General features: G+C 34.2%; 10 protein-coding genes and 2 pseudogenes across 11 annotated transcripts; 7 read left to right on the forward strand and 5 right to left on the reverse strand.

The window, feature by feature from the left end:
* Positions 1-154: 154 nt before the first annotated feature.
* On the forward strand, positions 155-2025 carry LOC142614697 (transcription factor SRM1). The gene is made up of 2 exons (XM_075787255.1): positions 155-656; positions 1441-2025. The coding sequence occupies exons 1-2, from the start codon at positions 310-312 to the stop codon at positions 1772-1774; spliced, it is 681 nt and encodes a 226-aa protein (XP_075643370.1). The 5' UTR covers positions 155-309; the 3' UTR covers positions 1775-2025.
* Positions 2026-5388: 3363 nt separating this feature from the next.
* On the reverse strand, positions 5389-6551 carry LOC142616472 (germin-like protein 9-3; annotated as a pseudogene).
* A 2504-nt stretch (positions 6552-9055) lies between these two features.
* LOC142614607 (germin-like protein 9-3) lies at positions 9056-9638 on the reverse strand (annotated as a pseudogene).
* A 250-nt stretch (positions 9639-9888) lies between these two features.
* LOC142616473 (germin-like protein 9-3) lies at positions 9889-10788 on the forward strand. The gene is made up of 2 exons (XM_075789325.1): positions 9889-9924; positions 10192-10788. Exons 1-2 carry the CDS (start codon positions 9889-9891, stop codon positions 10786-10788), a joined length of 633 nt encoding a protein of 210 aa, XP_075645440.1.
* A 5158-nt stretch (positions 10789-15946) lies between these two features.
* LOC142615856 (uncharacterized) lies at positions 15947-20126 on the reverse strand. Its single transcript, XM_075788766.1, has 3 exons — positions 19698-20126; positions 18685-18768; positions 15947-16288 (listed from the first exon to the last, which is right to left on the reverse strand). Exons 1-3 carry the CDS (start codon positions 19830-19832, stop codon positions 16262-16264), a joined length of 246 nt encoding a protein of 81 aa, XP_075644881.1. The 5' UTR covers positions 19833-20126; the 3' UTR covers positions 15947-16261.
* A 20871-nt stretch (positions 20127-40997) lies between these two features.
* On the forward strand, positions 40998-51220 carry LOC142617108 (uncharacterized). Its single transcript, XM_075789804.1, has 4 exons — positions 40998-41262; positions 42046-42135; positions 45052-45319; positions 50747-51220. The coding sequence occupies exons 1-4, from the start codon at positions 41220-41222 to the stop codon at positions 51012-51014; spliced, it is 669 nt and encodes a 222-aa protein (XP_075645919.1). The 5' UTR covers positions 40998-41219; the 3' UTR covers positions 51015-51220.
* Positions 51221-86411: 35191 nt separating this feature from the next.
* LOC142615182 (protein CHROMOSOME TRANSMISSION FIDELITY 7-like) lies at positions 86412-90602 on the reverse strand. Its single transcript, XM_075787878.1, has 6 exons — positions 90083-90602; positions 89226-89490; positions 88852-88947; positions 88510-88578; positions 87212-87564; positions 86412-86838 (listed from the first exon to the last, which is right to left on the reverse strand). The coding sequence occupies exons 1-6, from the start codon at positions 90241-90243 to the stop codon at positions 86685-86687; spliced, it is 1098 nt and encodes a 365-aa protein (XP_075643993.1). The 5' UTR covers positions 90244-90602; the 3' UTR covers positions 86412-86684.
* A 650-nt stretch (positions 90603-91252) lies between these two features.
* On the forward strand, positions 91253-98072 carry LOC142615674 (uncharacterized protein At2g38710). The gene is made up of 5 exons (XM_075788425.1): positions 91253-91817; positions 94108-94227; positions 96027-96141; positions 96707-96800; positions 97547-98072. The coding sequence occupies exons 1-5, from the start codon at positions 91714-91716 to the stop codon at positions 97750-97752; spliced, it is 639 nt and encodes a 212-aa protein (XP_075644540.1). The 5' UTR covers positions 91253-91713; the 3' UTR covers positions 97753-98072.
* Positions 98073-100870: 2798 nt separating this feature from the next.
* LOC142615802 (vesicle-associated membrane protein 727) lies at positions 100871-109503 on the forward strand. Of its 2 annotated transcripts, none has more exons than XM_075788638.1 (6): positions 100871-101042; positions 101639-101899; positions 101985-102183; positions 102272-102392; positions 108957-109019; positions 109109-109503. In XM_075788638.1, exons 2-6 carry the CDS (start codon positions 101710-101712, stop codon positions 109250-109252), a joined length of 717 nt encoding a protein of 238 aa, XP_075644753.1. In that variant the 5' UTR covers positions 100871-101042; positions 101639-101709; the 3' UTR covers positions 109253-109503. The 2 variants fall into 2 exon arrangements, with proteins under 2 accessions (XP_075644753.1, XP_075644754.1); XM_075788639.1 differs by having other exon boundaries at positions 101032-101077.
* An 8058-nt stretch (positions 109504-117561) lies between these two features.
* Positions 117562-120663, forward strand: LOC142614993 (uncharacterized). Its single transcript, XM_075787636.1, has 3 exons — positions 117562-118479; positions 119498-119652; positions 119883-120663. The coding sequence occupies exons 1-3, from the start codon at positions 117822-117824 to the stop codon at positions 120135-120137; spliced, it is 1068 nt and encodes a 355-aa protein (XP_075643751.1). The 5' UTR covers positions 117562-117821; the 3' UTR covers positions 120138-120663.
* A 3144-nt stretch (positions 120664-123807) lies between these two features.
* On the forward strand, positions 123808-129354 carry LOC142615208 (ribonuclease H2 subunit A). The gene is made up of 8 exons (XM_075787919.1): positions 123808-124080; positions 124180-124251; positions 125610-125733; positions 125822-125909; positions 126507-126644; positions 126726-126813; positions 126908-127028; positions 128962-129354. The coding sequence occupies exons 1-8, from the start codon at positions 123990-123992 to the stop codon at positions 129137-129139; spliced, it is 900 nt and encodes a 299-aa protein (XP_075644034.1). The 5' UTR covers positions 123808-123989; the 3' UTR covers positions 129140-129354.
* A 1777-nt stretch (positions 129355-131131) lies between these two features.
* Positions 131132-135420, reverse strand: LOC142614884 (uncharacterized). The gene is made up of 2 exons (XM_075787529.1): positions 135132-135420; positions 131132-131664 (listed from the first exon to the last, which is right to left on the reverse strand). The coding sequence occupies exons 1-2, from the start codon at positions 135226-135228 to the stop codon at positions 131324-131326; spliced, it is 438 nt and encodes a 145-aa protein (XP_075643644.1). The 5' UTR covers positions 135229-135420; the 3' UTR covers positions 131132-131323.
* Positions 135421-144179: the final 8759 nt, after the last annotated feature.

Below are 144179 nucleotides of genomic sequence, written 5' to 3' on the forward strand. Positions count from 1 at the left end.
GTAGAATAATAAAAAGTAAAAGATCCAATAAAAGCAAAAACGTGTTGATTTGGAACTCTATTTTTTTTTCTCTCTCTCTCTCTTCTGAATGAGCTGTTCATCCCAACCAAAAAATAGCTAAAACCCAAAATCCAATTCACACCCACCTTCTTAAAAATAGTATTATAAATACCACACCCTTCCAAATCTCCCACCAAACCCCTCATCTGCGAAATCGCCAAGAAAGTGAGTTGAAAAACACAACGCAACACAAGCACACCCACAGACAAAAAACAAAAAGAAAAAGAAAAAACTCTCTCTCAGAGAGATATGATGTGGAATCGATCAGAGGACAAGGTTTTCGAGCAAGCACTGGTGATGGTCCCTGAGGATGTTCCAGACAGGTGGCAGAGGATTGCAGAGCAAATTCCAGGAAAGTCACCGAGAGATGTGAAGGAACACTATGATGATCTTGTACATGATGTGCTTGAGATCGATTCTGGTCGAGTTGAACTACCGAGTTATGCTGATGATGATGACTCAGACTCTGGCGGACATGGTGGATGGGACTCACCGAGTAATCAGAATCAGATCTCTTTCTCGAATCATAACAACAAGCCTAAGCACTCTGACTCCGAAAGGAAAAAGGGTACTCCTTGGACTGAAGAAGAGCACAGGTATACAAAATTATGTCAAAATTCTCTCTTTTCTAATAGTTTGGTGGCTGAGAAAATGAAGGAAAGGAAAAAAACTTTTCTGCGTTTTCTTTATTTTCTTTGATTGAGGGGATTGGTATTGTTGTTTTCTTTATTTTCTTTTACTGTCAATTGGGTTTTTATATGTCTCTGTTTTTTGTTGTTATTTCTTTTCTGCTATGAAAGGTATAAACTTTATTGGGAAGTTGTGTAAAAAATTCGATTTTTCTGTTCTTTTTGTCTCTCTTAGACTCTTCTGAGTAGATTTTTTTGGTTTTAATTTGCCAAATAATGAATATAATGCGATTTTGAATCTCAAGATTTTTCCCAGCCCAAAAAGATTGATTTTTTTATACATATAATAGGAAATTTTCTAGGTAGACAAACTGTGATTGTGTTGAAATGTGTTTTTTAATCTTTAAAGATAGTTGCTGTATTTTGTTGGAAATTTTCTTGAATTTCTGTTTGACAAATCGGGGGAAGTAATAGTTGGAGACTATTGGTCAATGGATTTTGTGATTTCCATAGTGAATCAAGTAGCTTCCATCAACTTATAAAGATTTTACCATTGATCCCAAAACTTAATTTGTGCTCATGTGGCCTTTCATATGATATATGTCACGATAGGATTATAATTTATTAGTATATTTTTGTGTATGAAATGTTATGGCAATGTCAGGGGTGATCTATGAGTGCTAGATTGTATTGGTATATATATTTGAATGTTATTTTTTTGGTTGTTGATTTTCCATTTGTATCATTACAGGTTATTTCTAACTGGACTGAAGAAATTTGGAAAGGGTGATTGGAGGAGCATTTCAAGGAATGTGGTTGTGACGAGAACACCGACTCAGGTGGCTAGCCATGCCCAGAAGTACTTCCTTCGTCAGAATTCGGTGAAGAAAGAGAGGAAGAGGTCAAGCATCCATGACATTACTGCAGACAACAATCCGGTAGCTCTTCCGGTCAATCAGAGTTGGCTTCCACCTCCAGGTAGTGCTGTTCAACAGCAACAGGTTTATCAACCGATTACCATGCCGCCACATTTGCCTGGTCAAGTGAGCTCAATGGGGTACCAAAACTTTGGCTTTCCAATGTAAAGATGCACAGGAGCTATAGCCTCTGTATATAAAGCATTAATCTTTAATTAGGAAATCCAACTTGTAAAGTTCTGCCTTTGGCTTTGTTAGGTGTTTGATGGTTAGGAGTATTGTGAAGTGAATTTGTTCATGGTAGGTAGTGGTCTGAAGTCCTTTAGTAAAGTAAAAGAAAATTACTTGTTCGAGAAAATAGTGTGGTCTTATACGGAACTTTTAGGAATGGATCAATAACAAATACGAATTCTTTTCAATTCAGGGTTTGGAATTGAATGCCTTCTTCTGCATTATCAAAATTCTTAGTTTTGTAATTTTCTGTTAGATGATATTTGATACTTGTCTGATCTTTAGTTTGACTGAAAATGACATTTATGGCCATGCTGCCATTTTGCTTCCAACTTTCAACTAGTATCTATCTTGTTTTTTGAATTTTTTGGCCTACGTAACTGTAAAAAAGTTTTCAAATCTCAACATTGGCAGTATTTTAGTATGTGTGTCAAATGATATTATGTGCTATAGAGTATTTGTTTGTAAGGAAAAGCCTTGTACTTTTACATATTCAGTTACATATAAATAGAGAAGCCTAGTACTTTTGGTGAATTAGTATTGGAGTCTAAATCTTAACTCTAGTCTCGTATATATATGTAACAAGGTCTGGACTGTATGGTCAAGCGCAGTGGTATTAGTTGCATTTGAATTATCTCCAATATTTGGAGTTAGTTGTTCTTGCCAATGCCATTAGTTTTTTTTTTTTTTTTTTTTTTGAGTTTTGAATTTTGCGTTTTTGAGGAGGTTTCATGTTAAATTCATTGGTTTCAAGTGGTGGGCAGCATTTATTGTTAGGAATGATCCATTCACGTTTAAATCCTCTAATCAATATCAGTATATATATATATATATATTGAAGTAGTAACTTCATGTTGGTGAGAGGTTGTGCCATGTTACGCATTCCTTGTAGTTCTTTTTATATAGGCTTTTACTTCAAAGAGTTTGCATTTGTATAAAATTATTAGTTCATTGAATTAGCACATGGAGTAAATGTATATACTAATTATCTATAGTTGTGCACTAATTATTTATATTAAATGAATTCATAAGATTATTTTTATAAACTCTATTTAGGAAATAATTTTTAGTTGGAATAATAAAAATAGATTTACAATATGACATTCTTCCTCATGTTTAGTTGTTTTGTCAACAATTGACACAAAAACTAAAAAAAAAAAAAAATTACTTGTGAATTCACTAAATTTAATCTTAACCCTTTAAATTTCCTAACGTGTCTATTTAAGAAATAATTTTTAGTTGGAATAATAATATTAGATTTACAATATGACATTTTTCCTCATGTTTATTTGCTTTGACAAAAATTATAAAAAAAATTAAATATTTGGGAATTCAATAAAAATTAATCTTAACCCTTTAAATATCTAATTCTTTTCAGTGATATGTAATATATATGTGTGTGTGTGTGTGTGTGTGTGTGTGTATGTATGTGTGTGTGTGGAACTATTGTAGTATTTATTCTATGTAATTAGAAAGATAACTATTAATATGAATATGTTTATTTTGTTATATTAATTATTTTAAGCATAATGAAATTTTAATATCATTTTTCTAAAATTTATATGAGAAACAATTGATTTTTTTATACAAGGAACAACTGATTTGAAGTATAGTATTTTTACTAAAATTTTAGTTTTCTTTGCAACAATTGAAACAAAGTTCAACAAAAGGGGTGGGTTTCAATTAGCTCAACTGGTAAAGTTTCTGATAGTTGTATAAGAGATTTGGAGTTCAATCCCCGCCTACACCAAAAACTGATTGATGTCTTGGTTTAATAATAAAAAGCTATTATCAGGAGCAGATGCCATATGTTAAAACCCTCTTAAAAAAAAAAAAAAAGTCCAACAAAAAGGTAAAAAAAAAAGAATTTAACTAACAAAATCTAGAATGTAAAAAAAAAAAATTGAAGGATATTTGCATTTTTTGTAGGCATGAAACATGCCTATCTATATGAGCCACTATATCATGCAATTTTCAATTTAAACACACATATATAATATGATCAAATCACTACGCTATTCTTAGTATCTTATTATTTTGTTTATAAAATAACTAAAGATTACCTTTGTTTACTAGGAAAATTATTAAATTTTTTGTTTATACATGGATCGTTGAAGGTGAGAGTTTTGAATTTAAATATCTCTATTGGAAATTGAGTTGTTAACCAATTAAACTAAATTTTAATGAAATATTGGAGAAAACTAATAATGAGTTGCACCGCACATCATACTGAAACTCAGTTAGTTTTCTCTAATTTTTAACCCGATGCAAGATGTGTGTTTCATTACCTTAGTCTTAAAACACCTACATAAATCACATAAACAAAATAATTGTCATTTGTCTCACATTTTGATTAAAAATGGGAGAGTATCAAAGGCTTTGATGGAAAAGAAAATCTTATCCTTGTATCCCTATTAATAAATGGGAGAAAATGAGACTCAATCTATTTATTTAAAGTTATTTTCCTTAGCACATGATTCACATGTGACATGACAATTCTTCTTTTTTTTTTTTTTTTTTTTTTTTTTAATTTGTGGTACGTGACTATTTTTCAACCATTTGCCTATCGGCCATATGTCATCCATATAATCCGGCCACGCTGCTGAGTGGCAGTGCTGAGTACGTATATACACAAAACACGGTTACTCAGAGTTGACCTTAACACCAATTTCTATCACCAGTCACCGAATCAAACACACGTGTTTGGAAACTGGCAATGTAAAGACCACACATCCTGTCATGATTGCAGCACATGTTTCAACGATTTCTGTCAGCAATTCACCTAATTCTAAAAAAATCCAAAGAAAAATCTAACACCATCTTTTATTTATGATTAAAAATCAATTTTTTGTTATTGGTACGCATCTCATGCATTTTATTAGTAATACAACATGATCATCACTGCCGTATTTAGCTCTCTCGCCTTTTGTTTTTGTCTTGTTTGGTCGTTAATTGGTACTTCAGTAAAAATGAAAATCAGCAAACATAGGACAAACTAACCGTGCAAGAGATAATGCAAATATATAATGACACATCCTTCAAACAGCTTGCTGCAGATTTTCCTCCTAGATTTCAAGTCCAAAAAGTAAGCACCTAATTTTTTTCTTTTTGGGAAAACATTCTTTAACACTTGTTAATGTATACTTCATACACACACCATACATAATTTCACTTGCATTGTCCTTATTTTTTAAGTATGTCTACACTTAACACATGAAATGGGGTGATGTGTATGATAAATATACGCTAACCTGTGTGCACTAATCGGTGCATTTTTAATTTTTTGGATTAAAATTAAGCTCCAAGCTATGAATTCATTGAGTGACAAATTAAAGGAATGATGTGTAAGAGACAACTGGCAACTGATAACAAGAATTAAATATCTTGGAACCACTTTGCTCATTCATTTTTCTTAACAAACAAATGTTACCTATAGGAAATCGTCACAAGATCATTATAAAGGAAAACCTTCCATCCAAATATTTTAAACATCACCAAAAAAATTGCTGAGGATCTCCAAAAAAAAAAAAAAATTGTGGCGTTTTTTCAAATTAGCGATCTATATTAGGCTTTGGGTGTAAGCCTGGCCTTGATAGCTTGAAAAACTTGGCCTAGATCCCATCATCAATACCAGTATTGAACACAGTGGTAGGAACTGAGATGATTCCAGCATTTGCGCTCCCAAATGCAGAGATGGCTATTGCAGAATTCTTTGCATCACGATTGAACTGGTAGTGAACTAGTCCCTTGGGAAACAAAACATGTCACCTGCTGGGAGTGTCCGGGTGAAGAGCTTGTTAGTAGTATTTCCAAACCCAACTTCCAGAGCACCATCAAGAAGAAACAAGAGCTCCGCAGGGCAGGGATAGAGCCAAGATTTTGAGTTAGTGGGCGGCTTTAGTGTTGGCTATGTTCTGCTACTTCTTAACTGTAGAGTTTTTTTTTTTTTCGTGTGGGTAAGAAAAAAATTATTTTTATTTAGAATTTTTTAAAGGGCTGGGTTTTTTAATTTGGATAAAATTGGTTAATTGAGCTTAATTTTTTCTTATTAAGTTTTAGTACGGGTAATTTTTGTTGTTGAGTTATTTTTTTGGGTTTATATATTTTGTTTTAAATTTTAGATCTATAAATTTTTTTATGGTCACTAAAATGAGAAAAGTGCTAGAGTTACAAATTTTTTTATAAATTACTGATGTAATAAGTGGTTACTAATAAGTAAAAAAATTATGTTAGTAGTGGGCTCATATGTGAATCACTAAGAATTTGCTACTAAAACAGTTTGTAAAAATGTTGTAAAAATATTTGTGGGTATAACATTACTCTTAAAAAAATCAATGATATTGTTTAAAGGAAATAAAATGTAATTTTATAGAATAAAATTGCTAAAATTAGCTCCCTAATCCAATGGTGGCCCTGTCCCTACGGCAGAGTGAGGATGGGTGTGAGGTGGGTTGATAGAGCCAGCTGGGTATTGGAGAACCGCAAAGGAAACACTTCGGCCGTTAAGAGCTGGAAATTCACTAATTCAGCCAAGCCTGCTTTTGTAACAGTAAAAGTTGTTGGTGCCTGCTTTTGTAACAGTAAAAGTTGTTGGTGGATTTGCTCTTTAAAGAGCCCTCGTGCCAGTGAATGTGAATAAGTTGCCATCAACTTTGGTTACATTTGGTGGGACTAAAAAGTCTGAGGTGATATCTGCATTTTTGGCAATCACCATATGAAGGGTCCGTTTAGATACCGTTTATTTTGCTGAAAATTGAAAATAATAAAAAAAATAAAAAAGTTATTGTTCACGCATTTGGCACTGTTCATGGACAATGAACAATGCAAGAGGCGCTCTCTAGGAAAGAAAAAAAAAGAAAGAGGAAACGCAGACGCGCAAAACGCGCTGCTTTTCAGCTATCCAAACCACAACGAAGACGGAAGAGTAGTGAAGGCTACTACAAGAGCAAAGAAGAATCCATGGTAGAACTAAAAGTACAAAATAGAATTTGATTTAATTTGTTTTATATTTTTATTTTTATACAAGATAGAAATTCTACTCTAACCTAATCTATGTGTATATATGTATGAAATTCCATCCTACACCCCACAAGCACTTGTACTTGTAAAGTCAGGAGTGACCATCACACTAAGAGTGTGCGGTGGTTGATATGTTAACATAACTAAAATAATACAAATTATAGCCAGCTCATTAATTATTATGCTTAGTCGATCTATCTACATGAAAAAGAATTGTATGCCATCCCATTAATAAACGATAAATTATGTTCAACAAATGAAGCTTTTAAGTCCTTAGAATTTGCAGCCAATTTTTGGGAAGATCATCATATGAAAAATAATATAAAATAAGAAAGCCACCATTCATGGTTTTGGAAAATCATTTACATTTGTTAAGCTATCGTTTTTCATGTAACATTTATGTTAGCTTTATTCCATAACAAAAAGTGTTGTAATTGTATTAATTTATTTTCTTATATTTTATGGCATTTTATTGTAATGAGTGTAGTATTAAGTTAGTGAAGATTGCTCAAGATAGTAAAGTTTGCGACTTGCTCGCGAGTGACTTGCAAGTGAACAATCCGCTAAAGTCACATGAGAAGCACATGCTGGAAGCTGAATAGTCTAGTGCTAGATTGTATTTCGCGAGTCACTTCGTGACTCAAGCTAAGTCGCGAGTGACCCGCAAAACTCTCTGTCTGGATGATTTTAAGTGTGACTCTTATACCCTCACTACCCACAAAATTGTAAGGAGACTATTTCAAAAATAAAAAAAAAACCCTAGAGAGGTTTCTACAACACCCACCATTTTAGAGGGAGCTATTCATTCTTAAGTGAGAGTTCCTTTGGAGTCTCTTTTCCTCCCCTCTTCCATTATTATACCCAAACACAACCCACACTTATTTAGAGTGTAGAGAGTGTTTTGGAACTTGGGAAGTATTGGGTATTTGCCAAAAGAAGCCGGTGAGGTTGGGTGGTGCATTCAGAGGGTATTGTAGGATCTAGATAACTAGTGAAGACAAGACTCCAAAAAATCCTTTGGTAGCTGGAGGTTGGAAGGTTCAAGTACTTTGGGTAGATTAGGCTTGAATGGTCTTTTTGGTATCCTTGTATTCCAATTTATTCACTAGTGTATCGATTTCAACTTAGAGGGTTGCGGAGAAGTTTTTTGCCGAGTTCTTCTATTTCCTTACTGATAATACGTCTCGGTATTATCTTGTGTTTATATCTCTCTTTCTTTATTCTTTAAGCTTTATATTTATTGTTGCTTACTTGTAGTTATGGCTTAAAGAGTTGTTTTCAGTTATTGTGTATCATTTACTCTTGTTTCACACTTACATAAGTTAGAGTAAAAGTAATTAAACCATGTTGTATACCAGAGAGTATATTCTCTAGTATACTCTTCAGTATACTAAAGAGTATATCGGAGAGTATTGTCATTTCTATATGACTTTTGTGTACATTCTCAGGGGAAGAAATGCTATTTCTTGTGCACATTCTTAGGGGGAGAAAGTCTTAGGGGAAATGCATATACCAAAGGGAAGAAGACATTTCTTATGAGAAAACCTTGTTTTACTTTTTTTTTTTTTTTTTTTACTTTATACTTGTTTTCTTTATGGTGCTTTGAGCTTTCAACATTGTTTTTAAATTATTCAGTAAGTGTCTGTTTATCATTAGTTCCATTAATTTTTAGAGAGGATAGGATCATGAAGTTTGGCTAAGTTTTTTCAGTAAAATGTTCCAAATTCTCACATAACAAGCTACAGAATTAAAAGATGATTCTGATGAAGTAAAGTCTTAATTTTAATTTTTTCATATGCAACATCAAAAACACTCACACTGCCATCAATTTGCAATTAGTATATTTTTCTCCACTGAGAATAGTAAAGATGTTTCAAAAGTTATTGCAAGGACACTTCCCAAGAGTTTTTTCAAATTAAAAAATAAAGTGCCAAAGCATCAAGTGCAATAAAAATACAAATACAGATTAATGCCTATCCAGAAAGAAAAATATAAGAGTAAAGGAATATGTGCCAACTTTTCAGATTCTCTTTTTAAGGAAGATATGATAGCACCCTCCATTTTTGCAAGTCAACTACAAAGGATAGACTTCACCCCATCATCAAAGGCCTTATTAATGAATATTCATTCACTAGAGAAAGAATAGAGCACAAACTAATTAAATAGTGATTTTTTAATAGGTAGCAAGGGTCTGTGACCTCAGGCCTTAGGTGCAAACCCAGATTTAATCTTCTGAATGGTGGCAATATCAGTCTTGAAAGACTTCGCCAAGATCCCATTATCAATTCCGGTGGTGAACACAGTATTAGGGACTGACACAAGTCCAGCATTTGCACTTCAAAATGCAGAAACAGCTATTGCAGGATTCTTTGCATCACTATTGTATTGATAGTGTACAAGTCCTTTTGGAAACACAAACATGTCACCAGCTTGTAGGGTCTGAGTAAAGAGCTTGTTTGTGGTGTCAACAAATCCTACGTGAAGGGAACCATCAAGGAGAAACAAGAGCTCAGTGTAGAATTGCATATGAAACACACTGACCATTAAGAGCTGGGAATTCTGCCAAGCTTGCTTTTGAAACTTTAAAAGCTGTTGGTGGGGGTGCCTGAAGTAGAATCCTCATGCCAGTAAATGTGAAGAAGTTGCTATCAATGTTGGTAACATTTGGTGGGACTATAAAATCTGAGGTTATATCTGCATCCCCAGCGATCACTGTGTGGAAAATAGCAAAGGAAAGAACTAGTTTGAATATTATTTCATGCTTCAATGTTGCAAAGGCCATTGTAGTGAAATTGAAAGAAAAAAGTAAAAGCTTATAGAATGTGGTAAGGATGTATAACCTGTTACTTGGGCCTTCAACAGCAGATTGTAATTTATAATGTAACAAGAAGCATGTGGGCATTTACAAGTTCTGCAGGCCTATGAAACAAGAGATGGAATTGGAAACTACAATGTCCTTGTTTTAACTAAATTTGCTTGATATTCTCTAGTGGATGCCTCTGCAATAGAATCCAGAGAGCATATTGACAAACATGGCTTGGTTTATTGATAGCAGCCGGAAGAATCTTGTGGACAGTTAACCAAAAGGAGATTGGTGTGTTCAGCAGTCATCATTGCAGAGGTATCCACATGAGAATATCAGTTAGAACAAGAACATTGTAGTTCCCAGTTCATAGGCCTGCATAACTTGGGATGCCCTGTTGCTTCTTGTTACTCTATAAATGACCACCCGCTGTTGAAGGCCAAAGTAACAAGCAATACATCCTTAAGACATTCTATAAGCTTCTACTTTTTTGCTTTCAGTTTTTCTACCATGGCCCTCATGACATTTTAAGCATGAATTGATATTCAAGCTAGTCCTCTCCTTGGCTATTTTCCATACACTGATTGCTGGGGATCCAGATATCACCTCAGATTTTATAGTCCCACCAAATGTTACCAACTTATTCACATTTACTGGCATGAGGATTCTACTTCAGGCACCCCCACCAACAGCTTTTAAAGTAACCAAAGCAAGCATAGCAGAATTCCCTACTCTTAATGGCCATGGTGTTTCATATGCAATTCTACAATACCCAGCTGGTTCAGTCAACCCGCCTCACACCCATCCCCGCTCAGCTGAGCTCTTGTTTCTCCTTAACGGCTCCCTTCAAGTTGGATTTGTTGACACGACAAACAAGCTCTTTACTCAGACACTCCAAGCTGGTGACTTGTTTGTATTTCCAAAAGGACTCGTGCACTATCAGTACAACAGTGATGCAAATAATTCTGCAATAGCTATTTCTGCATTTGGAAGTGCAAATGCTGGAACTGTGTCAGTCCCTAATTCTGTTTTCACCACTGGAATTGATGATGGGAACTTGGTGAAGTCTTTCAATACTGATATTGGCACCATTCAGAAAATTAAAGCTGAGCTTGCACCCAAGGCCTGAGGTAGCAGACCCTTGCTACTTACTGAAGGATCATTGTTTTGTTTTTGCAATATTATTCCTATAGTGAATAATTTTGCTTTAATAAGGTACTTAACGATGAGTTGAAGGCTATTCTTTTGTTGTTGGATTCCCAAAAGTGGAGGATGTTATAGTATATTCTAATATAGATAAATCTGATTATTGGCACCAAATACTCTACTCTGGTATTTTTCTATATGGGTAGGCTTATATTGATCTGTACTTGTATTTTTTAAATGCACTTGATGCTTTGGCACTCACTGTTTCAATTTTAAAAATTTTCCATTCAGGTGAGGCATATATCATATTCTCCAAGTGATGTTTCCATTGCATGTATTGAAGAAATTGCACATATGAGATACAAGTACATTTCTTAGAAATAGCCCTGGAAGTCATTTTCGGTAACTTTTGAGGTGTCTTTACTTGTCGTTGAACAAATTCCTACTTGTTAAGAACAGATGATGTGTGAGTGATCTTGATGTTTCATACGAGACAAAATATTATTAAGATTTTTCTTCATTGGAATCATCTTACCATTCTATAGCAAGTTTGGTCTCCAAGTGAGAATTCAGAACATATTACTGAAAGAGCTCAGCCAAAGCTTCAAACTTCATGATCCTATTCTCTTTCAATTTTTTTTTAATTAAAAAAAAAAAAAAAAAAGAGACAGTAGCTCTCCTACGGCACCTTCACAGACAAAGTGTGTGTTTAGTAAAAATTATTTTTGTCAACTTATTTTACTATTCAACTTATTTATAGGTTTCACTGCGCTTATTTTACTATTTATAGTCCCACAGTATTATTTCAAGTAACTTTTTCTTTTATCTACAGTATTTTCAGTAAATTTTTTTTTTTTAAATTTTAACAAAATAAGTTAATCCCAAACAGATAATGCCAACTCTGGGTATCCCATTGTGAGATTGAAAAACAAAATTTTGATTTTTTGATTTTTTTTTGTGCGTGTTTCATTTCAATTTGTTTTTGTTTTTATCGGTTCATCACGTATATATAAGGTTGGACCTTCAATCTCTTTGTTAATTATAATTATCTGGAGCACACATAAAAGCCAGTATAAGTTGTTTGGATAAGTATACAAAGCAAGTATATCTATTTCTATGGATTTTATCAAAATTTTGTTTTTTGGGTGACATAAAAGGGCATAAATTTGCATTCACCTCAGTCCTCACCAAGTGCTGCAATTGGCATTTTGTTGTATTTTAAATCCCTCCATTTATCCTTTATATATAAAAGCTAAAACGTAGTATTTATTGTTGTTATGCTTAGTTAAATTACATTGGTGTCTACGTCATTATCTTTTTTCTTTTCAATTTTCCTATAATTGTTTTTAACATTTTTAAAAAAAAAATATTTACACTTCTCCAAACTTTCCCCCTCCCTTACCTTTTTATCTCCCACTATCCTCTATATTAATATTATTCTTCCTCTGTCCCTTTATCTTTCTTTATTTTTGTCTCTTCTTATTCACACCCTCTTACTATAAAATTGACACTATCTCTTTCATTCTATGCATAATTTTCCCTCACAAAAAAATGTTGTTTCTCTCAGGTGAGGCTTCTGTCCAGTGTCCTGTGACACTGGACCAGCTGCGATCATGACACATGTCCGAAAATGGACATGTGTCATAATTGTAACGGGTCTAGTGCACTGGAGGCACTGGACAGAATTTGCACCCGTCTCTCTCTCTCTCTCTCTCTCTCAATTTTCTGGTGGATTTTTTTTTTCTTGCATCTCTGCTTTAGGTTGATAATTTTTTATATTCTTTAAAACTCAACTTTGAATTAATGCAATTTAGTTTTGTTTTTTAAATTGTTTATTTTTTGTTCTTTTTGATATTAAATGTTATCCTATTGCGTTATAAAGAATTAAATATAGCATATAAAAATATAATATTATTCTATTACATAGCATATTTGGATAATTTAGTATTTATTGTAATTTGGTATTCATTTTATTACATAGCACGATTTTTTATAGTGCTCAATTTAGATGTTAAACTATGAGACTTTACTAATTATTGTTCATTTTTTAATCCTTTGTGGTAGACAAAGTACTCTTAGTAGTTATATTAGAAGTATTGTATAATGCCAATTATTTAAAGAAAATTAAAGTCTAGCCAAACGAAAATAATCAGATTTGTGATAAATTTTGGCTTTTGCAATTTTATTTTGATAATTATTATTATTTTATAACAATACATATATAGAAATTTAATTCTTAGATTTCGCTAATAATTGTTTATTTGATAATATGTTTTGAGTGGACGAAATTACAATTTATGCAAAGAAAATAACCTTAATAGATGATCATCAACAACTTGTTTTCTTAATTGGTCCAATTAATCATTTTTAAGTTATATTAATTTTTTTTAGTTATGTTTTTCGGTGTTTTGGATTGTAGGTAGAAAAAATAAGATTTATGAAAGTTTGTTTAAAACTAAAAGAATAATTTCCAAATTTTTTTTTTTAATGATTCACAAAATGTTATAAATAACTTTTATTAAAAATGAACATTTTATTTACTTGCCTTTTGAATTTCTGAGAAAAATTGTATTGTTTTCATTTTGGTACCACAAAATTTATTTATCATTTATAATTGTTTCTGTATTACATTTATGATTGTTCCTATAATAAATAAAACCATGATTACGATATACATTACTCTTTATTAAAATAGTTTAAATTGTTTCTAATAAAACCACCATAAAAATAATCATCACGTGCAAAGGAGCGGGTTCGCGGCTAGTTTAATCTTAAATATTAAGGGAAAAGCACAGGTTGTCCAATAAGCATAAGAATAGAAGCTTTTAAATCTAGATTACTATGACTAATTGACTATATATTAGCAATTTTCTAGCAACTGAAGATAACAATGCTTGTTAATACTAAGATTGATGACTAAAGACAAGGTCCTCTTTGTTGAGTACTTCGAGTCTCAAAGGACAGCACCTTCCCATAGAGTACAATGCTTGTTATTGCTCTGATTACTCCTCAAAATCAGCCAAAAATGAAGAGTTAGAAGTAGTAAAAATAGAGTTTCTTCCTTTGCCACAGGACCTGCCTTGATTGTCTGAATATTTGCAACTTCAATCTTAAGGCCTTTGGCAGGACATTATCATCAATGTCAGTAACAAACACAATGGCAGGAAGCGACTATGCATCTATGCCAGCATTAGCTCTACAAGAGGCAGGTTTTTTAAGAATGGGAATTATACTTGTAGTCCACTGGTGCCTTTGAAAGCACAATCATGTAGGTTTGATGACTAGAGCCGGTATAATGATTCCCTTTGATGATTAGCACCGATAAGGGGTTTTAGAAATAGGGTTTGGTATTTGAACTTTTTTCATAAGATTACCAATTTTTGCTGCTCTGATGGCCGGCTGTGAAGTACACATTACCTATTTGCTTTTATTTTCTTTTTCCTTTGGCTACAACTAATGCAACAGAAGCAAATGCTGCTCAAAGTATGAATTCTTAAAGAATCACCACTTTAACATGTTGCATAGTAATCACAAACATCTGAAACATAAAATGCCGATCTATCAGCATTCTGTTCTTGTGTGTGTATATATATATACCTTCACAAAGTTCCAGTTGAAAATCTATAGAAGTTTTATCTCAAGCAAGAATATTGTAGTTTCCAAAACAATAGCCGTCCCATTGGCCTTTACATAGTATGCACAAGCCTCATTTTTTCCCACTTCCATCCCTCCCTATATATATTAGCATACTGTAGCCGTAGTATCACTATCAAGGAACTAACCCTCATATGTTAACATATCAAATCAAGTTCTATTTGTACTTTTAGTTCTACCATGGCCATCAGCATGTCCAAGCTCGAATTCTTCTTTGCTCTTGTACTAGCGTTCACTACTCTTCTTATAGTGACTGCTGGAGATGCAGATATCACTTCAGATTTTTTGGTCCCACCAAACGTAGCCAAAGTTGATAGCAACTTCTTCACAAGGGACTAGTTCACTACCAGTTCAATTGTGATGTGAAGAATTCTGCAATAGCCATCTCTGCATTCGGAAGTGCAAATGCTGGAACCATCTCAGTTCCTACCTCTGTATTCACTACTGGCATTGATAATGGGATCTTGGCCAAGTCTTTCAATACTAATATTGCTACCATTCAAGCTATCAAGGCCGGGCTTACACCCCAAAGCATAAGATAGATCACCAAGTTAATAAAAAACCATAATTTTTTTGGAGTTACTCAGCAATTTTGTTGGTGATGAATAAATTAAATTTTAATTTTTAAAACAATTGGATGGCAGATTTTCCTTTATAATGAACATTTTTTTAATTCAATTATCTATATACTGTATTATTATTTATATTAGTTAACATTTTCCGAATTTAGTTTACTTTTAAATTTTAATAATATCTTTGACCTTGTCCAGATTAAAATCATGACTCACCAATGCTTTATTTATAGACTATAGAATGTTGACGGCTAGAGAATTAATTGAGTGAAGAAAAAGTTTCTTGGCGAAGTCTCTACCCATCCGCTCAAGCCTTCAAGTGGACATTTGATTCTTTGATTTCAAAATCCTTACAAATCTCAACTTGACATCTTCTAACACTCGATTATTATTATTATTATTATTATTATTATTATTATCAAATCTCAACTTGACATCTTCTAACACTCAACCTAAATTATTATTATTATTATTATTATTGGCTTACAATAAGAGTTAAACCCAAATTCTCCGCGTCTTAGCTTCCTACATATTTAGGTGAGACAGGCTCTACACATTTAGGTGACAGGCTAAAGTATCCATTATTAGTTTATTACAGATGCTTTTGGGTCATGCACTTGTTAAAGACATATTTCATCTTTAGCAGAAACTCAGTCCACATTATTCTCAATATTCTTAAAGGACATGGTCTATTACACACAACAAACACACATTTCAATTTTTGAACAGAAATAGTGACTCACGAACAATTTCAATTTGAAAAATAAATTCTGTACGGTGTGTGAACAAACAATCGCACATTCTTAAATGTCATGAATTTAAAAACTAGGAAAGGGAAACATCAACATGAATAAGAGCTGATACTGCAAATGCAGCAACAGAATCACACAAACAATTACACATTACAATTACACATTCCTAAATATCATGGATTTAAAAACAGGAAAGGGCAACTTCAACATGAATAAGAGTTGATACTGCAAATGCAGCAACAGAATCAACTGCAACTCAAGAGTCAAGATCATTTCCATGGGAAGAAAACAAACCACTTAACACACTAGGGACTGCACACAAACAGCCCATATGTCAATTATAGTTTAAGAGAAAAGATATGAACAGCCATACTTTGTACAAAGACCAAATCTGTCCAAGAGTTAAAAGTTTTGATACATTTTATTCTTTATCATCATCTCCAAAGCAAGAAGTTATTAGCTAGTGCAATTTAACATTTCAGCCCTTATGGGTGCCCTCAGGTTTCTGCAAAAGAGAGAACGATACATATTATGAAATTGAAACATGTAAGGAACACCAGAAGAAACACATCAAGAATAACCTAAAAGCAGGAACAGACTTCAGTGGAACCAAAACTAGTGAGATACCAAATCATCTAAAAAAATAAGTTTTCACGTATATAAATTAATGAAAGGCCACAACATAGAACTTAAAACAAGCATTGTAATCATGGCATCCTATACCAGACACCCCTTTCCACTCAAAAACTTTTGTATTGGGGGACGGGACGTTTTCTTTTGCTAATAAGAAAATGGAAATGGGACATTATTGGGACAGATCTGCAACATAAATTCAACTATTTGGCATAAATGTTCTATATCTTGAAAATAGCAATTTCGGTAGTCACAACAGGAAAACCAAAGTCAAGAACTATCAAACCACTTCTTAAAGCATTGTTCAAAGAAAAAGACTTAGTAATCCCAAAAGCTACAGCTATCATTGCATGGTACAACAGCTATTATTATCCAAACATAGAATGGAAGAAGTCTACATCATTTGACTTAAAATTTATTTTGGCAGTGGGTGGTGGGAAAGGATGGCTGAACCTTGACTGAAGAAAATTAGAAGAAGGCCATGATTAATGTTTTTTGGAACTCAAGAAACTTGGACATGTTTGCTTTTATGGTTAATTATTAAATCAATTATCAAAAACCACATCAGATAAGCAGAATAGTTGCAGAACTTTGGCTGGCCATATGAGCTATGCATGTTTTGGAAAGCCATCCCATCAGCTGGGATAATTTCTTCAGGCCAACTGTTCTAATATGCCACCATAGCCCAATACCCCAAACACCCATCCACCAATCACTGACAGCCCCCAACAACCACCATAGCACCACTAATCAAAACACACACCCCTCAAACCTCCACAAGCCCAAATCAATCTGCATGACAACCAAAACTCACAACCCACACCCACATGGGCATCAATCATCAACATTCACCACTATTGATCCTGCTTCAAACCCACACACATATGCATAGACTCGTAGTAAAGAGAAAATTATATGGTGGAAGCAACAGTTATGGTGCAAGAAACCCCCAACTCGTAACCCATAGCTTTGCTGCCCCCAACCTGCGACCCATCCTCCAAACCTACAACTACAAATCCCACGGAATAAACCCCCACCATCACCACTGCAACTCCACCCCACCAACACCAACACCCCCACCCCCCCACCCCTTTCCCTTAAAAATAATAACTCCACTCCTCAATGACCCAAAGGCCCCATAATTAGCAGTGAGGCTCAACCATAAGCCCCTCATTCAGCGATCATCACAACCGCCAATCCCCACCACTCATGGAGAATCATGACACAGAGAGAAACGAATAGTACAAGAACAAGTTTCTGGAAACATCATTTCGATGTCTTCCATTCCTAAGCCTAAGGGAATTTCTTGTTTTCATGAACAAGTTATCAACAACACTCACCCCAACAAATTTTTGATGGACAAAACAGTTCTCTTTTTGTACAAACAAGGCCTTCCTACTGTTGGTGCTTAAATCATCCTCCTCATACCATGCTTTTAGTTCTTTAGTTTTGTGTTGCATTTGCAAGATGCCTATCCTGGCAAACCATATGATAAAATTCTCATGACCTAACATTCCAAGCTCAACTTGGCTAATAGCAATGATTCAAATACAGCATTCATAACACACCAACATCCCACAATAATATATACAAAAGCAATTGCATATAACTAGGCACTTATCAAAAAATAAAACTGTATATATAACTAGGCACTTGAAATCCTTATTCTTAATTTGGTTGCTAGGAGAATGTAAGAAAAGAAATCAAAACTTTCAAATATGAAGCTTTAGATTTTGGGATACTTAGGATGAACAAACTTGATTTTATATGCGTAAAACAACTATTAGGCTTTGGTCAGGATAACATTTCAATTTGTGGACGCAAAAGCCAAGCATTATATAGTTTCAAGATTTGCCACTCTTTACTCTCATGCACAGATTATTCAGAAAAATGAGCATACCATCTTCTGTCCACAAACCCTGAGATTTCAAGATACTAAGTAAACAATAAATATGGGAAATTACAATGAGAAAACAGTCAGTCAGCTTGTTGAGTTGATTTAAGATCAGGAATCTAGACCAACACAAGAGCTAAGGGCTCATTACATTGACAAAGACCCTAAGTTTCTCATTTAAATCTCTCCTTTTAACTCATTGATTTAGGATCCTTTGTGAAAATAAACTATTAATCTCTAACCCATCATTGCAAACTTCACAACATGTTCTTATATAAGTTAATCAATAAGTCCTTATCCATCAAACAACATAGAACACAAAAATAATAACATAAACACTCTTTTTTTTTTCTTGTTGCAAGAAGGTTCAATACCTTGTCAGCACTCTCTTTTGCTTTTGCTGCCTTTTCTTTCTCAGCCTTTTGCTTCATCTTCTCCAACTTCTCCCTCTCCATTTGCTTCACACATATAAACAAACTAGTCAGTTGATCAAGCTAAACAAACAACAAAGAAAGTTAGTTGCAGAAACAAAACTGAATTGGTTGAAACCGTTTGGCTACTAAGAAAACTGTGTGAAATGAAATATAAGACAATCATATAGAATGCTGAATCTAACTATTCTGATGTGGCTTGTGAGTGCCAAAAATAGCATAAAAACTACAAAAAATCTGAAAAGGAAAATTGATAGGTCTAATAAAGCGTAGGGAAAAAAAAAGCATTAAATATTTATATTGTCTTTTCTTCACAGATTTTCTTTCTCGGCATCCAATCAGTTGATTGCAGAAGTAAAAACGAATTGGTTGAAACTGTTTGGTAGCTGAGAAAACTGCGTGAAAGGAAAATACGAGACAATCCATAGAACGATGAATCTAGTTATCCTAGTATTGTTTGTGAGTGCCAAAATTAGCATAAAAAATTACAAAAATCTGAAGAAGAAAAAATAGATAAGTCTCAGAAAGCGTAGGAAAATAAAATCTGATCTTCCTTTCAATCTTTTGCTCTTTTTTTTTTTAATTAAAAAAAAAAGCATTTAATATTTATAGTCTTTTTTTCACGATTTTTTTTTTCTCAGCCTCCAAACAGAGTTTAGCTCAATATGTACTCTTAGGAAGAAACGGAATCGCTCCGTTTGGTTGCTGAGAAACCTGAACATATACATAATAATATCTATATTCATCTCAATCAAGTCAAACAGTATCACAATCAAGCTCATCTAGATTAAAATTTCCACTACTTTTTTATTTTTGTCCAGTGATTCTTTACGAATCTGTTAGGGTCCAAAACGACGTAAACTGGTAATATCTTGCGTATTTTCTTACACTTTCCGAGCACCCAAACAGGTATGAGAGAAAGAAAACAGAAAGAAGAAAGGTTAAGGGAAGTCAACCTGGATGTAAACGTTCTCAGCAGCGCGCTCCTCCTCGCTGAGAATGCGTCCATCGCCGAAGTAGCGAGTCGCACCCCGAGTCGATTCCATCTGACGAGTCAAGCTCACAGTGACTCGGCTCAGCGCAGATCTCATGCTTATGGCGGTTTTGACGATTTTGTTAGCTGAGTTGTTAGATAAAGAGAGAGTGAGAGTCAGGTCACTAGTGTCGCAGTTACTGGAAGTGAGAGAGAGAGAGAGACTAGAAGTTTCGGCTTTTAAAGCGGTGGTACGTTGGGTCGGGTTAATGACCGGTTTGAACCGGTTTGAGGATCGAATTTGGAAGCGAATGCGAATCAGAACAAGAAACTTTTAGAAACCAGGTGGAATTTTATTTGGATAAAAACCAGGTGGAATTTCGGCGGCGCACTTGGGTTTTGGGTTTAGGGCAATAAATGACATAAAAATATTCTTCTTTTATAATTGTTTGATTTGATGATAATTTTTTTTTTTTTTTTGGATAAAAACTCAAAAAACTAAGAGTCTGTTTAGTTGAAGGGATGAAAAAGTAAGATAATAGAAAATAGTAAGAGGATAGAAAAGATTTTAATTTTCTTATTTTTTGTTTAGTTGAAACGTAAGAGTAAAAAATTGGAGGGATGAAAAAAATAAGTTTGTATAAATTTACTTATGTACTTTTATTAAAAAATGATGCACTATTAAAATAAAAAGGTGACAAGCAACCCAAAAAAAATTACCTAAATTTATTAGAAAATAAAAATCATGTCTAAGCAAGAGAGAGAGAAGAAAAGAAAAGAAAAGAAGAAAAACAAAACAAACCTCCATGCCACAGCTTGAGGAAATCAAAACGAGGGGGAGGGGGGACACCTAATAAAGCAAAAGATTGTTTTTTAAACTCAAGAAACATTAAGCCAAAGGCATAAATAATAAATAAATAAATAAAAGCAATGTTAAGCCCGTGTGCAACTTGCATATGGGCGTTTTTGTCATTCAACCATCATATTTTCCTCACCAAGTTTTCTCTCTATTTTAGGGAGAAAACTTTTTGGTGAGCCCACGGAAAAAATATCTATAGCCCACCATTTACTTTTCTTCCTCCCCACCCAACTAAACATAATATAAAAAAGTTTTCCTTCCCATTTTCTCTTCAAAGTTTTCCATTCACCCTATTTCACCTCTAAACAAACACACCCTACGGAACAAAAGAAGTCTTCGGACTACGCATGTTAAAATATATTCATTAAGGTCCTCCTGAATAAAATAAGACCTTGTTTGGTAACGGTGTTTAAATAACAAAAACTATTACTTAAACACCACAACATGTATTTCTATACACTTTTTCACCCACATGTATTTCCACAAAATTTAAACAATGTTACTAAAAATCTTCTACCAAACGAGCCCTAAGTTAACATGTTGGTTGTGTATGATAATGTTGTTGTTTAGCCAAAAAAAAAAAATAGTCAACATGTATTAGGGATGCTAGTTGTGTATGGCGGTTCTGCCTATAATTCTACTGACTAGGGCCTGTTTGGTTGGAGATTTCTAGTATCATTGTTCAGTTTTCAGTGTTATGAAAACACGTGTTTGAAATGTTATTGTTATTTAAATATTGAAAACTGTTGTTTAACACTAGTACCAAATAGCCCCTTAATCATTAATGATTGTTATTTATTTTGTGTGTTTGATGTGTACGTTTACCACTAAGTAAGAACAAAATTATTTTGTTTAAATTTTTTTAAAATGCTAGGTTGTTTATTTTTATTGGATGTTTTGATAAAATTGGTTGATTGAAATTAATTGTTTTAGCTTTATGATAGGTAATTTTTGTTGCTGGACTAATTTTTTTTTTGGTATATTTTGTTTTAAAATTTAGATCTATAGGTTTTTTTATGGTCTTTAAAGGAGGAAAATGCTAGAGTTTCGAACTTTTTTACAAATTGCTAATGTAGTGAGTGATTATTAATAAGTATAAAAGTTACGTAAATTATGGGTCTAAATGCAAACCAATAAAAATTTATTACCTCAACAATAGGTATAAATATTATTAAAAAAAAATTGGTTATCGCACTACTCTTTAAAGAATCAATGATATTGTTAATGAAGGTAGAGTAATATTTTATAGAACAAAATTACTAAAATTGGTACTTATGTGCTATGTACTACACACACATATATATTAAATTATTGGGGTGTGGGGGGGGGAGGTGTTCCCCTAGATCAAAGTCTCCCTTTGTCCCTTACAGGCATACAAAAAAAAAATCTAAATGTTGATTAGTTCTCATCCTAGCTAAACTGTCCGTACATCAGTTAGCTTCGTGAAAGGAATGTTTTATATGAATTGATAGAATTGGGAGACCAACTACCTACAATCATCTAGAATAGGGAAAACAATGTTATTCATTTAAGAAGAGTTACCTAAAACATCGACAATAGATCTAGCATCTAATTCTACTTCTGTAGCAGTAAATATTACGACTACAACATAACAACAATCCATCTCAAAGTCCCCAAAGCTTAGCAATAAAGTTATTAGTAATACCAATTTTCCTAGAAAAACCTACGAACTAGTGACCATTCCCATCCTAAATTACACCACCACTCCCAGCTATGGCAGATTGCTAAGCATAGACCCATTCGAATTAATAAGCTTCATCCAACCAAATTGAGGCATTTCCCAGCAGACTTGCTTCAACATCAAGCGAGAAACACCTTTAGGAGAGGAAGCACAATAGATGAACTCAGCTACATGATGAATGATTTCCAATGCAAGCTTTGGGTTGGCCTTTTGAGTCAACGAATATCATTTTTATAGACTTATCCCTAATTTTATTTTTATTAGCATATTAGAAAAAAATTTGTATCCATATATAATAATTAACTTGTAACTCTATGCATATGCATGAATACATTTAAAAATATACAATTGGATACACAGTATAATCCCTACATATGCTAAACAATATTGGTAGTCATTCTTATATTTTGTTAACTCTTAAAACAGTCTTGTTAGAATATTATTTTGTAGAAGATGCAAATTGTCCATGCTTTTTATTTATATTATTAATTATGGTCTTTTTGGGTTTTGTACTCAATAACTCACTTAGATGGAAATTTATGATGCAATCTCACATTTGGCACCAAAATCAAGAAATATTTTAGGACACGTTGTACAAAATTGGACTTCAATTGTAAAATTTAATTAGAATTTCTTTCAACTTTGGCTTTAAATATATATACTAATATGTAATTTTATGTATATGAATGAAATACATTTGCAAATAAACAAAACTAAATGCAAATTAAAATTTAATCAAGTTTATATAATCATATATAATGTCTGTATATTTGAAAATATAAAATAGCTACTAATAAAATAGATATAAGTTTATTTGAAACAAATGGAAAAAAAAATTATTTAAATTGTTATCCATGAAATTCTCAATTTTAGTTTATTCAACCACTATTTGTATAATAATAATAATAATAATAATAATAATAATAATTGTAAGGGCACGATTTGGATTCTAAGCACAAGAGGTGATAGGGTTAAGGCCCAAAAAGCCCAATACAATAAATTTGTAAAGAGTGAGCTAAAAACTAGGTTTCAATGAATTAAACAATGCTCACAGTGGACTAAAGATGATAAAAAAGCAAAGAAAGTTAAGCTGTACACAAAGAAAATCCTTCATCGGCAAAGTCTAAGGTGAACAGTTCTTGAATATATTTCCTTTAGACTTTATTACAATTTCAGTTCTTGTTACTACTGTGTTTCTTCTACAGATTCTTAGATGATCTTCTTGTAATGGAGTTTTTCTTCTTTATATTCTCCTGCTTCACTTCATATATTTATCCTTCTTAGTAGAATCGTCCGAAGTGTTGCTTTGGATGGCAGATCAGACCTTCTGACCTCTACTTTGCTTAGCCGAGGAGGCATACCTCTTCGGACTACCTTCCCAAACCTTTCTAGTCTGAATAATTTCGTAACTCACTGATTCGTACTCCTGCACTAACATCTACTTGTCCTCAGACTACTAAATGTCCTCGAACGAGGCCTACGGCCTAATATACATTTTTGGGCCCTCTATCCCTACAATAGCCCCTCAAAATTTCCTTCCTTTATTCCCCTAAAAAAAAGGAATTTCGATATTATAATAAAACTTCTATTCTTACCTTACATCACTTCTGTCTGTGTAGGTGTCTTTTTGACTGCCTAGTAGTATGCTCTTGACGTTTTGACATTTGGGACGTGCCTGCAATTAATTTCTGCGACTCCATGTTCCTCACATTCTACGATATAATGGAGATCCAATGACTGAGGATTTTATAGGACCTTGAGCGTGAGTTTTCCCACTTGTTTTTCTCTCTCATATATATATTGCTCAGAAGCTTCAACTACCTCACTTTTTACACTCTCAAAACTCAAGAGCTAGTCCAAGGAGCCTTTTTTTTCTCTCTCATAAGTTGTCTCTAGCACTTTCTTCCTTCTATCTTCTCTTCTGTCTCTTATGTCTTTCTTTTTATTTAGGGTCCTCTCTTTCTAAGCCCGTCTAATTTCATCTCGTCTCCTTAGTTCCTTCAAAATATTTTTTATATGGGTAGATTTGCTTACTTAGTAGACTCTCCAGAGGGTATAGAGAGCTTTAAAGCTCAATACTGAATCCCCTAAGGGGTTTCTATTAGGTACTACAAACAGGGGGAGTGGCTAATCATGAGGCAGGAAGGAGAAGTAGTAATCTTTATGATTGCCTTTATAGAGGGAGAGATGAGAATCCTCATGTGTAGAGTCACTAGGGATTATTTAATAGCTTATAGGCTTTCCCCCACCCAGTGTGCCCCTAATATGCTTAGAATTTTAGGTAGCGTAGACGCTCTCAACAAGCAGATGGGCTTGAACCTAACCCACCACGACGTCAATTGGATTTACAACCATCACCACTTAAAAGGGCATGGGTACTACCTAAAAACTAGGGTTCCCGAAGCCAGGCTTATTTCGTGCCTTCCTGAGTCCAACAAAGGTATGAATAAAGACTACTTAATTGTCTCAAGGGAGTGACAGAATGGCCTTCACTGCCCAACGAGAGATGGGACACCTGGTGGGGTTTGTAGGTCTAGGTTTATTGTTCCAATATCACCCCTTTTTTCTTACTAACATCTTTTACAACCATTTTTTCCTATTTGTACTTGTAGTTGAATTTTTCTCTGATTTTAACAATGTTTTTATATTTTTTGATGGTTTTGCAATAAGTACTCTGCTGTCCCAAACCTAAACCTTGTCAACCAGCCGAATTTGAACAAAGTGCTCAAGGCCAAGGTCTTTGTCCATAGGGACGGGCAACTAAGAGCAACTCATCTTATCCTCGGCTACGATCTGCTATCATCCAGCTTTCAGTCTCCGAAGTGCGTGATTAAGGCCAAGGACCAGCTTCTGCACCTGATAAATGTCGCCATTCTGAGCTTCCTTAACCCAGGCCTCTTCCCAAAAGGTGTGTAGTAAATAGAGCTACCCTTCCATCTCACAGCCGAGGAGGAAGCAACTCCCTCCTGACCAACAATCAAAGAGGAAGAGGAATTGGTTTAAGTTTCAGACTTTGAAGACGACTTCGAGGTCTTTAACCAACCCCAGTCCCCAAAAGCTCCAGTTGGTGATTTTAGCCACCTTCTTCTAGCGTAAGTAAGCCACACCCAAGAAGATCCCACCATCCCAGATGCCATGGTGCTACAGCGTAAGACGAGATCAAGCCTTCGAGACTTGCTGGAGTCTCAAGTAGGAGGTAACGTGCTAGAGAAGACAATCCAAGCCAAGCCCTCCGACCTGATCCTGCAAATAACAAGAGGAAGAGAGATCAAAGGGGCAAGGAGGTAGTGGAAGGAGGAAAAAGCCAGCTCTCAAATGAGGCCGAGCCCCAAAAGGGGGCCAAACAAGCCAAGGTAATGCAGATAAGGTCCTCTAGTGAAGGGGCCATTGCGGACAGGAAGGGTGACTCCCAAGCCAAAATTCCAATTTAGACTTCTTCTATAGTGTTGGATGGAGCTCCCCTGCCCGTTGATGCTTCCATCAGGGACTTTCAACAAGGGAGGGCTGGATACGTGGCCAACACTGTGGAATAGGCTTTACTGCTTCCTAGGGATATGGCCAACCTGAGATCAATGAGGAAACACGAGGTGTTCCTCAGCTTAAAGAGAGACCTTGCTCTAGTAAGTATGTAAATTAGCTTTCTCATATTCAAAATTATAACTTTTTTTTTTTTTTAACCATTGTTCTTCTTTCCTTGAAAGGCTGTCTAAGCTGCACATAGAGCCGAGGAGTTAGTGAACAGCTCCCACAAGCAAATGAAGGATGAAGAAGCCAGGCATATTGTTGTGGTGGAATCCTTCAAGGTGGCTAATAAGAAGATCCAAGAGTTAAATACTCAATTAATTGAGGCTAATAGGTAGAGGAAGAGCACTGAGGCTAGCTTGCAAGGAGTAAAGAAGCATACAGAGACTCAACGCAAGCAACTTTTCCAGGCCGAGGATGAGTTGGCTACAGCTAAAGAGCATATAAAGGCTTTGAAGAAGAAGCTAGAGGAGGCAAAGAAGGCCGTAGATAAAGCCAAACAAGACAGCTACGAGGTGGGGTTGGCAAAGACTGGGGAAACCCTCAGGGCTGAGGTTTCGGAGGTATATAGGATCTACTGCCTCCAAGTGTGGAATAAGGCCTTTAACCAAGCTGGAGTTAAGGCCTTCTTTACCCTTAAGAGAGCAGATAGTGTATACTATCCCCCCGCCATCCGTGTATCAAGCTCCTTGGACTCCAAGGCTGAAATTGCCTCCAAAGAGATAGATATTGGTGAGGATAGTTCTACCAAGGCCCTCTTCTGATAGTCTTCCTAAAGAGGCAGAACAGCTAAAGGTTGCTGAAAAGGAAAAAGACACAATTAAGGGAGTAGTCCCTGATGCCCCCAAGCCTCTAGCTGCACCAAAGGACTCCTCTAAGGAGAAAGAGACTTCCCAGCACCTAAAGATTATCCTAGCTACTCTTCCTATGCCTACCAAGGAGGATCTTAAGGGTAAAGGTCCAACCTCCACCACAGCTGAAGCTGCCAAATCTGCTAAGGCCAAAGGAAAAACTAACCCTCCGCTGAAGATTAATTAGGGCCTAGACTAGAATTTGTAAACTTATTATTTATTATGTTTTCTTTTTTATGTAACTGTTGTCTTTATTCTCGAAGTTTGTAATCAATTTGCCCTTTTCAAAGGCTTAACTTAGTGATAATTATGAGCTTCTCTTTTACACTTGTGGTATTTATGCAAATCCTAACATAGCTTCTGCTTTACTTCACACCAAATCGATGTGAAAATGAGATATAACTTCATTTAGTTATTTGCATAAGTGATAGTATAGTTGTTACACCCCACATAATCAGTAACAGAACAAGCTAAACCTTCCAAGTTTACCATCTATAACAAAGTGTACCCTTAACTTCAAAAACATACCTTAAGTATAATTAACTCAAAGGACCCTGTATATAGCTGGTTTTCTTTTGATTTCAAAAATTGGTGGAGCATCCATCCACACAAGACCCCACATAATCTCTCACTCAGTAGTAGATCTAAGGAGTTGTAGATGACAATTAGCTCATGAACAGATCATGGATGTACTTGAAAATGCTTTAAGTGATGCTCAAGTATGCCCTTTCAATTAAGTTACCACAATAAGGGTCTTGGTCATCCACCATAACTAGGCTGGTTACTAATTTACCCAAGGCATGTGGTTCGAGGAACCTGACATGACCGAGGTTTTGTTTAGTATTCTCATAATCAAAGAAATGTTAATTTACCCAAGGTAGGTGGTCCGAGGAATCGGATACAGCCGAGGTTCTGTTTAACACTTAGTTAGATGCTTAGCAGTGCTAATCTACCGAAGGTAGATGGTTCGAGGAACCAGACATAACCGAGATTCTGTTTAACACTCAAAAAAATAATGAAGAGTATAAATTTACCCAAGGTATGTGGTCCAAGGAGCCAAGCATGACCAAAGTTCTGTTTAAAACTTAAACAAATAATCGGGAATATTAATTTACCCAAGGTATGTGGTTCGAGGAGCCAGACATGACTAAGGTTCTCTTTAATATTCAAACAAATAAAGAAGAGTATTAATTTAGCTAAGGTATGTAGTCCGAGGAGTTAAGCATAACTAATATTCTGTTTAACACGTAAACAAATAATCAAGAATATCAAGAGTCTATTTACTATTCAAACAAATAATCAGGAATATTAATTTACCCAAGGTATGTGGTTCGAGGAGTCAAGCATGACCAAGATCCTGTTTAATATTCAAACAAATAATAAACATAGCACATAATGTCAAAAAATAAAAAATGGCAGAGCTGCCTTTCATTAATAATAGTACATTTGCAGATTATTTACATTCCAAGGACGTGGTATGATCTTTTCGTCTAAATCTTCTAGGAAATAAGCACTTATACCAGCAACTGAAGTAATACGGTATGACCCTTCCCAATTGGACCCTAACTTTCCCGATGTTGGGTTTTTTGTAGTACCCACAATTTTTCTTAACACTAAGTCTCCAGCAGCTAAAAGTCTCAATCTCACACTTGAGTCATACCCCTGTTTGAGCTATTGATAGTATGCTAATTGAACCATGGCATTTTCTCTCCACTCTTCAATCAACTCCAAGCTCTTCTCTTATAGGTTGTCATTGCTGTTTAGAGTGAACGAATTTATCCTCAGCGTTGGGAATCCAGTCTCTAGAGGAATCACAACCTCAGCTCCATAAGTCATTGAAAATGGTGTTTCCCCAGTTGACCTATGAGGGGTAGTCCAATATGTCCAGAGCACATGTGGCAGCTCGTCTACCTATTTGCCCTTAGCATCATCCAACCTCTTCTTAAGCCTGCTTACTATGACCTTATTGACAGCCTTGGCCTGTCCATTTCCCTAGGGATAAGCCAGAATTGAATACCTATTCTTAATACCCATTGCATAACAATACCTACTAAAAGCTTTGCTATTAAACTGAAGCCCGTTGTCCAAGATAAGGGTTTGAGGAATCCTAAACTGAGTGACAATATTTTTCCACATAAATCTCTTAGCATCCACATCCCTAATGTTTGCTAGTGACTCAGCTTCAACCCATTTGGTGAAGTAATTAGTGCCGAAAAAAACCACCTCCTATTTCCTGCTACCATAGGGAAGGGCCCTACAATATCCAATCTCCACTGAGCAAAAGGCCAAGGATTGGATAGAGGCTTGAGGACACTCCCTGGCTGATGAATGTTTGGAGCGAATCTTTGATATTGGTCACACTTCTTCACATACTTTTGTGCTTCCTTTTACATACTAGGCCACTAATACCCTTGAGTGAGGGCTCTGTGAAACAACAATCTGCCCCCTGTATGACTTCCACAAATCCTTTCATGCAACTCTTCTAGAAAGGGCTCTATTGCCTTAAGATGGACACATAACAAATATGGCCTAGAAAAAAAGCGCTTGTACAATTTTTGTTCCTCGGACAACAAAAAACGAAGAGCCTTTCTTCGCACTTTGTCAGCCTCTTCTCTCTCTTCTGACAAGATGTCATCCATAAGGAATAAAACTATGGGATCCATCCAACTAGGTCCCACCCTAATTTGATGAATCTGCGCTCTCTCCCTTTTTACCTCAGCAGGCCTACATAAATCTTTAACTAGGATGACTCGAGGTAAACTTTGCGCTTAGGAGGTTGCGAGCGTGGAAAGAGAGTCAGCGTGCGTATTTCTACTTCTAGGGATTTGCTGTAAGGTGAAAGACTCGAAACCTGTTTGCAAGTGCCTAACTTGACTTAAATATTCTTGCATTATCAGATCTCTGGCTTTCAATTCTCCTTTTACCTGTTTGACAACCAACCTTGAATCTGAAAACACTTCCATTGTTTTTCCTCCCATTTTTTGAACCATAACCATCCCTACCAGAAAGGCCTCATACTCAACCTCGTTGTTCGTGGCCGAGAAGTCCAACCTTAAGGATTTCTCAATAATAATCTTTTTGGGAGATACCACAACTAGCCCCACTCCAGATCCTCTTTGATTAGCTGCATCATTGACATATACTCTCCAAGTTAAAGTTTCCTACAAGGACACCATTCCAACTGATTTTTCATCCATGTTCTGTTTTTCTCTTTCCTCTTCCAAAGGAGATTTAGCAAACTCGGCCACCAAATTTGCATGGATCTGGCCCTTAATAAAGGTGCGAGGCATATACTTGATATAAAAAACCCCTAGAATTTTACCCTACTTGGCAATTATTCCTGTGTAATCAGACTTCCAAAGTAATGATTGAAGAGGAAGTTGGTTAAAATCATGACTGTATGAGCCTGGAAGTAGTGAGGGAGCTTACGTGTTACATGTACTACCGCTAAGATGGCTTTTTTCCAGTGGTAAATAACGAATCTCTGTCTCATGCAATGACTTGCTCACATAATAAATTAGTCTTTGTACTCCATTATCAACCCATAGCAGAACTAAGCTCACCGCATAAGAAGCTACAACAATATAAGCAAACAAAATCTCCTCCTCTTTGGGCCTGGACATAATGGGTGGCCGAGAAAGATATTCCTTCAGCTGTTGGAAGGCCAAGACATACTCTTCGGTCCATTCAAATCTCTTCCACCTATGCAACAATTGGAAGAAAGATCTACACTTATCTGCTGACTTAGAGATAAATCGTTTCAAGGCAGCAGTTATCCATGTTAACTTCTGAACCTCTTTAGGGTTTCGAGGAGGTTACAAATTGTTAATTACCTTAATCTGATTAGGGTTGACTTCAATTCCATGATGAGTGACCATGTAATCCAAAATTTTCCTGAACTAACACCAAAAGAACACTTGGAAGCATTAAGGCGCAGCTTGTGTTTCCTTAATATCTCAAAGATATTTCCGAGGTCACTAACGTGCTTGGATTCTACCTTACTTTTCACCATCATATCGTCTATATAAACCTCAATATTTTTTCCTAGTTGTGACTCGAACGTCCTAGTCATCATCCTCTAATAGGTGGACCCTACATTCTTTAAACCAAATGGCATCATCACCTCGTAGTGGTAATTTCCAGTAGGCGTAACAAAAACTGTCTTCTCTTAATCAACCATAACTAATGGTATCTGATTGTACCCTTCAAAGGCATCTAAAAAAGCTCATCCAAGGATGGTTGACAATTGCATCCACTAATTGATCTATTCGAGGCATAGGGAAGGGGTCCTCAGGATAAGTTTTGTTCAAATCTGTGAAACCTACACATACTCGCCACTTCCCATTTTTCTTCTTCACCACCACTCAGGGTAAAACACCTCCTTAATAGCCTCGGCCCGCTTAAGCTTGATCACCTCCTCTTTGACAGCCTTAGAATGCTCTTTAGATGAGCGCCGACGTGGTTGATTTTTGGGGATAATAGCTGGATTGACATTTAAATGATGACAAATGAAATTTGGATCCACCCAGGAGCTTCATAAGCACTCCATGCAAACACATCAATATTCTCCCTGAGGAACACCATCAGCTCTTCCTTCTCTTGAGGAGGTAACTAAGCTCCGACCTAGAAAAACTTCTCATTATCATCACCTATAACAACCTTTTCTAATTCCTCGCACCTTGCCCCTTCTAACACAACATCCATAGATAACACTGGCATCCTTGATTTCTATAAATCCCGCTCAACAGGACCGAGGACTCATCTTCAGCTTGATGCCTAATTGCAACTATCAAGCATTGCCCATCCATAGAATGGCTCCTAACTAGTTCATCAACCTGGTCCCCGAACAGATACTTCACTGTTAAGTGTAGGGTGGAAGAGACGGCCCTTAGGGCATGAAGCTAGGGTCTTGTCACAATGGCAGTGTAGGGTGAGTAATCATCCACTACAATGAAATCCACCTCCACCACTTCTGAACCTGCTTGTACCGGTAGTCTAATTTGGCCCCTTCGAATAACAACTTTCCTGTCAAAACCTACCAAAGGTGAATCATAACATGCCAAATCCTCAGGTTTCAGTTTTAGCCCCTTATACAAATCAAGGTACATGATCTCTGCCTAGCTGCCCTGATCTACCATCACCATTTTCACATCATACCCCCTTATCCTGAGGTTGACCATTAAAGCATCATCATGTGGCTGCAAGGTTCCAATCTTGTCTTCATCAGAGAAACTCAACGCTAGTTAGACCTCAATCCTAGTCCTCTTCGGCCTAGGGGTGGAGTCCTCTGCGAGTGGTCGAGCTATGGACATCACCCTATAGGACGAGAACCAATTCTCCCCGAAGCAGCTAGAATAACACCGATTGTGCCTAGAGGTGCCCTTAAAGAAGCATCTCTTTTAGCTCCCAACCTTGTTTGGCCTCCTTACCTATTGGGCTGAAATAGAAATTGCTTTAACTTTCCACTTTTGACCAGTTGCTCCAGATGACTCCACAAATTCCGGTAATCTTCTATGGTGTGTCCTCGCTCTTGGTGGTATTGGCAATGAAGGCTTTGATTGCACTTCGTGTGGTCTCCTCCCATCTTATTTGGTCATTTAAAGTATGACTCATTCTTAAATTTTTCCAGGATTTAATGCACTAGTTCTCGAAACACCGTGACCATTGTTATTGATACCATTTTGTTCCAGTTGGAACGGCCGGAATTTTTTGTACCGGTATGCAAACCGGTACCAGAATACCCCATGTTCCACCTTGGGTCAAATTTCGGGCTGTTTCGAGACATTCCGGTCATTCCGAATAATTTCGGCCGAGATGTAAATTCCGGCCGATACAGGATTTGGCTTGTTATTAAAAATATATATATATATAGTAAAGGTCCAAACAACGTCAGCCCACCGTTTGCCTAAATGAACCCAGCATCCCAGCCCACTTCTTCATCTTCTTCTTTTTCTTTATCTTTTTCTTCTCCGTTTTGTATCCATTAGTTAGTGGGACTGGTCTTTTGTTCTTTTATATTCTATTGTCTTGACTCTTGAGTGTCTTGGTGTCTTCTAGGGTCTAGTTCTATTATATCCTCTTTTATTGATTTCAAATTTCAACTTTTCTAAGTCCATCATGTGAGTAACTTTGGAAATGACAAAGAAAGTTAAAAAAAAAAAATCCAAAAGCAAATGTCAATCAGAGGTATTATTTTTATTTTCTGCATTGTGTACAATGGTTTATAACTTTATATTAATATTAATTTATTTTAAAAAATATATTATTATTAGAAAAATGTTATATTGATAATATTTTCACAATACTTACACAATAAATTGCAAATAATAGGTTGATATTAGCTGTTATTGGTAAACCAAAAAGTAATTTTAATTCTAGGTTTAAATTAAAACTAATAACAACTAAACACTTATGATTTGTTGTGAAATATTGTGAACGTAGCACTTCTTTTATTATTATAGTTTTAAGATTCATATACTAATTAAAATGTTAAGAACTTTTGTGCTTTGACTTTCACATTTATTGTATTTTTTAGGATTATCCAAAATGTGAATTTTATTTGTAGACAATTATAAATATTTTTTTTTAATTTTACTTTATTTAATTAAAAAAAATTAATTATATTCATTTTTTTTATATAATAGTAACACTTCTTTAAATTGAAACTTTTATGTTGTATAAGTGTGTGTTCATAAAGAGAGAGAGAGAGAGAGAGAGAGAGAGAGAGAGAGAGAGAGATATATATATATATATATATATATATATATATATATATATCTAGGAACCCCGAACACCCTGAAACGATATGCCGAAATAGGACGGTACCGAAATATTCCATTCCACTACACAAACCGAAACGAGGACAGAAACGGAATAAATAACATTGGTGTTAACCACTTGAGAAGAAGTAAGTCCAAATTGCCTAGCAAAATCCCTCCGAGGACGGTTATTGTTGTACTTGTCCAACCTAAAATCTCTTCTATCCTAATGGACCACCTTAGCCTTCCCTTTTCCTTGTTGTTGGGCCTCCTCGACCCGCCTATTCTTGTCAATATGGTCCATGAGGTGACGCACACTCTTAACAGGTTTCCCAATCAAAGATTTCCTCAAACCATGCTCGGCAGGTAGGCCGACCTTGAATGTCCTTATAGCCACATCATCAAAATTCTCATCTATCTTATTAAACATCTCCTAGTATCTGTCAGAATACGTCTTTAGAGTCTCCCCTTCTCGCATAGTCATAAACAACAAGGAGTCTAAAGGCCGAGGAACTTTGCTACAAGTTACAAACCGAGAAGTAAAGGCTCTTGTAAGCTTTATAAAGGAGTTAATAGAACCCTCCCTCAGACCATCGAACCATCTCATCACCATGGTCCCCAAACTAAATGGGAACACCTTGCACATCAAGGTCTCATTCTTCAAGTGAACAATTATTCTCTGATTGAAGTGGCTAACATGCTCCACAAGGTTTGTTTTGCCATTATACATGGTGAATGTTGGCTGAGTAAACTGCCGAAGAAGCATTTCTCCCTCAATCCTACTGGAAAAGGTGACTTAAAAATTTGATTCAAAGCCCTACTCATAGCATCATTGCCCAGGCCTTGGTGAGACAGACTCTTCCCCCTCCACTAATCATGGCGCTCCTTATCACACGAAAAAGACTCACTGGGAGGAGTCCTTGACCTAGGCCGGTAACTATTATAACTATCATCACCAGAAGAATGGTTAGAACTTGAAGGAATTCCTTTACATCGCTTGCATCGTAACCTCCTTCGCAAACGGTCAATCTCTAGTTGCAAGCTCCTAGTATTTTCCTTATGAGAGATATGACTCCCACTTTGGGATTGGCTCCTACTAGTGTGTGTGGTGTGCACACTAATCTCTCGGTCCTTTCTTCACTCAAGATTAAGAAAATGATCTTGACGTTGGGACCCAACAGATTCTTCTCAGTTTGGCCCCGAGCCTACCATAGCTGAATGTTGATCTCACTAAAACTTAAGTAATTTCCACAGATTAAGTAATGGTACCTGTAAGATTCTCTATCAATAAACACTATTTTCATAACTTGTTTATTTTAGGCTAATGAGTTCTACATAGGGCTATACAAGCACCACCCACCACAGACAAAACCGGTTGGACCCGAACTGATCCACCTGCCTCAAGCCTCCATCGTAGGTGTTAGGCACGGTGGTCAGTAGTGATTTTCAAGCACCGAAGTCGGCCAGTACGGTTGTTGACGAAGATATTTGGATTCCAACAAACACTGAACCGAATGGATTTGCTTTTATATATATATTAAAACTTGAGATTTCTACCCCCTCCAAGTCAAGTCTAAGTTTCCAATCCACCCACAATATAAAACCCACCACCATTTCAGCTTCTGATCTTCAAGCTACCTTTGTTTTTACCGCCGTCTAGGTCAGATATTCTAGTTGTAATCGCTGCCTCCATCGTCTAGTGGTCGATTGGATTTCACAAGTGAGTCAATCAAAGGCCAATCCAAGAATCTTTACCTTATTTGAGTTTTAATACCCAGAGAGTTTGAAATGAGTTTTGAATATTCTGATAGTTAGATTTGATCCTAAGTTTGATTTGTGGTTTGAATCCTTGGAGAGTTTTCTAGGTTTGATTTGTGGTTTGAATCCTTGTAGTGGGTTTTGATTATTTAGACAGGTGGAAATCAACCACCACACCAACTAGAACCACCTCCGATGTTATCAGAAATCCGTTCCTCAGGCGTGGTGGGGGCTTGGGTTTTTAGGAAACCAAAGCATCTAGTGCAGTGCAGAAAAGGCCACAAAAATTGGTTGCACCGCACCATGTACAACCTTATTTCTACATAGCATTTACGTGCTTTTTCCACCGATTTTATGATTAAAGATGCTTCGCATTAACTTTTTATTAATCAAACTATCATGCTCTGCCCCTCTAAAGATGAGATCCTGATTTTTTCCTTAGGTTCACATGACTCTTAACTTACATTAGCATATAGTTATGACAACTTGGTAAAGTTGTAAACAATTAATCGATTTTTCTCCTTATATTCTTTTTTGTTGTGTAGGAATTGTATTTTTTTTTTTTTGTATCTACAAACATATTGTATGTGTAAACTTCAGTATGTTGTATGTCTAAACATGCCCATGCTTAAAACAGTTTGGATGAGTGTACCAAGCATCACCACAATGGTGACAAAAATAAGTGGTCTTACGAAAACTTTTCTTCTTCAACGGAAGTCTAGATGCTGACTTACTCTTTTGTTTGAGAAAATGAAAATTTGGTTTGATGTGACCAAAAACATCACAATAGCAACATATGGGTACAAAATACAAACTTAGATTTTTCTCAAAGCCTAAGAGGGGGTCTAGATGTGGGTTGTGAAACTTGTTCATTTATTTATATATTTATTTATTTTAACTTTTTTCTATCCCAATTACACTAGCCTTTTATTATTCATCTTAAATGAAGAAATGAACCTTTTTTTTATCCTTTGAGCTAAGCTCTTTAAAAAGCTGGGCAATGTTTATTTTTTCCAATTTTGTTTTACATTCAATAAGTTACATGATGTAATTTTTAATTATCTTATTTATTGGGCAACACCCTATTACCCTTGTTAAACAGCATTAAATCAAAATTTTGAAAGCCTAAAATTATAATTATGCTAAACAACTAATATGAATTTAAATATTGCTGAAAAGTTGGCTTACGACATATCTGAAACACATCGGGTAGATCTGTACTGTGTTTGAAAAACATGCACTTAACGTATTGAACCTGAAAATATAAAAAAATTTAGGTAACTTAACATTTACACACATATATAACTGTATAGATAAAAACTTAAAATAGAAAAACATATACCTCTATGAATATAACATACATTACATATGATAAGAGATAGCCTAAATGTAAACTATCTTTACTTAAGATCACTAAATTTTCCTGAATTTGAGCTGGGGAAAGTCCTACAATATAGAAGGAAGATGAAAATGAAGCCATCCTCGCACTCAACTCCATAAATATAGTGGTGTTGTTGGTTATATCAGACCAAATTGCCATTTGCTTACACATGAGCATAAGTCTGCACCTAAACCTCCTTAGACAATGAAAAGTAGTCTTAAAATTACTTATTTTTGTCACTATTGTTGTGTTGTTGGGCACACTTGTCCAAATTGTTTAAAATATAAGCATGTTTATACATACAACATACTTAAACCAAATTGCCATTTGCTTACACATGAGCATAAGTCTGCACATAAACCTCCTTAGAAAATGAAAAGTAGTCTTAAAATTACTTATTTTTGTCACTATTGTTGTGTTGTTGGGCACACTTGTCCAAATTGTTTAAAATATAAGCATGTTTATACATACAACATACTCAAGTTTGTACATAAACATAATATGTGTATATACACACATATCATGTGAATATTTTTTTACATATAACATATCATGTTAATATTTATGGCAAAGATTTCTTTAAAAGCAAAATATGTGAAATATATATACATAACATGTGAAATACATACAATTCATGGGTACTAAGTACCCAGTGGCAAGCAAGGTCTCCAATTCTAGACCTGCGATGCTAGGGGTGGCCCAGATCGGAGTAGATTTAGGAATTTCAAAACATGGTTTAAAAAAAACACACACACACAAAAACAAAAACAAAAACAAAAACAAACATCACTTTTCTATATAAAAACGGGGGGAAGGAGGGTGGGGAATGGGCATTTGCCCCTAATTTACAAATTATGCAACAAAATTCCCCATTTTTTAAATTCAATTTTAAAAAGATTGAGTTACAGGTGGAACTCAACATTAGTAATGTCAAGTTTTATGCATATTTTGCAACTTAATTTTTTTTTTTGAAAATTTAAGTGGTACTCGACATTGCTAAATAGAACTCGATTTTGAGGATATACATAGGATAAGATTTTTTTTTGCAATTTAACACCAAAATGCTAACAATTTCATTAGTTAGCATCATTCTCAAATTATTTAGGAAACTAACATCACAAGTCTCTTACACTCAAGTTCACTATAGCAACTTGAGTCTCTGCGACTCGAGCTTTATGTGTTGGCAGTGTCGAGTTGGACAATTTATCCATGTGGAACTCAAGTCTTAAAGAGTCAAGTTCCCTCAAGAAACAACAAAGAAGGCATAGAGATCAACAATGAAGAAGCAAATCAACAAAGAAGAAGGCAAAGGAAGAAGAATTTGTGTAGAGGCTTCGTCCTCAAACGAAACCTTCACCTCTACACAAACCCAGACCTCTGCACAAATTCGATTCACACCTTTGCCTAAGGAAGAAGAGGAAGAAACCTTTGCCTTTGCACAAACCCAAACCTCTGCACAAATTCAATTTACACCTTCGCTTGAGGAAGAAGAGGAAGAAACCTTCGACTCTACACAAATCCGATTCACACCTCCATTTGAGGAAGAAGGTTTTGTTTGAGGATGATAAACAACGATCTGGGTTTGTTGTTACAAAAGCCCTAAATTTTATCAATAGAACTAAATGAAAAATTGACATTCTCTAACAAAAAGGAACAATCAGAACTTGTTGGCACCACAAACGTTGAGATAAAGCATGCGTCAGTGAGGTTTTTCTTTACTCTTCCTCTCTATCCATTGCTAGGTTTTGGGTTTTGCTCCATTGATCTTCCTCTACGTCCATTGCTAGGTTTTTCTTCTTCCTCTCCATTCATTGCTAGGGTTTTGCTTTGCTCTTCCTCTTTGTTGATCTTTCTAGGTTTTTCTTTTATGTAACTCGAGTCTTAAAGATTTCGAGTTCCATGTGGATAATTTTTCCACCTCAACATTGCCAACGCGTGGAACTCGAATCTCTAAGACTCAAGTTGCTACAGTGAACTCGAGTCTAAGAGACTCAAGATGTTAGTTTCCTAAATAATTTGAACGCATAGCTAACTAACGAAATTGTTAGTAAAATGATGTTATTTTGCAAAAAAAAAAATCCCATAGAATAGAGGCATTTTGCTTAATAGTTTCAAAATATGGGCATTTCACTTCATAGTTTGTAAATTTTGGGCAAATGCCACAAAAAAAAAAGAAGAAAAAAAAAGAGGAAAGAAACAAACACCACTACTTGCAAAGGTTAGAAGGTTGGAGTCCGTCCAAATGAATTTACTTATATACCCCCTACTTTGTATATTTTTAAGAAGAATATAAAGTATTTTGTTAGGTTATATTAGGAAATTAGTTGCTAACCCGTGCGATACACAAGATAGTTAAATAAAAATTAAAAGTATTTATTTTGCTTAAAGGTTTATGACTTGACTTAAAAAAAATGTATAAATTGAAAATAAATGAAAATAAGTAATTTTTTGTTCAATATAATGGTTTATAATTTTTTTTTTCTTTCATATCATTGGTTTCACATAACACATACTAGCGTGGGCTATTCTATGGTGATGATCACACAATACTCAACTATAATTAAATCTACTATCCACCATCAATCTAATCTATGCTATCTTGATAATAGATCTACAATTGCAATCTCATATCCTCCATCATTTAGAAGGTAACTAGAGTAATGATTGTATGTAATGTATATATTTTATTTTTTTATAATATAAAATTATTATGATAGATGAGTCTTTTCAATGGTGCCATAAAGGATGGAGTTTAATAGAAGTCATTTAAAATCCAACGTATCCAATAATTTAAAAAAAAAATTAATTTCAGAAGTCTTTTAATTGTAAATTTTTTTAATTATAAAATAAACTCCATCTAAACTTTAAAGGAAAGCATTCAGAATGATTACATCATTGATACCATATCATGATGGTGGCAAATAACAATATTATTATTCATGATTAATAGATGAACAATAAAACTGTGAATTAACAATTTAACAATTTAAATACCAAGTTTAAACTACAACTACACATATACAGAAGACTCCAAATACTAGAACATACTTCTCCTTTCATTATTCAATCAAAACCAAAGTTTCAAAGATAATTCCAATTCTATTAAACCTAATGCATACATACACATGAACATAAAGAATTCCAAAAAGTAAAAACAATAATCTCCAAAATTCCAAAAATAAAAACAACAATCTCCAAAAGCCTTTGCCTAATACAGTCACTATTTTCTTTTCTTCAAATTGTGTGTTCTTTAGTTCCTTTTCCTTTTATATTTCCTCAAACTTTTTCTAATTGACCAAAATATATCTCATATATGTTAACATTAAACCTGATAAGAAAACTTTACATACCTTTAGTTTTGAGGGCGCTCCAAGAACCAAAATCAATGCAAGAGATTGTACAGCAAAGTGGTGTTGGAAGTGAGCTGGCTAGTCAATCTTAGAGATCTTATCGACCGACAACCCGAAGACATACGACCATGGTCCCGAACTTACTAGCACTGGAGGTGTACTAATCAATGAACCCCCGAAACCTACTTTCTTTTCTAACAAAATCAACCAAGCCTAACAGGTCACCACATGTTGTTGATATTGATTGAGTTTGAGGGACTTTTCGCTGATTGAATCCATCCATAAACCTAGATGTAGAAGTAGTTTTCTTAAATAGGAGAGAGTACAAACCGTGGGAGATTGTTATTGTATTTGGCTAGAAGTCTAACTTGTGTTAGGTTTGTTTGTTTGTTTGTTTTTGTTTTTGTTTTAATAGATAGAGTATAAGGAGTCTAGGGACGGTGGGAGAGTATTGTAGAAAGAAATGCTTGTTTTATATTTTATAACTACTACCCAAGAGATAGAACAATGTTTATGTAGCCTCTTGGTTCGAACTCAGAATCTGAACTGATTAGGCCTTTTTTTTTATTTTTTTTTTATAAAGACTAAACCCTTTTGGATATACACCACTATCATCTCTATATATCTCTATATATTAAAAGAATTTAGAAAGTTAGTTATACCTTTAGAAAATGTTAAACATACCCCCAAACTGATTAGATAATCTTTATTTTAAAAAAATAAAAAATAGGGTTAAAATTGTAATTCAACCAAAAGTTAAAAAAAAAAAAAAACTATCAAAGAAATTTTTTTCCTAAAAATTAACACATTTTCTATTTAAATATATTTCATGTACATTTGATAATTTTTTTTTCTAAAAACTAGTACACACTAAACCCACAATTTACTTCTTTACTCTATTTCAAATCCTAAATTTTAGTTTCTTAAAAATTCATTCTTGTGTAACCTTAGAGTACTAATATTGAGGGGTATAAACACCCCAGTATTTTATATTATTTTATTAAGCTGAGATGTAAGGTAAGTTATAAAATAAGTTGGTAAAATATATAAAATAGCGTTTAATAATATAAAATAAATTTTTTTTTTGTTTTTGCATCCCGATGATAATGTCCTAATAATAAATAAATTTAAATTATAAAATTACATTAAACTCAAAATAAGGAAAAATCGTCATTGCGACTATAAAAATACTTATTATTCTTATAAAAAAAAAAAAAAAAAAAAAATCTGAACCGACTCATCGTGAGGAGGAAAACGTAAACGAAAACTAGCAAAAGGCCACAATCGAAGTCCATCGCGAGAGCGAAGCAGAAGAAGAAGAAAGATGTATCATCCCACCAGAGGTGGCGTTCGCGGTGGTCGAGATCGTAAGCTCTCTCTCTCTCTCTCTCTCTCTCTCTCTCTCTCTATTAGGGTTCTTGTCTCCACGCTTAATCCGTTGCTATGCAATTTGATTTCATGGAATTCCTCTTTCCTTAGAATTAATCGAATTTGTGATAGCCTTTCTCTTCTGCGCTTAATCTTTGGAGAATTGTATAATAAATTTATTTTTCCCGTTGAAATTCAAATTACCAATGTTATTGTTGCAGGTTTCTGTGATGCTTATATAACTATGAACAAGCCCTAGTTGTCTCACTAGTTTGAATTTGAAATAAATAGGAAAAAGGAGATGATGGGTTTCTTTTTCTTTTTTTTTTGTTAATCACTAGAGCTTTTTTTAGTATAACTCAAAGTGACTGAATTGAATCCCTTGTGTGATGATGCATAGGTTGATTTGGATAATACATTTTATATATATGTTGATGACGTAGGAATAGAATCTACGAGCAATTGGCCTCACCCCTGACGGGTTAAGCAGTTTATGATCATGCCCAGGAGCATATGTATATGTCTATCATGCTCAAACATGCTGTTTTCAGTATTATAAGCAAGAAAAAAAATTAATTTAAATTTTGGTTTGCAAGCATGTTATGTATTGATGAGCATAATTCAATACCTTGAGGGTTTTGCTTTCGCTTAAATGATGTAAAATTTAGAAAAAATAAATCCTCTAATGGGGATTAAGTTGAAAAATAGTTTTGATAGGATGTCATCTTCCTTCTTATTTGAATCTTTCGGTTAATCTTTGGTGTGTTGCTTGTGATGTACAGAATTTAGTTGGGATGACGTAAAGGCTGATAAGCATCGGGAGAACTATATTGGTCACAGTATCAAGGCTCCTGTTGGAAGATGGCAGAAAGGTGAGATCTTATAATGACTTTAACTTCTGCTATTAAATATTACAGTCCCGAAGCCCTTGGTTGTAGAGATGGAATTTTACTGGGTATGGATCTGTCTTATGTTTACCATTCTTTGTCACATCTATTTAGTTTATTTTAGATTTCACCACTGATTCAAGATGAGGTTCCATGGTTTGTACTTTTTGCAAATGATATTGTGTTAGATTGTCTATTGTTGAGATGATAGTGGGAGTTAACTCTAAGTTGGAAGTGTGAGGGATTATTTAGAATCTAACGGTTTTAGCTAAATGGAAATAAACTTAGCGGTATTTCATTTCACCTGTTGGGTAGCACTATTTCATTTCTGTGTTCCCACTTCCCTCCTTCCTCCCTCTCTCCTTTCTCTGTATTGCCTCTATATTTCCTCATCACTAAAGATTTTGTTTTCATCATATAGTTTTTTAGGCATTAGCTTTGGTAGTTCTCTCTCTCTCTTTCTAGAAGTTTGTTGTAAAACCTATTGGTAGAGTAATTATTTATAGAAGCTCATTGTATGATCTATTATTAGATCATTACTTTATCACCTTCTTATTTTTTGTCCATTAGCTCATTCCCTGTGGGTGCATATGCTTTAGATGTTTGGGATTGATTGGGTCATGCCAAGTTCTGTTGTAGACTTATTATTTTGTTGGCAAAATTAGCTTGGGAAACATAATTCCAATATTTGGAATTTGGTTCCAAGCGGTTTGATGTGGACTATTTGGATAGAACATAATCAACGTTCTTTTGAGGATACTAAGAAGTCATTGGCTCAATTGTTAGACTTGTGCCAGCGAACTCTCTTCAATTGGTCTCGGTGTTGGGATCTCTCGGATTTTTCTTCTCTTATTGATTTTCTTTTGTCTCTTAGAATAGCTTTTTCATTCCTTTATTTCTCTATTTTTCTGTGTTGTTCTTTGTTCACTATTGTGAACACTTTGAATTTTTCATCTCTTCCTTTTTTAATAATATTACTTTCTTACCTATCCCCAAAAAAAAAAAAACTTTTCTTAAAACCTATTGTTAGATTTATTAATTCATAGAAACTTGTCATAAAACCAATTGTTAGAATAATTAATAGAGCCTAAACCGTGTAAATCCTATTTTGATATCAATTAAAAGACCTAATTTCTTCATGCAACACATGTCAAAAGACACGTGATTATAATATTTCAATACATTAAAAATGCATATTATTTAAGTTCTATATGTTTAATAACTATATTTATAATTTGACACCTCGCTTCAATCAGGCTAGTGTCTTTTTGTTGCCTCATGCCTCGGGCAATACAAGGCCTTGGTGCGTTAAGGTTGCCTTTCACCTTTGACTACTAGCATTAATTTTGATGGAATTAATGGCAAAGTCTCAACTCAACTCTCCCTCATTTTTCCCCCAAGAGGAGCCACCCCAAGCTTTGAAAGGATGACTTCATTTATTATCTTATCTTTTCTAGTATTCCCATAAATGTCTTAGCATTGTTGGCTACACTCATAACTGGCTTTGAAAGGATGACTTCATTTCATATCTTATCTTTTCTAGTATTCCCATACATGTCTTAGCATTGTTGGCTACACTCATAACTGGCTTGGTAAGAGGTTTGTTACCATGGTTTTGGCTTTCGGTTAAGTGCACCTTTGTATGGTATTGTAGTCTTGGGAGGTGTGTCTTGGACTTAATATTACCTTCAACTTTTTTTTTTTAAATGTGAAGTGGCTGCTCTTATATCATAAATGCATTTATTTATGTTTTACATTCTCAAATTCTCATATAAGAGCATGAGTTGATAAAGTATCTTCTCTAGTAAGGCATAGTGTTAGTTCCAATATTTCCATGAAGCTTCAAAGATACTAAAAATAGGAAGCTTTTTTTTGGGGGGTAAGAACGCGCTGGAGTTGGTTCAAGACTTTTGATTGAAATCTTGGCCTTTGACTTTAGAAGCTAGGTTGTTTTATTTGTTTTGGTAGAACTATTGCATTACCTATTGTGACAAGGTTTGTGCCTCCTTTTTGGCCCTTTTTAGTGAAAAACAAAACATGTTCTAGTGGCTTTTTGTGGTGGGAGATTACTTCTCTGTTGAGGTGGAGGGAGGGGGTTTTTGAATTAATTTTTTTCCCCGTGGTTCCTTTTTCTATTACTATGAGAGTAAACATATTCTACTATCATATGATTCTGTATAAAATTTGATTGTTATTGAGATAGTTGACTTGAAATCTTTGGGACTAAGGCTCGGTGGTTCTTGTAATTACGATCAGAAAGCTGTTTTGAGAACTGCATTGAAGTGGTAGTTGTCTTTCCTTTTCAATTGTGCATTATCTTCTTTCAATATTAATTTATAAAAGAGCAAAAGGTATTAATTTGTGATATCACATAGAATAAAAAATTGCGGCTAGGGTTTGAATGTCTTAATTATAACTTTATAGGTAGTCTTTAAATTTATCTTCAGTTTATTGTATCTATGATGGTTAAGTAATCATATGATCATTTTCATTTTGTTGCTTACGTGGTAGACATTGCAAAGACTCATATAATGACTTAATATGGAATTACTCCTGGTCATGGTCAAATAGATTAATGATCCATCTCTAGAAATATTGATAAGAAGTAGTGCAGTTAGAACTTTCCCCACTTTTGGCTGCATACTCGAGGGTTCTTTTAATTGTCATCAGTAATTTTTAAAATAAAGTTTTAAGTTTCATCAGTATGAGGCTAATGGCTTGAATTTGAAGTGACTCTCTGATTCGACAGCCACTAGAAACGTTGTTTTGTTGCTGAATTTTGTACAAACTTTGTTTTTTGAATTTAGAAACTTCGCTTACTGCTCTTTCATGTAATACTATACAAATTGTGGTTCTTATCTGATAAGCAATTCTGAATGGCTTCTTTTATTGATGCAACAGGGAAAGATCTACACTGGTATACCAAGGACAAAAAATCTTGGAATGCAGAAATGGAGGCTGCAAAAGAAGAAATAAAAAGAATTAAGGAACAGGAGGAGCAAGCCATGAGGGAGGCCCTAGGCTTAGCTCCTAAACGTGCTAGCCGACCTCAAGGTAATCGGCTTGATAAGCATGAGTTATCTGAACTTGTGAAGCGAGGCTCTACTGCAGAGGACTTGGGTGCAGGCCATGCTGAAGCTGCTCATGTTCATGGTCTTGGTTTCTCAAGGTATGTCTGAAAAAAAAAAAAAAATTGATTAGTTCTGCCCTTATGCCATTCTTCCAATTTGATATTGTATTTCTAGTTTTTTCATGATGCAAAACCAATTTTGAAATACATAATGGCATTTCTGGCTTGCAATTTTTTCTAGAAAGTGTTTGAAATACTGTGACACGGTACAAATACAGAGAAGGATGCCACCATTTTTTGGGGTCAGTGTAAGGTTTAAGTAATGACAGAGTGGGTTAAAAAGTTTTAAAAAAGATAGTTGACTTCAACTGGTTGGGCAAGGGATAATATATGCCCATACGGTTGAACTACCCCGAAAGCTTGTTTATATTAACCTTATCATGGGACAAGTTGTGGATAATTAAGTGTAGGGGTGTAATCAGTTTGGGTCGGCCGGTGTTGGCAGTTTTTGCACCAAACCAAGAATTTCGGTTTTAACATATTGAGCACCAAAACCGACTTGTAAGGAAGGGATGCCAAACTGACCGATTGCATTCGATTTCAGTTCTGTTCAGTCGGGTTTCGGTGTTTAGGATGTTAGAAACAAAAGCAATAAAAAAAAAAGAGAAGAAGGTTTTTTTTTTTTTGTGCATCAAACAGAGATATTATTGAAAGACAAAAGCAGTACAACAACTAACAAGAAAAGCAAGACCAACACAGACTCTGTTTTCAACACAAAATACAGAGCAACACACAGGAAAAAACATAAAACAAAAACTAAGACTAAGCTGCCATCTACAACAAAAGGTAGCAGCTCAGCACCCAAACACCAAGCAAACACAAAAAAATATACTCAAAATCATGTATATATTCAGAGAACATACCAAAATAAGAAAAAACCTATTTTCCTTTGCTTTCCCACATTCTCTCAACACCCAAACACCAAGCACCAAGCAAACACAAGAAACCTATACTCAAAATCAAGAAGATTGTGGTTTTTTTTTTTGGGTTAAACATTTTTGGGATTCTCGAACTTTGTTTTTGAGAGACTAAAAGAAATGGAGAAGAAGAAGGTTGTGGTACTGCTTGTGTGCAACTTTGTTTCTGAGAGACTAAAAGAAATGGAGAAGAAGAAAGTTGTGAGGAGAATGGCAAAATGGAGAAGAGGAAGGTTGTGGGGAGAATGGCTGCAGCTTGAAGTGGGAGAGAAGAGATAAAACATAGGGTTAGTAAGGTTATAAAACAAACCCAAAACCGAGTAGTTGTGTTAATAAAGAGAGAAAAATTAAATATGCATTTACCAAGGGTCGAACCTCGAACCTGAGTGAAAGGTGTGAACACGTGCGTCTTTGCCACTATGCTACTGGGAACTTTCTTGATATAAATTGTATATATTAATATTAATATATTTCGGTTTGGTTTTGGTCGGGTTAGGTTGGTGTTATTGTGTGGGACACTGAAACCGAAACCGAAACCGAAATGTTTCGGTTTCAAGAAATTCAAACCGAAATTGAACCATACCAAAACCGAACTGAAAAATTGGACTCAGTTTGGGCAGTTTTGGCCGGTTTTTTCGGTTTACCAGTTTTTTGCACACCCCTAATTAAGTGCATCTTTTGGAGCAGACTAGAGTTGTCCTTGATTGATCGGTTCTCCAACTTTTATGTGATAAGTTGAATAATAGTTTGAATACTTGGGTATTCAGACACATTTTTTATTTGTTTTAATGCAAATTCAGAAGAAAATATGTATGGTAGGAATGAAGGGGCAATGTGCTGAGGTCACAGAACATGATGATGGTGCTGCTGGCTTCCGAGTTATAGTATGACTTAAACCTGAAACTAATGCTTGGGTGCAGGCCCAGCCATATATGATAAAAAATAAAAAAAATTACTTAAAGAGTGATAAATTATCTTAGGTGTATATTAAAATATTGGCCAAACTATAGCTTACTAATCTATGGTTTGACCGAAATTTAAGTTGCCTACTTATGGTTTAAAATTTAACACTTTACTTACCTGAGGTTTGACTGAAATTTAAGTTGTCTACCTGTGACTTGAAATCTCATGATGCAAGTGTTCTACTGGATTCTTTTTTATCTTATTTGATCTTATATTTTTATGTTTTTTGTGTTTTGGAGGAGAGAGACATAAAAGTGGAACAAAATTACATATTTCGCCTTGTTTTTAGCAGAGGTGGGTTACGAAACTCTAATTGAGCTAAGTTCAGGTGAGTAAAGTGTCAAATTTTAAATCACAAGTAGGTAACTTAAATTTCGGCCAAACCATAGGTGGGTAAGTTATAATTTGCCCTAAAATATTTGTCTTAACTTTTCCAAAAAAAAAAATAAAATGTTTGTCTTACAATTATCATGATTTATTATCTATTATATGGGTGAGTCCAAGTTTGAATTACCATAGTCCGGGCCTGGCCCAAGAATTAAAGTTCTAGAAAGTAGTCTTTGCTTGGGCCTAATGGGCCTCTCATATATGAAAGGTGGGATGTGTGGGTTGAGATGGTTCTTTCTTTTGCCATAGCTTTGTAATTCTTAGCACAGGAGTTACCTGCTTCTTTGTTCATGCCTGGATCAGCCCGATTTCAGCTTGAATTTTCTACCTTTTTCGTTTGGGTTTGGTTTTGGGGAATAGAATCAGTGCTTCTAATCTTTTGAATATGGTTCCTAAAAGTGTGCCTCACGTGTCTTTTGAACAATATCTGGCATAGGTAGCTTGCTAATCATTGTGCTTATGCGGCCTTCTAACTGCATAATTCCAATTGTTGCGTGCATGTGTGAGCATGCACACCTGCTAGAGAAAAGAAACATGACTCCAAGTGAAGTTATGTAGGAATGTACTGTGTTAGGAAACAGGAAACCTAATTCAGATCTATGGGATGAAAACAATAGAAAAGAAAGAGCAGAAAAGATCAATTCACACACAAACAAAAACACAGATTTAGTTTACCCAAAACAAGAGTTATGTGATTATGTCCACAGGGTTGCTGCAATTTTTAATATTGCTACAACAAGAGTTACAGGATCATTAGCACATATATATGACCCTGGGCCACACACATGAGAAACTACGATAATGGGCCTAGGGCATCTAAAGTGTGCTCAATTACTGGGAATAACCCCAAAATTGTACGGACACTAATTTTGTTCAATCTGGGGCCTGTTGGCCCCCAAACCTGTGACATAACCAACACAGTAGATCATTCTCCACATACATCCCATCACTTTGCTTAATTTTTTTTTTTATAAGTAATAAGATTTATTGATATCAAAAAAGGCACACCTTAGGACATAGGAAGTGTACAGGGGTCAACAAATCAAGTAAATCAAGAAAAGAAGTAAATGATTGGTTTTGGAAGCTGACAACCAATCAAATAAGGTTTTAAAGAAAAATAACTTTAGGTCTGGCATAGATCTCTCATTATCTTCAAAACACCTGCTATTTCTTTCCCTACAATGACACCACATTAAACAATGGGGAACAATTTTCCATATATGACCATTTTGATGACGACCAAACCTACCTTGCCAGCAAGCTAGGAGCCCCACAACTGACTTTGCTTAATTGTGACAGCCATGGGAAAAAGATCTAGTTGCTGTCTTTAGATTAGTTTTCAATTTTGACATAAAGAATTTCTTGCGCCCAACTTACTTGCAAGATTTGACAGGGACAAGTCTTGTGTGGTTTTGAAGATCAATCTCATAAGTTATCGGAGATAATTGTACTTTTAAGTGTTATTTTCCTAATTGTCTTTGGCCTAGATTATTCTAGAATTTCTAATGCATTAGGAGTCCTGTATTGGTTTTATCAGGTCTTTTGTTTACTAGTCAAATTAGTAGTCCTAGTAGGTAAGAGTCAATGGGTCTATATAAACATGCAAGCCTGGAGCTCTTCTTCTTTGTTGCACACTGATACTGTTCACAGATAATGTTAAAGTCCCTGAACAGCCACAAACTTCTCCTTTAAATTCCTTCTTTGTGACCTATCAAATCCTTTTCTTTATCTTATTAAAAACCATGAACCCCATATTTTTTCCTAGCCTTTTAGCCATTACTTAACCTTAACCATAAAAACAAACCCTAAATAACCTTTTTGTGCTGCTACCTGAAATTTCTACAACTCTTCTACTGCCAAGTTTCAATTTTCAAACCTTAATCCATCTATCACCCTAAAGCCACTACTTTAAAACCCTAAAGCTCAATGTAAGATTGGTAGGCAGATTCCTAATTTTGTTATACCTCAATTTGTTTTTGAAATGATCAAGTGTTAAAATTTACATGCCCCACCATTTGATTGCAGAGATGAGATCTAGGAAGCACAGACACGGACACGGGTACGACACAGCGACATGAGTAGTTTTTGAAAAATTATGACATGAAATGGCCGGTACAAAACTGGTATAAGATGGGTATGGCACCCTAAATGAAGTGTTTGTGCTTCCTAGGATGAGATTATAATTTTTCACATTGCAAAGTATCTCCCCACTCCCAGCCTTGAAAAGGAAACTGATATTTAATTGAGAACTTGCCATTTTTGCATCATTTTTAGTTGGTTGGAGGCTACTGCTTTAGAAAATTAAGTTTTAAAAAGTTCCTGAAAACAAAAGGTTGCACCTGCTCTAATTAATAGCAATTTTTTTTATTAAAAAAGGAAAGTTCAGAAAACACCTGCTATAAATGCGTTCTCTGCAAAGTTTTTTTCTTCTTTTTTCTTGTTCTTAATAAGAGACTTGTTGGCATATATGCTACTAAATGGCATCTTTCCAGCTATTTCTTAGTGAAGGGATAATTGTTGAACCTGGACCTGCAGCATTTTTACCTTTCAAGATTCACCATTGAATACACAAATTAAGATTTTTTTATTTTTTTTATTGAGAAACGAATACACATATTAAGATGGTATCACTTCAATGCAACTTCAGCGTGTTGTTTTATTTTATATTGGACATCTAATTAAATATCCTAGTGGTGAAATTTTAAAATTTATATTCCAACTGAGTACATTTATGGTAGCTAGCTGTCTACTCTCTGTTTTCTTTGACATGGCATACAGTAATGCACTGAACATTTTGGAATTTAAATATGGAGAGACCCATACAAATTACTTAAATTATCCATGAATGGTCAAGCATTAGAGTTGCCAACTAATGCATATATGGGGCTTTTTAAAGAGATTTTAGGATTTTTTTTTTTTTTTCACATCATGTTTGGTGTTTAGAGCTGCTCTTTCTAATACTTAAAAAGACTCCAATGAAATTGTGACACCGTACCCTTTAACTCTAACTTGGTGACCTTTTACTATATTTGGTTCTTTTGATTTTACTTTATGTATTTACATTCGAGTGTGAATCTTGGCACCAACCTTTGTACCAAGAATCTTATTGACACACCCTTCTGTTTCTTTTCTCTTTTACTTTTTTCTTTCATCTTTCTTGTCTTTTCTCCTCTATGTTAATTCTTTTTATGTACTGCAGATTACCTCGCCCTGGGGAGGAAACAAGTTCTCTTCAACCCACAGTGAGTGATGTTTCACCTGATACAAGAAAGGTGTCTATGGCTGATCAGTCACCAAGAAACACTCAAGAAAAGGAATCGGAGGATGAAAGCAGTCGAAAGAAAAGGAGGCGCGAAGAGAAGAAAAAGGAAAAGCATGAAAGGCGCGAGAAGCGGCATTCTCATGATTTGGATGACAAGAGGAAACACAAGAAAGACAAGGAGAGAAGGAGACACGACTCAGACTAATATGTTCATAAAAATTTGTAACTTGTATTTCACTCTTCTATGTTTGTGATAGATTTATTTTTTGGAATTAGATTTTACATATTTTATGTAGTTTCAACTTTCAAATGAAGATTATATGTTTGTATTTGTGCTGGTGACAGACAGACAGACTTTCACGACTGCACAGTCTATATATAACCGCAGATAGAAGAGAAAATTTGTGTTCACAACTCATGGCTGCAATTTTTATCACAATCATGATGTAGTTGACTGTGAATGTGTTACAAATCCAATTGAGTTTGTTGGTTACTTTGAAGGAACCAAGACTTCTTAATAAAATTAAATAAAAACTAAGCATGTAACATTCCTTCTCCCTTCAAATCAGCCCTTGTCCTCAAGGGTTTAATCTGAAAATGATTGTTGCATAAGAGCTCGATCTTCCCAAGTTGCTTCTCACCTACTAGATCACTTCATGGGCTTCAAAGGATCTTATGACCGAGTATCTACAGAGGTGAAAAGCTATTTGGTGTTGCAAAACTATCTTTAACCTGATTTAAAAGTTGTTGCATGCTTGAATAGTGTGAAGGTGGAAGTGGAGCTTTCATGTCCTTCTTATCTTCGAGTTTGCATTGCCCGTTATTTTTCTTAGTTAGCTTCTTTTGTTCATAGAGAGCCAAATTCCTCTCTTTGGTTGCGCATTGCCCACCACCCTCTTTAGTTGACGTCTCTTGTTCATATCTAGCCAAAACGCAAGACTTGTATCTCTTTCAGTTTGTCCATTGTCCATGCATTCCAATAACTTCGAGGGAGTCTGGACCTCCAAAGTCCAAAGTGAATACTAATAATATTTTTCAGCTCCTTTATTAATCCGCCATATAAATAGATGGCTTTATAAGATAAACCTAATATTTAAATTCAAAAGAAACCTAATCTTTAACTACAGCAAATAGATAAGATTGATTCAAATACTAAGCTAACAATTTATCATATTCATTATCTGATTACCCAACTCCTAATAACAAAAATAAAATCTTAAATAATAAAATTAAATAAAAACTAAGCACGTAACAGAATGGTGAAGAAAGAATAGAGAGTCTATACGAAAGTTGCTACATCCGAATCTCTCTCTCTATATATATAAAAGCTGAAGTATCTATACTATTACTTAAGAGGCTTCTCCTATTTGGGTTCCTCATTTTTTTGGTTCAAAAATGTTCCTACATCCCTATGTTTAAATAGAGAAAAAACTAAAGGACAATCCAGTAAAAATACAACTCTAACTCCTACTTAAACATTGCATAAAAAATAGGGTCACTCTTTTGCTATTTTCAAATTGCTTTATCAACTTATAAATTCGATTTTCAAAATAAAAATTATATATATGAAATAAAAACACAAATTTTTTTTTAGCTATAAAATAGGACCACTAAAAAAAAAAGTCTTATCGCACATGTGAATTGCATGTGATAAGGCTAGTAGCATTTAATGTTGTTAAGCTTATGTTGCTCCAACTCATCTATCACGTCATTAGCCACATAATCATTTTTTTTTCTTAGTTATTTTTTATTTCTAATTATTTAGAATATTAAATATATAAATAGCTTGACTTCAAACATTGATTTTTAGCGGTTTTAACTTTACATATGACTTTTTCTTTACCTCCCTCTCTCTCTCTCTCTCTCTCTCTATACACACACACACACACACACACACAATAAAATCAACGAAGAATCAAAAACCAAAAACAATGTCTATGCATATCTATTTATATTATATATTATAATATAATAATGGAAGTTTGCAATAAATTTTATAAAACTTTTTTGTGTTACATCACTAGAATCCTTTCTTTTCTTTTTCTTTTTTTTTTTTTTTTTGCAATTTTTCTATTCTATTCAACCTTTCATCATCTTCAACTCCTAGCTTTTTAATTTAATCATTCATATCCTCAAATCATTGTCTTCTTTAATTCTTAATTTGATTCCCTTGATAGATTTTTAAATTTTCTCCTTTATATCTTCTTAAATTCTACCATTTCATTTTATTAAACCTTTCATCTACTTCCACCCTTCCTTTTCCATCTCATTTTTCATATGAATTTCTTATTACTTCATTTCCAGCTCTCTCTCTCTCTCTCTCTCTCTCACTCTCTCTCTCTCCAAGTTGTACACAATAAAAATAGTCAATATTCTTGGTCTATCCAATTTTTTTTTTTTTTTTTGTGGATTTTTTTTTATTGTTTCAGCTACACTTTTTTTTTTTCACTAATGGTTCTTTTTGTTATTATATTGTTGATTTAATTGTCACATCACATTCGTTTCTCTTTTTGGCAAATTTGTATCGATTTTATGCATATTTAGGTCTTTCGATATTTTAATTCCCGATCACCTATTCTTTTTCTTTATCCCATTGGTTTGATTTCATTTGGGTATTAATTAGTTGTTTTGTAAGTTAGAATTTGATTTTTTTAGTGATCCATTTGGATATTCAACTATGAGACTTTACTAAGTTCTATTTATACTTTAATCCTTTTGGGTAGATACATTTGTAATTTTTGAGAGAAGGTACTATTAATAGGTGTATTAGAAGTACTTTATAGTGCCACTTATTCAGACAAAAGCAAAGGTTAGTCAAACCAAAATAATTAGATGAGTGACGACACATAGCTTTTCCAATTTTAATATTAATATTAATATTAATAATAATATTATTATTATATAAGGATACATATAGAAACTTAATTATGAGATTTTGCTAATAATTTTTTATTTAACAATCTTATTGGATGGACAAATTTGTAAATCTATAAAGAAAATAATCTCAATAGATTATCAACAACAAATTGTTTTCTTAATCGCTCCAATTAATCATTGTTAAGCAATGATTGATATATCATTTTATTTGTTTGCAAAGCATCTTCACATGGGTATGTTTTGATTCGGTATATATTTATGAATGTATTGAGATAAGCAATGTATTCAAGAAAAGAAATATGATCAAACTTTATATACTTCAAAAGAGATAGATTGGTTTGGGATTAAAGATAACATTAATATAGAAGGCTACAATTTGAAGTTTTATGAATGATGGAAAAACTCTATTTTTCTCATTCCTTTCTAACTATCATGATTGAAAATTTTAATTCTCCCTATATTTTATTACTTGCAAATTGACTCATAATATGGGTAAATGAAAATTTTAATACAAAAAAGAAAGTAATATATATATATATATATATATATATATATATATATATAGCACGTTTCGTACTCCTTGTTTATTTCATAGACTTGTTCTATGGTCTTAACATGGTAGTCTGTTTTGAACGCTTTGCTCAAAGACCATGAAGACTTATAAAATTGGCTGGTGGCTACTTTTGGGATATTCCAATCTCCTATGTCTAGATCTAGATCGGATAGCTCATAAGACTCCAAATTAAGTACTCCTATGTCTGCTGGGATATTTGGAATGGATGATGGTTAGGAACATCTACTGCTAGTAGAAGAGGAGCTTCTAAACAACCTATTCATGATTCTGGGGTTATAAGTTTAAATCAATGATTACAACCTAGTCACCTTTGTCCTCAAATTTCTGGATCTAACCTTTAGATATAAAACAAAAGTGTACAACAGTGGGATAGAAACTTGATCTGTGAACTCCTACTTGCCGGACTCTCCTCCAATAATGGGGACCACCCTAACATGCCTTCTCTCGACTTCACACCAACTGACCAAATCAAACCTAGGAAGATTTTCGGCCACTTTAAGGCTTAGAGACCACACAGACTTTGGTAACAAATCTCACAAGTATAAATCTGCAACAAATTTTAGGGTTAAACACAAAAATAGGGAGAATCGGGATAACAGGGAAGTAAAGGTTAATCTAAAAAAATAATCACAGAGTAACAAATAGAATGGTTAGAAGGAGGCTCAGCCTACCATTTGCAGATGTCATAGAAAATGATGAAATAATAGCAGAGGAAGAAATAAATAAATGGGAATGGAAGAGTTATCATGAAATAGACGTAAAACAAAATATAAGGTATGGGAGATATATCCATAAAATAATTTAAAATAATTATAATGCCAAAATAATCTGGATAATTATGGCGGCAGTGTCGACCAACTTGATTTAATGATAAATAATAACTTACAACTCCGACCAGCCCAAACTTGGCCCTGATACCAAAAGGGGGGTAAGTTACAAATTAAGGCCGATTGTGGCCATGTGCGGAAAATACAGATAAAGGCCGGCTGAGGCCATATGGTTACAGTGATGAACACTGGCTAGTGTAATACAAAAATAAAATTGAGCCATCAGATTACAATGCTAAGGGTTGTAAAGAGGAGGCAAAGCTGAGTGAGGTGTTTTGGAGTTCTTCCTAAAACTGGAACCTCTGAGGTATTTCGCTGTGAAATTGGACCTGCTTCAGAATGGAGGAGAGGCTGCCTTATATAGGTTGGAGGGAGCCTTGGATGCTGTCTGAAGACTGCTGGAATCATGGAGGGTGAAATGCTTTTACTGGGGTGAAAACTGTTTCTACTGAAAGCAACAGTAATTTGAATGATTATGTCTGTGAACAGTAACTTTTACTGTTCCAATGAATAGTGCTTTGTCCCCTTGCTTTTTCGGATTTGGTCACTGTTGAAATAGTAACCTGTCGGGGAATCTGCTGGGTGCTAGTACCGTTCATGATGTGGGTACTGTTCATATCAGTGGCTGGTGCTGATATTGAATAGTAACCGGACTGGGATTTTTCTCCTGAGTTGCTTTGGACAAGATGCTTTTAATCACTATCCAAATTATACCCACTGTAAGGATCTTGGGAATCCTGAAAAGGGTCAATTGGATTATGATTGACTGATGCTACTGAAGCAGTGGGAGAAATCTGTTCTTCTAATTCTAGCTGCTGTGAGTGAGCTATTAACTGTTGGGCTAATTCTTTTAACTCTTTGCTAGATTTTTCGGTAATCTGAACAGAGTCTAGGCTAGACTGAGACCTTGTTCTGTGAGCAATGGGTTGCTGGATTGGAGGAGGATAGTCTTTATAGACTTGGTTGATGATTTGTTCAATCCTTAGACTGTCCCACCATTTTACTGAAAATTCTCTGTCTAAGAGATTGGTATTGATCTTGTAATCCCCTTTGCTAATCCAGTGGATTCTATACCTTTGGGAGAAAAGCAGAATTACTAGAAATTGGGAGCGGTGGCTTGAAGTCTTATATCTTGAATCAAAAAACCTCAAAGCATCTTGCAATGGTTCAGGAAAGATCTGAGGGATTGATCCAAACATTTCCCACCACTTTAGGAACCAGGAAGGAAGCTGGCCGAAGAAGTCTCTGCTAAACATTAAGAACCATGAATGATTGTAATTATGATTTTGAATGAAGAGAACTTTCTCAAAGGCATCAATGTAGTCATAATAACTATAATAGAGTGCTGAGCCAGAAGGGGATCTTAAGTTCTTGAGGATCCTTAATTCAGAAGGATGACGTCCCCAATTTTGACAACTGACAAATCCTATGATAATGAATTTATGGTAGAACAACTACTGAGGGGTCCCTGCCATTGAAGATGTTTTCTACTTGGACTGATTTTTCCTGGTTGAAGATACTTTTATAAAACTTGATATTTTTCTCTGGATGCTTGGGTAAGAAATGCCAACCTTGTGGCAGAACTTCCATGGCTAGAGCAAGAGGATCTGTTATATGAACTTGGTGAGGCTCAATATAAGAGATATGCTGGAGGAAAGATTTCTTAACATAAGAAGAGTTTCCTCTCTTGGTTGGATAAGAAGGCTTTTGGGTTTGGATAGGGCCAAAAGGTTCTTCTACAAGATAAGGGTTGGTTGCTTTTGGTGCTGGAGAGGCTAAGGCTGAACTGAAGCTGGGCTGACCATAAGGTGGCCTTTCATAATTTGGCTTTGGAATTGTTGAAACCAAATAACGATTGGCAATGGTTGAGGGTGAAGCAAGGTTATCTTGTCTAGGGCTTTTTGCTTGGGATAATGGGACAATTTGGCTAGGAGTGATTGGTATGAGCTTTCTTGAGTTCTGTGCTTGGCTAGTACCAACAGGGTTTTGCTGTTTAGGCAATTTTGGGGGCTGGGGCTGTTGTACGGGTTTCTTCCCGGACATCTTGTCTATGACTCTGCAAAAATTCACGGGTTAGGAAATCAGGGATGCTGTTCTGGCTTCCTTCAATGAATTCTAAATCAAAGTCAAAAACTGAAAGGATGGCTTGCCATCGTGCAAAAATATGTTTTGATGCAATTTTTTGAACATCTTTTTCTAAAACATGTTTTGCTGATTTACAATCAATTCGGACCAAAAACTTTTGATTCAAAAGATCGCTTTGAAATTTTGAAGTGCATAGTACAATAGATAGTATTTCTTTCTTAATAGTACTATAGTTAATCTGAGTGGGAGTCCATATTCCCGAATGGAAACAGACTATCTGTTCAGGAGAATTAGAACCAACACGCTAGAGGAGGATGCCACCATAACCTATGTTTGAGGCATCAGTCTGGACAATTTTGAAAGAATTGTCAGAAGGAATCCCTAAACAAGGAAGGGTTTTGACATAATGTTTGATATGCTGGACGACCGTGGTATGGGCTGGAGTCCAGGGGGATGGATTGGTTCGAAGTCCATCAAAAAGGAGTTTGCATTGTTGTCTGAGATTTTGATAGAAATCTGAGATGTAATTGAGAGAACCTAGAAATCTCTGAAGCTGGGTTTTATCTAGGATTTCATCTGGAAACTTATCTGCAAACTGGATAGCTCTATCTATGGGCTTGATTACACCATGGTGGATATTAAAACCTAAGAAATGAACTTTAGTTTGGAAAAGTTTAATTTTGGGAGCTGAAACAACAAGACCATTGAGCTTGATGGTATTGAGGAATGCTCTTAAGTGCTTCCGATGTTGTTCCAAAGATTCTGAGAAAATGAGTACATCATCGATGTACACAATGGCATGACTGGAGAATGGATTAAAAATCTCATTCATGATATTTTGGAATTCAGAAGGTGCATTTTTTAGACTGAAGGGCATCACATTCCATTCGTAATGGCCAAAGGGTGTGGTGAAGGCTGTTTTATACCTATCAGGCTCTCTGATTTGTATTTGCCAAAATCCACTCTTCATATCAAACTTACTGAAGACTACTGCCTTACTTAGCCTATTGACTAAGTCTTTTTTGTTGGGAATTGGGTACCTTACCCACTCTAAGACTTTGTTAAGGGGCTTGTAGTTGATGACTAGTCTAGGAACACCCCTTTCTATCTCAGCATTTTTCTGGACATAAAAGGCTGGACAAGACCACGGTGATCTAGACTTTCTGATGATTCCTTTCTTAAGGAGGTCCTCTATCTCTGCCCTGCAAATATCCATAAGTTCCTGGTTCATTTGGATAGGTCGAGCTTTGGTAGGGATATCCTTTTCATTGAAATCTTTGACATAAGGGAGAGCTATCTCGTGTCTCTTTCTATGCCAAAAAGCTGTGGGTAGATCAGAGCAGACTTCCTGCTTAAGTTTTTCCTCAAACTTTCTGATCTCTTCTTGGAGGGTTTTGCAAGTTAGTTGGTCCTCAACTTTCTTGTATCTTATTTCGTCCTGGAGGTACTAAAGATGTATGGTCTTGGCACTAATCATGTTTAAGGTTTTGGAGACAAAGTTTGCTTGGATAGTGCTAATGTTTCTAGGCACTGGTCCACTAAGAAACTTAAACTTGATGGTTTGGCCAAAGGGTTGAGTAGTAAGTTCTTTACTATCCACTGTGAAAGGGTAAAGGATGCAAAGGAAAGGATTTCCTAAGATGACCTTGTCTGTCATATTTTTGACAAGAACAAATGTGGTTTTGAAACACATGTTATCTTGGCAAACATGGGCTTTAGAAAGTTTGAATTCAATCTGCATTTTTCCGCCACTTGCGGATGTCAATCGTTCCCTAGACTTTTTAAAGTATTTGGAGGGAATGATTCCTTCTTGGATGCAGTTAAGATTAGCACCTAAATCAATTAAGGCTATGACCTCGAATTCAAAATCTTTGCTAATGACAATCCTAACTTTGGAATGTCATTTATGAAAGTTAATCCTAGTGATAGCATCTAAGAACAATTCTTTACTGGGTTCATAGATGAGATCAGCTGTAGGGTCAACTGTTTGATTAACTTCATTATCTGAGGAATCTTCCTCATTGCTTTGATAAGAAGTGTTTTCTAAGGGTTGAGTTTTCTAGAGGGCTTTTAGACTTTGCTTTAAGGTTCTAATTTCACTCCTGGTTTCCTTGGTTCCTCTTTGAAGGTCGTTGATCTTAACTTCCTTCTTGGACTAGACAACCCTATTGTGTATTTGTACTGGATCAACCTTGGGTTGTTGGTTTCTAGGCTCAGGTTTGCTAGTTTCTTGTACTAACAGTTGATGGGTTAGGATAGGTTTCTGCGGCTTGACAGTTGGGTCATTTGTTCTTATGTGAGAGGATTCGGTGCTACAATCCTTCTTGAGATGGTCACGCTTGCCACAACTGAAACATTTCCCTGGTTTAAGTAGGACATGTTTTTCAAGCTTCCTAGCTTTTTTGTAAGTGTAATCTTTGGAAATTATCTTTGGCCGATGGCATCTGCTAGCACGGTTTTCAAGCCTTTTCATTTTCAGGTGTTTCCATTTGGCTTCTAGTGGTTCTTTCTCATTTTCAGTGTCAGAGGAGGAACTGCTAGAGGTTGTACGGATATCTAAGATCTTAAGCTGACTTGGTGAAGGAATGGCTGGTTTATTCTTCACTAGTTCTTCTAGCTTTTGGGCAACTATTTCTAAGGCTGTTTTGTCCTTAGGGTAACTGTGTGGCTTGGTTGAAAGCTTCTCAAGGGGTGGATGGTTAGACCTAACAACGTCCTTGGTTGCATCGGGTCCTTCTATGGTCCAAGTTTTGGTGAGAACACAAAACTGCTTGTGCTGGCCAAAATATCTTTCAAAGTATATGAAAAAGGGGACATTACGGGATATTTCCCTTATGAATGTCGTCCATGCTTCCAATACTTTTTCCTTTTGATCTCTGGTATAATTGGCTTTGTAAGCTTCTCTTTTAGTCCTGTTTTCCTCAGAACTAAACTCCTTACCTAACTCTTCTAGGTCAAGGACGAATTCTCTGTTTAACACCAAGATATTCAGAGATTATTCTTGCTGATCTGGAGGTTGTTCCATATCAGTTACATATGGGGATGGGGAGGATTGCTCACGATCGTCTTCCTCATTGACAATCGAATCCTGTTTGGCTGTGTAGCAAGGTGTGGTGAGTTGGGAATTGGTTCTAACTCCCTGAAGTTGTACACCTAAGTCTCTTCTAGACCTTGGGAATGGTGATCCTAGAGGTCTGGTTAAGCTACACTGGGATGCAGATCTATCTCTAAGGTAGATAGGTGACTGCCTATGGGGTTGCTGAAGATCGGTTGGAGATCTAGACCGGGATATATCTAGAGGTGGTCTACACTCATAATCTAGAGGAGTGCTAAGCCTAGATCTGTCGAAACTTAACCTAACCATGTCGTCGGCTAGTTGTTGGACAAATTCTAGATTTGGATTCTGGGCTGGGTTTTGGATCTGTAGAGTATGGTTCTCATTCTCTAAAGTCCAATTGGCTGGGAAAGTGACTTCTGACCATTTGAGGGTTTTAGGAACCTGAATCTTGGCACTAGGGTCAGTGGTCTGGATGAGGGTTGTCTCACCTTTCTTTCTCCTATCAAGTGCTCCAACATTCATGTTCGTTCTCATGCACTTGTAGTATACTCTGTATATCAAGGCGATCTGACTGGTTCCCTGTGTCATGAGGGTTCCATGGGTCTTGATATTGAGTGTGAGGGCTTTGATAACTGTGTTGTCATGGAGATAGATAGTAAAATCTGGGAAACAGTTAAAACGGATGGGTCCGTTGCTAAGACTGGTTTCTATGGTTCCTAGGAGGCTGTTGTCGAATCTAATGTGACAAGCATCTCTAAGGGCCATGAGGATTGAACTGTTCAAACCTCTTCTAGTGAGTGGTTTCACTCCAACTTGGACTAATCCTATGTGTAGGAAGTTATGTCCTTTGTCTTTATATAAATATATATATATAAAGGGACAAAGCTTGAAACCAAGCCCAACCCAGATGAGATTGGCTTAGGATGGAAGCCACATACAACTAAATTGTATAGGTGGGTGGTCAAGGTCAACACTTTGATTCCTGGTAGCTACATAGGGGTAATTAAAGAAAGATGATCAATAAAGACAGCAATACATAAGAAGATTTAAGGTAGGAAAAGAGAGATTCTTATTTAAGTCCTTCCTCGGGCTAGCTGAGGAACAATTGTTCTTTAGGAAAACGCCTTTCCATTTTACAATGGTCACTTTCTCTCTCTAACTCCCTATTTCTCTGATCCTCCCTACACGGTAGATCTTCCTTCCTATATATAGTTGTTTGGATTGCATCTCAGCCTTCCACTTGGAAGGCTATTGATCTTTCTCTAGATATTTGTTCCATTACTGCCTTACTGGTAGATGTAGAGCAGGCTACAGGCTGTGGGAGCACTTATGAGGGGTCAATCTGTCATTATTGTAGTAAACTGAGTTGGTATAGTGCATTAAATGTGAAGGTGATGGAAGCTCTATCTGAAAGCTTTCTCCTACCTTTGCTTGTACGTCACTACGATCCTCCTTAGCCTTCAACCTTATGGCCTTGGTGGCTTATCTCTAGTATTTCGAGAAGTATCTATTCCTCGAGCTTCTCGAGTGGGTTGTCCTCCTCGGTTTCCCTGACATGGCTTTCTTGACTGCTCTAGGCCTGGTTTGGTGAATAGTTAGGCCCAGTTACACCTCAAGTATATCCTACTTGATGGTTCCCTCTCTTTGGGCTTCCTCCTCCCACAATATATATAATTTTTTATTTATAGAGAACACAAAATTTCATCACTTAAAAAAGAAAAGAAAGCAATAGAACATTTTTTATTTAACAAAAATTTATTGGATTATTGCCCTTCTTGGTTTGGACCCTTTGGTAAAGAGATATATAAACAAAGATCATTTCTTAATTAATAATTTAATACATCTAAAATGAAATTCTCTTATGAAAAAATAAACACTTTGTTACAAATGATTAATCTTGATATATGATTTTATGAATATTTTAAAAGATAAATTATCTATTATATTTAATTTTAAAAAAAAATTTCTTGCGCATTACATGAATTTACAACTAATTATGGTAAAAATAGCGACATACAGGTTGCGGTCAATTTCACTTGAATTCTATACCTTTTAGCCTGTTAGACGCCATGGGAATCTCCATAAAGCAGGTAGAGGGCCAGCATATAGGGACCTAGGATTGGAAATTGGGAGCCCTATATGCTCATTTTGTAGGGAAGCTAGCTAGGCAATAATTGCAAGTTTCTCTTTGGTCTCTAGTTGGTGTCCTCTGCCTAGTGGCTTGGGTATAGAATTAATCAACCCCAATGATTGGATGTCATAAATTGTGACACTTGGAACCAACGTGGTATTTTTTTTTTTTTTGGACTGCCGTACAAGTTTCTACAAGGAATTTGCTTCCACATGGATGATATTGGCATAATTTTTGACATAATTTTGTGTCACAGTTTAAGTTGTTGTTAGTAAAAATGTATTCTCATATGGCCTATTAAGTATAGACCATGCTAATGAATGTTCTTAGAGTATTGGTTAACAATTCATTTTAAGAAAATTTTAATATCATTTTTATGAAAAATGAAAAAAACTGTTAAAATATTAATTGTTTTATTTTATTTTTCTATAAAATTATTCTTTAAATAGATTATTAACTAATACCCGGACATTCGTTAGCATTTTCTTTAGTATATTATTTTTAATCACAACTTGCTGTACGAGAAGTTACCACACTTTTTTTTTGAGAGGAAGACCAAATTCAGTAAACAAGAAAAGGATTACAACAAAGAGCCACAAGCAGAGAAACAAAGAGGGCTCTAGCTCAGATGGGATACACACGGTGGAACAACACCTTTCCAAATTTGAGTACAATGGTTGAACTTAGCTAATTGAGCAAGCACGTGAGCAGCTTTGTTGTAGTCCCTTTTCAAGTGGGAGAAAGAGCAGCAAGAGAAGGAAGCTTTAGCCTGCAAAATGCCCTCCACCAGGTGCCCGGCTTCACCTCCTGTGTGACCTTGGTCGATAGCATTGACAGCCGAAAGAGCGTCAGATTCGAAGATGACTTGGGAGAGCTCCATTTCCTGAGCCAACATAATGCCTTGCTCAAGAGCATATAATTCCGTCCAGTCTGGGGGAAAATGCGAAGGCAGAGGCTTGCAAAGGGCTGCTAAAACACTGCCAGCCGAGTCCCTTATGATCACCCCAACCGCTGCATCTCCACCAAAGTCAAGAGAGCTCACCCCATCAACATTTACTTTGAACACTCCAGGAGGTGGGCGAGACCAGCACATAGAAATGGAAGGTTTTGGTGGGAAATCCATCTTGATGGCTCCATGGAAGTCATTGATTAATCTCTGAGCTAACTCCCAAGTTTGGAGGGGTGAAAGGCAGCCTTCATCATGGAAACGGAGGTTTCTATTGATCCTTGTAATCTCTCGATTCCATCAGCAAATTGAGCGGGCAGTCTTGCCACAGGGCCCAGACAGAGAGGGCAAAATCACAAGTAATTAAGCTGTGAGTTAAGCTTTCAATTTCCTCATCACAGATCGGGCAGGTGGCGTTGGAGCACAGACCTCTCAATTGCAAATTGATCCTAGTGGGCAGGCCATTTAAGCAAGCCCTCCAAGCAAAAATTTTGACTTTTTCAGGCAGATCTAACTTCCACAGGTTCTTCCAGAGGGAGGAATAAGGGTCACCTGCAGAGCATTCTGCAGTCTCAGATGATTCAAGGAGGTTAACAGAAACATAATAGGCACTTTTAACTGAAAAGTCTCCTCTTTTATTCCCGGTCCATATAACTTTGTCATCTGGCAGATTGAAGCTTAAGGGTATCTTGAGGATAGTGTCTGCTTCAAAAGGAAGGAAGAGGACTCTGATTAAGTCGGCCTTCCACCACACAAATTGCAACAAAAGTTGTGTCCTGACATAATTCTAGTAGGAAATGCATTTTGTGTGTTAGGCAATGTACGGTGTTATCTAACTTGCCATGGGCTCGACCATCTGTCTATCACTGATAATAAAACTCTTTAGGAGGAGGTTGTGCCACGCACCAAATGATTCACTCGAGTGGTTTAAAAGAGGGAATCGAGGCTCCGTACATCATAGCATGGCAGCTATGTCTCTAGACTCTACATCAACAACCAACAAAGGAAATTCCCCTAGGTAGTGTTTCAGTGGCAATATTTAGATTTTAAATCAAATGATTTAAAATACCTTGATTCTAAATCCTTTGATTTAAAATTTTTTTTGTTTGGATTTTCTTATAAATGGAAGGATTTGAAATTTATCATTTTAAATTTTATTGTTTGGATACCTATATATTTGAATTTGAATTTGAATTTGAATTTGAATCAATAAAATATTTTTTTTAAATAATTATTTTCTAAAATATTTCGTATTTTAATTTTAGTAGCATTTTTAATCCATACATGTAGGGAATGAAGAAGCCATCGATAAACCGATTGACAAGATGATGACTAAATATCTTCTATCATAACCAACTAAAAAAATGTCTACCAACTCTAGAGAGAGAGAAAACCCAAAATACATGGGTTTTTTTTCACAACATTCAAGATCTCAAACTATATTAGCATACCCAAAATATGTATTTTACACAACATCTAAAAGAACAAACTAGCACTCGAAAATAGAACTAATGGGGACTAAGTGGAAGTTGTATCCGGTCTTTCTTATCATCATCATTTGAAAGACTTTTCAAATACGTAAAGTCCTTTGCACATTCATGCATTAGTTTCTCAACTATTTTAATTATTTCAAGCTAAGTGAGTCCAGCCACCTTTGAAACACTGCATATATATCTTCACCAAAAAGTTATGGTTGCTCTTGATTTTTCTTTGCTATGAAGTACTCTTTTAGACAGGAACAATGCTCTTTTAGAAAGGAACCAATATTTGCAAGACTGCAACTTCAACTAGTGATTTTTCCTACTCCAATTGTCAATAACTTTGTTTTTATGAGCACCTGCTTTTGTATTTTTCTGAGTAAGAAGAAGAAGCAATAAGTTAACTGAAATAAAATAATTTGGACAGTAAAGCAATGGAAAAGGGAAAAAATAAAATAAAATCAGGGCATTATGTAAGCATTGTATTAGTGATAAAATGTGAGTTTTAGTTAGCTCAACTGGTAAAGTAGTTAATGGTTGAATAAGAGATCTGGGGTTTAACTTTAATCCCCGCTTACACCAAAAACTAATTGGTGTCTTAATCTGATGACAAAGAGCTATTATCAGAAACGGACGACATAGGTTGAAACTCTCTTAAAAAAAATATTAATGATAAAATTTTGCTTAATTAATAGACTAACAATCTATACCCACAACATAGTAAGCACATGAAAAAGACAAGTTCATATATAAGTGAGGGCATAATAGTTTTTTCATTGAAGTTATTTGGAGAAACTGATTTCTTCAGTTTTAGCATATCAGCGTACTAATCCTACCAGTAAACTGTGAAATATACCAAATTGCATCAACAAAATCGTCAAACTGCACTAACTGAATGTAGAAGACTGCAATGCATTTTGCTCAAGCTTCAAAAATTATTTAAAAGATTTAAGATTATGAAACTTGACTGAATAATGAAAAAGTTAAAAAAAAAAAAGAGTAATGCTATTTTCACCAAGTTTCTCACTTGTAAGATAATCCTCGTTCAAGCAAAGTTTTCACTTTTGGAAATGAAATTCATGGGAAATGAGGGGAAAAAGTCTAAGCAATAGCACCCTATGATTTTTAAAAATGATAGAAATCAATACATTACATGCAATAGATAAAGTATGTTAATCCTGCAACCACTTCACAAGGTACAAGTCTGCATAAATGTCCTCAATGTGAAAGATAAATCAATCCCTGAAATCACTTTGAGTAGGCCTTCTACCACAGCAGCCAAGTGAGCACCAATCCCAGAAATGAGCCAAAATTTTTCTAATCCAATACCAGCCCATTTCACCTCTAGGATAGCGAGTGAGATAAGGCATATGGTTATGATAAGCGAGTATACCAAGAAGGTCACACTTGGAGTTTGCACAATGACATGGCCAGAGAAAAGTGAGAGTGCATGGAGGAAACAATAGACAATGAGCCATGTAGATACCAACATTAAGTTAAGCCATGCGTTGGAGAAACTTGAGCTGCCTAGAATCTAGCAAAGGATGGTTTCTAGGGAAGAAAATCTACTGCTATTAACAAGCTATAGGCTATAGCCAATGCATAAAGTACAAAGTACTAACAATTAACTCTCATTCGTTCAGAAGTCACAACCATTTACTAAAACATTAGGTTCATCACACAGGTTTTGCTCGTGCAATAATGCTCTTTTTTATTTATATTTTTTTGGTTTAGTGTTATAATGTTTAAAAGTGACATATAAATAATCGTTTGTATTTTTTTCTTAACAAAAACATAAGGTAACGTGAAATAATGTTTAAAAATAAAATAGAAATAGTGTCCTAAGTTTTAAGCTGAATAGAGAAGATAAAAGCAAAAAACCTAAAACTTAGGAACATTAAATTACTTTTTTTAACCAATTTGTGTTTCTTAATTTATAATTATTTAACTAAAAGATAGGGGTATTTTAGAGAGTTTAAAAATTTGTGTGAGTATATTTTAGTACGCAAAATGTTGAAATCCAAACAAGAAATCCTATTATTAATAGAATAGATAGATATATATCTTCAACCCAATATCGGTTTGGATCAAAAACTCTAAATTTTAAGATTCTTATGCCACACTTAGGGCCAATTTGGTAAGAATATTTAAATATAATTTTTTTGTTTTTGCAATTAATAAAATGGTGGGTCTCATACTTGAATATAATGTTTAATTGATGTTCTCTATATGCAGTTTTCAAAAAATTGTACCATATTTTTCTTATTCAAAACACGATTTTAAAAACGACTAAGAGAATGTTTTCAAAATATAGAAAATGTTTTTAATGGCATAGTTGTAAATAAATTTAAAACTATAGACCCCATAGATTTGTCCGAACTCTTTTCTATCTTTTAAATTAAGGAGCTTATCTTTATCACAAAAAATTTCTCACACTTCAAATTTGAAGCTTATCATTATAAATAATAATAATAATAATAATAATAATAATAATAATAAAAAACCTATATGAGCTATATTCCCTTATAATTTTCTACACACATATATATACAAGCCTCATCACACGCGTTTTTGTGCGTGCAACGAGGCTTTTTTTTTTTTTTTTTTAGTCTAGTGTCATAATTTTCCTTTAAAAAAAATTAGATAAGTTTATTTTGAAGACATGGATTAGTAAGAGAGTATCCTATTTTGTTGGCATTTTAAATGGAGTTTGAGATAAATTTTTACTAGGTTGTCCTCAAGTTTTTTCTCTGTTAAACTTAAGGTTTAAAAGCATTTCTGAACCCTTTAAACCACATAAAAATCTAGTTCAAAAAGAGGAACCCTCTTTTATATATATATATAGTAATCTATAGATTTTACAAGACAATTTCTGTAATAAAAATTTAAAAAAAATATAAAAAATAGAAATGGTCTCCCAAACTTTTTTTTCCCAATATTTTGAAAAAAATTTCTTTAAAATGGTATACAAACAAGTATAGTGTAAAAATTATTATTTGAAAACTAGTTCCAATTTCAATTTTTTGAAAATTATTTTCATACTATTTTGAAAATAAAAACAAAAATTCTCTTACTAAACAGACCCTTGTATATTCATACTTCTCCTACTAATTTTCTAAAGTCAGAGATTACCACGAAGCATCGCTTTAACATTATAGAAAGCCACACCAAATTAAACCCAACAATTATAAGAGCAAAAACACAAGCGAATCTGTCAAAAAACACAAGATCATAAACGAAAGCCCAATAGACTGAAGTAAAATTTTCGTGTAAAGAAAATATATAATCGAAGAAGAAAAATCATGCAAAGCTCAGACAAAACACAAACAGCCACTTAGCTTAGACAAACAAAATACTTCTAAGGACCCAGTAACCATAGTAAATAGAGAAAGATATCAAAATCATCTCAGTCAATAAATCACACACAGCTCACAAAGTCATTTCATCAAACACTTAATTTGCATTTTCAATTAGTCCATCATTGTTGAACTCTAAAAACATTATAAAAAATCCAACAATTCCTTAACAAAACTGAACCAACACAATTCACTAAACCTCATTTATAACTCCAAAAAAATTAAAATTTTCAACAACTTTGCCATTCCTAAGTCCTAGCCTTACAATAGATACAAACCCACATAGACAAATCCAAACAAAACCCACACAACCCATATACAAACAAAAACCAAAACAAAAACAAGAAGAAGAAAAAAAAAAAATTAAAAGAATGACAAAATTTGGCTACAAACTTGATTGTAGACAAGGGCTATAACTGTCACTAAAAAAAAATAACATAGTTACATATTTTGAAAATCTAATCATTGAATTGTACTATTTGAAAATTCTGTGCTAATCAAATATTATTTACTATTTGATCTATAAACATACTTATTATGAATAAAATAAGACTACAAAAACTTGAAATTTAAATATTTAATTGATGACATAACTATTAATTTTTTATTTTTTGAAAATCTTGCAAGCGTGAAGGATATAAAAAGAAAATGTTATCCAATGGTAGATTTATCAAAATTCATATTCAATAAAAAAAAATATTGAGTAGAGTTGTAGCTATTGGCTACAACCAAGCTTGTAGCCAAACTTCCCACAAACAACTCATAGAAAATACAAAAACCCATAGACGTTTTTTTTTGTGGATTCAAATTTAGTACTAAAGAAAGAGAGAGATACAAAGTTTAAGAGGATGAGAAGAGTTGAGAGAGACAATCCTCAATGCCAACGTGGTTTCAGCGTCAACGATATTGCAGCTCGAGGAAGGGTAGAGAAGAAGCAAGCTGTGGGAGGATTTGCCAAATTTCATTGTTTTTTTAAAGAATTTTTTCAAATCAACAAATTTGACTGGATTTGGGCTAAATCCAAATTCATCTCTTTTTAAGTAACTTAAACAAAGAATTTGGATTTAAACCTCTCGTATCCAAGTCCATAAGCTCAAATCCAGCATCTAAACAAACCATAGAGGGTTATGCCAAGTTCAGCTATACTCCTTTGACAAACTTGTCACGTTAGTAGTTTAGCACCAACATTGAACTCAAAAAACACATACACAAACTAGTACTCTTGTAAATCACTTTTCCATAAATTCACATTTGAAATAACAAAATTCACTAATTCTGTTTGTATGTGCCGTAGATGATCCACAAAAATCAGACCACCTACTTGCACTTGGATCTAAATATGGTAATTTTCATCTCATAATATTTATAACTTGAATTGATATATAACTCACTTTCATGAACTACAAGCCAGTCTCTTGTTGCAAAGTATCTAAAATAAGTAGACAAACTACAAAGAAATCCATCTAAAAAGGAAAAAATTCATTTAAAAAGAAATCCACTACAATGTGTCTTGTTCACATCTATATTTGAATACCATCATGGCAACAATTGAAAAAGAGACAATCATAAGCATATGCATTTCTGGATCATTCATTCTTAAGTTCTCAACAGGGCAACTTCTAACTTGTAGGAATTTCTTATTATCCCTTCTGCAACTCCACTGGCAATAGAAATATCTGCATTTACATGATATAACTATTAGAGCTTGAAAAAAAAAAAGAGATGTTCATAAGAGCAAATCTCTTTGCATAGAGCCTTAGATATTTATTTATATAACTATTATTATTCAAGAACTTGGGCTCATCTAGTTCATCCTGACAATATCAGCAAATTCAAAATCATATATAATAAGCTTATTAAATAAATAAATAAATCTAGTAAACAACAACATGCTAAAAAAAGGATATAATCATATAATGAACCTTTGAGGGGTTTCTTATTATCTGAAAGTTGAGTAATAATGTAAATGATTGTGGGTGCATATCAATGTTTCAGCTTTGTTTTAGAGCTTGGTCTTGTTACATGAACTTCAATTGTATGTGTATATGCATTCCAGATGTTATCTTTTTACATGGATGTCATTATAATTATCAACTCTAATTAGATAATTGACAATTTTTCAATAACAAGGATAAAACAGCTTTGGGTTTAGGTTGGATGCTTATATCCCAAAAAAAGCATTGAATGCAAGAGAGAGCTAGAAGGATAAATGCTTACATGACAGATTTTCGTGAGGTTGACTCCTACTTATGATTAGCTAGAATTAAGCAATAACATCAATGAATGGTCCGACAAATTAATATAGAGAATAAGATTTAAGAACCTGTAAGTGTTAAAAAAAAATGGCAAGCTCACAAATCCTAACTAAATAGCTTAATTGGAGAGCAAAACACTTCAAAAACTTAAAACTTGTGCTCTGCATTATTAAGTTCTAAAATAACAAACTTTTCTACAAACAATATAATCTTTTATATAATATTGACATCACACAATACAACATACACATGCAAATTGGCAGAGCTATAACACAACATACCTTATAACTTACATTGTACTGGATAGAAATTGCAAAAAAGCACTTCAAAATGAATGCTTTGATAATTTTTCTTATCATCTGCTTGTTTGGCTTTTGGATCTGTATTATGATTATGAAATTCACTTTTCCTGTTTGTCATAAGGATGATTATTTGAAAGCTCACATAGAGTTCTTACAGACTCAAGTTATAGCGGGTGTTAGTCACCACACAAGTTGTACAATAAGAAGATGAAGTGATTAGGTAACTCCCTGTTGGTTCTTCTCTTTCAACTTTGGCATATTGACAATTAAAGAATTTTGGTCTCAAATTGCAATTTTAAAATTATTTCAACCAGTAAAGTTAAGATAAATAGATGTCCCTATGCTGAATAAACTTTATAAGATAAAATAAAATAAACTTAAGGCAAACATGCCCTGAACCAGGTTTCAATTATCTCAACCTAATCATTGTAAAGTGGTCCGAATCAAAGAAGTTTAGCTCAAACGACAATTTTCCGCCCTATGTTTCTTACCTAATGTGAATTATGAAATGGATGATGGATTATGTTCCCTAATCATCCTGAAATGAAATGTCCAAAAGCTATAAGACAATGACCTAGTAACGCACCTTTCACATTTTAGACATTAATCATAGAACCTTTAGACCATACTTTTTGATCAACAAATCTTTAAAAGTTGAAAGTAAACAAGAGGTCAAAAATCTTAATTGCAATTCTCTGAAAACAAGAAGAAAAAAAAAAAAAAAAAGGCAAAGTGGCAAACTAGCCCCTATTAAAAAAATTAGACTCATGTTTCATATTTATTATTCTTTATACTGTAGATAAACCCCTAAATATCAAATAGTCAGAGATATGAACATGTATTACAATAAGATGTGGGGTCACCTTATAAAGCTATTATACAAATAGGCTTTCAACAAATATTGAAGTTGGTCAGAGTATCCAAAGATGCTTATTATATTAATCAAAATCCCATTACCCCAAACCAGTCCATAAAGAAAAAGTAGAAAACACTGAGAACAGTCCCAAGCTTCGAATTCTTTCAAAAACTCCAAATTTTTCTCGGTTTCGGGAGCTATCCTCGATTCTTGATCGAAATTGACTCGCTTTCCGATGTGGGTTTCGTTGTATTCTCCGCATGTTCCTCCTCTCTGTTGTTTTCTTGATCTGTTCTTCTTCTCTGTTCCTTTGTTTCCTCTGTCCCGAGCGATGATTCCCAGAATCTACTGGCCATAAACAAATCAAACGAAACCCACAGAGGCACAAATAAACCTAGACAATAATCCTATCAATATTTTGTGATTCAAATTTACAATTGATGGAAGAGACAGAATCCATGGCATGCACACAGACCACTAGGGTTTTTCCCTAACTTCAACAAATATAGAGGAAAATGGTTAAGAATCAAAATCCTTAAATGAATGCTATAAGAAATTTAGAGACTCTAGATTGTAAAGACACAGATGCCAAAAAATAGATTCAATGGTTTTCCTAAGAACATCAACAATGAAGGTTGGAGAGAAGAGACGACAAAAGAGAAGAACCCACAAGAACTTAGTTTAGATCAGATCAGATTAGATGCGAGAGAAGAAGAAGAATCGTATGTTGTTTTTTTTTTGGGTTTTATATGTTAACCTAACTGACCGATAACTGATATCTTATTAAAATTATACAAATGGCTAAGATTAAAACAAGTAAATCTAACGACTAAAACTTAGGTGGGTACCGTACCCCTAATTCTTCTACACTGTGTGAGGTGTGAATGGAAAATGGAATGGACAAGGAAATATAATGGTAGGCCCATAAATGAATGGATTATGATATTATGTATTCTTCCAGTGTTTAAGAGCTTAAAAAGGAAAATTTCAAGTAGAAAGTTGCATTTTGAAAAATAAGGTGCAGTGAATTACACCATATAGTCTCAAAGTGATAAATTAAACACTGATATTTCAAAAAATAACAAACTAAATCTCAACTCATTGAAGTGAAGCCCCGATTCTCCCAAACAATATTGGGTTTGGCTTAAAGCAAGTGGGATTTCGAAAGAGGGTTCAGAGCAGTCCAGAGCTTCAAGTAGCCGGGGCCAAGATGATGACAGAATGGAAAAATCAAGCAACAGATTAAAAGAAAAATTTTCCCTGGTGACAGCAAGTTCAACGTACTTTAAGTCGGATCAGAAAGCAAAATTGAAACTTCAAATCTCACAGCAGACAGACAAGACGTTACTTTTGAAAAACGGGGTGATATCGAGGGTTCAAGCTCCAAACCAGCGAAAATTATATCCTGTACCCGGCATATATGCCGGTGTCTCACACAGGGGCGGGCCCCACAGTGTGTGGGACCCGCCCCTGTGTGAGTGACCCGGCATATATGCCGGGTACACCATATACCGGCTCACCAACCAGAGGAAAACCTGGAGAGAAGCAACAAGATAGGATCCACTGACACAGTGGCTTAGTTGTCTAATCTTCCACGTGACCAGCACCGCGTGAATGACTTAGGAAAAGGCTTCAGTGAAGCTTCTTCTCTCATGGGCCTCCTTAGCTCCTCACCACTTGAAGCCCAAGAGGTTACAAGTCCTCTAAAGGCCAACTTGGGGAATGCAAATCCCCCTATAAAGCCCGACACTTCATTAAGCCCAAAAAAGGAGCACAACCTAGAGAAAAAGGCTAATTGGAAAAGAAATGCTCGTGAAAAAGGAAAGCAAGCCCAAACCACTCCCACAAGAGCCCAGGTAAAGCTCTCCGGCACTAAAAGGCCAAATCGGCTTGATTTCTCTGAGGGAACAGAAGGTACTGCTCCCTCACCAAAAACAAAAAAAAAAACTCTGTGTGACACAACTCAATACCCCAACCCTTATACCTGATGGATCGGCGACAATGAATTGCATATGCTGGAACTACCGGGGAATTGGGAGCCCCCGAACAATTTTTGCGTTGCGCGAATATGTGCGACGATGGAATCCCTATCTCGTCTTCTTAACGGAGACTAAAGCAAATGTAAAACATATGGAGAAAATAAAATACAAATTGGGTTTTTCTAATAGCCTTTTTGTTCCTAGTAGAGGCCGTAGTGGTGGCCTTGCTCTTCTCTAGTCTAAAGAGGTTAACTTGGAGATCAAATCATACTCATCTCACCACATTCATGCAATAATCTTGGAGCAGGAAAACAACAACACTTGGAGATTCACAGGGCTCTATGGCCACCTTGAAACTCACATGAGAAGGGAATCCTGGAACTTACTCTCTTATTTAAGTAATCAATTTTCTTTACCTTGGTTTTGCTGTGGTGACTTTAATGAAATCTTATCTTTGACAGAAAATCAGGGGGGAGCCCCAACACCCAATGGATGGTTTTCTTGAGGCCGTGAACTAGTGTGGCTTCCAAGACCTTGGTTACTTTGGTCCTATATTTACCGGGTGTAATTTGCAAGAAGGGAGTAACAGGGTGTACCTCAGGCTGGACAGAGGCTTTGCCAACTCCGATTGGCTAAATTTGTTTGGAGATGTAAGAGTCCATCATCAGGTTGAGTCCACCTCTGATCATTGCATTTTATGGATCTCTGATTCTAGCTACTCCCCTCCTTCCCGCAAACGTCGCTTCCACTTTGAATCTTTATAGGCCAAAAGGGAGGATTGCCATGAGATTATTGAAGCAACTTGGAATAGCAGTGACCCTGCCAACACTCTTGGGGGCATTGCTGCTAATCTTAACAGATGTGCAACTGATTTATCAGTGTGGAACAAGGAAGTAATCGGCAACATCCCTAAAAAAATACAAGAAAGGAGGAAAAGGCTTAACACCCTCACAGCTCAAGACCATGATAGTTCCCACGGTGCTAAGATAAACCAAATTAGGAAAGAATTGAATGACTTGCTAGATAGCAAAGAGATGCTATGGCATTAGAGGAGCATAATTCATTGGTATAAGGAGGGAGACAAAAACACAAAATTTTTCCATGCTAGAGCCATGGACAGAAGGAGGAAGAACACAATCATGGGATTATGGAGCGAGGATGGAAGGTGGTGTGATGACAAAGAAAGTATCTCAACCACGACAGTAGCCTACTTTCAAAATATATACACCACAACCTCACTAAGCTGTATTAAGGAAATTACCAGGGCCATTCCAATGAGGATCACTAGCGATATGAATGAGGAGCCGATTAGACCCTTTACCAAAGAAGAAGTTACAAAGGCCTTGCACCAAATTCATTCCACCAAAGCTCCAGGCCTCGATGGTATGTCAGCTGTCTTTTTTCATAAATATTGGAGCATTGTAGGAATAGATATTACCAACATGGTTTTTAATGTACTCAACCAAAACCTTCCCATGGCAACAATAAACAAAAAAAACATAGCTCTCATTCCCAAAATTGCTCACCCCTCCAAAAGGACCGAGTTTCGGCCAATTAGCCTCTACAATGTGGCTTATAAGCTCATCTCCAAGACCCTTGCCAACTATCTAAAAGCTATCCTACCCACTGCTATCATTGAAAACCAAAGTGTCATTACCTCCAATAGGCTAATTACAGATAATGTTTTAGTTGCATTTGAATTAATGCATTATCTGAACCAGAAATCTGAAGGGAAGGATAGCTTCATGTCCGTCAAACTCGATATGAGTAAAGCCTTTGACAGGATCGAATGGGGTTTTATTAGGGGAATTATGGAAAGGCTAGGCTTTGATGGGAAGTGGATTTCTCCCATTATGCAATGCATCTCATTTGTTTCCTACTCTGTCATCATTAATGGCGAAGTATATGGCAGTATCATCCCCACTAGGGGCCTTAGACAGGGCGACCCCCCTTCTCCGGGTCTCTTCCTTCTATGTACAGAAGGCCTATCAGCTCTCATCCACCAAGTTGCCCGTACCTAAGCTCTCCATGGTATATCCATTTGTAGGGGCTGCCCAAACGACACCCACCTATTCTTCGCAAACGATAACCTTTTATTTTGTAAGGCTAATGTCCAACAATGTCTAGAGCTGGTTTAGATTCTTAACTCCTATGAAGTGGCCTCGGAACAGAAAATCAATGCAGATTAGTCTTCGGTTTTCTTTAGCCCCAACACTCCCAATGATGTTAAGGATGAAATCCTAAGCATATTAGGCCTAATGTAGTGCTCCCAACCCAAGAAACACCTTAGCCTTCCTTCTCTAATTGGTAAATCCAAAAAACAAGTCTTTGTCGAGATTAAAGAGAGGGTGAGCAAGAAGTTGGCTGGCTGGAAGGAAAAGCTCCTTTCCATTGGGGGTAGGGAGATCCTCATAAAATCAATTGCTCAAGCGGTGCCAACATATACTATGAGTTGCTTCCAATTGCCAAAGACTCTCTGCGATGATTTAGAAAGAATGATGAGGAATTTTTGGTGGGGCCAAAGAAACCAGGAGACAAAGTCGACGTGGGTGAGTTGGAAGAAATTATGCAAGTTAAAGCTTTATGGGGGCATGGGATTCCGAAATCTCCAAGTTTTCAACTTAGCTCTTCTTGCCAAACAAGGATGGTGAATTCTATCAAACCTAAACTCCCTTATGGCTTGGGTCTATAAAGCCAAATACTTTCCCTATGATGATATTTTGAATGCAAAGTTGGGATGCAATTAGAGCTATGCTTGGAGGAGCATCCATAACAGCCTTGTGGTTATTAGAAAAGGCACTAGATGGCGGGTGGGCAATGGAAAGAGAATCCACATTTGGGAAGACAAGTGGCTCCCAACTCTAACCACTCACAAAGTGATCTCCACTCCAAGGGCTTTTGAGGATTTTCTAATGGTCTCGTCCCTCATTGATGAAAATAGCAAATGGTGGAAACCGGACTTGGTAAAATCTCTTTTTCTCCACTTTGAAGCCAATGAAATCCTTAAAATCCCTCTCAGCCACAGCTTCCCTAAGGACTCTCTAATCTGGTTGGGGAATAAAAAAGGCTCCTTCATGGTGAAAAGTGCCTATTATGTAGCTAAGGAGCTGGTTGAGACAGGTGCAGCTGGAGAAAGCTTATCAAACCACCAAGCTTCCCCTTTCTGGAAGTAGATTTGACAGCTAAATGTTCCTCCAAAAGTTAAAAATTTTGCATGGCATGTGTGTGTGGATGGACTGCCAACAATGCTCAATCTTAGGCATAGGGGGTTCAATACTGCTGGTTTTTGCCAAATTTGTGACAAGGATTTGGAATCAATTTCCCATGCTTTGCTTCATTACAACCATGCAAAGCAAACCTGGGCTTGTTGGAGTGGTTGCCCCGTGAACCTCTCTTCTCCAACTCAAGACTTCGTTGGCATTACGTCCCAAATTCTTGAGAAAGGGTCCTCCATTGATCTTGACCTTTTTTACATGGCTGCCTGGAATATTTGGGGAAACAGAAACAATGTCATTCACAATGACGCTAGCTGCCCTCCAACTTAAGTTTGGGAGATTGCAAAACGATCCTTAATAGACTTCACCACTTCCAACTTACATGATCACCCCTCTCAACCCACGATCAGAGCTCATTAGCCTCCACCCCCTCCAGGTTATCACAAAATTAATGTTGACGGGGCAACAGCTAATAATGGAGAACACTCTAGCATCAAAGTTATCATCAGAGACCACACCAAAGCCACCATTGAAGCTTTCAACAAGCTACTTCCTTCGGCTTTTCCTGCTTCAGTTACCGAGGCTTTTGCTTTGCACTAGGGAGTCCTTTTTGCTGTAGAAATGGGCACTTCCAAAGCTATTTTTGAGTCTAATGCATTAGCTCTTATTCTGACATTAAACTCGATTGAAAGTGGGGGGGGGGGGGGGTTTCTCAATCACATTCTCTAGGATATTAGATCCTCAGCTCTTGTCTTCAATTGGAGCACCTTCCAGCATTTGAAAAGGGACGGCAACAGAGCTGCCCATGAGTTAGCTAGAGATGCAAAACTCACGAGCCAATCTCATACATGGAAGGGGGTCTCACCTCCTTTCATTCAACAAATTTTAAATGATGACCTATTGTAACTCTTTCTCTTGTCTTGTTGTAATCCAATTTCAGATCAATGAAATCTATATTTTCCCATTAAAAAAAAAAAAAACTCATTGAAGTAAAGCAACATTGTTTGAGGTTTAATATGGACCCATAGTTTAATTTGTTATGCTTCTAAAGTATAGGTTTAGAATGCAAATTTTCAAATAAAAATGAAAGATTATATAATTCTACTAGTATATCATTTACATTTAATTTTTCTTTTTTGGGACAAGTAAAATTGGCAATTTTGTCTATAGTTGTTGCAATGGATTTGGGTGTCGGTTAGCCATGAGCTTTTCTATTTAGCTTGTGTCTTAATTTGTTTATGTATAATTTTTTTAAAACCTCATTTTCAATTTTTTGACAATCTATAATTTTATTCATATAGAAAAAACTAAGAAACAAGTGGACAATCTACCATACAAGTAAGCCTTAAAGGGCACTGTGCAAGTACATTATACTTAAACTCACTTTTACGATAAAACCAAAATAAGCTAATACCAAACAAACATTGGGTGGTTCATTACTAATTGATTTTGATGGTTTTTGCACTATGCAATAATGATGGAATATGATAACAATTTTTCTTTTTCTTTTTTTGTCTTTTTCATAAAAATGACACAATTTGGGGGCGCAAACACACCAACACACAAAAGTAAAAAAATTGACACATTGACCCATGTTCGCCAAATACTTCTCCCTTTCGATCAACAACTCCCTGACCCATTTCTTGTACTCGACCCGATCCATGATTGGTGAGAAGGAGATTTGGCTCTCAATCCTGGCATTGCATCGGAGAAGCATAATGTTCTCCAGGACTTTCTTGCTCATTCTTTGTATGAAACTCATCGAAGAAGATGAATTGTAGCGTTGTTGTTGTTCTTCTTTTTCTTCGTCTTCGTGAAGCTCTCTCTGACCTTGCGTTCTTCGCCACCTCTCACGCTGCGATCGCTTCAAGACCACGAGGAAGAACTGTTGGAAAAATAGTATGGAGTGAATAAGAAATTGATATTTTCTATGTTCACTTGAAGACGTTATTATAAGTGGTAAAAATCCTGAGTCCTACATAGAAAAAGAAAGAGCTAATATATGAGTTTATATGCTCATGAGTTGGACATTGGGTTAGGCTTTTGGCATATGTGGACTGGGCCTACTTGTCCAAATTAATAATATTTTATTATTTTAATTTTTTGAGTTAATTAGTCTGTGTACAGCAGTTAATACTAAAACAGAGTACCTATTCAGTAACGTATAATTTTTACATAGTCCCTCATTCAAAAAAAAAAAAAAACTACATTTCAAAAGAAAAACTCTCCCAGTGAGAATATTTTGTGCATTTTCATTTTGTGTCAAAAAGAGAAGAAGAGACATTAAGTAGTTCATAGAGCACGACCTTGTGTGTTTCGTTTTCGTGTTGTAGATCATTTTATCCTGGGAGGCAGACGTCCATAAGTCTCAAAGCACCATAGTGATTGTGTGAGGGGCGAAATCTGCTTTAAGGAGATTGTATCAAACACAAGACTTGATCTAAATTGTTCATCTTTCACACATTTGGTCTGTGAGTTTTTAATTATTTGCAGGTTTCTTTATATATATATATATATATATATATATATATATATATATATATATTCAGTATTTGTTTATTACTTTTTACTGCCTATCATATCTATTTGTGTTATTGCTTATTCTTAGATCTGTGTATTGTTTCTTTTGCTTTATCACAAAAGTAAATTGTTAAAATATAACCAACAGTCTTAAAACAAATTTTCTTGATTTCGTAATTTACTTTTTGTGAATTATGTAAAAGGATTTTGACAATGGTTGTGTTTAAGAATTATCCATTTAAATTTTTATAGTTATGAATGGTTAGGTAACTTTGCGAATAGTTTTGTATACTTGTGCATACAGAATCTTTGCAATTCAATCACCGACTAAACTTAGAGATATTGATAATCTTTCAATGCCGTGTAGAAACTAAAAAGGTATCAATTTTATTTTGAGGATTGACATTTATTAAACTTTGTTTTACTTGATCTTACTTTCTTCCTTATTATATTATTATATTAGAATATTTGTATTCTTTAATCTTTATTTGACTGAGCAATATATATTTGCAGGATTGTGTTTCTTAGATACTCTGTATGTAGAATTCTTTCACTATTTAAATATCTTTTGTCTAACATACTATTTGATGTTAAGCTTGTTTGTATTTTTTGCTTGACTGGGCAATGTTAAGAGTCTATAGTTTAGTGTATCTGTACTGTGCGGCTCTATTTCTGCAATTCGGTATATTATATATTATATATGCTATAATCTTTCTTATTCACATGGCTCTAAACCTCTGTTACTCCGTTGGCTATGTATTTTCTAGTCTTCTAAGTGATTGTCATTTGTTGATTTGTCTTTTGTACAGATTCATGTTCTTTTTTAATTTTGATTGTAGTTCTTTGGTACCTTTGTAGAACACTTTTACTATCAAGATTCTTTGTATATTCTGACATTGCACAGGGACTAGATGGCTTGTTATATTGTATACGATTTTGACTTTAAAGTGATACTTGAATGCAGTGTCGTGTTTATATATTTTGGTTATTTTATATTTTGGTTGTTGTGTAATATAAATCAATGCTTCAGTTGGATTTTGAGAATTCAATCTGACGGAGTTTTATTTTGACAGAAATGTCAAATGAAATTATGTCTGTTGCTGCCCCTATTACTGTTCCTATTAATCATGAAAAAAAGCCAGAGAAATTCAATAGTACTGAGTTTAAAAGATGGCAACAAAAAATGCCGTTCTATCTCACACCCCTGAATTTGGCAAAATTCTTGTATGAGAATGCTCCAAAACTCAAGGAAAATGAGACAAATAGGCAAATGGTTGCTGCTGTAAAAGCATGGAAACATGTTGACTTCCTATGTAAAAACTATATTCTGAATGGATTAGACAACACATTGTATAGTGTGTATAGTTTAATCAAGACAGCAAAAGAATTGCGGTATTCCTTGGATAAGAAATACAAGACAGAAGATGCTAGAACTAAAAAGTTCATTGTGGGCAAACTTCTGGATTACAAAATGGTGGATTCCAAAACTGTACTTAGTCAAGTGAAAGAGCTTTATGTAATCTTACATGAAATACATGCTGGGGGTATGTCTATAAGTGAATCATTTCAAGTGGCTACTATCATTGAGAAATTGCCTCCATCTTGGAAAAATTTCAAAAATTACCTGAAGCATAAGCGCAGGGAGATACTGCTAGAAGACTTGATTGTAAGATTGAGAATTGAGGAAGACAATCGCTCTTCAGAAAAAGTCGTAGGGAATCACTACACGAAATCTAAAGCAAACAATGTGGAGTATAATAAGAATAAGAGGAAGTACTCTGGTGAAAGTTCAAGTCAAGGAACTAGTGGGGGTAACTTTACAAAGTTCAACGAAAAATGCTATATGTGTGGCAAGATGGGGCATCGTGCTAAGGACTGCCATAAGTGTAAAGATCAAGGGATCAAGAAAGGCTTTCAAGCCAACGTTACTGAAGTGGAAAATCTTTCAAAAAATGTGGATGATATAGACATTTTTGTAGTGATTTCTGAAGTGAACTTGGTAGGAGGAGATACCAAGAAATGGTGGATGGACACTAGTTCTACTCGCCATGTGTGTTTAGATCAGAATTTATTTTCTTCATACCATCCTATGGACAATGGAGAAAAAATATTCATGGGGAATTCCTCAAACTCTAAGGTTGTAGGAAAAGGAAAGGTAATATTAAAGATGACTTCAAGCAAGAAACTTACTTTGAATGATGTGCTGCATGTGCCAGATATTCGTAAGAATCTTGTTTCTTGCTTACTTTTGAGTAAAAATGGTTTCAAATTGGTCATTAAATCTGACGAGTTTGTACTTACAAAGAATGGCATGTACGTGGGAAAGGGTTATATGAGCAATGGGTTTTTCGAAATTAATATAGAGTAAATTTGGATTATTGCAAGTATGGATTTGGTTTGTAATAATTTAAGTGTAATATTGTAGTTGTGTGATATAGAGATGACTTATATTATATATATATGCAGCCAGTTTGTAGTTTACATTCCTTTGTATTGTAAAAGCATATATATATATATATATATATATATATATATATATATATATATATATATATATATATATCTTCAGTTGACTTATATATGTGTTTAATGTAAACATCTAGACTACTTTATTACTTTTCGGTTTCTCTATATTTGTGTATAAGACTTTTTCAACTTTCCACTTGTCTACTTTTTAAAGAAAGTAGTTTGGCATATTATAGAGGGAAAAGTTGTGTTGGCGTATGAATTGACAAGTTAGACTTTTAAGATTATTTATTATGCTTAAACCATGTGAACTCGTTCAGTGTCAAAGTGAGGCATAAGAGGGAAAACATTCCCACGTGTGAAATGTGTTGGATATATCAAAAGGAAGAGTTTCTTTGCTAATATTATATTCTCTAACCTCAAAGAAAATTTGTAAGACACTATAGATTATGGAAAGGTCAAATAACTTTTTTATAAGTCTTTAAATGTGGGGGTGTCTTCTTAAAAAGAAGGTGGCTTATTTAAAGAGGTTTTGATTGAGATACAAAACAATGACATGAGAAATATGCCACCTATTTCCAAATGTGTAATTACCAATTAAGTGTCTTGGTAGTACACATAGTTATGGTAGGTCTTGATATATTCGTCAGAGACATATTACCATGAGACAGTTGCTCTCAATTGGAAATTGTTCTAAATTATAAAATGGATCTGTAATCAGTTGTTTGAGTGGAGAGCAAGTAAACTGATCATCGAGGGGAATGGGGTTAAAGCCTATAACCTAAAGTTTCTATAACAGTAACCCCACCTAGTTGATTGGAGATCCCAAGATTTAGGTCTTCAAAGGGATAACAAAATTGTGGAGACTAGTTTTTATCACTATGGAGATTACATCTGCCGCCCATTCCTATTATAAAATAGTGATGAATAGTGATGCCTGTAAGCGATATTCAGGGTAAGCTTTACTTTTAATGATTCTTATATCTTGGAATTTCAAGCGGGGTCTAGTAGGATACTCTTAATAAGAATCACTTATATAAGTGTGAAGTGGGCCTCTTCCATGAGAGTTTCAATGTTGAATTCTCTAAAACACTTCATGAATTTACCAGGATATGTTCAGGGCCGAAATGAAAACAACTATAAGAACGAAATATGTCAAAAAAGAGCTGTGTGAATTTTATTGTCTTGGTATTCACAAATGGCTGAACAGTTCAAGATATCATGTTTACAGGTTAGCTAGTATATCCGATAGTCTTTCACAAAGGAAAGTTCAAAGCCACAAGCTACTTCTCCTAATACAGTAACTTTTCTTCTACTCTCTCTATGTCTGCATCATCATTTGCATTGTCTTTATCAATTTTTATTCATGTGGGGGATTGTTGAAAAAATAGCATGGAGTGAATAAGAAATTAATGTTTTCTATGTTCACTTGAAAATGTTATTATAAATGGTAAAAATCTTGAGTCCCACATAGGAAAGGAAAGAGATAATATATGAATTTATATGCTCATGAGTTGGACATTGGGTTGGGCTTTTGGCATATGTGAACTGGGCCTATTTGTCCAAATTAATAATATTTTATCATTTTAATTTTTTGAGTCAATTAGTCTATGCACAATAGTTATCACTGAAATAGAGTACCTGTTTAGTAACATATAATTTTTACATAGTCCCTCATTCACAACAAAAAAAAAAATTAAAAAACTACTTTTCAGAAGAAAAACTTATTTTGTGCATTTTCATTTTGTGTCAAAGAGAGAGCCAGAGACATTGAGTAGTTCGCAGAGCACGGCCTTGTGTGCTTCGTTTTCGCGCTGTAGATCATTTCATCCTGGGAGGCAAACGTCCGTGAGTCTCAAAGCAGCACAGTGATTGTGTGAGGGGCAAAATCTGCTTTAAGGAGATTTTGTCAAACACAAGACTTGATCTGAATTGTTCATCCTTCACGCATTTGGCGTGTGAGATTTTAATTATTTGCAGATTTCTCTTTATACATACATATATATATATATATATATTCAGTATTTGTTTATTGCTTTTGCCTATCACATCTATTTGTGTTATTGCTTATTCTTATATCTGTGTATTGTTCCTTTTGCTCTATCACAAAAGTAAATTGTTAAAATATAACCAACAAGAACCAATCCTCGTTGTTGTTCTAGCGAGAAGAAATCGACAAGAAATTGAATTTCTTCATGATCGGAACCTTCCTTCGCTGGTGGTGACTCGCTCCATCTCCTCCCACTTCACCACCACCGGCGGCAAGGTAGACCGAGAACTGGTGAGGCGATATTCCGATCTTCCAGCTCAAAATCGACTGGAAACCCTTGAATTGCAATGACGGGTAAACCCTGTCGCTTCCGATGTCACTCTCTCTCTCTCTCTTTGTCGAAGAAGACCACCTGGACGAACACTCTGCCGGCGATCTCCACCATTTTCGACACTATCTCCAGCGTGATGACCTCAAATTTTTCCAATGAGGTTGGAATGGAATTTCTTTATTATTATTATTAGGGCTTTGAAACGTGATGAGAGAGCTGAGAAAGGAGTTTATATAACAAGGTGAAAGTGAATGGGTTTTTAAGGGACAGAATGGTGAATATATTAAGGCGGTGGGGGTATTTACAGTAAAAATATATTTTTTATGGTACCTGTAAGTGCACAATTGCACCTGGCCCCAAGAACAGTTACGGGCTCAGGCCCAACGAGCCTTAAACAATGTAATTTGTAGAGTGTGGGCTTGAAACCCAGGTTAGAAGTGTTTGAGGATTAAATAGCAAGCTAAAGATGATAAACACTTAAAAACAACAAAGAATGCTATGAATCAATCTGCTCGGACGTAAGCCGAGAACTGTTCTTATATAATTTCTCTCTCCTTCTTTTTCTCTTTCTTTTAGGTTACAAAAAGGGAGATCCCCTCTTTCTGTCTCAGATTCCCCCTTAAATACTACTCTCTTGAATACCTTTTACACGTGTTGCTTTACCTCCCCTTTAACCTAGATATTTCTTTTCCCAGTGCCTTTGAATAATAACCAGAAGTTTCTCTTCCACTGTTCAGGTGTCACTTCCCCATCAATGCGGCCAGGGTGGTAGGTGCAGGGTCTTTAATGTGGAGGTAGCAGCCTTTATCTTTGACATTTCTTCAACACCAGTGCTTCTAGAGCATTCTAGGGTTTACCCCTTTTAACCATTGGTCTTAACCGTGTCATCCCCTAATCTTTATTGCGAAACCCCGAGTTCTTCGGTGTCCGTCCGAGGATAAGTTCACCCTCGACTGGATCCTCGGACCCTCGGCGTATGGGCCGACCCATAGTACCAACAAATTCTAAACCCAGTAGCAGGTCGGCCTTCCTTAACACGGCCCAAAAGGCCCACATTCTCATCAGGATCTTTTCGCCCCCCACAGTACCTTTAAGAGACAAGGCGTTTGACATAAATGGGAAATCTTGGGGGGCAAGTTTAAACAAAAAGACGCGGTTTTGCTTTGTTTAGTTAAAACCCAAATTCCTTGTTTTATTGCCATGTAGACGAAATTGCCCCTCTATATCAAGCATATTTGCATGCTTGCCATTATAGTTTATACTTTATTATATCTAATCTAGAATTTAAAGTTGGTAAAAACGATTCCATTGAATTCAGCAAAAAAACCAATCCCATGATTTTGAAATAAGGATTAACCTTTAATTTATTGGACCAAAGTCTCTTTTTCATGGAAAAAGTATTTTATATTAATTGATACTACGTCATCCGTTTCGAAACTAATAATTAAGAGACATGTGTGCAAAAATAATTATCCATTAACACATGTCTTTCATTTGTTAGTAGGGTAGTTTTTTTTGCTGACATGGTTCGCACTTATTAGATTTTGATATTACTGACATAGTATTATTTGATACCTAATATCTTCTCATTTTCATGAGTATGATATGCAATTCTATGGGCATTAAAAATTGCGAAAGGCACAAAATATGGAGAGAATTGAAGTGGAGGGCGATGCTAAAAGCTGTTTTGATGCTATTAAAGAAAGTTGCTCCAACGTAACAACGTTGCTTAGCTTATCCAATCTATTATTTACAATGTTGTAGACTTCAGCAAATTTTTTGTTAGTTGTAATTTTAACTGGGTTAGGAGAGAGCTTAAATTCACCTAAAATAAGTATAATAAAGTTTGGTAGAGCTAACTCGTGCTGACAAAAGTAGTTTAATTTATTACTGTAAGGAAAATTTATTAGACCTCTCTTTAGGTCTTAAAACACAAATATTGTTGTTCTGAAAAGATATCCACATTTTTTTAAGGATGTCCACACTTACACTACTGAGTGTGTACAATAGCCTGCAAATAATTATTGTTTTTCTTAAAAATGGTCCTATCTGCTTTATTTTTGTCTTTCATATTTATTTCCCCTCATTTGGGTTACCCTAGAGAGTTACAGATCTCTTTTACTCCCCTCCCACCCCCCCAAAAAAAAAAAAAATTGCATGCATGCTAAGGCCAGTTCATCATGAACAAAAAGTCAACTTTTCTTTTGGTTATTGCTCAGGGAATTTAACTTGAGAGATGAAATTAAACCATGTAAATCCAGCAATGCCAATCTACAAACGCTCACTTTTCTCACATGGAAATGCTAGGTACTACAATTTTACAATCTTTCTCACCCCAAAACAGAACTATAGAGCATGATACAATCTCTTTCTAACCAGATTGTGGAAATTATAGAACTTTATACATGCAAAATTAGTCCCACTGATTGTCTAATTTAGTCTTATGATACAAACAATTAATAACACAGCAGATATGCATCTGCATGACTCAGCTGAACAGAGGTGGTAAATACTTCCATCAAATATTAGCAATGGTTTCCCTAAAAATTAATGCAAAAGCAAAAAAAGGTTTTGCAAAGCTTCCACTGAAGTAAGCAACTTCATCAGGAGATGCTTAGTCTAGAAATTTTTAATTAACCATCTGTGAGCTTAGACTGTTGGTTTTGTACACCAAGAAAGATCCAGTGCTAAAATAATTGGATGCCAGTGCCTTTCCAGCTGAGGTTGGCTGAGAGAGTGCCAGTTGAGAGAGTTCAAGAACAGAACCCATGCAGAAACTCATCCTGCAATTAGCATAAAATAAGAGAACAGCCAAAATAAGACCAAAACACATTGGCAACTGATTAAGAAAAAGCAATCAGTTCAGTTTACTTCCAAGGGCTGCAAAAAGGTTTTCATATTTGCGTTGAAGAAAAAAATGATTGTGAAATGTTCCACTCCATTTCAAGAAACAAGTGATACACATTCATATTTGTTATTAAGATATCCGAGGTTTAAACAAGTCTTGATCTTCATTTAGCTGACATGATTTGGCTGTATGTGATAGAAATACTTGAAGATGCCATATATAATTCAGTTACTTTATCAAAAACCCCAGTGAAATAGAACACATAGAGATGAAGTGTGTCAAATGACTCAAATTATAAAAAACCTTACCTCACAGCATCCAGTAATTGGCTAGCTATGTGCTTTCTTCTGTTAGAGGGAGTGACCCAAATAGCTCTAATGCCACAGACAGCAGGTACCCCTTCGTTTTCACAAATGATTGCTCCATAGAGATTCCCATCCAAAACCTCAGAACTATTAACAGAAAAGGTTCTTTTCTTGACTTCCCTTTTAAAACTGATATCCCCAAATTGGAGGGAGGTTGAACTTTGTCTTGCCACTTCCTTGGCAGAAGTGCCTTCAGATCCCCCATTCAATAAGCATGAGCAAACTTTGAATGCTTGTTTTATTGGTTCTGCAAGTAGGCAACCTACAATCCTTTGGGAGGAAATAAACAGATACACCTGCCAACATGAGAAACAAAGCAAAGAACAGCAAGTCAACACCTCAAAGCACTATCTTATACAACAGAGGCATGACCCCTGATTCAGGCACTGTTCTTCCAAAAAAATTAGAAAATATAGCAAATGACTCTAAAATCTACAGATAGCATGCCAGAACCCTCTATCTGGTGCAACTAGACCATAAGGAGGTTCATCTATTAAAGTGGCAGAGTGGGGCTTTAAGGGGCGGTTTGGCCCAATCAATTGCAAGATGGAATTAGGTACATCCAAATAGAAGACGACTCAAAAGTGGTCACCAATTGTGTTATTTGAAAGTCTGTCATGCCTTGAAGAGAATGGATGCTGATCCAAGATATTATTAATTCATCAGATGACTGCCAGGAAGTTAGAATTAATCATGCTCATCGGGAAGCAAATAGAGGAGCTTTGCTGTGTTAGAATTGGGTATTGTTATGGATAATTTCAGTCATGGGAAAACAGATTTCCTCCATCAGTAGGAAGAATTTTAGGAGAAGATGCTGGGGAACTATCATTTCCATTTACTTTTGAGTCTAGATTTTTGTTTTTCTGTTTCTAAGAAGGCAAAACTAAACACACACACACTCAACACACAAAGAAGATAATAAAGTTCAGATCAAAATCCACACACATGTATGTATGAGAGAGAATTCAAGGATGAGAAACTTATGCAGACAGATGAACAAGTACACATTTTAGCATTACGGAACTGGAAGGAATCATAAAGCAATCATCATAGAAGTTGTAGTTTGTTGAACGTGAATTCATAAAATTGATGTTCTATTCTGGAATCATTGAAATCTGAATGGAATCAAGTAAAATTTAACAAACAAATCAATTACAGTGAAAGAATCCTCTAGCAATTTCTTTCATTATAAGAGGAAATGAAACCTTATGAAACTATCAAGTAAAAGATAACGCCGATACCTTACAACTCTTATGGAAAATCCATCCACTTCCAAGCTCAATCTCCATCATTTTTACCACTTCCTCCACCTGCCAGTACAATATTGTCCCAATTTATTACCACAAAGCATTAACTCACAAGTCCCATTTGCATACCAATTAATATAAACTAACAATTTTTCTTTTTTATTGGTAAATTACACATGCATCGAATGGATTCAAAATCAGCAACCTCACCCTCTACATATTCTTATGGGAGGAAAAAGTTCCATTTAAGCCAAAACTCATTAGTGTAGGCATAAGCTAACAATTACAAACCATCTTATTCATTAATTTCAAAGAAATCACAAATTAAACATGAACCTTACTCCTATGTGCAATAGGATCACAATCTAACACCAAAACGATTTGACCACCTTCAATTGAAGGCATATGGACAACCCTTTCACTGCACCAACCCTATAAAAAAAAAAACTCAAAGTTAGCAATATAAAAAATAAATCACTAAAAAATAGCAGTGCTAGAGAGAAAAATTTCAAAACTTTTTTCCCGCAACTTGCCAATGTAGCAAATTATGATTGGTGTAACACTATTTTCACATCAACCCATCATTGATAATACTTTTATTGTAAACCAATTATAAAATGTCACATCAACAGTTGTGGAAATATCATGAATTTTTTTGTCACTAGACTTAAAATCAAACAGCAAATCACATAGTTCTTAATGTAATATACATTGAATGGAATCCCAAGGGTATAGTCTCTATGAAATCCCTTGTGAGCCTTCCCATCCTCTTCCTTTCCAGGAGCATACTTGACCCCACATGTTGAACATGTGTGTAAATTAAAATCAGACTGACCCAAATCCAAATGCAACTGAGCATAAGTTCTCTTCTTGTTTGTCTTAATTGCTCTTTCAGGACTCTTCGATTTCGCTATTGAACACAAATTATCTGAATTGGGTTTCTTCACTAGTATGTCACTGATTGACCCTTTGTTACTGTACAACCAAAAAAGTGTCATAGAATGTATAAATTCATCATTATTCTTCAAAACCCATGTGTGCAAACAAGTTGACACACCCAAATGTTTAACTTAATTGATTATTGTTTAGATTCCCAGATAACAAAACAGTGTATTAAAGCCAATGAATATATAAAATTCATCATTATTCTTCAAGACCCATGCATGCAAACAAGTTGAAACACCCAAATGTTGAACTTAATTGATTTATTTAGATTCCCAGATAACAAAACAGTGTATTAAAGCCAATAAATATATAAAATTCATCATTATTTTTCAAAACCCATGAATGCAAACAAGTTGATACACCCAAATGTTTAACTTAACTGATTATTGTTTAGATTCCCAGATAACAAAACAGTGTATTAAAGCCAATGAATATATCAAATTCATCATTATTCTTCAAAACCCATGTATGCAAACAAGTTGAAACACCTAAATGTATAACTTTTAATTGATTATTGTTTAGATTATCAGATAACAAAACAGTGTATTAAAGCTAAATAGAAGCAAAAATGAAGAGCCTAAGTTATAAGATCATTCAAAAACCCATAAACAAAGAGCTTTACCTATCAGGGTTTTGAGCTCTGCGTGAGTAGGTGTTGAAGAATTGGTGCTGTTTGTTCTCCCAGATGCTGAGTTCGTCAAAAATGGGAGGTGGGTCTGGAGATTTGGGTGCTACAGAAGTAGAAATTGGGTTTTTGAAGAAAGTACTGATCTTAGCTTGCATTGTTGTATGGCAATGTGTTTGGTTTTCTTGCCTAAATTTGCCAGAAAAGTATTTTCAGTGTTTGGTATTGCACGTAAAACCTATTTTCAGAAAACCAAACTACCACAATCACCACTATAAACTATAAACCCAGCCACCATGGGCAACCACAAACCCAGACACCATGCACAAAGGGAGAGTGGTGGTGGAGAGTGAAAATGGATTGAAGGTAAATTGAATGCGTAAAGTGATTTACAGGTACGGGGTGTGTATTTTACTGTCAACTAAAATCTATTTTTAGATTGACCGTAATTTTCTGTGATGCCAAACCCAAGCAATGGTGTAAAACAATTTCAAAAGTTTAATTACACATGAAACAAATGCAGCCTTAACCGACACGTTTAAATTCTTTTATCCTTTTATTATAACTAAAAAAAAGAAAAGAGAAAAGCGCATACATTCTATGGTGGTGTTTAGATTATATTTTTAAATAATAATTTTTAACTTTTAAACAATATTATACATATTTTTACGTATTTTTTTACTTATACATATCTTTATAAATATTTTTAAATAATAATTTTTAATTTTTAAACTCATACCAAACGCATCATAGCCTTTTTAGGCCGTCTTGGTTGAAATTAGAATTTAGAACCCATGCGCATATCTCTCAATGCACAAAAATGATTCTAACATTGCCGCTTTTGTCAGACGAAAAAAACAGTACCATGTAAAGCAAAAGAAAAGAGCCCACCAACCGAAATTCCCAAAGAAAAAACAAGAGAAAAGAAATGAAAGTTAGGCAAATAATGTAAAAGTGATGAGTATTATAGGAAACAAAAGTAGTCACTATTGTAAAAAAAAAATTTGTTAAAAATATTGTAAATAATGCTCCAAGGTAATTATAGTATAATAAATCTCATAAACAATAATAAAAATAAATTAAATAATAAAAAATAACTTTTTAAGTCACTGTCGAACGCAAACTTATGATATTTATTTTGAGAGAAAAAAAAAAAAAAAGTTAACTATTTAAATTTAATTTGCAGAAAGAAGCCGTATGGTTGTGTACAAACATTAAAAAAGACATAGCAATAGCAATCGCGTGAGAAAGAGGGAGAGAGAGAGAGTTTTGTGAAGAGTGGAAAGCTTTGCTTTGTGTTTGTGTTTGTGTTTGTGTTTGTGCTTTAAAGTGTTTGTGTTGTGTTATGAGTTGTGATTTTCTCTCTCTTCCATGATCCTCAATTATTTCAAGGACCATCTCAATTCATCTTTCTCAGACTCTCACTTTATTCATTTTATTTCCCATTAGATACAAAACCAGCGAAGACCAAAAACAAAACCAAACCCAACAGACAAAAACCTTATTTGTCCTGATCGTTTTTTTAACCTGAAAAAAACATCAAATTTTACATTTTACAAAACAAAAACAAAAAACGTTTTTTTTTTCGTTTGTTTGTTTGACGTTTCTTAAAGAAAAGAAAAAAAAAAATGGTGGCGGCTAACCGTGAAATGGTTGTGTTTTGCTTCGACACTCTCGTCTCTCACTACAACAGCGAAGATGCTCCTCCTCCTGCCTTCGATGAGGGTCAACAGTATACTCTCTCTCTCTCTATATATATATAATATTTGGGTTTTGGGTTTTTTTTTTTTTTTTTTTTTGAGTTTTATTATGCAATTAGATTTTGTTTATATCAAGTGCTATGATATGGTGGCAAAAAATTAGTGGGTATTTTTTAGTTATTATTTTTAATTTTTCTCTTGAGGTTGTATGTAGTGATTTGGGGCTACATTATTGTCTGGCTAATTTTATTTTATGTTATTAATGTGTTGGGCTGTTTATCAGGATTGCTAGTTTCTTCACTGTTTTAATTATGAGATTTTGGAGTCAAATTAATTTCTTTTCAATGTTACTTTCCTGAATGCACATCAATTGTTCCATGATATGTAATGGGGTTTCAGTCTGTGACTAAAATTTTTACTTGTTAGTGTTTGCCATTCAGTTGTATTCCTAATGCACAAGTTTATGCATTAAAATTACCAACCAAAAAAAAAAATTGCAGCTAGTGAATCAACTTTGTACTGTATAGTGACAATATCACCATGTATGTCATATTAAATTATTTTTATTTAGGTCAGAAGCCTTTACAATTTGTAGTTGGTACTCCCTATTCCTTGATTTACAATGGGTAGTTAACTTCACCATTTTATTGTTTAAGTTTTTTCTGTTACATGTTTTTTCATCCACTTATATTAAAATATATTAGGATATTACGATAAATATATAGATTATAGTTTTGTAAAATACTGGAGACTGCCATGGTTACCATACAAAGTCTAATGTATTCCTGTATATACCCTACGATTTGGCTCCTTGTGACATACAATTTAGAATAGTAACAATGTAACCATTAAGGGAAAGAGGGGTGGGGATTTATATCTTCCCTTGTTTTGATTTGTTTTTAAAGGAGAGGGGGGAGGGATTTGGGGGAAACCCCTCCCAACCTACTATTTTTAATCTCCCAATTTGAGGTAATTTGGAGGGGAAGGGATTCTAGATTATTAAATTCTTCCATTTTGCCCTTAATATTTGTAACTGTTGAGTTTAATAAAGAAGGGTATATTTTTCCATTTCTTATGTATTACAATCAAATAAGAAGAGGGGTAATTTTTATGTACTTCCATTTTCCCCTTATTTAAATATCCAAATAAAGGAAGGGATATCTACTCTATTAAGGAGGAGGAGTATCTATCCTCCTCTTCTTCACTCTCTACACAGTGTAAAGGCTCTAAATCTTTTCTGCTTTTTTTTTTTTTGGAGGAAGAGGGGGGGGGGGGTTGATAAGTAAGGTGCCGGGGTGTTTAAATGTAGAATATGGGTGAAATTATAACATTTCCATTTTGTTGATCTCCTCTTCTGCCTTTTGAAGCTGTGACTCAAACCTGGTCAGACCCCTAAAGTCGTTTTTCATTGGAGTTGCTGCTGAATGCACTTTTTCCTCTTCATAACAGCTTATTGTTGCTGCTTGCATATGCATTTAACATGTGATAAAGGATAAGTGTCTCCTTGTTGTTTGATACCTAATGTTCTCTACTTTCTTGTTCTTTTTTTTATAAAATTCTTTTGTTAACTAAGACCTATATAATATTGGCCACCTGACTGTTATTGGTTACATTAGACATATTTTTCTGTTACTTATATTCATCTGAGAAGTGAAGTAACTTCAGCCAGGGCTTTATGTTTTTTTTTTTTTTTTGCTTTTTTTTTTTTTTTTGGCTTTTCGAGTAAGAACAGTCTATAGCGGTGCTGGATGTCATAAACAAGTTCTAGCTTTTATTTTTTTCGGTTGCTTTTACATTTTTCCCCCTAATATTATTTTTTGCTAGCGTACTGACATGGGGATGGAGTTGTAGTGGCTCTTCAAGTTCACTGCACAAGTTTGAAATGGCTGTTCCTTTAACTGCTTTTTTTGCTTCATTTTTCTTCATCACTGGTATTACAATGTTTGGCAGTAACATCTCCCATTACATGGCTTGTGCATTCACATTCCTTGATTCATTTACTTTTGGTTTTGATGAATCCAATAATACTATCATGCATTTCCCCTGCAAGTTTGTTTTTGATGGTGCTTGGATATACGTTTAAACTGTTGTTTATTTCATGTTTTCTTAAAGAATGCTATGAGGAAAGAATTGTATGGTTCTGTAATTTGCACAGTAGAACTTTGTTTTTGATGGTGCTGGGATATACATTTACATTGTTGTTTATTACATGTTCTCTTAAAGAATGCTATGAGGAAAGAATTGTATGGTTCTGTAATTTGCTTAGTAGAACTTTGTTTTGTATGATATCCTTATTGAACACAAATAAATACTCTGGTCCAGCCCATTGTTTGTGACTTGGAAGAAAGTGGTAAATGGTGGGGAGCCTCGCTTACGTGGATGTATTGGAACTCTAGAAGCTCGTTGGTTGATTAATGGCTTCAGGGACTATGCTCTAAACAGGTACTTTCCTCTAAACTATTTAGTTGCTGTTCATTCTGGCACATGTACTTAACACTCATGGACAACAACACCCCCTCCCCCTCCCCCCTACTCCTCTCAGGAAAAAATTTTGTAATCAAAATTTTTTATGGTGTTTGACTTATAAAAAAAAAATTGATGGTGTTTGGCACACAAAGCACATGTATTGTGTGTATTTTTTTTATATTGTAGCAATTGACAGTATTTTGGAAAGTTAAATTTTGGTGTTACGAGATAAAAACAGAGGAGAGAAAACCATAGTATGCTATTGTCTGAGAGAGAGAGAGAGGGGGGGGGGGGGTGAGGTAGAACATCTTTGAAGAAACTTTACATGGTAAGAGAAAGGGTAGAGACTAAAGAATTAAAAACAATAAAATTTCTGTGTTGTTCTCTTTTATCTGTTATCATTGCAAGTAACTGAAAAAGTTTGGGTTAATTACTAAGTCATTAAGTTGGAAGAGTGATGGTAACTCAGGGCTTGACTTTGTATGAGAGTTCATATATGTAGTCTATGAATGGCATTGAAAATAGAAGTGGAAACACATATTTGTAATATTGAAAGTGATGTTTAGGTTGGTCCTTGCCTGTTTACAAAGTTAACAAAATAGGTGATCACAACTATAAATACGAGGGTGCCCAATTTTTCTTACAATTGCAGAATATAGTTACAAATTATTGGGTACTGAAGCAGCTTAGATCTATGGCTCTGGAAAATCTTATTTTGCTAAAAGACTTCAATGATTGGTCTTACCAATAAATACTCACCACTGAAGACCATGCTGCTCTTTTTGTGCCCCATTTTTTATGCTAACCATGTTAACCCTGAGCTAGATGTGGTTTTACTTACCATTTTAAGAGCTGTTAGATCTCCTTATCAAGAGCTCCTATGGATGCATGCATTTGTTTGAATCACTTTCATACTTTGAAATTATTATAGGGCATGTGGCCCACTGGAGCCCTGAAAAGGTAATAAAAAAAAAATTCAGATTGCTTTTCAAGTTCAATGAATATGAGAAAGTCCTTCTAATGGTTTAAAGCTGGCTAACAGCTCTCAGCCTCTCACTATCTTAGAAATGGAGCTTCTAATTTTTCCCTTTGCCAGGGGAAGCCTCCAAGAGATAACTTTGTTCTGAGATTCAGATTATTATCTTGGAAAATGGCAAGGGGCCTATATGGTTCTTTGGATGGTACAAAGCAATTACTGCTGAATAGAATAGAAGCAATAGAGCAATGCCAAAGAGTATGAACAAGAAATGACAGTGATGTTAAATTAACGATTGTCCCAAAAGCTTAAGCTCTCAGAAAATGGTGAGTTTAATCACTCAACCATAATTCTAACACTCCCCCTCACTTGTGGCCCTAAACTTCTTTCTAATAAGTTGGGGCCCAACAAGTGGGAATTTGACATTTTAAAATAGGAGGTAGAGTGAAGATAGGGATCAAGCTTAGATCTCCTGCTCTGATAAAATGTTAAATTACTGATTATCCTAAAAGCTTGAACTCTCAGGAAATGATAAGTTTAATCACTTAACCATAATTCTAACAAGTGAGAGACGAGAAATGTACCGGGACATATTTCTACAAGCTAATGGTAACAGAACAGGATGCTGAAATCAATAGTTTTTTACAAGCTAATGGGTGTCTCTAAAATCTTATATCTACACTTATGAGACTGGAGAACAAAGATATTGCAAATTTTGTTTTATCTATTTTTGGTCCGTCCTTTTTGCTATTCCCATTCCATCTCTCTGAATCTAATTCTTATCTGTGATTTTTTGCAGCGCTTTGAGGGACCGCAGGTTTCCCCCCATACAGGCTAAAGAATTACCTTCTTTGGAGTGTACAGTTTCCATTCTGACTGATTATGAAACTGCTAACCATTATCTTGATTGGGAGGTATCTACCTATTCACTTTTTGACTTTTGTGGCACCTTAGGTGGATGGATGGACATATTTAATTTGTTATCCTCTGCTATGATCTATTGCATTCTAATGCAATCTGATAGCATTTTCTTGCCCCAAGGATACCCTGAGCTGGTCCTGAGTTCTGACAGTTTGGTGTGTTATAGTTGCGTCCCTGGTTAGGGATGATGTAAACAGTGAAGTTGATTGAACTTGTTAAAACTAATTTTATGACTAAGTTGATTTTAGAATATCTTGCGGGAAAACATTTTCCCTTGTAGAAATGCATCCACAATGTTTGGATTGTGGAATTTTCAGATTGATTAATGGTCAAGATCTGGTGGTAATTCAATCTAGAATTAATTGTTTTAAATATTTCAATTGGTAATGTTCTTACCATGGTTTCCCTACATATAGGCTAAAGCATTACCTTATTTGGAGTGCACTGTTTCCATGATTAAAATGGAAAATATTAGTGTTCTACAATAGTGAATTCTTGTAATATATGTTTATTTCTTGTCTTTTCTCACTCTCTGAATTTAGTGGGTTCTTGTTGCAGGTTGGAAAGCATGGTTTAATTATTGAGTTTACTGATCCTGATAACAATACAAAGCGAAATGCAACATATTTGCCTGAGGTGGCTGCTCATGAAGGTAACAATTCTTACTTCGGACAATCCATTGGGTGAAAATTTTTGTTAATTATTTTTCTATTGTGAAAAAAAAATAATGAAAATGCTTTGACCTACAGATTTGTTCTGATTGTACTATAATCTTCTTGAAATATATTAGTTCTTTGTGTCAAATTTGATGTTGAGTGGATGAACCATCGGGCTTGTTTCTCTGTTTAAAAGTTTGTTACTTCACTTGCTTTCTTTTTATTAACTGCACGGGTGTTCTTACCACTTTCCACTGAGGACATGAACCAAGATTCTCTATAAAACTCTTGTTTAGTCAACCCAAATGATTAGTTCAACCTTAATATGTCATTTTTATTTAGGGAACACTTTTTTTCCATTTTTTCACTTTCTTCTGCTAATCTGCTCTGATGGTTCTTGTTCTTTTTCTTATGCTTTATTATTACCAGATTAGAATGGTAAAATGTTCATCTAGATTAAAATTTTTGCCTCTTTCTGCCACATTTTGTGGTGGAAAGCCAGGTGACATGATGAATTGCCTTTATGTAATTGTATTAGTTTTCTTGGAAGCTAGAGTTCCATTAGTGGCTAGGGTATCTTTGGCAGAATAAGATTTTTTATTCTAAGGTTACCTTGAGGTGGATTTAGTTGTCTTTTTTCCCCCTCTCTCTTGCCAGGAATGTGATTGTACGTAGAGCTTGTTTTTGTTCAGCTAACTAAGGGGTTTGTTTTTTGGGTCTCTCTGTGTGTACTTTGGATTAGGTTGGACAAAAACGGAGGCAATAGACTCGCTGATGCGAAAATCTGGGTACAATGGCACTATTACTGAGTCACTTCGGAAGCGTGTACGACTGACCCGATACCAGAGCACATTGTTTACAATGAATTACAGTGAATATGTTGCCTATGTCAAGGCAACCCGAGGTGCAGCTCCATTCATTGATGGGGCTAAGCCTGGGAACCATTGATTCTTCCAAATATCTTTTGCTAAGACCACAAAGTTAGTTTGGTCTAAGACAAATTTCTATTAAGAAGAAAAAAGAACTGGGTTGGAATGGATTTGTTTGTCTTCCAGCCCAGACACATTAAGTAATTGTTGTGACCTGTCCATATCATTCTTCAAATTCATTTGTTTTTGAAGAAAGAAACCAAAAGAACAGGTTTCCCTGATTCCAGTTCCCAGCTTTCACATTCAGCAGCTTCTCTGGGATAGCTGTGCTATTGTAAAATTTCTCAGTAACTTATAAATCATCCCAGACTGTTTTATCTATAATCATGTTTGTCTTCAGCTCCAGTTTCAAATGATAATTATTGTCCCATAAGCTAAGAATTGTGCTTGTGATGGTTGGTGGTTAAAACATTTAGTTCAGTTTGTGCATTATTAGTGACAATCTGTAGACAAGATATAGCCATGACAAAAACCTTAACCCAGGAATCAATTAATTGCCCCAAAATATTATTTGCAAGTTTGGATGTGGTTTGCTATAAAAGGAAAAAAGTAATGTGTAACTGCTGCATATTATATAGTATCACATTATTTACATGAAATTTCCCTTCAAAAAATCATATAAAAGTGGAGAAAGAAAATCTAAATAAATAAATGACAAATTTACCTATTTTATTTTTGGAATAGGCAATTACACTAATTGGACCAAATGATACCATGTTAACACCCAATTGTTTGATATTTGCCTTTTGTTTTGACTCTTGCTTTTTTGTGAAATATTTGCTACCTAAAATTTTCTAAACAATAAAAATTAGTCTTAAAAAGTTCATTTGCAATTATACAATCCTTTCGGTTGCTGTAAAAATTGAGCAAACAGTAATGAGAACTTTTTTTTTTTTCATTTCCTAAACTTTTTCATATACCAACTTAACTCAAATAACCCTACAACCAAATCAGCACCCACTACCACCAAAATATCTCAAATTCATAAAGAAAGTTCAAAAACACATTCAAACTTCAATTTTGACAAAAACAATTCATCCGAGTTTGAACCCTATTTACAATACCATGAAGGCTTAATGCATTTTGGGGCCTAGATGCATTTGGGGGCTTAAAGCGAGAGGCTTAGATGCATTTGGGAGCTTAAGGCGAAAATGTTTACCAACTCAGTTATTGTAAAAAATATTGTGAAATTTTTTTTATATTGCCCTTTTTTTTTAGAAGTGCAATATTCACAACATTTTCACAATAAATTATAGGTATTAAGTTGTTACTACTTCTAATTAAAACCCATCATTGAAATTACTTTTTTATCCACCAATAATAGTCAATAACAACCTACTATAATAAATCTTAAGTATGTAACATCTTTTTTCTTTTTTTTCATTTAACAAAAAAATATTATTTTATTTATTAACTAAGATTTGGGCTTAATTAATACTATTATAATATAAGAAATAGTTAAAATTTGGTCTTTTTTATTTTGGAGCCTTAGGCCATCGTCTTATTTGCTCATACTATAGAGCCGGCTGTGATATATCATCACTTCATTCCAATGCCAATTTTTTTAAAATTAAGATTTTAAAATTTTTTTAAAAAAAAACCTTAATATTAATGTTTATTGTCGCACAATCAACACCTACGTCATACCAAGTCATGCCACTTAAGCTCCACTTAAAAGCCCATCCGAAATCATATCTATGCCCACGCAATATCAAGTCATGCAAGCCCTAGCCAAGTTCATTCCATTGTTGAACCTTACCTATCGAAAATTCTACCTTAAACTCAAACCCCAATATGAAGCAAGATCAAATGGTCACTTTTCCCTATGTTAACACCTCATTCTAAAATCAACATTCTGAGTTTTCAAGAGTGATAGAAATAAAAAGGATTTAGGAAAAGGGGGGATAAGGAAAAATAATAATAAGAAAAAAATGAATATTTTAAATATTTTTTAATTAAATTTTATTTAAAAAATAATGTTTTAGAAGATTAATTGACAAAAATATGATGGAGTGATCACCCCAAGAGTTTAAAAATTTATTGATAATAGAAGGAAAGGGGGTTGTGCTTGTAAACAAACAAACCTTCTGGGTCTTTTTTGCAATTTACTCTTAAAATTAACCTCAATGTTAAGAAAAGAATTGTATTTTTTTTTAATGTAATCCTGTGGTGTTATTGTTTATCTTATCATCCATTAGAATTAAAAATAATTGTAAATTTTTTAATGGACTTTGTATCTATAATTTCTTAAAAATTTTAATATTCAGTCACTAAAGTGGTTGTTTTAACTAAATTATTGTTTGCCTAGTGTGTACCATGAAAGAATTTGTTCCATCTCATTATAAAAAAAAAAAAATAAAAAATAAAAAACTTGTTCCCACTTCTCTACTGGTAATTTCTTTAAAGAATTTCGGCTTGAAATTCTACCATAATAATATTGTAATCAAAATCTTCATTCAACAAGATTTTGAGTGGTTGTCTTGATCGATTGTCTCAGTACTCACTTGTTTGATTGTTTGTTTTTTTGTTTTTTAATGGGACTTCGTTTGATTTGTTTGTTGATAGTTTTGCATAGTGATTACGTACCACAGTAATATCTTAATCGTAGTCTTCATCTTTTTATCTCTCTTTTTTTCCTACTTTTTCTTTTTTGTGTATTTGATCTTGAAAACTGTTTTTTTTTTTTTTATAATTTTTAGCTAACATTCCAAACAAATACTTTGTATTATGTTATCGGAAAGCTGTTGTTTTCCCTAAGTTTACCAAATGGTCCAAATGTGTTGCTGACTTTGAATACAAAATTAAAAACTGTTTTTTTTTTTTTACATTTGTTATTGAAAACAAAGTTTCTGTAAATAAAAAATAAAAATAGTTACCTAACATGACTTTACATTCTACCAATTTATCTTTCCACAAAACAGACAATTGAAAATTAGTATTTTAATACTAAATTCCATTAGAATTAACAGGAAAATAGACGACAATCATGGTTTCGATAGTTTAGGGCAGTAAAATTTACTTCAGTTAATAATTAAAGGTAAAAAAAAAAACTATAATTACCCCTAAATTATAACCAAATAGCATGAGATTGGAAACCAACACTAACAGAACTACACTGTTAATAAAGAGTCGTGTTTAAGGCTAAATGTGTGTTAAGGCTTTAACCTCAAACACCTCGAACACGTCGTCGCTTGTTGGTTTTTGCCTTCTTCAGTAACTACCGTACCCCGTCAACAATACAATACAGACCTTCACAAGTCTTACACGCTAAGCAATTAATTATTTCACCTTTCAATCCAATTGCTTCAGGTTCTTTCTTTCTCTCTCTTTCTCTGATTCTAATTGTAATTCTCTCTCTCTCTCTCTCTCTCTCTCTCTTTGATCTTCGAATAAATTCATTCTTTTCTCAATATCCCTATTTTTTTTATTAGTTAGATTAACAGTATAAAAGTTTCTGCTTTCTGTGGATGGATTATTTTATTCTGGGCATATAGATTTTGGGTCCTGTTTCCAGTCTCTATTATAATATGTTTGGATGCTGAGAAAATTGAGGATAAACTGTCTTTTATGGTCAAATGTTGTTTTGGTTCAAGAACATTAAAAACCCATCTCACCTAAGTCCAATGGTTGTATTTGGCTCATTTTGCTTGACTTTCTTGGAGACAGAATTTTTTTTTTTTTTGCCTTTATGACATTTCCTTTCCTAAGAACCCTTAGGTTTGGTAATGAATTGCTTTGTTTCCGCTACTTGGGTGTGTGTTCATTTTTTTGCATGAATTATTTGGTAATTCATAATCAGAAGCTAAATTAAATACTGGGTTTTGATGGATCTTCATGTTGATTGTTTGGTTGAATTGGATTTGGTTGGTTGGTTGGTTTAATTCATGGGTTTATGATCTGGTTAGGTTATTGTTGCAATAAGGGACTAGTGAAATCTCTTTGTGGGTCTCGACAAGTTTGAAGCTAATATTCTGAAATGAGTCAGAGAGGCTTAATATATAGCTTTGTTGCAAAAGGAACCGTTGTGTTAGCGGAGTACACGCCTTATTCGGGGAATTTTAGTACCATTGCTGTTCAGTGCTTACAGAAGCTGCCCTCAAATAGCAGCAAGTACACTTACTCGTGTGATGGGCATACGTTTAACTTCCTCCTCGAGAATGGATTCGGTATTGATCTTTGGTAGTTGTCAAATTATAGTTTTAGTTTCTGACTGCTATGTGTGTGGTTGAATGTGTTTCTTTTGGCGTGCAGTTTTCCTTGTTGTTGCGGATGAATCAGCTGGGAGAAGTGTGCCATTTGTGTTTCTTGATCGGGTGAAGGATGATTTCAAGCAGCGTTATGGTGCAAGTATAAAAAATGATGGTCCACACCCACTTGCGGATGACGATGATGAAGATGATCTGTTTGAAGACCGATTTAGCATTGCATACAATCTTGACAGAGAATTTGGGTGTGCATAAACTTGTTGAGGTTTGAATTTGAAGTGTTCTTGATCACATTATTGTATTAGTCTCTAATGCTATGCTTTTGTTTACCAGGCCAAAGCTTAAGGAGCACATGGATTACTGTGTGAACCACCCTGAAGAAATGAGTAAGCTATCCAAATTGAAGGCTCAGATTTCTGAGGTCAAGGGGATTATGATGGACAATATCGAGAAGGTACACGCATTTACTTGCTTGTTGAGTGATACAAAAAATGAAAGCAATTAATGTGTAGTGTTAGAAGAGATATAAGTTCCTTCTAGTCTACATTAGCAAATTGAAGATAACTTATACATCTGCGTTAATGCATTATGTTCCGTTGTTATAATAAACCTTTAACACTGATCCTGGTACTTTGTTAAACAAACTGTTGTATTTGTTTGGGGTTATTTAGGGGAGGGGTTCTAGTAATAAGTAGATTTGTCATACTGTTAACTAAAATTTTAGTGAAAAAAATTGTGAAAGCTTGTTTGCTACTTTTTCCTTAAGAGAGTCCTTTAGATTTCGAAAATGGTCATTGTTGTCACGAAGCAGCAACTAATTTTGGAGAGATACATGAATATTCAATGTGCCTCTATGTATAACATTTTGTGAATTATTAAAACAGTTATGCTAGTTAAGATAGAACACTTGGTGTTGGTTTGCAGAACTTAAATGCACGTATTTATGAATTAGGTTTTGATGCTCCTACAGTTTATTTTTGCAGGTTTTAGTTTTGTGTGAGGTGATATAATTGGGTTGAAAAAATTCCATTGAGGAATGTTGGGGAATGGGATCCCCACAAGCAACCTACCCTATTGCCATACCTAATTATATTGCTTTATCATATCCCCCATGCTTGCTAGATATCAACATATAGTAATACCTATCTGATTTATAAATTTTTTTAGATTTTATTTAAATGAGTTTATGGATTGGATAGTGATTGACATTCGATTCATACAAAATTTGGTACGTAAGTTAAGAACATATTAAAACATGTAATCCAATGGTACTTATCCAAAAAAAAAAGTGTAATCCAACGGTGGAATTGTCAAAAGAACTAATTTAATTGATACTTATCAAGTGGTGTAATATTAACAAAGAGTTATCCTAGGTGTAATTAAAAATTAAGGTCCCAGCTAAGCCGTATATATTTGCTTCTTTTGGAACTATGTAATGAGCTATGATAAGCTAAATACATAAGCATGACAAAAGGGAAATAAAATTTTAACACCCAAGGCCTTGATTGGTCAGACTAAGATTGGAGACTTACAGCATTAGTAAAATCACTTATCTAGGTAAGGGCCTTCATGTAGGTCAAACCATGAATGTGTGTGTGTGTGTGTATTAGAGTGATATATGTGGTTATATTTCAATCATGTTTACATCACTCAATAACTTATCATTTGATGAGTATTTTGAAGATCCATTTTAGATCATTGGATATGCGTGTGTAAGAATCAAGAGGATAAATGACATGTGGTTATGAGTTATGTTTACAATCTTAATATCTTTTTCCATGGGATGAGTGTTCCACTATTTTGACAAATCCATTTTAGATTACATTGTGTGTGGGTGCACGTGTGATCATGTGATCTTATGATTGATAAGAATAATATGATTTTTGAATGTGAATATGCAAGAATCATTAGATTGAGTGATATATGTTGTTAAATATGAGTCACATTGCACCACTTATTAACTTTTTATTGGATGAGAACAAAGAAAAATCCATTTTAGATCATTGGGTATGTGTGTGTGTGTGTGTGAGAGAGAGATATATATATATATATATATATATATATATATATATATATATATATATATGGTTTTTGAATGTAAATATGTAAGAATCAATATATTGAGTAATATATCTAGTGTAACCTTTTCAAATGTTATTGATGCAATCATGGAAGATTAATCTGTTACTACTTCACAAATTTGTCTATTTAAAACTTATTTTATGAGGCCCACATGTGAAGTTCAATTGAAGTAAAAGTCGTGCAGTTTTAATGGTCTAGTTATATTTATCCTAAGGTTAAAATAACTTATCAAAACAAATTATCCTAGGGTTAAAATAGTTTTCAATTTGGAGTTCTATTTAACAATTTTTGGTCAATTATGTCTCAGGTGTAAAGCTAGAATTATTGCAACTTCGTCCTTTGGTAGTTTGGTTGAGTCTATAATTTTTTTTGGAGACATTAAGTATCTTAAATTTTATTTTCTTTGAGTCAAAGTTATTCTTTTATTAGTTATCATTACCTTATTAGGTTTTTGGTTCACTAGTCAAAATAGGAGTGTCCTAATACTATTGGTGCAAGAATGTGTCTTTATATATATTCGTTCTCAATGTTCTGAAAGAATGTATGGAGTTGATCAATAAAATAAAATATTGAGTGTTTTGAGTATTGAGATATGTTATCCCCTCTCTCTTTGATATTCTATCACTGTTCATGGTACTTTATAGGTACTGTTCATGTGTGTTGTTCAGACACACTGTTAACAGATTGTGCACAAACTCAATTTCTTCTTCTTACCTTTTTTTCTTAAACACTATGTTAAAATTATGTGGTTAAATGATTAAATTTTCCATATCCTAATAGCCTAAGCTTTTGGAACAATCGGTAATTTAACATGGTATCAGAGCAGGAGGTCTTGAGTTCGATCCCTGTCTCCTCCACTCCTCCACTTTACCTCCCATTTAAAATCTCACATGTTGGACCGCACCTATTAAAAAGATAGTTTTGGCCCACACGTGACAGGAAGTGTTAGAATTGTGTGGTTAAATGATTAAATTTACCATATCCCAATAGCTTAAATTTTTGAGACAATTGATAATTTAACACATTGAATCAAATATTTGCTCTTCACTACAAGACCCTACACCACCCAAAATCACATGTAGACAGATTTTCCCAATTTGTCTTATCCTAGTTGCACTAATTAATAAATTTTCATTATTATAGTGTTTTAACAATTTATTTTAGCCTATATCGTCTACCTGTACTTTTCATACTCACAATATATCATGATGATAGAGATAAAAAACTATCTTGTGTATGAAATGTTCAAATTTAAGTATTCTTATTCTAAAAAATATATTAAAAAAAAAAGAGGCTATATATAGAACCAATTCCAATAATTCACAATAATTGATTAGAAAGTGAACACAAGTTAGTAAATAATAGTGACTTATGGTAATTAAAAAATGATGACTTACATTTTGCCAATTTTGAAATGGTTGGTAGTTCCATATACTAATTTATGCACTATAGGTACGTGAAAACTAATAATGAAAAACATAATGTAGTTGACCTCATCTCCAGGAGAACAAACTGTGAGCATGGCTTGAAGAATACTTTGCCTGCTCCATTGCTAACCGAAATCTCATGGGCTGTAAGAGGTTCATCTGCAAACAAAATGAACCTATGCCAATTTTCAGATTCCAAGTCTCAGGAATTTACCTATTAGTCACAGGACCTTCCAAGAGCATATTTGTTTGTTTGAGGTTTCCATGTGGCAGGGCGTGGCATGGTCAGTTATAGTCACCATTTTGGAAAGCTTAATTTGTTTTACTGACATTGAGAGAGAGATTAATAGTCCAAAGTTTTCTGTATGAAAAATGTGTCATAAATTTAATGTTGGGAAGAAACAGAAGTGTTTTAGTTGTAGGAATATAGATTTGTGCAATTCAAATTAGTGTTATTATATTAGAAATATTTTAGTTATAGGACTATAAATCTGTGCAAGTGTTATTTTATTAGAATTCTTTTAGTTATAGGATTATATATTTGTGTAAAACGTGAAATATTTTAGGGTTTTCAAAATTGAACATTCTCTTAGCTTCACTTTATATATTATATGAGATTAGATGTGTAATCCAACTATCAAATTAATAAAAAATTTTTAAAATTTAAAATGTTTAAATGGTGTAACATGAATAAAGAGTTGTGCCAACAAGCTTTAGCTCTAATGACACCTCCTCTTCTTGTAATAGCAAAGTGGAGGATTTTAAGTCTTGGACTCAAGACTCAGAGCGAGTGTGTGTAACTTACTAATAATAATAATAATGCCTGGTGTAATTGTTGTTAATGCTACATTGCTCAATAACTTTCATTGAATGTGTATTTTGAATTTTTGACAAACTTCTTGTTGGATTGCATTGTCTCGCTATGCCTATGTTTCTACAATATGAAGATTAGTGGAGACTAAAAATTATCTTCTTTTTTTATTGGTACTAGATATTTCATTAATTAAAAAGTACATCATGTTCACAATGATGAACAGACTGTAATTGAAACAAATACAAAAAAAATCACAAAGAAACATAAACAGAATGCAAGAAATCAAAAACGAAAATACATTGCTTAAAACCTCAAATACAAGACCACCCAAACAATGTCCCAACTAGCAAAGACTTCAAAAGATCAATAGATTTCTCAACATACTTAAAAGTGCAAGTATTTCGTTCCCTCCAAATTAGCCACATCAAACAGGCTGGCACCATATTCCAGATCGAAGAAGAGTGTATCTCCAAATAATTCTCCCATGCACAAAGAAGAGAAACAACCATCCTTGGCATCACCCATTGTATACCAAACATCAAAAAAACTTCACTTCATAAGGCATATGCAAACTTACAATGAAGTAAAAGATGATCCACTGGATCTCCATCACAGCGGCACAAACAACACCAATTAACTAAAGGCAGGTTCCTTTTTACAAGGTTATCAATAGTGAGAATACTATCCCGAGCTGCTGTCCATAAAAAGAAAAAAACTCTTCTAGGTACCTTAACCCTCCTAATACACTTCCAAGGTAAAGGAATGGTAGGAGGAGCAAATAAGGAATTATAGAACGAGTGCACATCAAAAACACTGTTTGGGGTTAACTTCCAAAACAAACTATCAACCCCCTCACCCCTTGGCGTTTTTGAATAAATATACTTGTAAAAAGCATCCACTCTCTCCACCTCCAATCATCAGGAGCCCATGGAATTGAATATTTCGACTCCTACTACCACCGTCTGATGTAATAGTAATCAACTCAAAAATCCAGGCGTCTTTACCCAAAGCACGAGAGAAAAGATCTGGGTAAAGATCTTTTAAGGGAGTGTGTCCACACCAAAGGTCGTATTTGAATCAAATACAAAGACCCTCTCCCACCACATGCAGCACATGTCCAAAGAAACTCTCTGCACATTTTGTAATATTTTTCCACATTCCACACCCTGTGAACCTCTACCAACTCTAAAAATTATCTCATCTATAAAGCATTTCAAATTTTAGATGTTGGGCCTTGGTGCAATGGCAAGTGCCTTTCACCAAAAGTGATAGGTTGCAGGCTCAAGTTTGGGAATCAACCTCTCCAAACAAAATTTGGGGTAAGGTTGCCTACCATAACTTTTCACAGAACCCACAAAAGTGGAAGCTTTGTGCACTAGGTACGACTTTTTTTGTATCTTGAAAAAAATTATATATAGATGGTGTATGACATTTGATTGACCAGAATGTGGCGTACATATCACATGCACACACACACACACACACGCATATATATAATGCTTTGAAGGTGCTGAGGATATTGTTAAAGTGAATGTGTGTTCTCGATATATTTTGCAGTTAACACATTCCAAATTAGGATACGAGTACATAGGAGGATTCCCTAGCTTTATAAGGAATTTGCTTTATAAGATGGCAATGTCTGTAAAATGAGAGTCTTGTAGCCTTGCCAGAATGCATGGGCTACAAACACGAAGAAAGCTTGCTAGTGTCTGCTAAATTCCCAAAGTTTACATGCTACCAATCTGCAGTTGGATAGTACAACCTTGAAAAGGGCTAAATGAGATTTAGACTTCCTTACTGTCATTTTTGTGATATGTGATAATGTGAAATTCTATAGTTCATTTCTTGTATGCATAATTATTGACAGAAATAGATAGTTAGACAGGGAGCCTGCCTGAAATAATGGTGTCTAATGGTGATAGTAACCTACATTATGTTGGTTTGGTTGATACTTGTATGATCTTATGTAGCATCTGCTTTTGTCGGTAGCTTTTAGTTTTTGGGATTGGTTGGGTGATTTTTTTTTTTTTTTATTTACCTTAATATTTTATGTGCTGTTTGGTTGTGAAGAAGAAAATCATCTTTTTTTTCTCTCTTTTTTTCAGAAACGGAAATTTTTCCCCATTTGCAAAACAAATTTTGGGATGTTAGAACTGTTTCCTTTCCTTTAACAATATGGCCCATTAATTTTCTGGAGAACACATTTCAATGTTGTAAGCAAATAAAGATGTTTGGTCAGGCATATTTTTCTGATTGTAACCATCCAACTGCAACTCAACTCCAGAACCTTATGGTGGCAGTCAAGCTGACTTCATAGATTGATGTCTGGTTCTTTGTTATGTCTGAAATGATTACTCGCAAGAGTTGACTAGAAGAGTAGCTACTGAACTTCTGGATTGGGTTAAACCTAAAATATTGCACGTTTGATTCATGTGAATTGGTGGAGATATGTGGTTTCCACACTTTTTCTAGTTTCGTAATGTAGGGAAAACAGACTAACCCAATAAATAAGGGAAAACGCACACATTTGAAGGAAACAAAGTGACCGGCCAACATCCATAAGATTAAACTCAAGACACAAGTTTCTAAACAAATTGAACCTTAACAAGAAAATTTGGACCCAGATTTTTTTTTTTTTTTGTTAAACAGGAAACTAATCCAGTGATATTACACATTTCCTCTTGGTGTAATGCAGGTTCTGGATCGTGGGGAGAGGATTGAACTTTTGGTGGATAAAACGGAGAATTTACAGTTCCAGGTACAAGACATCTATCATTCAGTTTTTATACAACTAACAATGCTGTTGATGAATTTCTGACTGGTTTTCTGGGATTTGTTTCTGACCAGGCTGACAGCTTTCAGAGGCAAGGCAGGCAACTACGACGAAAGATGTGGCTGCAGAATCTCCGATTGAAGTTGATGATTCTAGGAATAATCCTTGTGGTCGTTTTGTTAATAGTGCTTGTTATCTGTGGAGGCTTTAAATGTTGACGGGGAAAAGCAAAACGGAGTCCTTAGTAGCAACTTGTCTGTTATTAATTGGTGTACAAATTGTTGTTTTCCTGTATATGGAGACTGTTGCCAAACCTTTACCTTAGTACTTGTTATAACTTGTAACTAGACCTCTCTAGTCTCTACTACGTACCCGAAGGTTTTGTTAACCAGTTCATAATCCAGAGATATGGTATATTGACCACTTGTTATATGTTGTGCGCTTGTGCTTAAGATGTTATATAGTTTTTTAACTTATATATTTTGTGTGTTTTATATTTCTTTCATATTTTGGGTGTCAATGGGTTCTTTGTAATCAATGCCAAGAAACAGCCGAACACATCTTCAATATCATTAGATCTTCTAAGACTGGCACTTTTTATCACTTACCATCTTGGGTTCTTGACTCCCAAGTGACATTGTGAAATATGTTATATTCCCTCGTCGGAAATTGCAGGTTGTCAAAGAAGAGCTCACTTTGTTTGCTTCAATTCTCTTTGACATCATTTGGAGAGTAAGGAACCAAATTATCCTAGCTGGTCACAAACCTGATCCTAGAAAAGATGCTGTGAAGTTGTAAGCAGAGCCTATTCAGAATATCTCTCTGCTTGATCCTCCCACCCATTTGATCTGGCATTGAATTGGTCTCCTCCTCCAATTGATTGGATTAGAATCAACTTTGATGCCGGGCCCCATTCTACTTTCACTTCTGCTAAGGGAATAAATGTTACTGCAGAGATCCTACTGTCTTTCACAACATATGTGAGCACTAATCTTACTTGTCTCACATTTCTTAAGGTCTTTGACCACTTAGAAATCCTAACATTTACAGTTTCCATGTCCATTAAAGAACTATCTAAGGTGATCAATCATATTCCATTATTTAGTGCAACATAAAAAAGAAAGAGCAAAATGCAATTCCTTTAACAGTCATTGAAGGACTAAATTTTTTTTTTATTTGATTTCGGATTAGGATTTGTGTGATTATTTAATACTTCTCTCTTTATTTTGGGGTCATCAATGGAGTATCACTTTCTAAGAGAAGCTTAAAATTATTATAAGTAAATTGCTCCCTTCATTTGAAAAGTGGAAATTGATAATGTTTGGATGCCATATTTGTAGAATGCACTTTCTTCATCATTTATATTGGTTGTGTTTAAGAAATTGATTTTTAAAGGAAACCTTGGTAATCTTATTAATTTTTATAAAATGATACAAGTTAATAAATTATGGAAGATATTAAAATTATGTCTATTGAGTTTTAAAATATGGTTACAACTTGAGGGTGTTTTCTGTGTGTGAGGCTAAACACAAATAATGAGTTCTACCCATGGATCTAAAGATTCTAAACCCCCACAAAAGAGGAAGGATGTAATTGGCTTATGACTATTGGCTTTGAGACATTTTAAAATAGAGTAAAGAACCAATGAAATTGTATGTAGGAGTAAATAATTTCAAAGTTCAAACTTATCATTATTGTTCTGTGATAAGATACGCATTATATCCCAATTTCAATTCCTTGACCCTAATAATTTATTTTTGCTCTTTTGGAACATTTGGTTAGCTCGCGATATAAACTGATTTTTCAACAATTAAGGTGCCATTTATTTATAATCGCTGCCGATACTAATATCCATTCTACTCGTTACTTTTATTATTGTGCTTACTAACAAGAGTTCCGCATACCAAACAATCAAGGTAGATTTTATAGACTCCTCCTCTTCTTGGAGAAATTATTAGGTGCATCAGGAAAACTGCTGATGTGATACTATCTCCTAATCAATAAAATGTTGTTATTTAAGCACATGTGACATCATTTAATATTTTTTATTTTTTATTTCTTGTGCTAATTAGGAAATTCACACATATATTTGTATAAATGACATCATCTCATTGGTCAGGGAGGACCACATCAGAAGTCCTCCCGGTATAAATTTTTTTTTGAAATCTCCTGATATAAATATTAATTTCTCTTCTTCTTAAAGTGTTGAATTAAATACAAATGGCAATTTTAAAAGAATTCTTGGTACTTCAGGAATTGGCAATTGGCGATATCCTTGGAAATCATTTAAGCCAATGGATTGTTGGTTTCTTGATCAACGTAGGATATTCAACAAGGATTATTAGATCCATTAGGAGAATTGTTGATGCGATAATACCTCCTAACTAATAAAATGTTGTTATTTATGCAAATGTGACATCATTTAGTATTTAGTATTTTTTATTTCTTGTGCTGATTAAGAAGTTCATACATACATTTATATAAATGACATCATCTCATTGGTTAGGGAGGACCACATCAGAAGTCCTCCCAATATAAATATTAATTTCTCATCTTCTTAAAGTGTTGAATTAAATACAAATGGCAATTTCAAAAGAATTCCTGGTACTTCGGGAATTGGCAATTGGCGATATCCTTGGAAATCATTTAAGCAAATGGATTGTTGGTTTTTTGATTAACGTAGGATATTCAACAAGTATTACTGTGGAATTAAAGGTGTTAGAGAGGGTTTAATTTTAGATTTGGAATTTCCAAGAACACTTTCCTATAAACTGATTCCCCACAAGTATACAACTTTTGAGTAATACTACATACATAAACTTTTTTACAATATTTTTACAAAATATTGATGTGATCAACTTCTTATTGGTTTTTATTAGGCTCACACTTAATATCACTTTTTCATTCACCAATGATAATCACTCACTACATCAGTAGTTTGTAATTTTTTTTGTAAAATAGTTTGTATCTTTAACATTATTCACAACTTTTTAACTTCCTCTATATATATATATGGGTCGGGTTTAAGTAATATTACACCACCTAATATTTTTTAATTAAATGTGAATTTTGATAAATTCATCGCTGAATTACATTATCTTTGTATATTCTTCATACTTACAAAGTTTATAGATGATCAAAGATCAATAGTTATGTTATCAATCAATTGTTTAAATTCAAGTTTTTGAATTTTAAAATAATGCATAAAAGATGAGCTTATGAATCAAATAGCAAATTACATCCAATTGGCATGAAAATTGGTATACATGTTAAAAACATATATAATATATAATTTAACGATTAGATTTTTAAAATATAAATTCTATATATATATTTATTTATTTATTTATATTTATATAGACTATAAATGGAACTATTAATTCTATAAAAATAAAAATAAAAATAAAAAATATCAAGGGACTTTCGCAATTGTCTATGTGTAGATTAATCTAGCCAATTATATACTTGATTTCTTCTCTAAGGGCTTGTTTGGTTGGGTAAATTTTAGGAAGATGTAAAAGAGAAGAGAAAAAAAAAAGGGGGGGAAGAAAATGTTTTTTAAAATGTTTAGTTGGGTGGATTTTAAAAAAGAAAAACGGATGAACTCATCAAAATGCTATCTCTCTAATATATGTCTGAGCACATCTTAATAAAACCCTTAATAATTGTACGTTTTTATCTGTTAACAAAAGAAATATTACTTTCTCAAAAGAAAGAGAGATTATAAGTTTCATGATACAAACCCAAAAAAAATGATTTTTTTAATGCAAGTTTTTGTTTTCATTATGAATTATACATCAATTGAAAGGTGACTCCTCCAATAATTAGCTAATGTGTATAACTCATGGGGGACCGTAAAAGACTTGGAATTTGTTGGGAACTCAAAAAAGTCAGTTAGCTAATGATAATGATAATGATACGTGGTTTCGTGTGAAAGCGTTATAATTTGGAGCGTGGCGATGATTATGATTTATGATTCATGATCAAAGAAACGAGGCTCCATTTTGTCCTAAAGTTACGTCAACCCAAATTTGCTCTCACAGTCTTACGGCTCAACGGCTAGTGAAGTCTCTTCGCCCCCTTAAAACGGCTAGTGAGCTTAAACTACATTGCATAGCTTTTTTATTTTATTTTATTTCGTTTTTGAGAAGTGTAAATTAAAAATTAAAACTAGTAAAGTACCATTAGAACAAATAAAATCATTCTCAATCAAGTGCATTGACCATAATATTTGTGAATTCCAATTGGTTAAGAGTTTCACATCAGACAATGAGCATTATAAATTGAAATTTTTTTTTTATTTTTTAATAACAAAAAGTGACCACAAAGTAAATTGATTCTAAAACTAATGGAAGAAGAATTTTTAAAAATATTGAAGCTTTCCCTTAAAAAAAAATATATATATATATATATATATATATATATATATATATATATATATATATTGAAGGTTGATTTAAAGTTTCCATAATAATCACCAAACACACTGTTGTGTTATGATAAATAAAATTAACTTTCACAAAGTTTCTAATACTCTTTATACAAATAAATCAACTCAAAACCAATAATAGGATTAACATGTCATACTTGTATACCATCTATTATAATAATAATAATAATAATAATGAAATGGTTGATTTTTTATTGACCTTATAATATTTTGCAACTTAAACTTTTGATGTATCATAATTTTACACATAAATATTCTATTATATATTTTTTTTTATGATTTTAAATTCTATTATATATTTAAATCCTTCGTTAAAATCTAACCAAATCATATAATATCAAAACATATAAGTCTATATATAAACATAATTATGATAAAAACGTCTCCATAATTACTATAATAATGAGTGGATTGGATTATTAATCCTATAATTGAATTAATAAAAGCCTAACAATAATCAAAAGCTTTTCATACTTGTATACCATCTATTTATTACTATGAATGCATTTGGGTTTGTTCTGCAGATTGTTTGTTTACTAAAAGTTAAAAGGGAAATGTTAAGAAATGCTCGACATTAGTTAATAATCAATTTAAAGAAAATTTTTATGGGAAAAAAAAAATTAATATTTTGACAGTTTTTTTTCATTTCCCATAAAAGTGGTGTCAAAACTTTCGTAAAATAAATTGTTAACCAATGTCTTAAGGGCATTTGTTAGCATGACCCAATGTAAAATAAAAGAAGAGGGACTTCTTTTTCTTTTTCTTTTTTTGAAACCATGAATGTGGTGAACTACCCACACATCTGGTGCCATTAAAATGAATCGATGGCCGATTGTACTATTGCTAATGGAGTGTTTAATGGAGAGAAGAGCACAGAGTTGTTGTGCTCTATCTCTAGTCACTGTATATTACTTAGAAAATAATGAAATCATAAGAGTAATTGTTGTGCTCCCTTGCAATATGGCCATTGGCTACTGCCCAATGACCCTGCATGGCCACTTTAATAAAAATAGAGTGATTAGGTTGTGGAATTTTCACGAATTCCTAAATCTGTAAGAAACAAAAAAAATAGAGAAAACACATGCTAAAGAAAATAATTACATGCATAAGACAGTATTTACATGGTTCGGCAATTTGCCTACGTCTACGGAGTTACAAGAATTCCACTATTATCAGGGAAACAATACAAAGTGCGGCTACAGTTTTTTTTTCTCTCACAAAACCGACTACACAAAACCCTAATCACAAAAACTGCGTTTTCTACATCCTGCGCATAGGATTCATAATGGGCTATAAAACAGGCCAAATTTTTTTTTTTTTTTAAATAATGCTGAGCAGAAAATAATTATATGCAAAATGCTAAAAACAGTTTATGCACAAAACAGTGAATAATTTTTATGAGAAAACAATGAACAGCCCAAACCTCCGCTCCATGGACTAAGCCTCAAAAAATCTCCCATTAAAAACCATGCAACATTATTTTGGTCGGGTCGGGTCGGATTGTCAACTTGATCAAATATAACTAGGCTCCACAAAACCCAACAATGGCCTTATCACATGATAGGTTTTGTTGTAATGTTAAATTTTTAATGTTTGATTGGGGACCTATCCTCTTGTTTTGCTGTTATTTTACCAAATAGTGTACAATCATTTTACGTTTATGAATAAAAATTCTTTACACTCTTTTTTTTAAATAAAGCAAATACTATCGACACAATATTGTTCATAATTGTTTTCACAATTTATAAGATAGCAGGTTATTGTTAATTTTTATATTAATTCATCACTAACATCACTTTATTGTTTATAATAACTTCTTACAATATCCGAAAATCTCATACTATGACATTTTATCTCCAGAATTATAGATTTTCCATCCTAAAGTAGATAGATATTACTTTTTTTTTTTTTTTTAGAAGATAGATGTAAGAGCATTAGTATCAGCCTCAATACAATTTTAGCTAAATTAATTTTAAAAACTCCACTTTTACTACTTTAACTAGTGTATTTTTTACCACCAAAAAAAAAAAAAAAAAAAGCCTCAATCCTCTATCACTATTTTATTAAAATATTTTTTTTTCACTTCTTTCTTTCCCATTCTGCAAGCAGTATCACCGAAAATCCATATCAAGTAATCAAACCCAGCATATCATTTTCCCAAGCCACTTCTTTGCTTCTTTTACTATTTCTCTTTCAATTGTTTGTCTTCATTTAGGATCAGCCTCCCAATATATCTCAAGTTTCTTTTGGTAGGAACACCTATAAATAAAAAAAACTAACCAAACTGTCTTCTCAAAAAAACAAAAACAAAAAAATCTATCCAAACTATTTTCAATATACACATATTTTAATCTAAGTACTATTTATAAAAGTATGATGAAATTTAATATGAAATATATATATATATATATATATATATATATATATATATATATATATTGTGTTGTTTGATCGGTTAGTATTATATTATGAATTAATAATAAGTACCGTAGCTATTAGCAATAAAAGACTACAATTTAATAGTGCCGGCAGATTGAACATAAATTTTGTTTTTCCATGCCTGTAATTCTGTAAAGAATAAGAAAAAAAAATTCAATGGCAAATGATTCTAGACCAGACATCACAAAATATTAGGTGTAAGTTATAAAGGATGATAAAGTGAGGTGATGGTGACCTACAGGAAAATGGAAATCACTAAAAGTGGACCAATTAAGTTGTAATATATATATATATATATATAAAGACAAATTTTGGTTATAATTTTACTTAATATCTTTTAAGTAAAGTTATAATTACAAATTATTTTACAATATTTTTACAAATTATTATTATGTCAATTCTTACCCGTTTTTATCTGAACCTATTACTAACATCATTTTTTCACTCACCAACCACATAAAAAATTTGTAAAAAATATTACAAAATAGTTTGTAATTCTATATTTTCCATATGTTTTTTTATTTAATATAGATTTTAATAAATGTGAATTATATTTTCTTTTGACATATTTCATGTTTGAAAAATTTTCAAAAGATAAAAAATTAATAATTATATTATCAATCAAATATTTAAATTTTAAATATTTGGAATTTAGTGTACATTTGGGTTAGAATGAAAAGTGAAAATTATTTCACTATTTAGCTTATTTTTGCTACTATTTATAGGTCTCACTGCACTTTTTGGCACTATGCATGAGTTCTATTGTACTATTTCAACTAACTATTCATGAGTCCTATTGAACTATTTCAACTAACTTTTACCTTTATCTACAGTACTTTTAGCAATAATTTTTTAATTTTAACAAAATAAGTAGTATCCAAACACACTCTTAAAGTAAGATAATAGGAATACACAGTAAACTCTAGCAAAAAAAAAAAAAAAAAGTACTGATTATATACTATATTAGAAAATTTTATTACTTAATCATATCCCTTTATCTGGTGATAATGTTTAGGAGGAGGATTAGGATTTGACATGTTGACAACTTCTTCTTTTTTTCTTTTTTCTTGAGAAGATCATGTTGACAACTTGACATCTGATGATGACCTATTACAAAATAAATAAATGTATATATTTATTTACAATTTTTTTGGTTAATACTTTTATAAAAAATTTCTACAAAGTAGTTAATCTCCTTTTCAGTTATATAAATATTATTAAATACTTTGAAAATCTAACATTTAAATGGTATTTTTTTATGTTAAAATCCACACCAAAAGTTGTGTTAATCCGATATTATTTAGTATATGATTTATACGTTTAATCTTATACATAATTTTAAATTACAAAAACTTATAATTTAAACAATATATTAATAACATAATTATCAATTTTTAATTTTATAAAAAATTTACAAATATAGAAGATATAAAAAAAGTTATAAGAAAAAGATATAATTGAGTAATATAACCAAATTTTGTAACGTCCAGTTTTTATATATTATTTTGAATTGACGTGGGAATTTCATAAAATCCGAGGGGAAGTAGAAAAAGAAAGAGACAAAAAAAAAAAAAGAGCGAGCCCTCCGGAGCGTTAGCTTTTACTAGTACATATTTGCTATCTACTACTCTCTGCACCACTGTCATTCCCATAAGAAACAAAGAAATATATATATAGAGAGTCAGAATAAGTCTCTCTCTCTCTTCTATATTTCCTATTTCCGTTGAATCAGTCCCTTTCGTAACAAGCTGCTCCAACTACTCTATTTATATTCTCATCAAACCCCCCCAATTTCAATTCCTTTCTCAACCACCCCATCTCTTTCCTCCATTAAACGCCTTCGTTTCGTACACTCACTCTCTCTCTCTCTCTCGCTGGCTCGCTCGCGCATTTTAACGATGAAAAAGTGGAATTGCTTTCGCAAAAAGTCGAAGAAATCGACGGCCGAGATTGTCCCCCATGACGTCATCCTCAACGGAACCACCACAACCAATGGTACCGCCGCTACCGCCGCCGCCGCCGCCGCTGTGGTCTCCACACAATCTTCGACCGTCCGATTATACGGCTCGCCGACCAGCGTCATTGCCGCCTACTTCCGATTCGCACTTCTCCACAAGGGCGTCTCGGTCCGGTTCATCCCCTCCGACACGCCGAATTTCGGGTCCGACGCGCCGGTTCTCCAAATCGGGTCCGAGACCGTGTCGGGCTCGCGCGAGACGGTTCTGCGTTACATCGACGCGCGGTTCCCGCACCCGCCTCTGGGGGTGAGGAGTTGTGACGAGGAGGAGGAGGAGGAGGAGGAAACGACGCCGTTGGTGGTGAGGGCGATTGCGTTGCAGCACAAGAGCATTACGTGGCACGTGGAGAGGCTGGTGAGGTGGGTGGAGGATCTGGCGACGCGTGGAGGGAAGGGGAGTGTGGATCCGACGGTTGGGAGCCCTCGCATGGAGATGAAGAAGCTCGCGAGGAGCTACTCGGAGCTGTTGGAAGTGTTGTTGGAGCACGCTCAGATGGAGGAGAGAGTCGTGTTTCCGATCTTGGAGAGGGCTGATCGAGGTAATTAAGGACCGTTAATTAATATGAATACGTGTCAAGTTTTAATTGGTTATAGTTAACGGGTGCTCGAGTTAAAAAGGTTGAATTTTATAATGCTGTCGGGAATTCTATATGTTTATATATCAAAAGCTACGTGTTACACTTAAAACTTCTTGTTTTTTGTTATTGTATGGTTATCATTAGTTAAGCTAATTGAAACCGACCTTATATTAGTTTATTAGAAAGTGAAACTTTGACTTATCCATTATATGATTACATGCATGAAACTTTATGAAGGGAAGGGGTTTAGTTTTGAGAAAGGGTAAAACATAATCATAATTAATTGATATCATTGAGCTACTCATTTGGTTCCATTATGGTCTTATTATTGTTTTAATTGTATATGATCAAAGGTTAACCTAAAAATAAAATGTTAGTCCATGTGATTATAAATTCTATCTTTTGGAAAAGCTTAAACATAAATTGTAAGACTTATCTCTTTTTTAAGTTATTAAGAGAATGGTTATCAAAAAAAGTTACTGAGAGAATAATTGAAAACCCTGTCTGGTTGGGTGCTTTTCCTCCTAATAAAGCGGAGTTTGGAAACTTGAGCAGCACCCATTTCTCTAACTTTATCTTTTAGTAGAGGATGGACCCTCCCATGTACTTGTTTTACCTGCTTTGGCATCTTCCCATTTGGAGCTATCCCACCAAATTAAGATGAAAACAAAAGGCTTATTATTTACACTAAAATGTTAATTTTGTTGTGAAAGCAATCAAAGACGTTACATTTCTCATTCTATGGTAACTATCAATTCATCTAAGTTCCTTGAGATCATGCTAGTGTTAATGCATAATTGGAATTTAATTTATGTAATGTTTCATTTGTCAGCAAAGAGGGAAAGAATTATTATAAAAGAAATATAATGTTGTCATGTAACCAAAAAAAAAAAGTTTTGGGGGGGGGGGGGGTGAAAGTAGCTTATTTTTTAAGGAAAGCACTTACTAAAGATACTTGTAAATAATCATGATGATGCAGGAATGTGTAAAGCTGCAAACGAGGAACATGCAAGGGACCTACCCATTATGAATGGTATCAAAGAAGGCATTAAATCTATTGGAGTTATGGACTCAGGGAGCCCTGACTACCAAGAGGCCCTCTCCAACCTTTCCACTAGGCTCAAATCATTGCAGGTGAGGACTGCTTTATACATAGTGGCATTGAGATCCACTAGACAATGCTTGCCAATGAAAAGCTCAAATATTATAATGAGACATGATTTACACCGGTGAAGAATCCTATTTAGTTTTTTTTTTTACTTGAAGTGCAAGAAAAGATTCACAACCACAATCACTTTGCCTTTGGTGCTATGCTATGAATGTGGTGCTAATTTGGATTCTTCGTATCTTGTACTGTGACACAGGAGAATTCTAAACAGCACTTCATGGAGGAGGACAAAGATTTACTACCCTTCATGGAGGCAGTGGAGCTCAATAAGGAGCAGCAGAAGAGGGTATTGGAGCAGTGTTTGGATGTCATGCAAGGGACTCACTCACATTTGTTTAACTTTCTTCTTGAAGGTCTGCTCCCTCGTGAAGCTATGCAATACTTGGACTTGTTCATTAGCTGCAATGACAGAGAACGAACAGCCTCCACGCTAAAATTGATAGTTGATTAAGATCCAATTTTTGTCTCTGATAATATATATATATATGCAGGAATAAGACACTGGATATATCATGTTCATATAAAGTAGAAATAATGAGCGTTTATCTTTTTTCATTTCTTATATAGTTGAAAAAATGGTATAGTTTTGTGATGCTGGCATGGCCTGTGGCCTGTGGCATACTATGTAGAGTCTGGTATTGTAGTTTAGAAGGATTTTGGGTGGTTGGAATTGCTGTGGTGTTGACCAGGAGAGGGATGCGATGATGTTGAATTGATGTTACATAACCTGGTCATTATGCTCTCGAGGAATACGTATTGAAAATGAGCTTGTACAGAAGTTGAATTAAATTTAGATAGAATGGTACCTTTTGAAGTTGATGGGGATAAATAAAAGGTGGAAGTGATTTCAAGATCATGCATGTATTTGTAGGAAATTAGCTAAATTTATATGTCTAGAGTCTGGACTCTGTGTCATGTTGCTCCATTTCAAAAATATAAATAAATAAATTGAATTGCTTCCCCTAGTTTCCTAGTTCCATATGTATTTTCTCTTCCAACTCTGTTGTGTCCCACCAAAGTTGGGCTAACTGTATCATATACTCCTTTTCAAAATATAAATTGAACTACTCCCCTTGTTCCATGGGTATTTTCTCTACTAACTCTTTGTCTCCCAGGCCAGCATGAGTGGGGTGAGGTTTGGGCTTCAAATCATATTTTTGCCAGAAAGAAAAGAAAACTTTTTCTCCCACTCAAAGTTGGGCTAAATATATGCAACTTCCTTGCTTAGGCCTTTAAAGGCCTGAAGGCCTTGGAAGACTGACCCATGTGATTTGTACGGCTGTAAACTAGCGGAATCGTGTATTAAAAACTTAAAATTGACAATTTTATTTTATTTTGAAGGCCTTCTCATAAAAAGAAAAAAATCAAATCAAATCAAAGGTCTTAGAAACACAACATGTGTGCTGAGTTGGAGTTTTAGAAAGACTATATACTTTTTCCTAATGTACTAGATTATTTATAATAGTGATATGGAGTGGATATGCTTTTTTATTACAATGGATGTAGTGCATTGGACCTAATATTTGCCCTATTTCAAATATGAATCGAATTTGAACTTATTAATAAAGTATATTGTATATTTTAATTTCTTGTTAAATAAGTCAAAGTTTGTTTAATGAGCTAATTTACTAACTCATTCTTTTCCAAATTCCAATTTATAGTAAACATAACAACCAAATTTTTACCCTTTCACAAATGTAAGTTAATTATCATTAATTATATTATATTAGTTGAAATTATATTATTTGAGTTGGATAGAATGAATTTCATTTATGACCTTACAAAAATAGATTCATCAGTGGTACATTGTTAAAAATTATATAATTTTGATTATCAATAAATTACAAATAATAATTTGGTTCCTAATAAGTTTATTTTACAATCCAAAAGTAAATGCGATGAGTTTGGAATGAAACTAATAGAATTTAGTAGGCTTTGGGGAGACTTTGTTTAGAGTGTTTGGAGTTTGGAAAAACTTTTGTCATCACTAATTTGACTTCTTGTCATTTTTTTATTTTAATATTTCAAATTCATTGCCTTTCTTGAATGAATATATATTGAAGTGAAGTAAACTCTTGACTCATAAATTCCCCAAAGAAAAACAAAGATTTAAATGATTAAAAAAATGTCAACAGTTTTTTTTTTTTTTTAATCTTAATCTGAGAAGATGTTTAGGATTGAAATCACTTTCTTCTTTGATTATTGAATTATCAAAAAATTAAATTTTGTTTATTTGGATTAATGGTTGATAAAATTAAGTTGATGACAGAAATACTAAAATATGGGCGTGGCTTCGATCCAGTGCCTCCAGTGCACTGGACCCGCTGCGATCATGACACGTGTATATTTTCAGACACGTGTCATGATCGCCAAGGGAGGGCCAACAAATTTAGAGGCCTAAGGTGATATATTTAAATGTGGCATCTTTTTATCACTTAAATAATATTTAACTAGTATTTAATATCATAAATTTTTTATAACAAAAATCTATTCCTTTTATTTTGTAATGTGTTTTTTTTTTTTTTTGGAAAAATGCTAAAGTTATAACAAATTTTACTAAAAAAAATATTCCAAACGATGTAGAAATGAATGCGATTAGTGACACTTTAAGAAGATAATAAACAAGTATTTGAATGGATGATGTTAAGGATTTTATAAATTTTACAACATGAGGCTTACAAAGATGTATCACTGACCATAAAAAATAATTCAAAAATGTATTTAATAGGTTATTGACGTCCATATATTATATTAATTGTCATATCAGTTTGTAAAGTTTTTAAGTAAAATTAATAATATTTCTGGCAATTTCCTATCTGAATTATTTCTTGCGATTAGCGACACATATATTTGTAGGGGAAAATGTTAGATACACAAATTCTTTTATAACAAATTTTACAAATTGATGATATAGGAGTAAAAGTCCCAGAAAAGGATATTGGGCCGTGAGCCATGTCCGAGGATATTAAGCCATCCGAGGACAGACGAACATTAACAATGACGTATAAATTAGAAAGCTACGGAAGAAGTTTGGTTGCAAAGTGATGGGAGTGTAGTCCAAGAAGAAATACCTCATTGACTAAGCAGAGTAGGGGTTAAAGTTCCGACCTTTCATCAGGAATAACACACCAGACAATCATACTGGTAAGGATAAGTATCAGACGGGGATAAGACAAAGGAAAGCTAGGAAATATCTAGGAGAAAGCTGCTATCACCGTATTAAATACTCTGCAGCTAACAATCTGACTGCATTAATGTGGAGGTGATACTTGAGTAGGGACCTGCAGCCTTACAGCTATCCATAAAGATTTAAGGAAAGTGTTGATGGGAAATGGATCAACATCAACAATTTGATCTACACGTGGAGGGCTAAGATGAAGTAAAACAGGGGAATATAAAAAAGGAAATCTCCAGTACAAATGGATCATCAGATAATCTAGGAAAAAACATTACTGTATACTTAAGAATTGTAATTGTGCTTAAGCCCGAAAGAAATATAGAAGAACTACCATCCTCGGATTTTGCCGAGGAGGATTTCTTTGCATTGAACTGTTTATTCTTGCTTTCAAGTATCATTTAGCCTACTGTGATTACTGTGGAGTTTAGTTTATAGCATACTCTCTATAAATTCATTGTTTTGGGTTCTATGGGTCTTAGTCCTTTTCACCTTTGGGCTTTCTAAGCAAAATGTGCCCTTACAGATGATATGGTGAATAATTATAGATAAATGAAAAAAGTGATGTTATTGGAGGGTCTAGATGAGAGCTAATAAAAAGTTGGCCATAACAATAGTTTGTAAAAATATTGTAAAATAGTTTATAACTATAGCATTATTCTATTTGTAAGACCCATAAATTTAAAGTTATATTATCTCTAGCATTTTTGAAATTTTTAAAAGAAGAGAAAAATTATAAAACTAATTTTTTTTTTCTATATCCCTATTTAGAAAAAAAAAAAATCAATTTTTATCCCAAAATTTGGAATTTTCCTTTAGTAGGCCTTAGGCAATAGCCCAAGTCTAAGCATGCCCTGATAATCGCAGCCGGTCCAGTATCACAAGGAAAAAAGCCGCACCCCTAAAGTACTGATATTAATTATTTAAATTAAAAATTAAGTATCACACGAAAGTTCCTGCCGGTCCAAGCGCACAAAGCCAAAGCCAAAGCCAAAGCCAAAGCCAAAACATTTTAGCTGCTTTGCTTTGGTGGCGGGAAATAGAAAAGGCTCCATTTTTGGTGTCCGAGTGGAAAGAGAAAGAGTGAGGTAGTGGCGACTGTGAGTTTGACACTGAGAGTGACTAAAAATGGGATCGGAGGAGGGTAGTAGTGTGCCGAAATGGGCATCAAAGCCTTGCATTATGGGCATCGACGAAGCTGGACGAGGCCCTGTTTTAGGTTTCACCTTTTTTCTTCACAACCCACTTTTTTTCTCTCTTTTTTTATAAATTTGTGGTTTGTTTTTTTTTTTTTTGAAAACATTTTTCATGTTCTCAGGACCCATGGTGTACGGCTGCTTGTACTGTGCTCTCTCCTATCAGAAAACTCTTTCCTCCTTGAACTTTGCAGGTTTTTCTTCTACTCTTCTCGATGGGTTTTTTTTTTTTTGAATAAATTTTAATTTATGGTAGAAAAGTAATGGTTGTGCTTTCTTGGGTCTTTGATTTTCCTTTAGTATTGTGAAGTCGAAGAACGCACTATCTAAAATTGTTAATTAAAAAAAAAAAGAATTATTTTTGACATTCATTTTAAATAGGATCAAATTTACACATTAATATTTAATTAATTAGACTGAAGTTGACACAAATAAGTTGTAGTGAGACTTTGGAAATATCAATCTTGTCTTCAAAGATGAAAGTTCCTTTGTTACAGGATTAAGAATAGAGTAGTGACTACATAACCCAAAAAAAGAAGAAGTACTTTTTACGTGCCACAGATCGTTCTAATTGCGCATAAAGACATGATCTTTAATTATGCAATCCATGCTTTTACTTGTTTTAAGCTCTCTTTTCTTTGAATTTTTTTCTAATGAGGTCTGTTTAGTTGTAGTCATAATCACAAATTAAGCATAGCCAATGAGTTATAGAATAGCGCAAAAGAATACGAGTGACCAACCATGAATAGTCTTTTGAGGATGCATAACCGACCCCAAGATTTTGGAACTAAGATTTGGTTGTTGTTGTTGTAGAGAAGGCAAGTATTTTGATATAGAAAGCACGTAATCACCGTGGAGATGAATGCTTGCAAACCATATAGCTAACCAACCTAAGTTGGGCTTCAAGATTTTGTTGGTTGACATTTGACTCGATATATAGCTTCAAGATTATTGGTTTTAAATTTTCTTTGGTTATCTTCCATTTATTTATGACTCTCTTTAACATTCTTCAAGATTATTGGTTTGTATTTCATGTGACTTTCACTTCCTTGACAACAAGAAAGCTAGGGGTCTGCAAGACTAAGTAGGTGCTTTGTTCACTTGATGTTCTGCCCATTTTAGAATCATTTATGCCATGATTACTGATTTTATAACAAAGGGCTGAATTAAACCAATGAGATATAGCTCAATTGACACCTTGTTCTTCCATAATCATTTGTTGGAGGATGAGTTTGTGGGTTCAAGACCCACTAGGTTCATGCATAACTTACCAATAAAAATGGGGGGAAAGAAAAAATAACTCTGGATGCCTTCTTTAATGTCAATTTAATTGTGAAAATGACTATTTCACCTGCAAGGGTCTAGTTAACAGCTGTTCTGTAGCGCTATCATGTAAGGAGAAAAAGCAGCTCCCAAAGTTTTTGACTTCTACCTATGTATTTCAATTATGAATTTAGATAACAATGGTAATAATGAACTGCATGTCCATTCAATATGGTTTTAGAAATCACGTCCCACTCAATGATTAGATTTTCTGTTTTATTCTTTGCAGATTCAAAGACACTAAAAGAAGAGAAGAGGGAGGAATTATTTGAAAATTTAAAGGCTGATGAATCAATTGGATGGGCTGTTGATGTGATAGATCCAAAGGAGCTCTCAGCTAAAATGCTAAAGAAGTTAGTAAAGAATATTTGAATTTTTAGTTTTCTGTTTCTAATAGTTTGTTGTTTCTACTGATTTATGTTTGTTTGTTTGTTTGTTTAGGAATAAGATAAATCTTAACGAAATATCACATGATTCTGCAATTGGCCTCGTCGTTAGGGTACTAAATTTGGGAGTTCTTCTAACTGAGGTAAATGTCATTACAACTTTTGTGAATTCATTGTTGCTTAATACAAGTATGTTGATTTCAATGGCTGTATCAAATATATTGAACCAAATATAGCAAGGACTAAGTGACTGGATGCTGTATGGACTTTGCAATGTGCCATTAAGTTATCTGTCTAGTATTAAGCTACTGGATGTATTATCAAAATTCAAATGAGTTTTTTCATTCGCAGACATTTGCAAGGGGGGTAAATGATAGAATATGATCAAATAATTATGTAGAATGAGGGGGATGCATACCATTTTGTGGAATATTAAAAATCAAATAACTAGGGAGTGGTGTACTGCAAACAAAATGCTATTGGTAGTAAGCATTCTTTATTGTTGCCTCAAGGCCTCAAGAACACAGAGCTCCTTTGCTTTTCTCTTTTTATAATTTTAATCTACTAACCTGAGAAACAGATGTAGTAACGAATTACAGATTTCTTAACATATATATAGGCCAAGAAAAAAACAGGGTGCTCTGTTGACACTTATTCTTTGAATTTTGTGGGGTCAGCTCAACCCCTTTAAATGATGCCATTATAAAAATGGAATACATCTATGCATGCATATGTTTCAGGTTTATGTGGATACAGTGGGGGATCCTGAGAAGTACAGAACAAAACTGTCTGAAAGGTTTCCTTCTATCAAATTTGTGGTTGCAAAGAAGGCTGATAGTCTTTATCCAGTTGTGAGTGGAGCAAGCATAGTGGCAAAGGTTATTACCTCCTCCAAATTACCTCCCATTTAAAAACATACATTGACCATTTCTGATATTATCTTTCATTCAATCATGCAGGTCACAAGAGATAGAGCTGTGCGAGACTGGGTTCTTGATGAAACAGCAGATAACATCCAAAGAAACTTTGGTTCTGGATACCCTGGAGGTGAAAAATGCTCTAATTCTCTATTCTATATGTTGTTTGTTACTATTGGAATGTTATTGTAGTATGAGGAATCTGGTGTTGCTTTCATTTATAGATCCTGAAACCAAGGCCTGGTTAGAGAATCACAAACACCCTATTTTTGGATTCCCGTCATTGGTCCGTTTTAGTTGGGGTACCTGCACTCCCTACTTCAAAAACCTTGTTGAAGTCTTATGGTCAGTCCTCTTCTACCATTCTCTTGGCATTTTCTGATTCTATCATTTTAGCATTAATTCATCTGGAGCATGTACCTGCACATGTATATACCATTTGTCAATGGCCATATGTATTGTTACCTGTTCTATAATCTAGATCACACATGATTGATACTCTGAAGGCATACCTAATTCTATTATAATTGTTTTGACTCTAGGGTGATGTGATATTAAAAGATTAAATACAGATTTTATTGACATACTTTGTAAGAAGCCGTATACAGTTTCTTCAGAACCTATTTTTTCCAAAACCAATCCAAGGCCAGAGTATAAATTTGGCTATATCGGTCTGGCTTCAAGCAGAATAGTCAGAAGTCAGCACAAGCAGTGAAAGAATACCATGCAACTTTAAAAAATAAAAATAAAATATGACATCAAAGATAACAGCAGCAAGATATTTAAAGACGGTGGAGGATGTCCTACACTCCAGTAACTATAAATTGATGAAGGGCATTATTGGGCTCTTTAACTATCTTGATTAGGATCCAGCAGCCTGTGCAACGACTCTTGATCTCCTTAGCAATGTAGTGTCAGTTTCATTATCCTTCTACACTGAATACTTACTTCTAGGTCTAAGCCTGTATATGGTTAACCAGGCTTGAGTTTGCTGAGTTCCTTTGCAACTAAAGTCATTAATTGTTAGTCTGGTTTCTTTTATAGTTCATATAGATATTTAGATTTCTGCCAGGTCTAGAAGTTATATAGGACACTGGATTTTTACTCATATTGCTTTCTATCATTTATTAAAGACTGATCAAGGATGGCATCAACTCAATCAACCCCCGCTCTTTTTCTTTCTTTCTCTCCTTATTGATTTGCAATAGAAGACTGACTTAACATTATTATATTTTCCATTTAATAGGAAATTCATTTTCTGTAACTCTTAATATCTTACATTTGGAGTGAATGAGAAAACAATAGGAACTTTCTTGATGTGCCTTTATTGAGTTGAGCCAAGAACTTTATTTTATTTTCTTGAGGCTCTCTCTCTCTGTGGCCAAGCAAGGGAACTTCAGATATACCTTTATTGATTTGAGCCAAAGCTGACAAATGTTAGAAACTTTCTTGTGCAAACATATGAGTACCTTAAGAGTTCTGGAGCATCCCATTTTTAATTAGCAACCTTGTCGTCTGTTGGTGGCCAATTGCATAACCTTGGGAGTGTTAAATTATTTGATTTGATAATTCACTTGAATGATGAACTTTCTTAATGTACTTTCATGGTATCTTCTACTTCATTTCCCTTCTATTTGATTATCTTTGCCAAAAAAAGAAAAATTTTCACTTTGTGCTGTTTGAAGCGTTGTTTTGAAGTTAACCTAATTTAGAAAAAACAGCTATCAAGAACTGTCTTTCTGAAAAATAAAAAAGTAAGTCAGGTGGTTCATAACATTACCCTTTATGGGAGCTTTGTTTGTCCTTTTTTTTTATTCTCTTTCGCTACTGGAGATTTTACTAGGGGCATAGCTATGACTAAAAGGTGTCAACCTCATGTTCAATCAGAAGATCTTCTTGAGCAAGTATTTTTTAGTTGTGCTCAATTTCATGATGAATACCTTTGTGGATTATCTGAGACTTCAACAGGCTCTTTCTGAACTAGCAGTTTGATTGGTTTAATGTGTGGTCTTTCAAGTAGCATTTCCCTTTTAGATTATAGAATCACTTTACTCTTGTGCATAATTATTTTAGGTTATGTCATGTTCATCATTGTGAACATGAAGTAATCTTGTGTTTTAATGAAATATTGATATCAGTATGATACTGAGAATTTGATAACTATGCATTGGTGCAATATTTGTGCAGTTTCTAAACAACCATTCCTACACCCCCTTTTCCACCCTGAATCCTTTATGTCAATTTTCATTTGATTTTAGTTTTATGGTTGTTTCCACAGGGAATCTGATCAAATGGATGAAGATGGTTCTAGCAGTAGTAATGGCAAGAGGCAATTGAAATTAAGCAATGTTGGGATAACTTCATCCAAGAGGAAGAGCGAAGAAATTGAATCAAGTGGTAAAGGGCGCTGCAAGTTTTTCCAAGCGCGCAAACTTGAGCAACTCACTCATTTCTAACTCGTCACATTTTTCACATTTTCTGGTAACTTATATCTTGGATTCAATTTGATGATTGTAAGATTATGCCTTCACATGCAATTTTACTGACCTATATACAGAATAGATAGGGAATTCCAGGTGTGCTAGATGTACACTAATGAAGCGGGAATTGGCTTAATAATATGATTGAACTATTATGGAATAGTATTACAAAGGGTAGATTGTTGTATAAATAATACCTCTCTCAGTTAGTGGTACTGAAGTGTACGTGGTAGTGGATTTAAGCTAATGGACTACCCATATATTTGGTTGCCCCTGATGTGTCAATGTGATCAATTGTTGTTGGCGTGCTCAAATATTGGTGGAAAGCGATAGCAGAAAGGACATAAGATATTTACATGGAAAACCCCTTTGCCTGAACACGAGGGTTGAAAAACCATGGTTTTGAAATAGAGAGAACTCTACTTCCAGCCACCATATTACTTGAAGAAATATGACAAGCAACAAGAACAGTATAATGCGCACAATGAGCCATGGGAGTGAGTGTGTTGTGCTCTCTAGCTCTTAGTTAACTTGTGTCTGTGGAGATCAACCCTTTCCCTTTTACAGGCTAAGGGGAGAAGTGATCCCTTTATAGGTGTAAGGCTCTCATTGGATGCAAATATAATATTATTACAAATTCCTTGGCATTCTGCCACGCCGTTCTTTGCCGAGTAGTGGTGCACAATTCAGTCTTTGTATTAGGGTACATTCGTTATAACCTATAGCAGCGACCCCTCACTCACCTTTGTTTGGAGAAGGTATCTCATGAGACATCTCTTTCACAACATGTGAGACCCACTTATGCTGTGAGATGTCTTATAAGACCATCTCATAAGATAATTTTTTCTTTGTTGTATCCAACCTCTCATCTTGCCAGTGTACACAACATTGGGTCCTTGCATGTGGACCTACTCTTCTTCTTGCCAACATAGTGCAACAAGTCCTTGAGCCTTTGTCTTGACCTTAGGTTTGCCTTCAGCCTCTGCCAATACCTCAAGGACATTTTACCATTTATTTCCCAAATTGTCCTTAAATACTCGGAATATTCTTCAAACAGATGCATGGCTGAGATTTAATGATCTTCATGGACACATGGATGGCTAAGATGAACTATAATTGGACTTTTAGTAAAATAACCATAATGCTCATGCCATTAAGGTTTTAGGTCAGTTTTGATCTATACTCTCTACACGAAGAAATCCCTACATCTATGGCACCGTTCTTTTTAAGTCAGTCTTTTGCTAATGCATATCACTGATGCAGTCAGAAACAAATCGTCTAAAATACATTTTGACCCATGTATCATATTAATTGAACAAATTGGTGCACAAACACGCACATTTACGCATATTAGTATATATTTTTATAGATCCTCAACAAGGCTTGATTAGTTATAATGATTAAATCATTAAATTGCTAGAGTGTTCAACACGGCTAAACGCAGGTTCATACGACAAGATCTAAAATTTCTGAACAATATTAGAGCTGCTGAATTCTTGGTTGTACTCTTTTTTTTCACTTTATTTATTTATAAGGTACCTATGCATCTAGTGGGTTTTGAATCTGCGACCTTACTCTTCACTCAATTTGGAATGTCATTTGACTTGGGGCTCATTGGTGTTCTCATTTTTACTTTCTATTATCATCTCTCTGTAGAAAAATCTTCCTAGCGTCCAGTCCAAGATTCAATCTATGCTCATAATTGAAAGAAGCCAACAAATGAGCAAGGTCATTATACTAATTATTCTATCTATCCTCTGGTCTCTAGCACCGCCTCCCCCGTTCTCTTTCACACACACAAACTCCTGTTGGTGCTTGTGAACTTGCATGGACAAATAAGAGTACATGCTCACACGCACACACTCTCCTTCAAAAATCATCTGGTATTTGTTTTTCCTCGTCTCTCAGGATTCATGAGTATAATTTATTTTGGAAACATCTTTGCCTTGCACCCTTCAACACCAAGCATTGATCTAAACAAGGCAAATGCATTTAATACATGCAAACAAGCTTGTATCTGCATAATTTTAAGATATCAAACGAAAAACAGTTACCGAAGTCAACACAATACAGGGTTGTTATTTACAGCAAAACATTAATCTAAAAAGCTTACAGCAAACAACCCATACAAACAAAGTAGAAGCAACGTATATATCTTCTTCATTTTAGCAAATAAAAGTTTGCAATGAGAGACCCCACAGTCACTGCAACCAAGGTTGAAATTCCTATGGAGTATTGGTTGCAGTTGGCAGATCCACGGTGATGGTTTTGACGATTATTTGCAGCACCTGCTACATATACAGGGATGAAATTTCTACCTCCTTGTGCAGGTGAGCTTGACCCACCATTATGTCCACTCTCACCAGCGCCAGCGGATCCACCACCAGCGGCATGTTCAAACTTCCTGCTATGTTTTATAGCACTTCTTCCACTATTACCAATATAACTGCTGTCATGTCTATGTGCAACTTTTGCTCCCAAGTGAGTTTCCGGCAGAGAATCTGCAAAAGTATTAGAAATTACCTAGCATAGACCAATACTTGGAAAAGGTGTCATGAAAGGACTTTGCCTCGAACTTGATTGGGAACAGATGGATGCCAAAAGGTTCTTCATGGAGCTGGCTTTGCGTTTGACATAGGGGACAATTACGGGAAAGAAAAATAAAATCAAACCTATGATGATAAATAGATCTTGAAGTTTTTTATTACTGACACATGCTATCAATGGCATCACAGAGAGGCAAGCCTTTGTGTGCTTCAAGCTTAAGCTAAAAAGGGATAGCAAATACATTTGGATACAAAGTAGGATGTTAGATTAGTTGACTGGCTTCCAGTTTATAATGTAGAGCACGTAGTTCTAGCCACCAATTTTTTTGATGGAAGGGTTAGTTCTCTGTCAGCCTATGTTTCTAGTTGATCTTAAATGCTAATGTTGCATTAATTAAGCAATCCAAGAGTTTTGGCTGGAATTGCAAAATTTTTCTAACCTGAATGAAATCAACCTGGCTTGCTCTCATATTATTAATCAAATGTTGAACTGAATTTCTTCTAGGGCTGTACTTTTATTTTTTTCAGTTCTACTACCAGGTCATGAGTTTGCTCTCCTAAGATTTTCCGTTCACATCAGAGTACCACAGCATTCTGTTCTAGCCTCTAGGTTTGTACTCCTATTACTTTCAATCTTTTGCTACTAATTAAAGTATTTTTAACACTTTCTTGTGTTGTCAAGATCTATCAGGTGGAAAGTGAGGTCGCAAGTTCAAAAACTATTGAGTGCATTTGTAAACTGAAGAAAATAAGCATCTTTATCTTGTGGAGTAGTAGTACTAGTGTATAGCTAAGTTTTGTTTTGCATAGCAGGATGGTGGAAACAAATACTTCCAAAACTTTTTTGATAAGTCTATAATGATAACAAATGCTTCCAAACTTAGGTTGTATGGAGAAGGAAAAATGGTTTCATCAAAAAATTTCCCTGATTACGTAGTTAAGAACATTGTAAAATCATGCATTTTCGTAATGATGAATTTTTGCTTATCCTAAAGAGAATAAAAGTGAGAACTAATTGCAGAGACAACTAATGGTGCACAAGAGATATTTTGAAATTTTTATGAGTGCACTGCACGCTGTTCAATTAGCAGGGATACGTTCTCTTTAAAAACTTCTTAATTAGCTTATTTAGCTTTTTGCTTAAAGTATGTTGAAGTATATTTATACTTAAAAAGTAAGAAAAAGTGAAATTCTAAAAAGTTACATATAAAATTTAGAAAACAAAGAGAGCCTTAGTTACTATTGAATAGCTCATATGAATATTGATGCGTATACATTGGAATTTTTTGCAGCAGCAATATAAGAGCCTTTTTTCAATGCGGAGACCGAAATTTGTTGTCATTGGGAGATTCAAAGTTCCAATTATGACCAAAAAATAATTTCACTTTTGATACCTTTGAGTCTTTCCGCCAAAACAGTGTAATATCTTAAAGTTGAAGGCGAATAACAGAAATTTTTTAGGTTCAGTGTTTTGTGTACCATTATGCTATAGAATAATAAAATTTCCTAGACATGGGATTCCTACTCTTTAATTTTGGCTCATGAAAGTCAACCTCTAATGTGGGTTTTATGGTGTTTCTGTCTTTTGAAGGGCACTTTTATAAAGCGTATGTCTGTTCTGCCAAGGTATGCCTTTTGAACTTTCCCGTTATACGAAAGTTAGACGTATTTAGCACCACCATACAGGACAGAGTCAAGAATTTTTGTTTGAGGGGCCAAGTTGTAGCATTAATATATCTATCAAGATAACCCCTCACACACGTATATATACACATACTTTTTTTTATTGTATACACACATATATACACACACTTTTTTATTTGATAAGTTATATATATACACCTACAAAAAAAAAAAAAGCTTAATACTTTCAATCAAAATTATGTTTGATGGCGATCTTTCATAAAATTAATAAAATTCATTTTTACTATTTTCATAGTAAAATTCTTAAAAAGTTTCATTTTCTATACAAGTTATCAAATTTTATTCTAATGCAAGTAAAAGAATCATTCAATTGAACTAATAAAATTTTCAAAAACATGAATAATCTAAAACTTAGAGGAACAAGTTAGGCTCCGAACATATTTAAAGCTATCTTGCTTTAACCCATTATGTGGCAACTAAAAAGACATTTCATTTTATGTTTTAGTGACATTATTTTTTTAATGAATCAATGTCTTGTTAATCACCACATAACAGGTTAAAAAAGATAAATTCAAACATGGTTAATGCCAAACGTTATCAAATATTTAACAAATATAAGAACACATTTTATAATAAAAAATAGAATTGAGAAAAATAAAGTTATGTCTCTATAACTATTAGACCAATTAGTTTTTTTAAGAGTATCATTGGACTAATTCAAATATTTAGAGAAACTAATTCTTATTTTTGTAGACTAAATTTTTTTTTGATACAAGATAGAATTTCTACTCTAACTTAATCTAAGTGTATATGTGTGTAAAGATCTTTCCTAGAGACTTGAACCCTAACCCTTACCCCCACACTCTACAAGCATTTATACTTATGAAGTGATAATCGCACCAAAAGTGCGCAGTAATTTTGTAGACTAAATTTAAAAAATATTAAAATAATTATATATATATATATATATATATATATATATATATAAAATTTTCACAATTGTTGGGGGGCCATGGGGCCCACCCTTCATCATAGCTTCGCCCCTGCAACCATAAAAGAATAAATTTACCAGAATCCATTGAACTTTCCCATTATACGAAGGTTAGATGTATTAAGCACCACCATAAAAGAACCCATTTTTAACAGAAAAGTGTGCATTTCTGCCTGATTCCTTGGTACCATGGAATTGGAATTCTTGAGAGAAAATAACAAAAGCATATGACTCTGTACGTGTCAATTGGAAGCCAATCACATCTAATTTGGAAGCTTGTACTTTAATTTGTATTATGACTGTGTACTTTAATTGGAAGCCAGCCTCATTTCTGTTAAACCAATCACATCTAATTTGGAAGCTTGTACTTTATTTGTATTATTCCTTCCTCAATAAGTCTGCAAGTACACATTTTTTCCACTAGAGATTGAGGGGAAAAGTTGTCAATGGCAGACAATAAAGTGGTCTAAGTGATGGTCTGATATGAAATCAATAACAGCTTAAAAAAAAAGTTGTTTGTAGCAAAACTCATCCTTTCTTGACTGTACTTTGAATATGAATACGGGATTGTAGCAAAAGACTTATATTATATGTCTCAAAGTGCAATCCGTGACAAGGATGTGAGGAATTGCAGGTCGAATGACCATCATAATCAAAATAGAGTTTCTAATTCAAACCATAAACCATAGCTAAAAATAGCCTGAAGAAGGAAAGTTCTTCCGAATATGAAAAATATAAAGGTAAGAGAAGAATCTGAGAAACCTATGACAAAGATAGAAAAGAGTACCTGAAGAAGGCAAGGCCTTCTGAAGAGGACTAGAAGTTGCAAAAGTATAAAGGTAGGAGAGTAACATGAAAAGCACTACTATTTCTTTACTTCCCATTTGGCTAGCTTCACCTAGTAACCATGCAAAGAGCTTTAGACTGTTGTATCCAATCCTAGAATATTGTTTTCAGGCTGCCTCTCTCTCTCTCTCTCTGCATTTAGTTTGTAACTTGTTTGCTTCGTTTATACCATAGATAAAGTAGAGACCATGGTCTGTGTCCTTATCTTATGCCTCTAAAGGGATCTTATCAGTTTAAAAATACATTAGTATATGACTATATGGGCCAACTTTCTAAAAAAGAAAATATTGGAATCTTAGGACATTGTTTTGCCACTCATTGTGGCTGAGAAGTTGAATCCACCTGTCCCTCCTGTCCAAAAAAAAAAGTACTCTTAATTATGCTTAATTATAGAGGTAACCTTTGATTTAAGGATTTCCACTTAACTTTTGGTTTTGTGGAGGTTGGTATGAATTATGGAACCTTTCATCTACCTGTTTTTAACTTTTGTAAATCCTGTTTTACTTTTACCCCCAAAAAATTGATTTTTAACTCGAGAATTGAGATTATTCGATAATATCTCAATTAAGAGAATTTTTTAAGCAGTAAGAGAATAAAAAATACAAACAACGATAGTAAAATCGATGCACATAGAATCAACAACTAAAGAATTGGAGAAATACTTGTCTTAATTGAAGAATGCCATACAAGCATCAAAGAATTAAAGTATTGCATTAAAGTAGATGACAATAAGAAATGTAAATGAACTATAAGAACTACACTACTTCTAGAAGAAAACATTTTGAAGTGTTGATATTAGATGACTGATTATTGATGCTTCTTCTCCATGGCTAGTTCTCTTTTTAGGCCCAAAAAAAAAATGTAGTTAGTTCTTAGACAAATTGCCAATAACTACTCCATAAAATAAGGCCTAAGGGAATAGTGATTTTAAAAAAAAATATCAGTTCTCTATATTTTTCAAGTGTTCAAATGACATTATTGTCACATGTAATATAAGGAGGTAATTGTTTCCTACCATGTAACATTTTCTAAAGATAAGGAGTTAAGTTTAAAACTTCTTTGCTTATTAAAAAAAAAGTTTAAAACTTGTTATAACCAATGATACCAATCATCTAAGATTCACGTAAAGTAATTGTCAATTTAGATCTGTTATTATTGCTAAGTCTAAATGTGGCATAATTTTAAAGGACACACATGGTATAGTTATTGAACTTGCACGTGACATTATCAACAAATTATAATTACATGGGAATAACCCATTTGATTGCCATGGGTTGTAACTCGGGTCGGGTCTATGGAGAGGCTCCCTTAATATTGTGGCCTATAAAACGAGAAGTGGAAGATAATAGCGGCTCGTAATGAAAGAAACGTGGGCAATGTAAAACAAGTTTCTTCATTGAGTTAGCTCAAGAAATAAAAAACAAGCTTTCTTCTTTAACACGTTCATTAGCATTATTAATTGGTACCAAAAAAGAGGGTTCTCCAACTAACCTTATCAAAACACGTGAGCCATGCCCATTAGCCATGGTCCCCTAATTATATCACTGTTTTTGTAGTCAATTTACGAACACCGACAGTGTCGGACATAACTTTTTGTTGTGGTTATTAAACCTTTTTTTTTAAGAGAAAAATGAGCGGTGGGAGATGATTTGAGTTGGTGTCTTTCACGTAAGTGTGATCATAGTGACACTCTATTAGTTGGATCTGGGTTTGCAGGAGCATAAAATCAGAATGAGCCATAATTGTACACCCAGCCCCATCGAGAATAGTTGTGAGATTGTATTCAAGATTATATATAATTGACTAATTTACTAAAACTAATTTGATAGAATTTGATATTATGTGTTAACTGCTATAATATAACATCTCTGTTATTTATGAAATTCACTCTTACTCTGCTCCTTTTGTGTTTCATTTTATGAACCATTTTGTCAAACCATTTTGTCAAATTGGGTTTCAAGTTTAAGGTGTTTGGTTTGACTGAGTTTGGTTCATATGGTGAGTGCTAGACTCACTAGACATGTTGGGTTTGGGTTTGCAGGACTCTTACACCCACTTAAAATTCAATCATTGCAGACAGGTGTGGCTATATATCAATACGGAAGGTTCGTAGGAGTTGCTGGGTGTAGTTATTCATGGAAGGCAATGATATGGGTAGACTACTCGCTAAGTGGACAATATCCGAAGATGGAAGACCTTAATAACGTGAAACATATAATGTTAGTTAAAAAGAAAAAACAAAATTTAGTTATAAAATTGCAACTTTACTCAATATTTTTTTATTGGATGTGAATTTTGACAAATTTACCATTAGATTAAATATTCTTTCTATATTCCATACTTGCAAAATTTCTTAAAAAAAAATTAAAAGCCAAGTAGTTAAGAAGAAAATAAATTAACAGTGAATAAAATTAGTTGATTAAAAAGAATAAGAGGAAAAAAAACAAAAAAAAATAATTATAGATCATTATTAATTTATTAGTTAATTAAAAGAAATAAGATAATTTTTCCCTTTTGAGTTCATTTATAGTATAAAAAAAATCAGGTTTTTATTAACTGTTTAAACTTTTTATTCAATGAATTATCATAACTTACACAATTAGGCCTCATACTCCAATTATACTTTTATTTTTTTGAGAAACTCCAATTATACTTTAATTATATCAAAACTGGTCTCAAAACTCTCAGCAAAAAAAAAAAAAAAAAAAGAAGAAGAAAGAAACTGTTCTCAAAACACCAAAATAATACACACACACACACACATATATATATATATATATATAGCATGAGTTGCGTTGGATTGCTTAAAATTTTGTCCATCTGAACCAAATCCAACCCAAGCTTCAAAATAAATTTAAAAGCAAACCTTTCAACTCACGAAAAACCAACTTAACATGTTGGGTCAAGTTCTTTGGATTAGGGGGTTGACTGCGCACTATAAGTAAATTGTAATTTACAAATTTATGGTGTGTTTGGCATTTTTTTTTTTTTTAAGAATAGGATTCAAAAACATTTTGGTGTTAGCTCTATGGAGATTTTTGTTTGCATCAGTTGAAGACATTAATTAAAGCCCAAGTCCCCTATTGGACTACTGAGAATTTCCTAGTTTCGTAACTTAAACCCACCATAAAACTCATTATAAAGCCCAAATGAAAAATCTCAAAACTGATGATTGAATTCTCTTTTCTTTTTTTTTTTGAGAAAGTTTCACAATTTATAGCGTCCGCTCCTGTTAATAGCTCTTTATTATCAGACCAAGATACCAATAAGTTTTTGGTGTAGGTGGTGATTGAATCCCAGATCCCTTATACAACTATAAGAAACTTTACCAACGGAGTTAACTGGGAGAACCAACAATCGTAAAATTTTAAGTTTGGTGATTGAATCCCAGATCCCTTATACGATTGAATTCTCATTTGAATTTTAAGTTTTAACTCATGTAAGTGGGAGAACCAACAATTTTATTAATTTTCCTCCCCTAACATATATCTCCTTTTGATATATTCATTTGACTAATATATACTTTAGAGTTTAGACACTTTAAGTTTTGGGGTTATTTTTTTCTCCAAAAAAAAAAAATTTTGGGGTTATTTTATCCCTAAAGTTTTACGGCTTTTTTTATTTTTGGTCCATACTGTATAGAGTTTGATTTCTTTTTCAAAAAAAAAATAATAATAAAAAATAATAAGAAAGCAAACAAACTATGTTGTTTTGTGTTTCTTTTTGTTTTTGGTTTCTGTTTCTCTCTGTTTCTCCTTAACGGGGCAGTGGCCGACTCTCTCTCCCTCTCTGAATTCTTTGCTGTTGTTGTAAAATATGAGTGATGGGAATGAGTGAGTGTAGAGACAAGTAAAAAAACTCACTACTCACAAGGTTTGATTATTAATAGACTTCATTTTGTTCCACTCTGCTTCACTTCTCTCTACTAAATATCATGTTCTTAGCTTGCACTTGGAAATGAAGGATTCCTAATTTTATCAAACTATTCTTTTATTTTTCTTTGGATATGCTATCTTTTGGTTGGTATAATGTATATGAATTAAGCTTATAAATAGGTTCTAGTCTTATTACTGTACTAGTTTCTTGCATATGACAACTACAACTTAAGAAGAAAAAAAAAAAAAAACCCTGTATTTGTCAAGTTGTAGGACCATTGGAGCTTGTATAACCAGTTATTGTTTCTCAATAACAATACTGTAACTCACATTTTGTATCCTGTCAACATTGGTAGAATGTATGCTAGAATGTGATGGTCAGGGGATTTTATACGATACTACAAAGAGTATGATATTGGATGTAATGATTGGAGAAAAATATATATGACTGACATTTTAGGACTAAGGTTTTGTCGTTGTTGTCATCTTGGTTAAAAAATGTATATTTTGTATTTCTTATACAAAAATGAGCATAAATTGTTTTGCCCCTAAGTTACCCAATAATTGATTTTGGCTAGCGAGGCCAATTGCCCATAGGCTTTACAGGTTATAGGCGAGTCCAAAAGGTTCTTTTCTAGAAAGGTTTCTTACGTTATTCATATATATATATATATATATATATATATATATATATATATATATATATATATATATATATTTTAAGGTATACTTTTTTTTTCAATTTGATGTTTATAGCTCTTCAAGGAGAGCATGTATTAGTTTTGCATGCATTAACAAATTGGTTGTTAAATATTTTCGCTCCCCAAAACTTTATTGGTGAGGTAGAGTGAAGTAACTGAGTATAAAGAAAAGATGATTTCCTTGTATTGTTCTCTTCTTGGCTTAAGCGAGATAGACACGTGCTATTCATACCTTTTATTAGGGGTGGCAATTCGTGTTCGCGTGTCGGGTTCGTGTCGTGTCAAATCATGAGTATTTGACTACATATGTCAACATTAACCCGACATGTTTATTAAATGGGTCAAGATTTCTCAACCCTAACACGACCCATTTATTAAACGGGTCAGTCGTGTCGACCTGTTTATCAAATTTTATCAAAATGAAAAATAAAAATTAATGAAAAAACAAACAAATAAATATTTTTAATATAAAATTCAGAACTAACGAGTAACAGCATCACAAATAATCATTCAAAATTAAAGCATATCCCAATATCACAAATAATCAATCACAATATGTCAAAGAATATAAACCACAACAACTAATAAGTTCATATACCTAGAGTTTGAAGGGTATATTGGTAAAATATCATTTAATTAAACGGGTCAGACGCGTCAAACGGATTCTATGTGTTCAACACTAACTCAACCCATTTATTAAACGGGTTAGCCGTGTCAACCCGAATATGACACGAACCCGTTAAGCCTCAACCCATAACCTGCTAATTTCGTGTCGTGTCGTGTCGGGTTCGCGGGTCGTGTCAAATTTTGCCACCCCTACCTTTTATGGTGTCAAATCAAATTTGTGGAGGGGTGTTAAGTTAATATTTTTTTTACATCTACTAATATCGTTTAAATATCACTTATTTATTTTCAAACATCACCAACAAATTATTGGGCTTCTCCATATATTTTTTTCCATATTAATATTATAGTCCACAACTATTCTTCTTTTCATCACAAAATTGGGCTACAAATATATAACGTTATAAGACCCAATATTTTTGTAAAGTCTAATCACAAATTATTTATTTACCGAGCAAGTCAAAATCTCATTTTTTTTTCTAAAGCCCAAGAATGTTTATGCTTAACAATATTTGAAAAAGCCCATGATTCAACTCATGGCAAGACAATTTTATTTAATGGAATTCAAATCCATAATTAGAGCCCATAATTCAACTCATGGCAATACATTTTTATTTAGTGGAATTCAAATATATAATCAAAGCCCATAATTCAAACTCATGGCAAATTATCAAAGCCTGATGCTTTAGGCACCCTAAAGCTCACTGCTACATGGCACCATCAAAAATCCATTGCTACATGGCACCATCAAAGCCCAATTTTCATTAGCAATATCAAAAGCCCAACTTACGTTAGCAATATCAAAAAGCCGAGTTCTCACTGGCAATATCAAAAAACCCAATTCTCACTAGTAATATCAAAAGCCTAATTCTCATTGACAACATCAAAAGCCCAATTCTTGCTTGCAATATCTAAAGCTCAATTTACATTGGCACCATTTTAAAGGCCCAATTATATTAATACCTGACGAGATATTATATTCTAATTATTTAAAGTCCAGTGATGTATAATGTTTTTAAGTTCTTAAACATATTACTATAATATTACAAGCTCATAAAATTTACGGCAACTATCTATTTTCAAAACTCATGGCAATCATTTTATTAAAACCTATGGGAAGTTATGATCCTAGACCCATGACATCTATTTCATAATATACTACAAGCTCATGGAATTTATATAAGAACATATGTTTACTATCTATCTTACATTACAACATTCATAATATTTATTTCCAAAACTCATGATAATTATTCACCTTACAAGCATATTATGATTAAAAAAACCATGAGAATATCACATTATTTCACTATAGTGGTTGTTACTATATTTTATTTGAAACCCATGGATATTTCATCTATTTAAAAGCCATAGTAAATATTATTCTCAAGAAATATTAGAGGTCATTATTTAAAAGCCACCCCAAAAAAAATATCATTTACAAAATAATTTATGGCAAAAATTATGAGAAACTATACAAGTTGTTATTTAAAACCCATGGAAATTAATAGCCAAAACCTATCATAAATATTTATTAAAGTTCACGAATACACTTCTTTTTTATTAACAACTAAAGCCCATGTGGAATAAAAATCCATGGCTATATTTGGTAGCTTTGTCTATTTTGTAGGGTTCACAATGAGGAAGCAAAAAGGTAGGCCCAAGTGAAGAAAACCACCAAGTTAGAGGCCTACTACAATGCTCAGCCCTCATGGCCAAGCCCAACTTGAAGTTTTAGCCAAAACAGCCCATGTGTGCAAACTAACTTAGCTGGAGAACTCTATTCAGTTTTGCCCTTCGCTGAAGAGCACCTCAAGAAGCAACCAAGCTCTTAAACCAAGTTAGGAGTTGGCCACTTGTCCCAGCAGTCTCTTTGCCATTGCTAATCATGATCTGAATAGCACTACAGGCTGGGCTAACACTTAAAAGCTAATGCGCAATAAATGCCATTCTTCTCTGAGTTTTGATTACAATTCAAGGAAGCCATGACTAAGACCTCAAAAATCATGAAATCTTTAACTAAATAGTTTATTTTATTACCAAAAAAAAAAAATGTATGAAATTGATTCATGAACCAAGCCCATGAATCCTAAAGGGGAAATTTTGGGAACATGTGGTTTGAAGGGCATAAAGGGATCTCTAACAGAACCCTTTGAAATGGGTTTAGAATTTGACACTTGGCTTGGGGTGTTGAATCCTACTTTCTAGGGTCTCAATCTCAGATACAACACCAAAATTCTTCTCTAATACCTGTCTTAATCCTATTGGTTAAACTTAGCTTCAGAAATCTTGACATTTAATGTAAGATTACCTCAAATACTTACCATGTGTCATATTACCCCAAGTAGCAAAGTAGTGCCAAAAGCAAATATCCCCATTTATGGCCAAATCCTAGGATAATTAAGCCTACTATTCTGCCCCCTGATCAATCCTACGTTTTTGGATTTTTGTTAATTAATACTTCTCTAAACTCCACTATAAAAGCATAAGCACACCAGCCCTCAAAACACACACAAAACCCATCTAAAAATTTTGTTATTCTTACTACTTTGCCAAATTTTTGCTTGTAGTTTAGCTCTCCACAACTCACAAATCACCTTTCTTAGCTCACACTCAGGCATTCCTTGCCCTTTTTTCTGCATACCTTAAGCTAATAAATGCTCCGTAATCAGCTACAAATAAACATTTTCCCATTAAAGATTCAGTTTAGCATCACTTTTACCATCCCACAATAAGCCTACACACCCACTCACTCAAAATGCCCCTTTTGATATCCTACTCATATACCACATACATATTCCATGATAATCTTGATTTACATTTGCTGCACTAAGCTGGAATTTCTCTCTCTTCCTTCACACCATGCCAAATAACCATTTTTCTTTTCACCATAGAACCATTAGCCTTTACTTTGTTTTACTATTGAAGGATATAATGTATTTTTAACAACATAATTCTTCCCTCATATTGATGTAATGATGGCTGAAAGTATCGTGGACCCTTCTAACCAAGACACATAAGGACTTCCAGAAGTGAACACTTTCCTAAATTTGTTTAATAACTGACTGTTAGACCTTAAGTATAGTTTTACCTTGTCACTAGAGAATTTATTTTTCTTGTATTATCAAAATAAGAGCACTAATCTACTAATTAACTATTGTGAAGTGTTTTATCGGGCTTTGTTGTTGTTTTGTTAAGGTGCAACCTTTATTTCTTACTTGGATAGGCTTATCACTACACCAAAAGTTTTTGGGCATCATCTTAAGAGCCCATCGTCAAGTTTCAGGTTGGCGTTCCCATATTTTATTCAAAGGCATTAATTTTCCCCTCAACAAAGGGAAAATAACAATTTAGTAAATGGGTAGGCCTATTTAGGTTACCAGAAAAACAGTGGTCGGTCCATAATCTTGTTTCCTCTACCTACATTGAATTACTTATAAGGAAATCATAGAGTCTATAGTGTTGGATTCTATAGGGAGCATCACTTGATTTCTCACTCGCACAGATTCTCATTCTTTGTGAAAATTGGGGATTTTTGAGGAAATATATTTGTGTATAAATCTAGAGATTGTTATGTATATTTTTCAGAAACTTCACTTTGTGTATGAATCCGGATATTGTAGAAATTGTGGAAAAATGGTAGAGAAATTGTAGAAATTGGGTGAATTTTTTAAAATGATATTGGGGAAATGGATATATTGATTTTAATTAGTGTGTAATGTAGAATGCCTCTTTCATTCTGTATTTGGAATGGAATTATGCATGTAAAATTAAATATATATATATATA

The sequence above is a fragment of the Castanea sativa genome, chromosome 11 (assembly GCF_040712315.1).
Source record: "Castanea sativa cultivar Marrone di Chiusa Pesio chromosome 11, ASM4071231v1".
Lineage (NCBI taxonomy): Eukaryota > Viridiplantae > Streptophyta > Magnoliopsida > Fagales > Fagaceae > Castanea > Castanea sativa.

Coding starts and splice junctions, on each gene's coding strand:
- LOC142616473 (XM_075789325.1), top strand. CDS start 9,889: ATGGCTTGGTTTATTGATAGCAGCCGGAAGAATCTT. Junction 9,925..10,191: donor ATAGCAGCCGGAAGAATCTT/GTGGACAGTTAA, acceptor TGACATTTTAAG/CATGAATTGATATTCAAGCT.
- LOC142615674 (XM_075788425.1), top strand. CDS start 91,714: ATGGTGGCGGCTAACCGTGAAATGGTTGTGTTTTGCTTCGACACTCTC. Junction 96,142..96,706: donor ACCATTATCTTGATTGGGAG/GTATCTACCTAT, acceptor TTCTTGTTGCAG/GTTGGAAAGCATGGTTTAAT. Junction 96,801..97,546: donor TGAGGTGGCTGCTCATGAAG/GTAACAATTCTT, acceptor ACTTTGGATTAG/GTTGGACAAAAACGGAGGCA.
- LOC142615802 (XM_075788638.1), top strand. CDS start 101,710: ATGAGTCAGAGAGGCTTAATATATAGCTTTGTTGCAAAAGGAACCGTT. Junction 102,184..102,271: donor AATCTTGACAGAGAATTTGG/GTGTGCATAAAC, acceptor TTTGTTTACCAG/GCCAAAGCTTAAGGAGCACA. Junction 102,393..108,956: donor TGATGGACAATATCGAGAAG/GTACACGCATTT, acceptor GGTGTAATGCAG/GTTCTGGATCGTGGGGAGAG.
- LOC142614884 (XM_075787529.1), bottom strand. CDS start 135,228: ATGGGAAGTAAAGAAATAGTAGTGCTTTTCATGTTACTCTCCTACCTT. Junction 131,665..135,131: donor GAAGGCCTTGCCTTCTTCAG/GTACTCTTTTCT, acceptor ATACTTTTGCAG/ATTCTCTGCCGGAAACTCAC.
- LOC142617108 (XM_075789804.1), top strand. CDS start 41,220: ATGTATCATCCCACCAGAGGTGGCGTTCGCGGTGGTCGAGATC. Junction 42,136..45,051: donor TGTTGGAAGATGGCAGAAAG/GTGAGATCTTAT, acceptor TTGATGCAACAG/GGAAAGATCTACACTGGTAT. Junction 45,320..50,746: donor CATGGTCTTGGTTTCTCAAG/GTATGTCTGAAA, acceptor TATGTACTGCAG/ATTACCTCGCCCTGGGGAGG.
- LOC142614697 (XM_075787255.1), top strand. CDS start 310: ATGATGTGGAATCGATCAGAGGACAAGGTTTTCGAGCAAGCACTGGTG. Junction 657..1,440: donor TGGACTGAAGAAGAGCACAG/GTATACAAAATT, acceptor GTATCATTACAG/GTTATTTCTAACTGGACTGA.
- LOC142615856 (XM_075788766.1), bottom strand. CDS start 19,832: ATGAGATCTGCGCTGAGCCGAGTCACTGTGAGCTTGACTCGTCAGATG. Junction 18,769..19,697: donor CTGAGAACGTTTACATCCAG/GTTGACTTCCCT, acceptor ATATGTGTGAAG/CAAATGGAGAGGGAGAAGTT. Junction 16,289..18,684: donor CAAAAGAGAGTGCTGACAAG/GTATTGAACCTT, acceptor TCTCTTTTGCAG/AAACCTGAGGGCACCCATAA.
- LOC142614993 (XM_075787636.1), top strand. CDS start 117,822: ATGAAAAAGTGGAATTGCTTTCGCAAAAAGTCGAAGAAATCGACGGCC. Junction 118,480..119,497: donor CTTGGAGAGGGCTGATCGAG/GTAATTAAGGAC, acceptor ATGATGATGCAG/GAATGTGTAAAGCTGCAAAC. Junction 119,653..119,882: donor CTAGGCTCAAATCATTGCAG/GTGAGGACTGCT, acceptor ACTGTGACACAG/GAGAATTCTAAACAGCACTT.
- LOC142615182 (XM_075787878.1), bottom strand. CDS start 90,243: ATGCAAGCTAAGATCAGTACTTTCTTCAAAAACCCAATTTCTACTTCT. Junction 88,579..88,851: donor CTATTGCACATAGGAGTAAG/GTTCATGTTTAA, acceptor TTGTACTGGCAG/GTGGAGGAAGTGGTAAAAAT. Junction 86,839..87,211: donor CAATTACTGGATGCTGTGAG/GTAAGGTTTTTT, acceptor TGCTAATTGCAG/GATGAGTTTCTGCATGGGTT.
- LOC142615208 (XM_075787919.1), top strand. CDS start 123,990: ATGGGATCGGAGGAGGGTAGTAGTGTGCCGAAATGGGCATCAAAGCCT. Junction 126,814..126,907: donor TGGTTCTGGATACCCTGGAG/GTGAAAAATGCT, acceptor TTTCATTTATAG/ATCCTGAAACCAAGGCCTGG. Junction 127,029..128,961: donor AACCTTGTTGAAGTCTTATG/GTCAGTCCTCTT, acceptor TTGTTTCCACAG/GGAATCTGATCAAATGGATG.